General features: G+C 42.8%; 1 protein-coding gene across 2 annotated transcripts; it reads right to left on the bottom strand.

Annotated features, from left to right (window-relative positions):
• Window positions 1–37485: 37485 nt before the first annotated feature.
• Window positions 37486–132299, bottom strand: KIF26A (kinesin family member 26A). 2 transcript variants are annotated; one of them, XM_050975036.1, is made up of 15 exons: window positions 132031–132299; window positions 129513–129758; window positions 99711–100211; window positions 83311–83468; window positions 64630–64813; window positions 52549–52758; window positions 50492–50585; window positions 49754–50016; window positions 49319–49502; window positions 48867–49026; window positions 47057–47219; window positions 43112–46496; window positions 39474–39664; window positions 38435–38585; window positions 37486–37945 (listed from the first exon to the last, which is right to left on the bottom strand). In XM_050975036.1, exons 1-15 carry the CDS (start codon window positions 132163–132165, stop codon window positions 37770–37772), a joined length of 6201 nt encoding a protein of 2066 aa, XP_050830993.1. In that variant the 5' UTR covers window positions 132166–132299; the 3' UTR covers window positions 37486–37769. The 2 variants fall into 2 exon arrangements, with proteins under 2 accessions (XP_050830993.1, XP_050830994.1); XM_050975037.1 differs by lacking the exon at window positions 132031–132299 and adding an exon at window positions 129918–129986.
• Between the last annotated feature and the right edge of the window lie 11880 nt (window positions 132300–144179).

Raw genomic sequence — 144179 nt, 5'->3', positions numbered from 1 at the left:
CTGGGAACAAGCAGCTTCCCATTTTTCCATCCCAGATATAAAGCTCATGTGTGCTCCAGCCTTACTGCAAGAAGCAAGAAGTATTTTAAAAAAATTGCAAGAGACAAAAATAAACAACCAGAAACAAGAAGACATCAAAGTCCTCCACTGCTGAGGCTAGAGAAGCAATGGCCCATGGAACACACTGCATATCATGCCTACATGACGAGAGGAAAAATCCACATGCACACACTCAGAGTGCTTTCAAGTCAAGCTGTCCAGATGTTTCTGCACAGCTGCATGTTAGTAATGTTCTGTGGGCAGTGTGCAACAGACCAAACAAGCCTGTCTTGCTGTGCAGAACACCTGCAGGAAAATGAAAGCACAACCACAACTCAGAAAAGCTAAAATTAACTTCTGCTGTTCATGCTTTACAACTAAAGCTCAGACAATGTGCATGAAAGGAAAGGGAAGGGTAACCCAGATGAAGACAGCTTAAAAAAAGAGAAAAATATACCCTTGCATTGGTTTTCAATTTGCATTGTAATTATGATGGGGTTTTTTTCCATTTCTCTCAGCAACCCATTTTCACATTCTCTTTCCCTCCTCTTTTTGTTCTTCATGTTGCTGATTTATGCTCCTTCACAGAGGAACTCAATCATTTGGAAAACTTCAAATCACAAAAACTCTAAAAAATGAAGTACACAGGCTGGAGTACTAATGAATAGCCCTGCTCAAAGAAGCTCTGACCATGCAATTTCTCTTAGAAGATGTTGCATAGAATGTTACTGATTTTAATGACATTTTTGATCACAGAATTGGCAAGGTCCATGATGAAATTTACTCTCATTTTCAGAGTAGGGCTTTTTCTGGAAAACAGTGCTTCAATTCACACAAGAAAAGATACATTTTGCTCTGCTATAAAATAAAATAAACTTTAAAACATCAGAATGTGTTCTGTGACCAAGACCTGTCTCTATCTGACCAAGAATCAGCTTTTTGAAATGCAGACACTTGGGTACTTGAGCATGACAGGAATTCAGTGAAATGCAGAAGTAAAATTCAGAAACCCTTATTACTTTGACAAATTGCTCAGATATCACTAACATAAATGCCTACAACTTGAGCTAAAAGCATCAGAGATTACATCTTCTATTATTTGAAGCAGTTAAAGGAACAGAGTTGAACCCTTGTCTGATATTCTGAGAACTTGAACAAACGTGCTTTGCTGCATCTCTCATAAAGACCTATTGAGAAGATTTTCTGATCCTCATGTCTTCAGATCAACCTCAATTTTAGGCTTTTTCAACTAAAACCTCCCCAGATTGCTATAATCTTCAGAGCTCAAATAGTGATAGAGACAGGGAAAACCCAAACATATGCAACAGGAGCATTATCTCAGTCAGGTTTTCCAGGCATCCTTTCTGTAAAAAGAAGCTCCATGGCCAAAGGCACTGAAAGAAATTTACTGTGGGAGAAAAGCCTACAAACTTCTTCCAGCATATCAGAGGTGAAGGTCAGGGTTAGGGCTACACCTGTCCTTTGAATAAACAGAATCCTCACAGTTGTCAGTTACTATAAGGATTAAAATGAAATTCTTCTTTAACAATACAGGATTTGCCTTGTAAAAGGCTTAGAAACAAACTCTCCTCAGCAGGGAATTTCAAGTCTGGGAGACAAACCCAAGCCATAGGTGAGGACCTTTGCTTAATCTAGGACCATAAATGTGATCAGGAAAGAAAGGAGCAGCTTCACTTGAACTCAGTCTTTGCACCGGAGGCAACATAGGTGATTTAAGAAATTTAAGGATACTCAAACAAGCTGGACATCCCAATGAGGACATATGGTACAAGAAATGCAACAATAACATAGCAGCAACAGTAAGAATATTAACCACTGAAATACCATGAAAAGCAACTGATGACAGGTGTAACTGCATTGCCTTTCAATAAATAAATAATCAGTCTGGTTTAGATGGAAGCTCCGAAGCCTAAAGGCTTGAGACAAAAAGCCACAAAGCCTGTGTGAAAATTCACACTCTGATGACCTTTGGATCCAGTGTTCGGACTGACAGATCTTCAAACCAGGGATCTCTTCTGCTGAGCCTCTCCTCCTCCTGCCATCCCATCTCCTTTCTTACAGGATCTTGTTAGAATCTGTCCCACCTGCAGCTCACCTTCCACTAATTCTCTTATCACACACATCTCTCTTGGCTTCCTAATTTTCAGCCCACTACTTCCTCAGTAAACTCCCATCTCCCTCATGTCTATTTTCACCTCATTTTGCCTCTTCTTATGAATGTTTCTCCCTATAAGGATCTTCTTTCTCAAGTCACAAGTATTTTAAGATTAAAGCCATTACAAAATCCACCCATCAGTCCAGTTTACTCTCCAGCTACCAACTCTTTTCATGATATTGTTTTTAATCTCAAAACATGAACTGTGCTGTCTCGTCTGCCTGAAGTAGAACTGGATGTGAATCAGTTTTCCCATGCCATGAAAGATCCTGACTTTAATTGCCTTCTTTTTTGCTGTTCCACAATGAAATAAAACTGACATCTTTTGATATTTTTATTAAAATCAGAGACAGAGATATCTATCTCAGACTAGACAATAAGCCTTGCAAAGGTACTCATATGGGAAAATCTCAGTCTACCTAATTAGCATAAGAATTTTTCAAAGGATCACCCAGATTAATGATTTTCATATTCTGCTCAGGGCTAAAATAGGAACCCAGCACCACTTTACTTCCTTTCTCCCAAAAAGTAATATTAAGCTGGGGGAAAACCTTCCATAAATGCTTCATTCAGATGAAAATGGCCTCAAACAGGTAGAGTTTCAACAGAAAACTTGCCTAAAAACCATTTATCTGCTTGAACCTGAATTGTCCCCTACAGCTCCTGTCCACCCCAAAGGGTAACCATCAAGACTAACATTTTCCCCATTTATCTGGTCTTCACAAAGCATCTTTGACTGTGTCCAAATTATGCTTGCATTCTCCTTTCCAGTCATACCCCATATTAGCTTCTGGAATTTCTTCACTGTGTGGGAGCCATGGAACTGGTCTTTGGTGGGCTCTGTATGAGTGGCAGAGGAGGTGGCCCAAGACAGATGGATACCCTCTGATGAGTCCTCCTTTTAGCCATTAGAAGTGTCACCTTCAACTGTCCCAGTCTTCTGGGCATGAACAATAGAGGATGTCTGACACCAGCCCTTGGTCCAGACTTTACCTACATATAAATATAAAATCAAGATAACTCTGAAACAAACCAAGCCAAGTAAATTTATCTCATGGCTAGTACTGGATGTCACAGGAAACATATTAGAACTGAGTAAATCTATAGTCAAATTTCTCCAGTTTTATTGTTCTACTTCCTGAACCAGAGGTTTCTTATTTAAAAGTTCCTATGAGATATTTGCCCATTAATTTATATAAATGCTATTTTTCTGAAGCTCTTACATGTCATTTCTCACCTGGGTTCAACCTGCAATCAGCCCACAAGCCAATCTAACACTCCTGACTGAGCTCTCCCATATATCCTTCTGCTTTCCCTTAGAGGGCTCCTCATGGCAAATGTGCACATCCTTTCATTTTTGGGACCATGACTGTGTGTTGTGCTTGGCAGTAGCCTGCAGCTACATCTGGTCTGCCCAGAGCTACATGCTGTTGTTTGCCAGTCTGTTGATATCTTGTTCCTAACAGATACACATTAGGGTGAGGACACCCTGGATCTGTGTTTGACAAACAGGAGAATACTGTCCCATGGCTAGACAGTACAGCAACAAAAAAATTACAACTTGGGTGGCCAAGCTGTAGGGTTTTGGGAGTGGGAAACATATCTGCAAAGTGATTTGAACACATCCTGGCATGAGTATGCCTTTTAAACCAATTTGTCTCTGAGGAAAAAAACTCTGGTTCCTTCTTAGGAAAGGTCAGCCACATATATCTGCCAAAATTCAGTCTTTCAGTGTCACAAAATGGCAACTATCCACACAACAACAGGTAAATGTAGTCTGAAGGAGGAGGACTTCCACAAGTAATACTGACAGCTGGAGTAAATCTGACCTCAAGGCTGTCCTTCAGGCCATTCGAGAATGACAGGTGATTTAACAACCAAAAATCTGATCACATTAACACAGGGGAGGGAGGGGATATCAAAATAAATGTACTAATCCAAAAGGGGCATCATGGTGTCTACTAGATCTTTGCCTTTGACTAATGTAAAAATAATGTCAAACCTTGTTATTTTAGTATGTTTCATTATTTGGGTGATTATTTAAGTGATACCTCTTAGAGAAATGGTTTTGAGATCAGTACCTTAGCTTTTACATAGAAAAAGAATTTCAGCAAAAGCTGAAAGACTTGAAAAATCAAACCACATAAACCAGAAAATGAATGAATATACCTTTATTTACTTGGAGACATCAGGTACACTGATTTGGAAGGTTTCTCTAACTTCTGACTTAGCCTGATCAAACCTTATCCAGAAGTCTTTATTAAATCTAATATTACCATTGTCCTTTTCCTTTAAAAGCTTTCATTAAAACAGACCTGAAAATTAAAGCTTGAATAAAACAGAGTTTGTGTAGGGTTTGGGAATGAGGAGGATCTAGGAGTCATCCTGGGAAGGGCTGTAAGTAGATCAAATATGTAAGCAACACTGACTGTCAGAATTATCCTAAAGGATTCTAAACTCCCACAATTCCTGTCTCATCCATAGGCTGTGTTTCTTCTCCAAGAAATTTTGTAATTTCCCCCTGGCATAGTTATCCCTTTAACTAAACTAGTTTGTTAATATGCAGAGGACACAAATAAACTAGTCGTGGGCAATAAAGCCTTGCAAATCTTCTATTGTACTGCTCCAACTCCCTACCATCCCTTTTTAATTGAATGGTTGCCATTAAATGGTTCACTTTAATATGCAGCCAGTGAGGTTCCTTTAACATGCAAACTACTGTACTCCCAAAATAAGCATTACTTGCATGACATTTCTAATTCTAATTATTTTAGATTATTTTCTAACAGTCATTAAAAATAGAGGGATTTTCTATATTCAATTAAGAAATAGGCCAACAGCCTAAGAAAGACTTAGCAAATACACCTAAGGCATTCTCAAATATTTAAAAACTGCTGCCAGAGGAAATGAGCATGATTTCCAAAGCTGCTTTCTGAAACTGCTGCTAGAGATAGCAGGATAAGCTGTTGCAATCCTAGGTCTGGAGGCAGGGATACCACATCTTTCAAACTGCTGTAGGCAGCAACCAGGAGACCTTTCCCCCTCCCTCCCCACGCTTTAAACCTGTTTCCAGCCCACTGGAGTGGGAAATACGTGCAGTGATACCACAGCCAGTTTCTGCCACCAAACAGATGGTGACTGCTGGAAGCCAGCAACACAGATCCTAGTCACTGAAACTTTATTGGGAGAGCCCACCAGTGTGAATAAATGTCTTTAGATGGACTAATTAAAATGACTCTTTTCATTAGTCCAGACCATCTGTTAAGCCACAGACCTGGTGGAATTGCACACAGGTGGACATTCCTGGGTGGGAATGGGCAAAAGAGCTTCTCATGGCTCATAAAGCTATTGTGCCCTAAAAACAGGCTCCTGAGTTTTCACACAGAATGTTCCCTCAGTCTGTGTCCACAGAAGGACTTTCACCCATCTCTCCAGCTCTCCTGGATAGGTACTGACTGGTGTTGAGCACCAAGCTCAAAAGCCACTTGCTCTTTCTAGCTAAGTGTACCAAGCATGTCTTCATGTTAAAACTGTCTGTGCCATCCCATAATTACCCTGGTATTTGCATGAAGCAGCAAAAGCAGTGGGAAAAAATAAATTCTTTTTATCCCCCAAAAATTACAAAATACTAGCTTGCAAGAATTCAGGAAAAATCCACAAAAGTCAATGAGGAATCCACAATATTGAGCTTTGTGGCAGAAAGGATAGTGATACATAACACTTCCAAGCTTTTGCTTGAAACCAAATCCTTCACACATACAAGGTCATCCATATAAGACTCAGCAGTAAAGCCCTACACACTATTGTTCAACTTTCCAGTGAAATCCACATAGACATTACAGATCCAGTGCAATGGGCCTGACTTGCAGTTTTACATTCATTCTTCCTTTTCCCTCTCCCTGGAACAGCCAGTATTGTTCAGTGCTCACACAATCTCATAGCCAAAGCTATTGGTAGGAGAACTCTGCTGACTCCATATCTTCTGACTGCTCAGGGCTTTCTGAAAGCCAAGCCAGCTTACCCCTGTGAAGCAAAAAGCTCACAGGTAAACACCAAGTCATGGCTGTGCATCACTGCTGGAAATTGCTCACCTCTCCTGGCACAGCAGCCTCTGACAAGCTACACTATTCTTTCATATTTGCTCTCCTGTAATTCTCAGACAAACCAATCATTGCACAAAATTAGATAGGTTTAAATTCCCAGTCTAAACATGTTAACAGAAGACTGGTCACTGTAATTCATCTGTACTGCCCTATACACTACCAAGACTTCTGGGCATGAGAGCTGGATAGAGGAGGCATCATTGCCAAAGCAAAATAAAGGTCTGAAAGGAAACTATTTCAAGAATACAGTTGTTTCAACCTTAATTTACACAAAAAATCACCAACAGTTTATTCACCCCCCCAATATGTCACTGATTACCAATGTCACCTTTAGACAACCAAAGAGTTAACGTGAGGCAGACATCCAGGAAGCTGCCAGGCCAGCATGCAAAGTACTTTAAAAAGAGCAGAGAGGCCAATATGCTTCTATTTACAATATTTTGTGACCCTAACCTACTCATCATGTTTTATTATTTCCTCATTTTATAGCTCTGCTCTTTCACAAGAGCCAGGAGCCAACATTTCTTCTCCACTGGCCAAAGGAGCAGCCAAGTGCCTCCTTCACAGCCAATATCAGTTACTGAGCCAGAGGCAGCCAACACAAGGTTGTGAATGCACAAGGCAGCAGCTGATGCCCTTCTACTGGAAAATTAGACTTGGATTTTAAGCACCTAAGTATTTTTTTCCTATCAACTTAATTCATTCTGCAAGCCTATTTGAAACGATTTGATAAAATTTGGATTTAAATTAGGGCAACCAGTGGAACTATGCTGATTTATGCCAGCTGAGGAACTGACTCTATTTTATCACTACATTCTCTTTCTTTTGTGTGAGACTAAACAGAAAATAATTCTTGCCCAAAGAAAGCAAAATAGCATTATGTAGATTCAAGGCCAAATAAAAGGATGTATGCAGAAATCAGAAGCTCTAATTTAAAAAGCTTTGGCAAAACAGGGAAAATTTTCCCCAGTGTGGGAATTTGCAGATCTCAGTAGAGGGTGTTCAAAGCCCAGCAAGTAGAATCACTTAAGTGCAAAACTAATCAAAGGTTTTCACATGGTGCATTCACTTACAACCCTCTGTAAGCAGCAGTCACAGCTCTTGGGTTCCTTTACTTGGTGCCTCTACAAGCAATGAAACCTTTGGCAGGCAAAATGTACAGGATGGTTGTGGTTCATTCCCCTTATCTGAGAATGCTGCAGTGCTTCACCCTGTACAAGACTTCCATCCCAGCAATGACTGACTCCTCTCCTTGTAGAATTGTTCCTGAAAACAGCTGTCATGGAAAGGGGAAAACATCATCTAAGGCCTGTTAGAGTCCATCTCACCTGAAGACATGGTCAGATGTCCAGAGACCCATTTAAAGACCATCTCACCCCAAAGTTTTATGGACACACCTCTGAAAAGAATTACTGTACATTTAGGACATGAATTCCTCAAGGATCCATAGGTTTTGTTCTGAGAGGAGTTTTGGGAACTGGACCCTTAGGGGGTTATTGGTAACTTAATTCTAGTTTAGCCAATAAAATGTGCCTTCATGCAGATTTAAGTGTTTTTAACAGCTTCTGACTAGAAAAAAAGCTTGGGAAGCTCTTGGGCAGCAGCAGCCAGTGAAATTTCAGGCAGGGATCTGCATTTGCCCATCCCAGCCTAAAAACAATACCAAATGGCTCTTCAGTCAATCTGGTAAATATAAAAATGGGATGACTGGATGTCTAGAGTATCCACCTTTTCTACATATTCATAAAAATTAATTAATTCTGCTTTGAATACCAGCACAGGCAATTTATCCTTAAACTGTAAGGAGCACAAGTCTCTTGCATCTAAGAGTTCGGGTTAAAACCTACACTACAAGCTACTGACACCACATTTTACCTGTTGTGCTTTTAACTAGTCTCCTTTTTCTTTACTTTTCATTCTTGTTTTAGTCAAAAAGCAGACCTGTTAACAGTTTACTCACAACCAGCACTGAACATGTACAAGCAGTAGCAGACCAGTTTTACCCTTAAAGCCTGAACATACCACTTCTGTGACATTTAAACCCTCCACTGGCCCAAAACCAGAAACAATTTGATTTTTCAGCTTAGAAATCCTTGAATACAAAGAGCACAGAACTTTGAGTATTTCAAGGGGGCTATAGTTGATCATTTACAAAGATTATAAATGAAGAGGAGAGGCTGAAGGTGTACTGCAAAGACAGCACAAAAAACTGAGGAGAAACACCATTCTAGAATAGATATTAAATAGGAATGAAAATTATTTAGAGTAACTAATCCTGCATAAAGCACCACAACTTGTCACCCCAGCCCCACATGAAGTCTGGCAGTAGGGATGGGGGCCTGGGAACAGGCATGATTCACACACATTTTAACAGCATCCCAAAACTACTGGCAACAGCAGAAGCACAACAAAACAAGCAACACCACTCAGCTAAATATGCCATTACAATGCATGCACAGTTGTTTTATTATGCACAGGCCAGTAGATTAGTGCACATCACCTAATAATGTACAATTAGGTTCACTTCAGAAACAAAAACAGATGGGCAATGTGGATGTTCACAGAAACTGCACCATCAATGAAAACCTACGTGCGTGGGAAAACTGGACAAAGCTTGCCCTATGACAGATGAAGCACATGGATAAAGAGAGACTGGTATTTTCCCTCACCACATGTCAGGGGATAAAAGGTGTTGTAAAATCTTCCATTTCTTGATTACACACTACCATGAATGCCAGCTTGTTGTAATTAAAAGGAGGGAACATCAGCATTTAACAAGGTTTAGAAAAACTGCTTAGGAGAGAAGTTCCATTTACCCCTCTGTAATATGCCATTTACAACCCCATACCAACCACAAAGCTCATGTTTTTCAGCACTGCTGGTTGGGGGACCCAGCATTTCTATATAATTTCTGCACAAATTAAAATAGTGAGTGATATAACACAATGCCTACATCAGCTACCTGGCCATGGAGTGACTGCACTCCAACAGCTTCCATGGTGCTGTAGTCACTGTCCCCAGGTGGTTCTGTCTAAAATGGTTCCTCTAGAGAAGTTCAAAAGATTAATTCTCTAATTCTTCCAGGAGGATGTAATCAGCCACCAGCCTGGCCATAAATATTTGTTGTGCATTGTGTAGCATCATTTATCATCACTTCCTACAGTAATCATCTTCATCATGTTCAGGCCTTCAGTCCACCATTAGAGCTTCCCTTTGCTTCAGGTCTGATCAATTTTTTCCCAAAAATTTTTTTCCCAATCAACACTATCTTCCTCCTTCCCCAAATAATGGTTTCAGAGGTTTGACAGGGTTGGTAACTGTAAAGAGCTTAATTTAATGTATAATTTTGTGCTTACTCTATTCAAAAGGAACTTTGATAAATAATAGAAGCAGACCCAGACCACATACTTATTTTAAATACTAAAAAAAAAAAAAAAATAGCATTTAAGACAATCTTCACAGATCAACCAAAGGCTGAATGCCAGGTCTTCCATAGCTGGTACAGTTAATGTCATCCACCTTCAAAAAAACCCAGACCCTAATGAGCCATGTTTCCAACACTCAGGAGCTGTTAGAAATGCCATCAGTGTTCACACGCTTTTGGAGACATTATTAGAGTAACTGAACCACTTTTTCAAACTTCTTACCAAAAAGCTTAACCAAGGATCTCAAATAGTAGCTTGAAATAAGGCTGACAGGCCTTTAAAATAACACCAGGTATTAAGCTCCACGGAGAAAGCTGAAAAACTGAAAACACCAGCAGTTCCTTGCAAGAGCAAGAGGGCTGACTCCACTAGACATAACTCATGTTACCAGTTCTGCAGTCAAAATGTAGTGTTTGCAACCTGATGCTCTAAAGATGGGATTAGGAAGCAAATCCTCCACTATTAATTGTCTCTCTACCCTTCATTTCAAGCAGTTCACCCAGGTACTTATGGCAAGTACAAAGCAGGGTAAGCAAAGACCCCAGGTGGCAGCCAGGAAGCAGAGCACAATTAACTGAGCAAAGTCCTGCTTCTTCTCCAACCTCAGCCTGCACACAGCTGAGATTTAGCTGTGACAGTGTCATTGTTTCAGCAATATCTCAACCCCAGTCCTCATGGCATTGGGTTCTGCAAATTAATGAGTGAGGTAAATCAATTATCTACCAAAGTTAATCAAGCTTACATGTACATAAACATGTTCATGTATATACACAGAAATTCCTCATCAAAAGCAAAAAATTCCAAGCAGTCAGTGCAAGGAAAGGAGAGTGGGAACAATTCTGCTGCACATTAGGACAGCCCCAGGATTCCAGCAGCACACCAGCCTGTAAGAGCACCCTAAGACCATGACATCCTGGGTCAAATGCCTTGGTGCACAGCACACACCACCTTCTGGTCCATAAATAATCCCTTCAGACCCTGAGATTCACCTGCTCCCAGAGGGCAGCTGCAGTTCCACTCACTGCCTTAGCCACCTGCTGAGCTTATTTCTCCAGCACATTTTTTAGACAGAAAAACAAGAGCAAAGAAATTTAAAAGCATGCAAACATTTGAATACTGCTAAAGACAAACATTAAAGCAAGATCAGACAGACAATTATGAACTCAAACTGCTACATGGTTCTTTCTGCAACTCACAGCAGCAGCAGCACTCTTTCCTTCCTCTTCCAGAACTCCTCTCTACATAAGATGGATGATTATTTAAATTCATTTATTTAATTTACTGTTCCTTCCTCTTGCAAAGGAGGAAAAAATCAAGATGGTGATCAAAGACTTTAAAAGATCAGTCTGTTTTATCCTCCCTTCTCTCCCCCCATTCCAGAATAAATTGCAGAGGCTTACTGAGAACCAAAAGGAAGTGAGACTCTCTGGTTGCCTCTGACCCTTTAATTAGAGCAGCAGGATAGAAATAAATACAGCCTGCCTTCTACCTTCATGACCTTTGATTTCTGACACTGCAAGACACACTGAAGAAACATTTTAATAATAAAACTCCTCTGTTCAGAGAAGAAGAAAGAGTCTGATCTTCCCCTTCTGGTACAGTAGGTTTTTAGAGATGAGACTGTGGTACATTTCTATTCAGCAAATATCTCTACATTATATTGCACTCCTTAGTTAAAAGGGATGTTTCAGAGCCTGAAAGAAACTGCATCTGAAAGTTGCTGTGACAGATGTGCTAAATGTAGTGAGCAATTGGTTCTCACTTTCATAATGAAAAAAATCAAAGCAGACCCTCAATTAACTCAACACAAACTATCCCATAACATTAGAGGAAGTACAAGTTTTAAAAGTTCTTCTGGTTCAATTTCATTATGAGCCTTTCTACTTGAATTTGGTTGTAAACCTGTGAAGCTTCTCTTTGTTATTGTTGTTAATTTTTACACCAATAACAACAATTTTAGATAAGCTGGAAAAATCCCTAAATGTCAAAATTCTCAGCTAGATGAAATCACCAGCTATAATCCTTTTTTTTTTTACAGTTTTTGGTTAATTTGGTTGGCTTTTCACTAGATTTGATGTTTTTTAAAGCAAATCAGTTCACCTAATAAAAATTTACATTAAAATTTCCTTTAAACTGCAGCCAATTGTGCTGACCTCTCTTTTCAGGCAAAATCTCTATCAGAACAATAAAAATTGAAACAGATTCTCATGCTGGTATAATCTAAAGTAACTTCTCTGGCTGGTAGATTTGCATTAGACAGATTCTGGCACTTAATTTCAGCAGCAAACTTTTATGATTATTTCATAAAACATATTTTGTAGATGAGTATGCAATACTTGTTTTAAAAGAAACAGCTATGATCATCTGGTGTAGTTCTGGTAGTCCCCAGTTTAGCTTTGAGAGACATTTAGTCTGTTTCAAACACACCATATGCTCCCAAGGTGCCAGAAAACTTAACTTTGGTTGTTACTGAAATCACTAATTCTCAAATGTCCAATTGCTCATTCTCAAATACTAAAATGAAGAGGGATAAAAATAGAGGTAAATACTACTGGTTTTGGTTTTCCCTGGTTGAAACTGAGGTTTGTACTCCTGTTATAATTCTTTGGACACAGGTTAATTATTTGCATTTAAAATCATGGATGTGTTGATGTGGCTTTCACATGAAGCAGTACAATAAAACAAGTCACAGATCCTTTATTTTGCTGAAAAGATGAAATTGACATTCAGGTATAATCAGACAACATAGATTTAATATCTTCTCTCTATTTCCAATTTCACCAAACTTAACTGAGTTCCTGGCTGCTGCAAAGCAGCTGCATAATCTGAATAGCTACAAATGTCCAAAGGGCTGGAATGTCCATAGGCTCTGAAAATGTTCTCCTCCATGAAAGAAATGCTTTTGCTATCTGAATGACCAGTTTCTCTGCAAGTCCCACCCAAAAACATCCTGGATGTACTTTGCAGCTAACATCTGACTCACACTACATTTTCACCTTGGTAAAAATAGAAGATCAAAAGAGCAAAGCCAAGGGGTATAATTTGCTTCTCCTTTGTCACATCCCAAAATGTTAAGTACACGTTCTTTTCCAGCAATCCTCATACAAAAGGATAAAATGAAGAGCAGTGAACTTCAGTCTACTAAATGTCACCCCAAAATAGGTAATTACCACATGAACATTAAACTGATGCACTCCTCTCCTTACAAGGTTCCTTTTTTACAAGCTAAAGATATTACCAGAACTTAATTGATGTAGAAATGAAATCTCTTGGAGCTGCAATTTCAAAGACCTCCAAAACTTCCCCTACCAGCTTATTCTACACAGAGTTGATAAACCTGGGCCAAAATCAACCTTTTAAAATATTCACACTAAGCACATGGACATGGAGCATGTGCATGAGCCAGAATTTCATGCAGAACTTTGAATTTGTGCCTATGCATACAACCTACACAGGTCACTTCTCAGCCAGTAACTGCTGGTCTGTCCCTCTGTGGAAAGCTTTACTGCATCCATCTGTGTCCTTGCCCTTGAGCTTCATGGTGAGGCACAGAGAGAACTGATACCTGAGTATCAGTGCGGTACAGGCTAGAGGCAATTTAAATGTCAGCAACAGGCATCAGCTGAGTAGTTCAAATCAAAAGCTACAGGCAAATTTAGACTGCACATGAATTTAGCACTTGGTTCATTCACTGAGGGGAAAACAGCCATGCATTTCAGGATCTCTGCAAGATTTATCTCTATAAGTCAGAGTTATGTAGAGAATCTGATTTAGTGTCTCTCCCAATAAGTACTTATCAGAGAATCTCTTTTCTGTGATAGCTCCTTCATCAGCACTTTCCTAAAATGCTGGAAAGGGAGAGAAACCCCTGGGGAGCTGACAGGGATCACAAGAATGGTTTCATTCATGTTACACCAGGACAGCCACGAGAGAAGGCTTAAAACTAGGTATCAAAGGAGAAAGACTAGAAAGCACTCCAGTTCAGACAAGCTAAAGCATGAATCCATGGAATTATTTAGTTGAGGATGTCCTGGCCAGTTTTCATCCTATATGAACTGACACAAAACTAATTTTTCTGCTTATGCAGCACTTAAAGCAGAGTTCATAAAAAAATATACTAATGTTGAAAGGCTGAGCAAACCCTGGAATGTTTAAGATGATCTACATTCACTTTCAAATATTCATCTACACCCTTCCAAACTAAAGCTGCTAATGTGAACTATGAATGAAAAGTTCCTTTTTTTTTTTTCCTAGAGGAATTGAAGAGTCTTACAAGTTACTTCAAAAGGAAGAAAACATTTCAAAAGCTATAAAAACATTATGATTTTAAAGCAATGACATTGCTGATCAGTCCAGGTAATCTCCACATTAACATGGAGAGGTCAAATATGAAATATACTATTACCATCTTTCTCAAAGTTCTCTGATAAAGCCATATCCTTCCAAGGACTCAGAAGTGTCTTTGATGCTCAATACTCAAAAGCCATGTTCTAGAAAATATTTTCCCAAGCCCACAGCTTTTCACTTATCTACAAATTTTCCTTAACAAGTGACTGTGAACACCTCTGTGCTCACAGTGATAAATGTGTTTCCTTGTTTCCTCACTGCAGATTCCATGTAGGAAACATCACCAACACAGCACAAAGCTGTGAAGGAGGCATGTCACAAAGCTGCAGCTTCCAAAAGCTTTCAACACAGGAATGAGCTTTCATATTTCTATTCCAGTTTGATGGTTCTTTTCTCAGTTTGTGCCAAAAGACAAGCCTCCTCCAGCCTCTCAGCAGGCCAGCCCAAATGGCACTGCTAAGCTCACACAGGCTTCATGCACAAAACTACCAAGTCTGCCATGAGTTACTGTCCCTGTTCCACAGACTTCCCCTCTGCCAGAGCAGCCAGGGGAAAAATAACAGGGTTCCAATTTGCTTGGAAGGGTTTTATTTTTCATTCCTCAGTATTCATCACCCAAGCATTTATTTGATACAATCACAGTCATCATGCTAAGTTGACAGAAAACTGGGATTGCTGATTTATTCCCACAGCAGGAAGATTCAAAAGCAGGAAGCAGCACAACATACAATTCAAGAGCAGCATGTAACTTCTGCACCCAAAATTTTATGGAAAGAGTTGTCTCATGTTACCTCCCTCCCAGCTGCTACAGTCCTCCCCTCTCCAAGCTCTCTGTGTGCTCTGGGCCTCCATTCCCTTCCATCTGCTCAAGCCTGGAAGTTTACCCTGGACCAGCACAGCTCTCACAAGCACCAATTCCATACAGACCAAGTTTTACTGCTGCTTTTCAGCATCTGAGCCACAACTCATGGACTGGTTCATCTGAGAATACCCTGCCAGGTCCTCACTTGATTCTGCCTGAGGAGAACAGCAGCACCAAAAAGGGTCACTACTACCACTGTTCAGCATGCAGTTTTTATCTGCTGAAATAGTTTTTGCAAGAGTGAGTACAGATAGAAAACAAAAAGTCCTTGCTCCAGGATGATGGCAAGGAAAATTGTTCCCTCTGCTGACATGTTGGCAAGGAAAATTTTCCCCCTCCTTCTAACACCAACATTTTCATATTGGAAATTCTCCCTACAACAGGATGCTGGCCAGACTAACACAGGCCACAAGCATCCTAAAGCTGCCCTTTTTTTATTTGCCTGACAGTAACACTGAAATCTTTCAATATCTTCCTTGACTGCATTAAACATCAATAAAAATTACTTTCAATACATGAATTTTTACCTCTCTCACTATCACCTTTATAGAGACAGTTTCTTAGGAATATGAGCTGTTCTACCATGCGGTTAAGAGAGAGCTAGATTTGGTTTTGTGCTTGTTCAGAGAGATTAATTTTCTACAGGGTTTGTCACTGACATCCTGTCTGTTCAGATTAACTTTACTGCTTAATCCAGATCCCAAATTCAATTTTAAAGCAAGAACATTCTGAGTCTTGCTGCTAACACGCTACAAGCCACTAGATCAGAGAAAAACAACCTCCACTTTATTGTGTACTTGAAATAAAGGAGGATTTGCAAGAGCTTGCTCTCTCACTACTCAGACATCACCTGGCACAGCTTTTATTCTGTAGCCCATACTTCCTGTAGCATTAGACAAGCTGCAGTGGAAGAAGGAACAATGAGTCTCAATTTTTTCTCATCTTAAGTCACAGAAACTGAGGCTATTGGAGCCTGCCACATCTTCAAAATCTCCCCACTGCCATTATCACATCCCTTAGTGTGCTGTACACTCCACAGCAGGGCTTGGTGGGTTAGTTTCAGTAACAACTGAGGGACTTTTAGGCTGCAGACACAGGTCCAGAGCCTTCTGCCTGTGACAATGCTAACTGATATCTGCTCTACAGGTCTTGCACACTGCAACACCTACCAAGGCCTCTTCTGACTTCAGCCAAGAGTCAGGGTGATTTTAGCAGCAGCATTTCACAATCGAGGTCCTGCACAAACAGCTATTCCTGCAAGATGAAAGCAGCCTCCCTGGACAGGGAGTAACTGGCTCCCTGTAAAGTTATTGCTCTCTGCCCTTCAGATTAGGGAAACTGCACATTTGTTTTCATTATGGGAAACAAACTGATTAGCAGATGGCTATTCATTTTCCCCCCTCTGTCAACTCTAATAAAATATAAATGGAAAACATAAATAGAAATCTTACTTCAATTAACATTCAAAGAGCACTCAAAAAAATCAAAATTCCTCAACATTAAGTGTATGGTTTTTTTGCAAATGAAGTAAATTAATCTTTTAGAAAGGAAGTTTGTTTTTACACTTGACTGATAGCATGCAACATAATTAAAACACATTGATCTCCAAGCTTTGAAAAGATGACTGAAGATTCACTTAGATATTGGACCCACTTAGCTAGATTTTACCAACTGAGTGGATGTTCTTCAGGCTACACAAGTGCCCTTTCTTGACTTGTTTTCACCTTTATCAACCTGGCAAACCACAATAGGGTGTTAAAGGATAAAAATGTCAAGCAAGGAAGTCCCACTTTCAGCTTGCCACACTCTTCTGGGCCAACAAGTCAGAAGCTTTTGCCTAGACTTTGGTTTCACATTTCTGCAGCATACAGTGGAATGTGCTTTTAAAATAGTCAGGAAAGAGCTTGTGCAGGAGATACTCAGGTGTGTGCTGCAAGAAGAGTCAGGGATAATTTGCCTTTCTGAATTTGTTGTTCCGTGTCTTTCATCTCCCATCATTTCTCTTCCTGCTCTACTTTGATTATAAAACCTTATCTGGGGCTCCTCAGGACAGACCAGGGAGGTCTCAGCTCCCAAGGGCCTTCCCAAGGGCAGCATAATGTGAAAACAAAAGGCTCTGCAGGGGATTTACAGGACTAGAAAAATACACAGAAAGTATTTTGTCTGTAAGCTGTTGGTCAGAAATCACTGCAAAGGACAAAAATCACCATTACACTGGTGGCCTCTCCTCCAGGTTCAGCAGATGCTGCTTTAATGACAACATGACCCAGCCTTGCTATAAAATTGTATTAAAAAACCCCACAGCATCTCAGTGTATTTGTGTTCTCCCAAAATGTATGCCTTCTTGATCCCCAGCTATCACCTACCCAAACTGCCATCAGCAAATGTATTCCCCAGACTCAGAGAGATTAGGGAAAGTGGAGGCTACAATAATTTCCTTCTCTTCCTAAACCCAGCAGTCAGAGCAGCAGCCCATCAGGCTCCAACAGACCAGCAAAAAAAGTAGAAAAAATAACTGTGCAGCAGTAGCAAATAGAAATTCAGACCAAATAGGAGGCCTGTGGAGCAAGGCACATAGCCCATGAGTGCTTGCCTCTCACTGGGAATTTGCCTCTGGTCAAGAAAACACTTTAACATATGTGTAAGACACATTGCATTCACTGAGCCCTAAAATTATTAAATGCTTTCCTGAACAAGAGCTTAAAGAAGAAATAAAATATTCTCCTCTGTTTCCATAGTTTATTTCAGAAGAGGCTTCCCTGGTTAGAATAACATTGTTTGTGTTAGAACTGTTTGACTCATGGCTTGAGCTCCCTGCCATATGGAGTTTCCCCAAAGAACACCTGGAAATTATGAAATAGGAATTTGTCTTATTGGCCATTTCCAGTCTTGCAGCAAGGCAAGTTTCTCTCAAAAACACATGATAAATTGGTATCTAAACAATCCGGTCAGCTATTAAAAACACATTCTGTATATAAGAATATTCTGTATCTGGGCATTTCATTCCAACCCAAGGTCTGGAAAGGAGCTGGACATGAAGTCCACAGGGCCTGCCAGCTCCCTTCATTCCCAGTATGTTCCTGGCCTTGCTCCTCTGATTCCCTGCTTGGTAATGCTATCACAAAATCCCAGCTGGCAAGCCCACCCATCTGTTTTTCAAAGCCAGGCTTGCCTGCCATTCTCAAAGCTCTCAGCTCCTGCCTCAGCTGGAGCTCCAGAGCTCTCCAGGAATTACAGAACTAAGAGAGGTTTTCCACCTTATTCCCATGACCATCCCTTGAGTGGTGCCTAAAGCAGGCAGGTCAGAGGAATCTCAGAGCCTGGAGCCCTCAGGCACAGGAAGAAGTGCCTGGTTATGGGACCTGGCTCACAGTCCATAGTGCCAAGGTTTTTTCTCATCATATACTGCAAACCTCCAGGGCTGCTTTAGCACCACACAACACCCTGCAATTTGCATGGCTTCTAAACTTTTAGAAGTTCTTAGTTATTTCACCCCAAAATAAAGAGTTAAAGAATTTTAAAGCCAAGTGATTGGAGTTTTACTATGTGAAATTAATTCAACCAAACACTGCAACCCAGTGGAAGATCCAGACCTCTTTAAACGAGCCCCTACAGCAGATAATGCCTTTTTAATCACTTTGATGCTCTGATAAATTGAGTCTTATTTCCTAGTAGGGGTAAAAAAGGAGCAACTGACTTGATGCTTGCTTGAAACAAAGTATTTTGAGATAGAAGCTATTTGTGTTTGTAAATGCCTAATTTAGAAACACAGGCAATTCCTTTCTATTTCAGCTCCATAAATCTGTTTGTCTAATCCTGGGATATTTTGAGGGATTTTATGATAGCCCATGTGCATATCATTCCACTTGCCTGCACAGCAAAATTTGGTTGAGTACACAAAACATATAGCAACTTGTTAGGCTGAGTAATAGTAATAATCCATCTAATCACAGTCAATTCAGCTGCTGGTTGCTTATGGGCATCCTTTACACATTAATTTAAAGACTGAATAAGCAAGATCAGAGCAGCTATTTAACAAAAGCATGCTCATAAAGCTCCTCTAAGCACCCAACACTCATTTTCAGAGGCTTGTGATCTGGGAGCATGCTTTTAAAACAAGTTTACCAGCTTTAACCTTTCTGCCTGTCATCAGAAAACCTCACAAGTCAGGAGAATTTTATTTCATTTCTTACTAAATGATACACATTTCTGAACACTAATTTGGGCATTGAGAAAAAGGACACGTATACACAATGTAAAGGTTTTTTTTGGTTTGTGGTTTGACTTTTTTCTTAAATAAAGCACATATTGTGTCCACTCTCCAGTCTCAACCTGCCTTATTTTCAGTCAAAATTACCCCAGTGAGGTAGCACAGAAGGTCTAGGGGCACCATCAGTCTTTCATTAAGAAATATTTCTTGTTTAAATACAATTGAGCAGGAAAACCACACACATTAGGTGGCTGAAGTTTTGGCCCATAATGAGTGCCCACTTTGTCAGCTGCTTTCAGGTGCCACAGAGGTGATGGCAACAGAGGTCCCCATCACAGAACAATTCATGACCCACTCAAACAGGTCACCACTGCAAGTCCCCAGAGTTTAAACCTGCTGATTTGTGTGCCTTACATTGTCACAACAGGGGAAAAAAAGCAGTGCATGCTCTTGTGGTTTAAGGATGGATGTGCAAGAACTAAGGGTCCAATTCCCCAGAGTGGGTGGACATTCCCGTGTGAAACAAGCACTCCCTGTATGGTGTGTCAGGAGGAGCTATTGCAAAGCACAATTACTAAACATGACCCCAGATTTATGCCCAGCCTTTTGCCACAGGCAAAGCTACTGAGAGGATCAATTGCCTTGTCCCCTAAGACAACACAACAGCAGTCTGGCTCCAGGAGAAGGTGCACTCATTTCTTCAACTCTAAAGATATTAGAAATCAAGCATCAGAAGTCCCCTCTTCCTTTCCAAGAGGAACATCAATAATAAATCAGAAGTGGGTTCTGTGAACACTTGAGTGGATCTATGAGGGTCTAAGAAACACCATCCACTGAGAAAGAAATCCCAGGGTGTGAGAAGAAAGAACAATTCTTCCCAAGTTTTTCCAGGCTTTTTGCTTTAAAGGCTGAGACAGTGAGTGCAGACAAAAATTACAAGAATGAAACCAGATACAGTTCAAAAACTGAGTGGAAGTGTTGAGGACCACAGATGCCTCTGCATGACAGCAGCTCTGCAGAGTGCCTGTAACAATCCCAGCAAGATGCCATTCAAGAATCAGGCCTTTTTGTGAGAGAACTCTACTGATCAGTGAATTGTTTCCCTGCTGACCACAATACCATCACACCAGGTGGTTCAGGAAAGCAGAGATCAGTGGGAGCCATGGTGTTAAATCACCATGGAAGCAGGGAAGGGTGTTTACTGGAACATTTGTCATGAGAGGTAGGTATGCATCAAAGGTCACTTGCTTAGCTCCAGCATCACATGCAGAACCTACATTTCAAAATTTCGATTGGAAGTTGCAGTTGTATGCATGACCCTCCCCTTCTAACTGGAAAAGAGAAACTAGAAAAACTACAAGCTCTTCATAGAATGTTACCTCCTTTTGAAAACACTTCACACATGACTAGGGATGTGTTAAGTTCTTGACTATACTTCTAGTTAATATAAGTTTGGCTTGTCACTGTAGCATCCAAACTGTTGGTTTATAGAGCAGGGAAGTTCCTGGGCAATGAACTCTGCTGGAACTGGCTAAATTCAGAGTCTAATTATAATAAATTAAAATTTATCACCTTTTGATCAGTGGAGATACCATTATTACATCACTGCTATGCTATATTGCAACTGGGTTTCTCAAGGAGGCTGATTAATCACCACAAGCTTCATAATATTCCAGTTACTATTACTGTAACAGAAGTAAACAGAGATTGAGAAACCAAGTATCTTGCCCTCAGATCCTTTAAATAGTCTGTGGCAGATTCAAAGTCTTCTTTATAGCAAAGAGGAAGGCAGTTTAATAGCTAAGCACCAGATTGATACTTGGGAGATCTGAAGTCACCTCTTTCCCATACACCTTTTGTTTTGTGTCTGGCATGCTTCCAAATATCTCCAGGTTCATCCTTAGTACAAGTGGGTGAAACTAATTAAACAGGAGTAAGATAAATATAGAAAGAGTCAAAAAGACCCAGGCACACACAGCCAAGCCAGCACTGTTTGTGCAGTAATGTTGTTTTTCATATGTAAGAAGGGAAAAAAAATTCCTCTTTTAATTGCCAACTGCTTGGTCCTGGACAATAGGAACTCAAGCACAGGGTAATCCAAGGAGATTACACACCACCCCCAGTGCAGCTACACAAAGCAGCTTATTCCACCTAGCCTTTCAAAGCACAAAATGACTTCACATCAAGGCAGTGTGGGAGCCCCATGAATGTGGGCAAGTTTGTGCTAGTGCACTGCAACCTCACATCATGCCTGGCTGCTCGTGCCTCTCAGTGCCATGTGGACTGTCCTACACCCCTTGGTGAGTGTGCAGCTGCCTCCCAGCAGCAGAGCCATTGGCACACACAAGGAAATACACAGAAGGCTCTGCAGGAAGCCTTGTAAATGCTGTGGGACTCAGATAACCTCTGCCAGCAGGGAGAAGCTTTAGGATGAATGTTCATTCCCATGTGCTTCAGCAGCAGTGCCACCACCTCACCTCACACTAAGGTGGGAAAGAATCTACAGAAGCAGAAATATGGATCTTATTTAGTCTTATTGAATTAAAGATGTGAAAGCAGAGAGAAAACAGAGGGATCTTGGCTTTGACTCCACAATTCCATCAGTTCTGTGCTATCAATAGACTTATTCAAAAAACTTGCTAAATAGAGAACACACCTCATGCATGTGGGTTCCTAATGCACTGTTTTGGTTTCAGCCTGTCTTTGATACCTTCCCAGGGCTGCTGCAGCATATATAACACATTACCTTCAACCTTTTCATTCAATCAGCTGTCAAATACATACCAGACATTGAAATACCTTTCCTTCTCTACAAGAAAAAATTAAGATTAACAAAAAAGACCCCTGGATCAGGCTTAGGAAAAAGGTACAGGAGAGATTTGGCTTCTCAGGCTTTCCTGTATATGCTCTTCTGCAGCTCTCCCAGTATCACTAAGTCTGTTCATCCCAAGGGAATCACATTTGATAGCATATTTAGTTCACAGGACTAGCACAGTTACATTAAACAGAAGCTGCTGATGAAACATTACATCTCCCTCCCCCTGGCACTCCATTTTCTGGGATGTAAAAGGCAGACACCCCATGGAGAAATTAATCAGAAAGGGGAATGAATCTAAAGAGTCAAAATTAAAGACCCCATGACATCTGCATCCATCTACTACATCCAGATAAAACAGTGTCCCAAAACTCAAGGACGTATTAAGATCCTTCCAAGAGATGGAAGGAGTTACAGAATGCAGCATATTATCATCAATATAAATTATAGTTATTTAAATGGAAAGACCTCTCTTTGCTCAGCACTGAAGCTCCACAGAGAACACAAAGTTTTTTAAAAGAAAGAACACTTGTTTTGCTCTGCAAACTGATGAAAAAGACTTCAAGTTAAGAGACAGTTCATATAGAAGCAGTATCAATACAACTTCAGTAAAACCAAAACCACACTGCCTTACCTTCAGTCAGTTTACAGCCCAAGTATTTACATTTCTCCCATAATGGGAAATCTCAGAAAGCATCTGTGTTAAAAAAAAAAAACCACAAACCAACAAAACAACCATAACTGTGTGTCCTCATATCCCAGTTCTTCTCCATTTGGTCTCATGCTCTCAAAGTTTTTCAGTACCGAAACTATTCCAATATAAGGAACACCTAAAACAGTTTTAAGGAGATCTTGATTTTCCTTTATCCCTTAACCAGATACTCATCTGTCACAATCCCTACAAAGACATTTGCAGAATCAAATGGTGCTCTGTAAGGGAAGGATTCTAAAATGCCTCAGCTAACAAATTTGGCTGAAATGGATTAACCTGGATAGAATGTGAAAGGAGCAATCTTGGCTTTAAGCACACATGAACTACCCTAGCCTTTGGAGACTTGAACTACTAGAACAGAGAATGGATTTAGCCAGCAAGGAAAATTGCAAGATGTGGACAAAAGTGAATGGATTATGCAGCTTCTTTTAAACCACCATGCAGGTGTGCAGGTTTTGTTTGCAACACCCTAACTAAATGCCAGGGTTTGAGTTTGTGATTCATGAGCAAAATTATATGCAAGAAGAACCTCGTGAACTCTTGCAGACAGTACCATGTTTATGAGGCAATGCTCAGATTAGAGCTTCCTCAAAAAGCAATTCAGTAGAGCAGGGTTTGAAATGCTACTTTCAAATCTGTTAGGCTTTATTCAGGTAGACCTGCACTTGAAGTGTGGAGAAGGGAGAAAAAGACCCTTAAATTAATCACATCCCTCCACAACACAGCATACAGAGTAAATATATCATTTTTCCTGTAAAGTTATATCACTCCAGGTGTTTGCAGATGAATAAGACTGAATCAACCATGCAAGCCTACTTATTTTACAAAAATCAAAACTTAACTTCATTTTAAATTGAAGATCACTTATTCTAGAGACACATAGCAACCTTAAATCACTTTAAGGGAGACAGTAAAAATGCCTGGAGGAGAAGAATTATATGTATAAAACTGCTTCTATTCTCAAATCACCAGCATTACTCCAATCTTGGCAGTTCTGGGTCAGAGTTCAGAACTGGGCCTTGAAAGATTATTAAACAAGTATTAAAGTAGAAGAGGGCTGTATTGCACACTCTTGCTAAGAAGTCCCATAGCTTTTGTCTCTCAAATGCTGTTTCTCTGCAGGAAGTGGCTGAACACCAGAAGATAGGAAATTGTAAGTTTAGTCAGAGCTGACTTTCAAACCACATCATCATTTATTCAGAGTGAAAACACCTTCTCACCTCCTGCTGTTGCAGACTGCTGAGATGAGTAGAACACAATGATCTCCTGTTCAGAAAGGATGGTAACATCAGACTGAGGGTGGGAAGAGTCTCCTCACATATTATACAATCCAGTTCCCAGCCACACTCCAGTAAAAAAAAAAATAATATTGCACCATGGTAGAGACTGCAAGCAAACAGCAAGACAGACAGTGCTCCCAGTGCTATTCATTCAACCCCAGCACTTGACAGGAACAGTTTTGGTACAGTCCCGCCTAGTTCACCTTTCTCATTTTATTTCTCCAAATTCTCCTATTTCCTTCACTTTGACAACAGTTTCCTTATCTTTCTGCCACTGGATATGCAAAAGAAAGAAAAACTCACTGGCTGCCCAGGCCCTGTGTTTTTCAGAACCTCTCAGCTCATAAGGAGTCCCCTGGCTTAAACATCCCCTGGAATCATAGAAGATGCTGAGTGGGAAGGGACCCATCAGTACCATTGGTTCCAACTCCAGCCTAGTCAAAGCCAAGACCCCTCTGTTATGTCTCTGCTTTCACATCTTTAATTTAATAAGACTAAATAAGATCCATATTTCTGCTTCTGTAGATTCTTTCCCACCTTAGTAGACTGCCCAAGCAGTCTCTGGTAACAACACTGGAGACATTCCATTTAACAGATTTCTCTAGATCATAAAATCATTTAGATTGGAAAAGACCTTTAAGATCATTCAGTCCAGCCATTACCCAGCATTACCAAGCCATGTCCTTAAGCACAACATCCACACCGCTTCTAAATACCTCCAGGGGTGGTTACTTCACCATTTCCCTCAGTAGCTTCTTCCAATGCTTGACAATCCTTTCCATGCAGAAATTTTTCCTTATATCCAGTCTAAACCTTCCCTGGCTAGCTTGTGGCAGTTTCCTCTCATCCTCTTTCTTGTTGGCTGGGAGAAGAGGCCACCTTGCTACACCCTCCTTTCAGGCAGAGCCTCCTTTTCTCCAGGCTAAACAACCCCAGCTCCCTCAACTGCTCCCCTGACCCTTGTCCAGCTCCACTGCCCTTCACTGGACTTGTTTCAGCACCTCAGTGTTGAAATAAGGAGCCCAGAACTGGACACAGATTTTGGGATGTGGCCTCAGCAGTGCCGAGTACAGGGGGAAAATCACTGAGTTGGTCCTGTGCCCACACTCTTGCCTATACAGGCCAGGATGCCACTGGCCCTTTTGGCCACCTGCACACACTGCTGGCTCATGTCAACAGCACCCCAGATCCTTTGGCACTGTGCCATTTTCCAGCCACTCTGTCCCTGGCCTGTAGCACTGCAGGGATTGTTGTGACCCAAGACAAGACCTGGCACCTCACACATCCTGCCTGGGGCCCATCAACCCAGCCTGTCCAGAGCCCCCCTACCCCCCAGCAGGTCAGCACTCCCACCCAACTTGGTGTCATCAACTAACTGACTGAGGATGCCCTCAGTCCCCTCATCCAGAACATTGATAAGATGTTAAAGAGAACTGGATCTCTACTTACTAATAGATGAGACACTTGAGAGCAAAAATTCCTTTCAGTATTACAATGCAATAGACTTCCAACAACACCACTAGAATAGCAAACCACATGAAAGCACCATGACCAAGCACTATGACCAAGACTGTCTCAGGACCTAATTTTTCAAAGTGATTAAATACATCTCAGGCTGTGCAACAGCTGTGAGACCAAGATATTCCTTTATGCCACTGCAGGGACAGCAATGTGCTTCCTGGATACATCAGAGAAAAGAAAAAGTCAAAAACAGTGTTCAAGTAATACCATTCAGTACAAAAAAACTTTATGCTACAACCTTCTGGGAGTTACAGAAGTTACAGTTACAGTTTATCCAGATACATCCTACAAATGTTATTAGACTGTCTCTGTAAAAGCTAGGAGGGGGAATGATGAGAACATTTGTAACAAATGTTCATGACATATTGAGCCAAGATGATTATCTATGCTTAACTATTCTTTGGAGGACATTGGTTTATTTACCTTATGAAAGGCTTCCATGGACTAGATCTTAGTTCAGATCAGCATCACACATGAGAACACTCTGCAAAACATTAACTAAGCAAAATAAAGTGAGCTGGAAGCTTTCAAATGTTTCTGACTTTGTATAATGCCAGGTTTTTCTAACTCTCACTGGCTTACTCTTGCCATTTCCCTTGATTATTTTCCACTACAGCCTTACAAACCAATAGGAATTATTTTATTGCTATGTTCAATACTATGGTTTCCTCTCTTTTTATGTTACCATCACAAGGACAGTGGGAGGAGAGCTATTCTCTCTACATTTAAAAGAAGTTCTGGTGCCATGGGCACTTGCTGAATTGAAATGCTTTTTGCACTTGGCACATTAAGCCACTCCCTAATACAGCAGGCAAACAATAATTAAGATAAAGATTGATGTATATGGATAACTTTCACTATGCATTAGACTTCACTCAAGGGTTAATCATCTGCCCAGGGTTTAGGTCTGTGTGAAGTGTCAGGATTTATCTGAAGATATAAGGGGGGGAATCTGTCCTAGCTTTCAACACTAGCAAATAAAACACCTTATTTAACAAGATCACAAAGCAGAGCAATGCAATATTGTTGCTACCACAATTTTCTGCCTGAATGTGTGTCTATATGTATAATAAAATTAATCATTTTGTTCACATCAACTTTCTTCAGGAATGTGACAATATCCAATTGTAAAAATATCAGTGAATTCCTACCTGAGGCAAGTTGAGGAGAATTCAGATTTGTTAGTGTTACAGTGATAAGCACCCTTTTCTCAGAAGCACATTTTTGTCTTGTAAATAACATTTCTGTATTTGATTCAAAAACATCTGGGCAGGTCCAGGCAATATTAGTCTGGAAGCTGTGGGATGTGGTGCATCTTCCAACAGCCAGAGTGAGGAACAAGGAGCCCAGATATACATGCCTTGCTAACTCATGTGCCTTTTCCTCAGTTTACCCTCAATAGCACTCTTCTAATAATAGCTTGCTTTAATATTTGCAAAACATACTGAATGCATGTCAGAAGGCTTGACATACATGAGAAAAGGCTTGACTGGAAACTTCTCCTCAGACTAAATACTTCAGTTCAAATTAGCAATTTGCATTAGAAGACTTCACACACGCTTCAGGCTAAGTTGTGTTTCAAACTAACAAAACTTTTTGCACTATGATGAGAATAAGAGGACTCCAGTAGGAAGTACACACATCAGCACTTTCTTCTCCCTTTAAGTACAGTGCAGGCTTTGAAGTAGCAACAAATAAGAACAGGTGTATTTTGTAAACAAATTTCTATATCAACTTTCAAGACTACCCTGCAAAGTGATTAAAATATTCATCTTCATTATTGTAAAGAGTAACATAAATAAACAATTATTCTCTTTTTTTTTTTTTTTGGCAAAGATATTAGATATTATTATTGATCAATTAGGCCTATTGCAGAAAGACTTGAATTAGTCTGATTAGTCTCAGCTACTTAAATTCAGAAGCAGATGCCTCACTTTGCAAGAGTGGTGATTAAAGGCTGCATTCACAAAAAAAATTGGATTACGCACACTTAAGACAATACCTACCATTTTTCAGCTCTCCCCCTCACAGCAGATGGCCCATACAATTACTGACTTCAAAAAATTCTCACTAGAACTCCTCCAAAGCTCCCTTCCCTTTTTGAGACAAAGGTATGTGCAAGTCAAGACTTTTTTCAAATGTTCTCCTCATATTAAGACTTATCCTGCAGGTCAAGAAAACCATTCACACAGGGTTGTAAGTCAAAACACAGTGCCCACACATTCCCAGAAGAGTCACCCACATGGCTACCAGCAGCAAGGGAGAGGCAGAATAATAACATAAGAGCCTTGGCAGCAAATAAAATCCACATCTCACCCTCCTAGCACTCCAGCCAGCAGAAGCAAGTGAGAAAGCCAGGACTGAGAGATACAAAATGGCTCATTATCTACCCCAGAAGGCACAGCACTGCCAAGCTGCTCTTTATCAAGTCCTTAACAGGTGTAAAATTAGCACTTGTTATTAAAGACAATGGAGTTACATGTATTGCCAGCAGCTGAAGAAATGTGCTAGAACTGTTTTCACCTCCAGTTAATTCGGTACCATTCAATAATGTGCACGAAGCCCGTAAATTAGAGAAGTGCCTCCCGAAGCATGGCAGGGAGCTGAGACAGTGTGTGAGCATCCTTTCTAAAACACAGGTGATTTCCTGAATAAGGGAATGAGGACCAAACCTCTTTTCATCAATACTGATGTAATTTCAAACATTTACCCGAGTGTACTCTCAGGTAAACCTGTGCCAGCAAAATCTGTAACCAGAATCTGGAGCTGTCAGAAAACCTCGAAAGCCAATGCCAGGACAGTGCTCTTTTCAGCTTTTCTAACCCCACAGAGCACAGAATGACTGGCTGCACTGATATTCTCTCTTCTCAGCTACTTACAATTCATTCCTGGGAATAAAGCAGAGAAAGGTGTTATTTACTGAGAATAGCAAAACCCTATTCCAGATGTATCTCATTATAGGCAGATCTCATTATAGGCAGATGACCTCAGGTTTAGGACAAGATGTCACCGAATCACTCAGCACTGTGCAGCTTCATTGTGTATTTTTCTGTTCTAATACCATGCTCAGCTCTGAAAGCAAATTATTTAGATAAATACTGCACATAGGAATGCATCTAACTGCTGAACCCTATTATTCAATAGCACTGTACATCTCACCGCTCTCCCCCTTTCTGCAGTAACTGGGAGAAGGGCTGGCCAACATCAAACAAATCTGATCAAGGACAGAAATCTCAGTGATAATTACATTCCCACAGGGTTTCATGAAAACTGGCAGTGAGATAGAGGAGGAAATTAACTCCTCCACCAAGGGGAGGCAAGTCAGGCATCTCACCATCCCAATGGCAGCAATTGGCCAGGCAGCCAGCACACAATTTGCTCTGCACTAGCCAAGGCACACACTGCCTTCTGTCTGCGGGAACTGTCACTGGGAACATGTCAGGAGATCAACTTTAGTGGCAGTCCATGAGAAACCATGCTGCTCTGCTCCTCTTGCCAGACACCACGCACAGCCCAAAGTGCAAGCCATGGGACAAAGCTCTCTTGCTTTAATATTAATATTGAGACTATTACTGGTGTATATGGGAATGGTGCTGGTCTAGTGCAGAACAGTCAACTCAGAGAGAGTTACTAATAGGCACAGGTTCTCTTCTGCTCTAGTCTTCTGCAGTTTTTCTACTGCCATTTCATGATGCAGTCAGAACATGTCTGAAACACCCAATATAAAAAGCAAACTGTGTTTCTATTCAAAGGCTGCTGAACAAGTTCAGGTTTGGACAAAATGGTGCCTGTTTGCTAAGGTATGAAACATCTTACCACTGTCCTTGGTTCCATGCATCTTAGAGGAGGTAAAAATCAACATAAAGCAAATAAAAAGAGAAGGTTGTTTTTTTTTATATAGAGCAAATCTCCAGCTCTTGTTGGATTGATAGGTGTGGTGAGTCACCAGCACATTGCCAGGGCTGTCAAGTTGTCACTTTAGCTGGCTGCAGTACAAAGTTGAGTCCTTCCACATGGTCACCACTCCCTCTCTGCGTGCAAATAAAGACTACAGCCTTTTCACTCCTTTTTCCAAAAGCACAGAGAAATCTGTTATTTCTTCATCAGTCTTGCATCCCCCGGGCAATGGGAGTGCTCATCATCTGATGCATGTAAATGCTAACAAAACTCCCATCTTGACATTAAATGGTTTAAAACCTATAAAATGGCAAATGCAGCATAGTAATGACAAAAACTGGCAGGTTTCAGGTGGCCTACAGGGTTCTGCCATGCTGGCACTGACATCTGTGACATTGCTAAACTAGCCCTGGGACTTCCCAAAGACAGGGAACTAGCAGGAGAACTTGAGTTATGGTCTGGTTGCCACAGATATTTCTGCCAACCAGTGGAGCTGCTCAGTCATGCACTGACCCTCCCCAGCCCATGTGGGTGCACTTCAGAAAGGAAAAGGAGCAGCAGGTTCCTTGGAAGAGTTCGTGCCAGTGCGCGGCAGGCTGGCAAAACTCATCACTCATTCACTCTGATAAGATGATAGCACAGCAAAGGCAAGGCTGATGCAACACCTTTGTAAACACAGAGCCATGCTGGCTTTGTTGAAGCATTGCCACATTTCAAACCTGCATGCAAACAGCAGAACTACTGCAGTGTGTTGCTGGGGGAGGCTGCAGCTAAATCACCCCCTGCAAAGCACTGGGGGCTCTGTGTAAGCAGCAACACAAGTGGCAGCCACTTGAAATGCATGCAACAACTTGCACAGGTCCTCGAGTGCTGCCAGCAGCCTTGCACCTCAGTTACCATCAGCTGGAAAACCATTAACCAGCTGCATCCATGCAAAGAGCAGAGAGGGGCTTCTGCCAAGGAGAGAGAGGCAGGGCCCTCGTGTTTCCAAAGGGTCCCAGTTAGTTTGCACACAGTGCCCTCAGAGTGCTGTGCTCCTTTCCAGCCTGATTATTAACACTGCTAAGGAGGAGAGGCCTTGGAGGACAAGGACTGTAGAGCTGCATGCCTGGTGCACACAGAGCCAAGATTCCTGGCCATATTCCCAACATATACAGACCTACCCACTACATTAATAGATTTTATACATCAGCTATTCAAACAGCACATCCACACTGTGGAGGGGTTAATTAAAAAAAAAAAAAAAATCAATCCTATATTTACAATTTACACACCTGAAAAAGGATCATTAGTTGCTATGGTAAGCTAGTCAGTGTGTTGTCAGTATGTTGGAAAACCTTCATTACCTAGACCTGGATAGATTTCTTAGTTCTCATTTTGGAGGAAAAATAATTGAGACATGTCATTGAAGTTCAATGCTTTAATACTGTTTCAAATGTTCGTTGGGTTTGGGTCACCTGTCTTTCAAGGAAAACCCCATTAAGAAACTTCACTCCCATTGCACAACACCTAATAGTACACTGCATTTACAACAGGATTATTAGTAAAGAAGAGAAGGAAAAAAAGGGAGAGAGAGTTTAGATACTAAAGAGCAGATCAGAGACCAAGTGAGGCATCCAAAGAGGAAACAGCAAGAATTGACACTCGAACACTTGAAAACTGGGAAAAGGAGAAAACAGGGAAAGGTTGTGTTTGCAAAAGTGTTTTAGAAAATTTCTACATCAAGGCTATACATCAGGGGTTTGCAAATGATTTGGTTGGTATGAGGCTGAGCAGAAATGTGACCAAGGATATGAACAGGGGAGCAACACAGTCCACTCCCTCGTGCTTGCCTAGAATTAACAGCTTTGCAAAGAAGTGCATAACCCATGTACTGGAATTTTCTTCCATTATGGATGTATTTGTATACATCATTACATTTTCCTCCTTCTGTTTCTCTCCCCAAAAGCTGAATCAAAGCTCTCCCTCATTTCCTGTTGCATAAGTAAGTAACATTATCTTCATTCTGAAAACTGAGCAGTTTGAAAATGGCAGCCCATTGGAGTCTGTCTGTAGGGTTTCAGCTGCCACAGCTGAATGTTTTTCTCTGTATTCAGCAAAGGACATTGGAAGAGACATATTTTTAAGAACTTTTATGAGCTCAATTTGAAGGCAAACACAGCAGTCCACTTTGTCCTTCCCTCTCATTCCCTGTCTATTTAGGCTAAAAAATTGTGTTTGTACAGCACTTAGCCCCATGAGACTGAAGCCTTTAGGTACAAATGTAACTCATTTAAATGGTAATACACAACAAAATGAGTGGCACTCTTCAAAACAAGCAGCATTTGTAAGTGTATCTCTGCCAGGTGCTGACAAATGGAGGGTCATGGTTGCAGGCAAAGGGAAAGGTCTCAGTGAGACAATCTTTAAAAGTCAGTTTTTCCAGTCAAAGGCCAAACTCTAAAATGTCTGCTTATTTCTCTACTGCCTATGGCCTGAAGCACTGTGCCTGCCTCCCAGAGAGCAGCACAGGAGGACTCCAAAGGTATTTCCTATACAAGGTCAGATCAATTAAAATGTGCTTTAAATAGAGTCACGTGAGCCATGTGCAGGAACTCCACAGCCTGATGAGATCCCTGACACACTGAAGGGCAGAGTGGGAGACAATCTGCTGACCTCAAGTAGGAAAGCCAGATAACAAGGAGGCAGGACCTGCTTTTTCCCCTACCCTGGGAATGAAGGCTTTGCTCCTTCTGGTCATCTAATGTTGCTTTAACAGCAGAGATGCCAGAAGTTAACTAGTGACCTGGTTCTTTTCCTGCAGCAGAACTCCAAAACCTAGTCTTTCAAAAGTCAGGGCAAGCTCTTTTAGCTGTCCCAGCAAGCACAAGCAGGAAAGGAGCTGCTGCTGCTCCTGCTGTCCTTTTCCAGACCTGATAGGAAGCTCCCAGAGAAATGTTTACATTAAGGAAATAAATGAAACCTTGGCAGAGTGAAGCTGTACTGCTTCATGCCAGGGCCTGGGCTGTCCACTTGGAAGACAAAGCAAATAAGCAAAACCTGAGAGAGACCTCGTAACAACTAAGATTTGAAAGGTCCTTGTCTCAAGAGAGAATATTAATATAAAATTGTAGCAAGTGAATTTTGTTTCTGAATAAGTGTTGATGCAGTGTAGAGATGGCAGAAATGTTATTTGTCTGCTGTAAGAGCACCCCTTTACTCTACAGTCCACAGCGAGATGCAGTCCAGTGATACCTGCCCTTCTGTCTCATATGGGGGTCCAAGGAAAATACTAAAACCAGGAATGACCAAATGGATTCTGATCTAAATTCAGAATCCAAAGACATATAAACAAGGTTGAAGAAAGGCTGCTGAGGGAGTGCAGCACCTGGAGTCCCTGTGTGGGCTGCCCTGAAATATTCCCCTCCTCTTGCCTCCATGCTCCAGCTGTTCCACCCTCCTTGTTCTCTTTGTGGGGAGGCTCTTGGGAAAGGAAACAAGGAGTGAAGCCATTGGCTTCCCTGGAAGCTACTCTAAGGCCATGCCCAACACACCCCATCATCCAGCAGCTACATCATCCAGCAGCTACCCTCAGGTGTGATCATAAATCTCTGAGCATTTGCTCTGTCAAGGGTTATGTCTTATTCTGTGCATAAGAATATTTCTGCAAGTCAAATTCTGCATGAAGCAATGAGATGCTACATACAGGAGCAGCCTGGAAGGCAGTTTCTGCTTTCTAATTTGAACTCGTGATATCATTGCACATCAATATCCTTCCTTTCTCCTAAATACCACTGATAAATAAAATGTTTCTAGCAGTATTTTCATCTGGTCAAAGTCAAGGTAGCTCTGCTGAACCCCTGCTAAAGGAATTCACACCATCTGAAGCCCTGGAGCAAAAAAAAATATCCAAGTCAATGGGATATAAGCCAAAATTGGAGTGTTTTGCTGGATGCAGACCAGATTTTCTTGCTTGCTTAAACAGGTGTCTAAGTGCTGTAGTGAACTGGGTCCCAAATATGAAAGCATTTTTTATTTATGTCCACTTCTGCCAGCTTGGACATCTGATACAGAGGTCATCTTATAGCTAACATTTTTGTCTTAAACCCTGCCTATAGCCACACTATAGAACAGCTGCCTGTGGAGTTATGTTCCCACATAACTTTAAAAATAAAATGCAAGTGACTGGAAAACATGGGTTTATAACTAGAAAGAGAATAAAAGGGTACCTTGAAATAGAAATAAATGAAACATTTTCTGCGTGCTGAGAAAAGAACTCACAATCTTCTATTTCTACTGCATTCTCTTTTGAACTGATGTTTCAATCTTGCAGTTACAGTGTCCTAGAACTGCCTTAGCTGGAACTGGTTAGACCAGAAGCAGTGCATGGGAAAAGGGTTTACACATCCATTAAACAAGTTTTTCTTTACAGAGAATCTTAGTTCTCTGTAGGGAATCTGTTTGTACTAACTGCAATTCCAAACACTTAAAGCAATGCCCCCAGCTGAAATCCCATCTCCCAGGAGTAGTTTTATGTATTGAGCCATGATCATTGAATGGGAAAAGGCAAAAGTAAGCTTGGAGGCCATGTCCAGGACACAAGTTCCTTCTCACTTTCTCCAGTCCCTGGTCACCAATGAGAGTCCTGCCTTCTCACTTGATTTCTGTTCCATACTTCATCTCCTCCTGAAACAGGCCTGACCATGTGAGGACCTCTCCTCCCCTTGTCCCTCACACACAGGTAAGATCACCTCTGGCCTCCTTGTGAAACCTAGTGAGATGTGAAGTTTGAGGAAAAGGGAATTTGTATCCCCGAAATTTAATCTTTAAGCTTTGAATCACCATTGCACTGGTTCCAAAAAACCCAGCAGCTGTCAATACTGTATTTTCCCTGTTGTTGAGAAATAGGTGGGATGTGAGCAGCTTGATAAACTGGGCCATTAAGGGACCTAAAAGTGTTGCTCCAGCAAAGAGAAGGTGAGAGATTTCACCTTCTTCAGGGAAGAACTACAGGAAAAGGTGAAAGAATTCCAGTGTGAACTATCCGTGCCAAAAATTACCCAGGCAGCTCTCCAAAGCCAGTGGGTTTATAAAGTTTGTTACCATAACAAGCTCAACACAATCAGGTGTTTAAGTGTGGCTATTTTAAACCATCAGGTTTAAATAGACAAGGAATGAAATAACGCACCCAGTTTAATTTTGAAATTATTATCTGTAATCTGCTATAATTAAGTCTTCGTAAAATAGACTCAATGAACCAAGCATATATATGTATAAGTTTTAGCTGGACAGAACTGCACAGCTGAAACAGTAAGGTAAAAGATTATCTCAAGTCTTGAGATATGAAAGAAAATTTACTACCCCCAACTACCAATAAAGAATTGTATTTACATAGGGAAAACTCTGCATTTCATCCATCAGTGCCTCACCTTATTTTGCATCTCAGGCTTGCTTTGTGCCACCAAGCCAGAGGCTAAATGCATTTAATATGTATATTATTCCCATGTTGACATGGAACTCAGTAGTCCTGAAATGTCTCATTTGTTTCTTTGTGGCAAACGTAACCATAGTTAGAAATAAGGAGAAAATATCAAAGGATGCAAGTCTGATCAGCAAACACTATACAGGGGAATATTTAAACAAATTATCAGGTTTATGAAAATCTGGATGGATGATTACCAGCTTGATTTTTATTTCAGAGGATGGTAATATTGCCAGGATGGGGGAGAAACAATGAAGACCTCCAAGGAGAGGATGAGGTGGCTGGCAAATAAAACAAGGAACAAAACCCCTTGGGTCCATTCAAGATGGTGTTAGACGCTACCTTGAAGAAGAGTGTGTGCCCAGCCTTGCTGTGCCCAGGGCTCAGAGGTCCCACAGGTCACCTCATCCTGCCACAGCCCCACTGAGATGTGCATCTCCAGAGGACAGTGCAACGGCACCAGTGCAGAACCAAATGCCAAGTGCAGAGCTCCTCATAAATACATTCTCTTTTTGCCATCATGTTTGTGGAGGCTTTCCCTTTTACTAATAAATATTTGTTCCTCAGCATGTTGCTCTTTTTTTTATTTGGGTTGTTTTTATTTATCTAATCCTTGCTCTGAAAAGCCCACAATGTATTGAATCACTACATGGTTTTGATTCTATATTTGACGAACTGTGACTTTCTGCCCACAGAAATTAAATTTAGATGGAATTTTCAAGTTAGTAAATATAGCTGGTATTCAAGGGTATCAGCAAAAGGATCCTCCAGAAATTCTAGATGCCATATTCCCTTGCATACAACCAGACACAGTGCCAAATCTCAGTAAACAAACACAGTGCACTTTTTTCCAGGGAGAAATCATAGGGATGAAGAATGGCACTCTTTGCAACCCATGCAGTCAAAAGGCTATTTAAGCATCACACTCTTGCTCTGACTCTCCCACTTCTCCAGATGCAGAATGAGGAGGAAGGAATTTACCCCACCTCACAGGCCTCTTGTGAGGGTAAGAAAACAGTGCATGGATGCCATGCTGTTAGGGATACCAAAGGAGAGAAAAAGAGGGAGGGAAAACTTCCCACAGATCTGCCTTTTGGCCAAATGGCTGGAAAACAGAGATGGTGTCACCAGAAGCACAAGCTTTCCATCAACCCTGCCTGGAGGCTCCAGCCAGCACCAGGAGCTGAGGATCAGGCACAGCTGCTGTCCAGCCAGGGAGCAAACACAGAAGTACCACAGAGAAATGAATGTAGCAGGTTGCCTGATGGACCTGTGGGGCCCAGGGCTTGATTCCGATTCCTTGTCCTATTGTGGTTTCAGACCCATTTTTAATTGCTTTTTCTCATCAGGGAAAACAAGTATGTGAGCCGCAGGTCTTTGTTCTGTAAACTATTAAGTGCTAAGAGAATATAAGTATTATCACTGCTATTTATTTCACCCTTTGGTGTTTTGTCTCCCTTTCCTGATTGGTTTATGATGACGAATGTCAGAGCTCTGTTCCCAGTTACACACCTCTTGGGCAAAGAGACAATGCAGTGTGACATTTAACACAGAGTACCAGAGACCATCCTCCCTCTTCTCACTACTAAAATCACATGCACAGCAAAAAGCACTTGTAACAATAGATGTATCTTTTATTCACAGATAAAAACTGAAGCAAGCTGTTATAATACATATTTATACAAAGGATTTGAAAAAACCATAAAAAGGAAGATGATTAGAAAATATGAATTCATTATGAAATGTGGTATTACATACACTATTAAACCTTTTCAAAAGTATTTGTTTGGCAACAATTTATCAATAGTTTCCACACTTAAGTGGCCTCCTTCAAAAAAGCACAAATCTCATGCAGCATGTATAAACTTGATCCTGAGGGTTTGCCTTCCTTAGAAAAACTGTAAAAAGATATACTATTTGTCTTAAAAGTTCAAAATGCAAATGCTATATTTATAGTCAAAACTATATAAAAATATGGACCTAACTTAACATTTACAAAAACTTTTTTGCTCCTTTTTTTTTTTTTTTGCTTGTTTTATGGTTTTGGTAATAAACATAATTCTCAATTCCTGCAGTCAGAGAGGAAAAAAGAAAACCAAAACAAACCACAGTGCCCTTTGTAGACTTCCTCACATTAAGTTTACGACTCCAAAAAAGACCAGGTCTGTGAAAAGTGAGGTTAGTAACCAAGGAAGTAGGTAAGCAGTTAATATATATCTATATATGTATATATAAAATGGAAAACAAACATTTATTTTGATCTGGAAAAGTAATAATACAAAACCTGAAGGTAAAACAATCATTTCAAAATGCCATAATACTCCTTCTCAATAGATAAATGTTCATAAAAATATCTTGAACCCTAACCAAGAAAACAATTATAATACAATTTTAATTTTGCTACATAAAACAGCTTTTCTATGAAACAAGAAGGCAAGTTCAGGTATGAAAACATAATTTACTTATTGCTTTTGCTACAATGTTGTTTGTTTTTACATATAGTCATAAATACACTATACAGTATAAAATATTTCGTAGGAATACATTTTGTGGTCTGCTTAGGTTTGCTGGCTTTAATTCTAGCACCAAATACAAAAATGAAAATCAAATGAACTTTAAAGGCACTTCCATTTCATGTTTGTTTGTTTGTCTGTTAATTAAAATCGGGGTTTGTACTAAATTTCTTCACTTCCCTCTGGTAGAAGCAATACTTGTCCCTACTTTTACCTTTGTACAGCTCAGGTCACGTTGAGGCACCAAATGATTTATGAACATTCCCACTCCTCAGCTGTTTCTTTCTCTTACAACATTCATTGTTGCTTTTTAGTCTCCACCTTTCCTCCTTCACTTCCCAGCTACTTTATCCATTTACTTCTTCATGTCCCAGCCTCACTTCCTTCAGTCCCTTGAGAAACCTCTCCTCAAACCTCCACCTCCCGCACGGCATCCTGCGCATCGCTTATCCCGATATCGAAACACGTCACTATCATGATGTGTGACTTGCACAGATTAACACACTGCTCCAGCTCTTCTGTCACTTGTTCCAGGGCCTCCAGGTACTCCTGTGACTCCTTATCAAGATCAGGATCCACTTCAACTGTCAGACAAAAAAGTACTGAGTAAGAGAAACAGCTTATCATAAAACATTTTTCTATCACAAAGCAGCCAACATGGTAACACTTAGTTTCTCTTGAACTAAGACTTTTTCCCCCACTTTTTTCAGCCGAAACAAAGCTCTGTCTTGAGGCTTCCATTATGCACAACACTCAGTCTGGGAATAAATCTCATGCCTCAATTTCCCAGCTATAACATGGATATATGGAAAGATTTTTTTCCTTCTTTGGAAAGAGGCATAATAAAAATTACATTTAATATTAACAGAACCATTTAAATGTTCTCTTCTGGTTTGTTTGGATGTTTTTTTATTCAAGCAGCATATTACAGAAACACAGATTGAGTCACAGAGTATTTTAGGCCTCAATTCAGCAAAATATCTTAGCAAGTGATTAAGTTTTTCAGTGGGACTGCTGACATGCTGAAAATCTGTTAGAGGCTGATCATACTCCTGTTTTTGCAAAACACTTACAGTCTTCTTTCCACTTATTTGGATCCATCATCAACCTGCACTTTGTCTCTTCCAACTCTTCCTTCAACAATTCATGCTTTGCCTTTATTTCTCTGATTCGCTGCTGGCGCCTCTCCAGTATCTTCAGCTTGGTATGGAAATACATCAGACCCTTTTAAGACACAGAAAAACCATTCCATGAATTTTCCTGTTGTGAGCTGGCCTATAACAGTCTGACAAAAATTGCTCCCATCTTACTACTCGTAAGAGTGAGCAGGTGGGATGTTTTATTTGGTTGTGGGGTTGGTGGGGTTTTAATGGGTTTTTGGGAGGGCCTTTTTATTTGAAGTTTACATTAATGGATTATAATCCATTAATGGATTAGAGGAATCGCAAACTACATCACTTGAGCATTTGTTGCACTTCTCTGAATTAGCAAACATCTCTTAATACATTCAGAAATTACTACTGTTTGTAGATAATTCTTTTTTCCAGTAGTGATAATGATAAACACAGCCTAATGATAATGTCAGAGTTATAGTTAATACTAAAACATGAATTCTTATTTTCTAAAAAGCATTCCTACCTTCTCAACATCCTGGAAAGGCTATTACAAAAGAAAGGGGAAAAAGGCATCAGTAGAACATAGAATTCTGGTCTCTAAAGTAGAATCAGCTGAAGTGTTTTTCAATTTCAACTAAGTCAAACTCAGTATATCCCTGATTTAATAGAATCCTGTCATTTACATAAAGAGTTAATGACCCTATGGTTGAGGGAGGCTGTAAGGTTCAACCAGCCAGGCTAGGATTATGAAGTCTTCTCATAATGTATTCATTGGTAACTTCCATTTACACCATCAGTCATGTTAGACACAATTAATTTTAGACAGTAATCATTTTCATTTTCTGTGTTAAGGGTACCCCAACATATGAATTGTAAAATTAATAATTATAGTACTTTAATTGCACTCAATTTCCTGAACACCATTCTGGCATTCAAGCAAGGACTTTGTCTGTATATTGTAATTTATGTTGTCTACAGTTGTAAAATATGTGCTTACCTCAGTTTCCTCTTGTCTGTGTCGCTGTAATCGTTCCACATCATCAATCTCATAAACTTTAATTTCAAATGGCTCTTTCAAAGTGCCTGGCAAAGGTGGTAGATCAACCCACTGGCCAGTGGCACTGGGTTTTCTTCCTAAGGAGGCAGCATCTGGCAATGGTGCAGGAATCAGTCTGCGACGCTGGAGACCTAAAACACAAAAACAAACATTCCTCAGGCTCTAAGAGACTAACACGCTGCAGAACACACTGCAGTGAATTAAAGAAAGATCTAGGCTCTCAGTATACTTAGGAAGAAATGCTTTTCTTGATCTTTTCCTTTTAGTAGAATACCCTCAGGCTGCGAACTGAGTTACTGCCTTGACAAAGTAGGTTTCACTTGGTTTCCAGATGGGAGCAACAGCAGTTCCTCTCCCAAAGCAGATGTCTGAACATCAGTTCTTTATTCTCTCCTTGCAGAAATATTTTTCCTGGATTGATTTTTCTTTGGTGGACTACAATGGTGTTTATTACCTTGCAAAGGCAGTGAGATAGTGAATAATCTAAAACTAATACTGATAATGACTTACTTATCTGGAAATCTTCTGCTCCCCCAGTTAAAGCCAAGCAAGGCTATCTAAGATCCCTGTCACTGCACTACATCTTTGCAAAGCTCAAACAGTTCCCTCCAGAACTACTGCTGCTATTTTAGGATGCTAAATACCATCACTTTTCAGTGATTTTGTGGGATTGAGAGGCATTCAGAAGGCATCAACCAAGCTACAACTTGAGCACCTCTAATGTTGAGACATCTCACACTGGTTGAGACACCAGTCACCCAGAAGCTCAGTGCATAACAAAACTCACCAGTTCTGGGAGCCTTCACAGAATGCTCCCAGATTTTCCAAACAAATCCTACTGCTCCATTATCCTTCTGCAAGGGTTCAAGTTTAATGAAGCAGAGACTGACATATCCTTCAGAAATGCTGATGCTTTTGATTGCAAGAGTTGGCACTCTGGTGCCCAGCATTTTTTTTTTTTTTTTTTTGGTGATTATTCTCTTACCATTCTCTAAAAATCTGACCTTTACAATACATGGCTCAAGCATGAGTACATGAGTACATGCCTGCTGCTCAGGCAACATTAACAAGCCTGCAGCCCAATCCTTAAAAGGAGGGCTGAAGGCCACCAGAAACAAGCTGAAATGACACAAGGTAGCAGTAAGTGTAAGCTGCCTTTAGGTGACTGGAGACAATAAATTTAGTAGTTAATCGCCTCGTTTTATTAAAAACTAACTCAGAGGTGAAGATTCTTGTTTCTTCTGCTCTTACGAAAGGGAGCACATCAAACAGACAAAGCATCTCCGCTCAAAGGAAAATGCTGCCAAAATAACTTCTGGGCTAAGACCTCTACAGGAGATGTAAGCACAAGTCAAGGCTGTCAGATAAGCCCTGTCATGAACTCCAACATGAAATGAAAACAAAATCCCAGCAGGCACCCCCAAAGCAAAACACCTCCACTGATACCCCAAAAGTTACCTGCTTTACATATTCTTAAGAAAAACATCTCTCATTCTTAATTGCATCCCTGCTGATTTCTAAGTAACAAGAACAAAACGGGAATGTTTTCAAAAGGGGAAGACTTGATTCCACTTTGACAAAACCGTTCTCACAACCCCAATCCATTCAGCCTGAATCACCACTACTGTCCTGCTGGACAAAGCCACACACTGTAACCCTGACCCTGTAACTGCTGATAGGAGATCCCTCTGAGGAGGACAGCAAACAGATGGGGTCAAACACATGCAATATGCAAGCAAACTTCATCTCCTTCCACTGTACAAGCCAGGGTCAACATCATTTCTCCATTACAAGATAAGGAGACAGGTTTACAGTGACATACATAGGAGTAGGATGTGTCCTTAAATCCAGAGACTCCAACATAGTCTGGTGTTACCTAAGTCACTCCAAAAATATCTAACAATGTACAAAAATTATAATTATTTTGGAACAATAACAGGTCTGAAGCAAACATTTCTCGTAAGAAATATTTGATGCACTTCCTGGCAAACCACATTTCATGCCTAAAACACATTATTTTCTCAAAGTCTACAGCACTCCAAAAAAGTAATACATAATTTACTGATATAGAGCAATTACAACTGGAAAAAGAAATAGTTTGTCATTTTTAAAGACCTTATAAGTATTTCCTAGGGCAAAAACAAATACAAATCCATCAGTGGGAAATGCCTTCTCAATATGTGTGCAACTTATACAGCTGTTAATATTGATTTGTGGGAAAGGTTTAAGAGGCAGATATGCTATGGAAAGAGAAGAGCAGCAAATATTACACTAAGTTTCCCAAATGATTTATCACTTGCTGAAGCAACTCAGTTTCCTTGACCAGAAAGCCCCATGAGATCAACTTCATTCATTTGGTTTTACTGCCAGAATTGAGCATCGTGGGTATCTACAGGGATTGCAGTAATTGCCACTTTCCAACCAGAAGTTCACAGCCAGCACACTGCTGATATTAGTTCCTACTGTATTTCCAGCAGTCAGTATGCCCAGGGTGCTGAAGGAGGCTGCTGGTCATGATCTACATGGCACTGGTTGCCATTGGTTTTCATTAGAATACCACAGGATCTCCACCTAGATCTGAGAAATGAACGCTGTAACACCAAGCACATGAACCAGATTTTGAAGCTGACTACAAATACACTTGGACTGCAGCTCCACTTACATGAGCACCAGCAGTGAGAGCAATAAGAAAAGGCACCAGAGGGAAGGAAAGAGGACCTGGCCCCCATACGCCCACCTTTACTTGGTGTGGTCAGACACAGTGAGCCAGAGTTGCCTCTTCCAAACAACTCTCCCAGTCAGTTTCCTACTGTGTATAGTATCCACACACACAGCCTGAAATTTCTTAATATAAATACTATTAGAGTGTTGTACAATAGTGTTGTGATTAGCTAGTAGCATTAACCCAAAAGTCACACATCTTACATACACACCCTAGAGCCTTACCTTTGGGTAATCTAATGCACATTTAGCAATCCTCATTAACTCACAAACACTCTTCTCCCCTCCTGGCCTATTCCTTTGTTTCTAAATTACAGTCCTGGCCTATCTCTCTGGCATTCCCTCACAGACACCTAGCAGCAGAGCTCCTCCTCTCTTCACGGCCCTTCCCTCACCCGTTTTCCAGGATCACTCACTGAATCCTCACAAAAACTCATCAGCACTCAGACAGCACCTCACTTACCCCAACCCACCCACAGCACCCTCCAATTTGGGCCACCCTGGCCCTGGCCCTCCTGAGGGTGGAAGGAATGTCCCCCACCTGCCGGCAGCCACCTGCCGCCTCCTCCCTCGCAGAGAGGCTGCCGGCACCCCGGGGCACCCACACCTCTCCTGCCCTCTCCACCGCAGCACCTGTGTCACACCTGCAGCTTTGAAGTAAAATAAATGACAAGTAGCTGCTGTCACAGCAATACACATGCACACACAAGCGCATGCAGTTCAGTCCACCTCCCTGCTTTGAGCTCCCTCCAAGCCTCCTCTCCTCTCTGTCAGAGATGCCACAAAACACCTCCATGCTCAGGATGCAGTGCAGCACCAGCCAACACCTGGCACCAGCGAACACCTTCGTGTCTCACCTGTTGACCGTTTCTTGGGGGATTTAAGGCTCCTCATGCGGCCGGGGGAGGACATCCCGCTCTCGCTCATGGAGTCGTGTGCCGAGGAGGCACTGCCGGTGGCCTCGCTGTCCCGGATCATGCTCTCATAGCCGCTGCTGCCCCCGCTGTGGTAGAAGAGAGCCGTCCTGCCCATGGCTGGCGGCAGCTCCCCGCTCAGCACGCTGCTGTTGTCGCTGCCGTGCCCGCTGCTGTAGCGCTGCGGCCGCCGCGGCGCCGTTATCTTGCTGTAGGGGGACGGCAGCACCGGCATCTGCGACTTCTCGTCGCTGAGGTTGATGCCGCTGTCATTGCCACTGTCAGAGTCGGTGGAGCCTCGGAAGTGTCCCGCCTTGGCAGAGCCGCCCGACACCAGCTCGTTCACGCGGCTGTTGGCTGCCCTCATGGCCTGCTTGGTGCCCATGATGGTCCCGCGGCCCGGTTTGCCGCTGACGGGCTGCACAGAACGGGGGGCTGCCTTCCCTGCAGGGGCCAGGCCAGAGCCCTTCCCTGCAGGCTGTGCCAGGGACTTCACAGAGGAGCTGAGAGACTTTGACCCACTGGCAGAGAGGCCCCGGTTTTTATTCCCATTGGCCTGCACCTTCTGGTTAGCTGTGGGTTTTGCCTGGTTGTTTTTACCAGGTGCAGGGGTGGGGAAGGGCAGTGGTAAACCCATACTGGAAGCAACGGGAGGGACCCCCAGCCTGGGGACAGAGCGCCCTGCACGGCTGCTGCCAGTGCTCCCGCTGTCCCTCACCACGCTTGCTTTGGATCCGACTGATGTCAGGCTGTCACACCTCTCCAGAGACATGTGGCTCCCGTATCGGTGCACAGTTTCACTCTTTGATGCCTTCACCTTTAAGCTGGATGTCATCTTGGGCAAAGAGTGGTCGCCCTTCAAGTTCATTTTGCAGCCGGCACTCTCACTAAAGTAAGATCCAGCTTTCAAGCGCAAATCTGCTTCGTCTTCAGCCTTTGGCGTGGCAGCTCTGGCAAAGTCCAGGCCAGAAGCTTTCCCTCCACCATTACCCAGACCAACAGGCTTCTGCTCCAGGCTCGATTTACGCACAGGAGGTGTTGGAGGTGTTGGCCCACCTGGTCTGGGCAACATGGTTGATTTCTGTGGTGCGTTCTTCTTCCCCAGGGATGATTTCAAGCTGCCAGTGGCCAGGGGAGCATCTGAATTCCCTCGGGTCACACACTCTGGCAAAGTACTGTTAGCGTGTGACACCGGCATCACTCCCAGTGTGGTGGCTCCTCTCTTCAGCTGTGGCATCTTCATTGCAATTTCTGACTTCTTGGCGGTTCCACTGGAGGATTTGCAGGCCATTTCACAACCATCCACAACCCTCTGCGAACAGGCGAGCATAGTTTGTGACTTTGCTGGCCTGGATGCTGTGCCAAAACCCTGGGCAGCTTTTTCTGGCTGCTTCTCTGTACCAAACGTGTGAGGTTTTGGAGACAGCAGTGACTCTGCAGGTTTTGCTTCCAAGTGATAATCGGTGCGTAACAGCCAAGGATCTTCAAATATACCATGTGGATTCTGCAGCTCTTTATAGCTGAGGACAGTATTATTGTGGATTGGAGAAGAGGTAGTTTTTGTTTTCCTAGGAAGACTAGAATGTATTGTTTCTATCACAGGCGCATCACGAGAATTACTAAATTTGATTTTTACTGGCTGATCAGTGACACAAAAAGCACTTTTTATCTGAGATGCTTTGGTAGTTTCAGAGGTTTGAGGGCTTTTACTGATGCCTGAGGAAAGCTTGCTGGAACTCAAGCTCTCACTCTCCAGCTCAGAGAAGCAAAATCCACTGTCATTCAGAGCACTTTTCAGGGGGACACACAAATGGGATGAGTCCAAGTTGAAGGGTTCCTCGGATTTACTACAGTTGTAAGATGACTGTGCGACAAAACTGTCACTAGACTGGGCTCCATCACTTTCAATTGTACAAATGCTGACTTCACTAAGCCATGAACTGATGGAGGAACGTCTGCTGCTGGTAAAGGGATCCTTAGCAAAGGGCACAACAATATCAATATTTACACCAGTAGAAGTCTCCTGTGAGGTATAAGCATCAAACTCATCATTTATGCTGCTGATAATACTGACCGGCCTCGAACCCGATGCAAGGGCCTGAAGGGAGCAGTCACTGTTAAAGCTAATGATACTGGAAGGTCTCCCATTATCCATAATTCCACTAATAGAGAGCTCTTCCACCACTGTGAAAACAAGCTCATCCTCTCCATTCAGCTCAACAGGCTGCTGCAAAGTCACTGTGGTGGTCAGTATATCCCGATCAAAACATTTCCCTCTGAATGCTGACCTGAAGCTGTGTACCTCTATCGCACCTGACTGACTCTGGGTGTTGCTACCAACAAGGAATGTGCTTCCTAAAGGGTTCTGCTCAGGTTTGTTTCCCATCTGTTTGCTCATTCCCACAGGAGGAGTCCGAACTGCATTGCTATTGTCCAGCTCCAAATTCACAGCTTTGGAGCTTGGGGAGTGTTCTCTCTGCTGTGGAGGGGGAGGCGCTGGGCTTGGCAAGGGTCTCTTCACAAACAAGGACTTTTCCTTAGTGACACATTCAGCCGTGGCCTTATTCTGCTCTGGATTCCTCAAAGGGCTACACCTTGCAGTCTGCAGGGAATCAGTGATTGTCTCTCTCTCCCCCTCTAGGATAGAGTCTATTATTTTGTTGTCAGCTCTGCTCTGCAGCTTGGAAAGCTCTGCTTTCAAGTGAGGTGTGTTATTTTCTTGACAGTTGCCATTGCCACCCCTTGGCGCAACAGCCTGGAAAGGAAGGTTATATCCTTTTTTGGGAGATGCAGTTTCTTGTGGAATTGGTTTCTTAAATCCTCCAGAAGGAGAGGATACTTTTTCTTTTATCAACTTAGACTGTGCGTTTTCTGTACTTCCAGGAACAGGACTACAATTGGACCCAACAGAGATTTCTCCACAAGCAAATTTCATGGGTTCCTCACTTCCATCTATGCACTCTAACCTTTCCTGCAGTTCAGCAAAAGTGTTGCATTTGAAATGGTCCTTGTCAGAACTTCTACTAATAGCAGAATTGTCTTTATTTCTCTTCTTATTTAGGGATGGGATAATGGGAACAAACTCTGGTGGACCTTCATTATCTGTCAATTCCCTGTCAGACAAAGCTGCACCGTTGGGACCAACATAGATGACAGTATCACAAGACTGTTCACTGCTGGAGGAATAATCAGGATCACTGGATATATTCAGGACAGGAAGGTCAGGGTCAAGGGCAACAGTTCGTGGGTGGAATGGTCGCAAGTGGGGCGGTCTCCGGACATGTCCTTCTTCACATGAACTCTCTCCTCCAGATGAGCTGGATGCATACTGCAAGTGACAAGTAACAGTAAATTTATTAGTAGCAATTGCTAAATAAGCATATACATATGCAGAAATTGATTAAAAGGTCAGGTTGCAATATAATCTGTGCTTTATGTATACTATCATAACTACATCTAGTGGGCAAATATTAGAGGGAAGGGTAAATTAAAATAACATGCTACATAGATTTTAATGTATTAGTAATAATATAACAATCACACCTTTTCAGATATTTTCCATTAAATATTATGCATTATCTTTCTCCTCAATAGTTTTCTGTTCCTCTTCTATTTATTGCTTTTTAATTAATACTGATAGAAGCTTTCGAGATAGTTCCACATATAAGCAAAGAAAGAATACGTGTTTGAAACAAAAAGAAGAGAATTTCAGGATTAAGGATTGGGGGCAGGATGATGGCTCAGTGCCAAGTCATTTGTCAGTTCCTCCCCTGAGATTTTATGCATTTTGTATTACTTCCTACCATAGAGAAATCCCATGTTTCCCTACTGAGAGGTTAGGAAAACTCATTTTCAAATGAATTAATTTCTGCTTGTTTGTGAACCAACCTTGGATTTCTTCTTTCTCATGCGGTGGATTCGCGATGCGAGCTGAACAGTTGTGAGAGTCTCTGCATAATTGGCTGGGGAGTCAGAAATGTGTGCAATCATAGTAGTCCTGCAGTTGATATTCCCAAGTGATTCCCTCAACAACATTGTCAACTTGTTGTCCCTGTGCAAAAAAAAAAAATGGATTATTTAAAGAAACCAACACCTTTTTTTGCAGAATTTTACACCACAAGCTGTGCTTTCACTCTCATGCACTCATGGTACATGTAGATAAGAAATATGCTCCTGTTATTGACCACACTTAAAATGTGTCTAAATGTACACATACAAAGGTACCGATATTTTAATTTATCTGCCTGTGTATTTACAGTAGGGTAAGTCATTTTGTTGCTTAGAAAATTGTAAGCCAATTGACTGAGAACTAGTTTTCTCAGGTTTATGTCATACTACCTAAAGAGCTCATGAGTGCTGTATTTTTAGCTGAACAGACTTAGTACCTGGATAGCTACACTCTGTGAGCTTTATGCAAACACTTTTAACAATAAGAAATATAAGAAGTCAACAGAAATTGTAAGAAATCTCTAACTGGATATAACAGTGTTAGATATCAGAAATAAAAGTGTCACCCCAACTAATCTACTTTCCATTCTGCCACCTGTGGTCTGCACTGACATAGCAAAAGGGAAGCAGAACTTATCTCTGAAGGCTTTCCTGGTGATGTAAAGCCTCCACTGTGGACAGTAAAGCTGACAAGACAAGTGACATTTTGTCCTCCACTGGTCTCCAAGACATCTTTCCCCACAGCTCCTTGGAGTAGGAAACTCCCTAAGCAGGTCCAGCCTGAGGGGAACTCCTGTCATGTCTGGTCACTAAACCACAGTAGGTGACCAAGTTGAGGATCTCCCTTCCTTATTCTAACCCATCCATCCTCTACTCAATACACAAACCTACCAAGTAGCCTGAGGAAAATATCTCTCTGCCTGATACAGAAAGAAAAAAACCCCACCTGTATGAGATGCATCACTAGATAAATATGTGAAATGACATGATTGATAATGCATTATAACTTGGTGCTGTTGTTAAGACAAGCAGCAATTAAATTTAAGGACTGAAGGCCAAGTTCTGGTAAGGGTGCTTACAATGTGGCTGTTGTCTTTAAGCTGGGCTCCCCACAGGTGTGTATGACACAAAATTGTTGTCACAGACACTCCACAAAGGAACACACCAAAACATTCACTTCTGCTAAATTAATGTGCAACATGGTGGTCTTTTTTTTTTTTTTTAATTTAAAAGATGAATCATCCAAAAAGACACACAGAAATAACAACCTTTGGTGACCATACTTGATAAATACTCAATTATTTTCCAAAATTTCAGTACAATTTTTACAATTTCAAAAAGAAGATAAAATCCTGTGAAATTTGGTTTCAATTATTCACTAAGTTCAGCTGGCTGAGATCAGCCAGAAATTCCATATCCAGGAAACAAAGAGAAGGAAAGAAAACATCTTTTTTCGCTCACTTTTTCAACAATCAAACCCTCCGCAACACTTCACCCAAATTCAGTAGACCAATATACCATTTTTGACCATCTAACTAAGAATTTCACGTTACCTGAACATTTGAAAACCTGTATGTATGTTAATATGGACAAGTAGACAAAAGATATGTGCATTAAAAGAAGACAGACCCCTCTCTGACAGCATTTCCTTCAGCATCATATTAGGTGAACAGTAAATTGTTGATGCAATCCATTTCCCAGGTAACACCAGCCACAAATTTAAGATAATGCAGACTTAGAACCCACTTACTTATATGGCACATGCTTAGCACCATTAATTAAGGCCAAAATGACGTTGCCCAGGGCAGAGAGAGACAGACACAGAGAGCCTCCTCCATCTCGGCTCTTGCTCAGCACTTTTTCACAGCTCCCCAGATCAATGAGGTGCAAACGACTGCGTCCTCCAGACACTAAAACAAAAAGGGGAAAAACAGTTGTACATCACGTTCTTGCATGGAATCAAGCCAAACCTGGTATTCAAAATGCATTCAAATGAGGAGAATAATGAATACAGCATGGGATAATGGCTAAATTAATGTTTAATTATAAGGAAACCAGATATTAGTCACAGATACAAAAGTTAAAGGTGATTCAACTGGCTTGAGAGTTCTTTTTTTATTTTTAAGTTATTGCAAAATATTATTAAAACTAATGCAAGACCACATAATTTAAAAATAAACAACAAGGTAAGAACATTCATACTTCCTCCTTTGCCACTCTTCTCCATGCGATACTGGTATATGTGAAGAGTAAAGAGCATGTGTGAATTCCTCCTATCTTCCTCCTCACATTCAGGCTTGCTGGTGCTCCTGGCAGCAATTGCAGCATCAAGGAAAAAGGCAGCTTTCTCTGCTGTTGGGGCCCTTAGCTCACTTTGGTTTTGAAGCTTGAATATAAACAAGAAAATGACTAATTAGCACAGGGGCATTTTTTTTTATTATTTTTTGCTGAACATGCTAAATCTCCAGGGCACTAAGAGAAACAAAAATGTACACCATGGGAGATGAGCTTATAAATTAAAAGCAATAAATTTTCTTTACTGGCTTAAAAGTTGTCATAATTGTTGTCAGATAAAAGGAAATAAAAAGTAGAAGAAAGTCAGGCTCAGAAAAATCTATGTTGTGCTATTCATTATACCTGGGTTCCACATATTGGATCTTCTCTCAGATAAACCCCAGGAGACTGGCCATCCTGAAGGCTGCCAGTGGCTACTTCAGCTAACAAATCCTTAAGGTTTTCATCTTTGCCACTGATCTCTACAGCAGATACTCTAATAGAGAAACGAGTTCCAGTTTTTTCTTTACGTTCATTGATCAATTTGAAGAGCCAAGAAATTGCACAGGGGATGATACCAAGGCTTTGTGTGGAGTTATCTTTCCCAATCATGGTAAAAGATTTTCCTAGAATGAAAAGACAAATATAAACACAATTAACCTTTCTTGTACAAGGCAGTATGTCTTCATATTGCCTTCTGATATCATCATGGTACATTATGTGTAATGCCATGTGCTGCACAGATAATGGAAAGAACAGATGAAAAAATTCAAAGTATTTAATTAATAATCCATTACTATTTATTCAATTAGGTTTGCAAGTTTTGTAAGCCAGACCCACAGCAAATTAATGATCTTTTGATTTTTATCACAATGCAGCTACATAAACTTGCTCTCAAATAAACTAATCTGATGCTACATTTTACCTTTTCAAATTAAAACTTACAATCACAGTGTAGAAATAAACCGTGATAAGTTTGCAAAGCTAATTAAAAAGAAATTCTAATCTATTCATATACTCCAGGTTTATTGTTCCAGGAGCTGACAGCATGTAATTACCAGACTGACATAGTAATTAACTGTAACGAATTTGGGAGCTCACCAAGCTTGACATGACCAAAGCAAAATATGCAACCATCTGCACCATTCACAACAGACTGGATTACTTCTGCTACTGTTCCAGAGCATACCTCAGCCTGAAAGAAAAATTGGAGACAAATAAGTGAAAGGGGATACACTGCTGTGGATTTTACTGTTCTTCAGTAATGAAATGAATGACTCAATATTTTTGAGGCGCAATATTCTCCCCATTTTTATGGCATCAGTCCTATTATTTTAGTAACTATGCTATCTTAAAAAATAATAAAATATGCTACTACAGACTAAAATAGTTTTCAATTCTATTAAACCTATTCTCTTGGAATATTGATTCTATGACTAATGTAGCAAACTGAATGCTATCCAACCAGGCTTCCTGCTGGTATAATAGCTTAGCCAAGGCTATTCAGTAATAGTAGTGACTCCACTGAAATTAAGCTACTCAGGAGTGCTCAGAGGAATTAAAAAGACATCCATACTGGAGAAAATGCATTAAGATCCCTGAATAAGATTTCATAGTATCACATTTTCCTCTTCCAGTGGAAACATCATCATCAATAAAGAAAACTTGCTAAAATACTTGATTGTGCTAAAACCAGTTTATCCACGTCAGGGAAGGTTTCAAATACACAATAAGATGATCTAATAAGTACAGCAACTGGAGGCAGGGGAGGGGGCTGCAGTAAATATGTAACTACAGTGAAATGATAAGGCTCTGTTTGCAGGTGTATGGTAGCAAGCTTGCCTCCAGCAGTAACACCTCCACAGAAGGGGCTGCAGTGGCCAACATCACCCAAAAACATCACAGCAGGCCACCCAACGGGCCTGCCACAAGGAACTGAAAAGCCATCCCAAACCAGGGGTCAGCAGCCTGAAGGACTGGTGCCAAAACCAGCAGACATGCAGGCTGTGACCAGCCACCTTGCAGCAGGGCTGGCAGCACAAGTAAGAAAATCTCACATCCAGTTCTGGACTGGTGCTGAGATCACTGTTGCATACCTCTGCGTGAAGACCCTGCTTGAACTTATGTGGGATCCAAAAACAGCTTTCAGATGTGGCCACCTGTGCTTTGGGCCCTGATGCGTGGGGGAAGTTATTCCCCATCTTCAGTGCTTGTCTAGAATTTAGACTCAATAGATATTTTCTTATCGATAGTCTGGGACCCAAAAAATTAAACAAAACTCTAGGAGAAGATCTGAGGAGGGGATCAGAAACTAAACCTTGCCCTATTTTGTCAACATTAATAGACTGTTTTCTCCTTTCACTATATTTTTCACTCTAATTTTTTTTCCAGCAGCTCAGAGTTGGTGTAATTCTTCAAATGGTGTTGAATTAGTTCTTTTTAAAGCTGTTCTAGGATTTTACTTTCTGAACCAAAGAATTTTCACAGAAGGACTTATCAGATGTCCATGAGTGCAACCTCACTGAATATACAGCAGACCCCAATCCTTTCAAAGACCAGCCATCCTGTCTGTGTAGCAGATTTCAGGTCTGTGGCTACTACTGAATAAATGCTCCCTTTTGCAGGCCAAAACAAAGAACATGCACCATCATCAGCACAACCATCAACATAAAATAATCAGCCAAAACCACAGTATAAATAAACTGGAAAAGGTACAGATAATATTAAAGCTCCCTGTTCCAGTATACCAATCCCAAAGGGTTAGCTTTATCTTTCCTCCTAACAGCATTTAGTTTAACATTAATCACATGTTAATTTTGCATTGAAAGCTGTGGGGAAGGACTTTATTTCAGTCCCATCAAATGGGTTAAAACCTAGCTGGATGGAAACTGGATTTCAAGCTGGCTCTCTAACAAGAGAACACAGAAGGTAATTTCATCAGCAAATCCATATCCCCTGCTATTATTCCTTAATTTTACATCTCAACTAAAGAGAAGATGAAAGAATTTACCCACTTGTCCATTAATTACCATGTTTTTTCCTGAGCATTAAGGCAACTCATTCAAATAAAATTCCCCAGAAACAGAAGGAGCACCTCAGGCAACCAAATGCAGTGGCCAAGAGAAGACTCAAGAGGTCTGCATAAGTGACTCCAGTACCTGTGAAGCATCCTGAGGGAAAACTGCATCAAAGGCAAACATCTTTGGGACAGCAACAACACCTCTTCTGTGACCTGCGTTGGAAGGCCCAGTTGCTGCTGGATCATAAAATGTGATTTGCTTTTTTCGTGGGTCTACCTTTAGGAAGGACATGGATTCAGACGTTTCGTTTGTCCCTTGAGAGGAACAAATCCTTACCATCACTTTCACCTGCAAGGATTCAGAAGAAAGCAACAACTTGAGTTCTCAGCTACAGATAAACATATGCAAAGCATTCCTCCCAACCCACTCCCCTTCCCATGATATGTTTGTTTGTCACGTTTAGGTGTGTCAGAACAACCGTGGGACAAAAACAGAGCCAGATTTTCCAGCCTGGGGTCTTCACTGAACTAATTAGGTTTCAAAGGTGCACTTTGTCTCTTCAGTTGACACTGTTCCAGTTTTACCAATTCAATTTATAAATGTCTGATCTGCAAGTATGATCCACTGTAGGTGTAACACAATGCCAAAGAAAAGAAAATTCTATTCTCCTGCCTTTCAAGTACTCAATGTGACCGAAGGGACACTTTGAAAACCAGTCTGAATAAAACAAGGCTCAGACAGCTACTGCATTTGAAATAAGCCTAGAAACTTTCAATTTTTCATTCATATTATTCTAATAAAAAGGTGTCTCTCTGACAACTGTCCCAGGCAGTTTCCTTTATGCTGACATTGCTAGGTTCTCCAGTGCTTAGCTGCAGATTTAATGGGGGGAAAAAAAGGAGGGAAAAGAAATCAAACCACAAACCACAAAAAGGTCAAAAAGCTTGAAAAGAAACCTCTCACAAAGGTACACTTTTATTGCAGCACTACAAATTACGATATCCTACACAGAGGTTTTTAAGACAGGATCTTTAGAAAGCTCCAACATGTTGGCTGTGATTTCCAAAGCACCTTAAGAGAGCCAAGTGACTGGGTCTCAGGAAAATTCAGCAACAGTTGCACAACTGCTTCTTTTAAGCATCCTGGAAATCATACTCTTACTTTAAAAACCTGTGAAATACTGCCTCACACCCACTTACAACCATCTAGCCTTATGAAATGCTCCCATGTCAGAACCAGCATGTTTTATACACCTTGCACTTAAGTAAATTACTATTACAGGTGCAACTTCAACTCTGAACTGCCCCACAGATTAGACTTCAGAGAAAAGCAATGTTCAGTGAGAATTGCTTTTTCCATGGTGTATGAAACGTTTCAGTAACAAGCTGAACAACAGTACAGTCTCCTTATTCAACTACCAGCTACTCTCACAGCACCAGAGTTAATCAGGTGGAGGTTGCAATATGCCACAGCTGGAAAAATTTTCATATGCACTGTCCACAGCACCCATGAGCACCTTCATTTTCTGCAACACAGCTACTGAGCCACAGAACACCCATTCCTGTTAGAGCACATGAGTTAGTGGTGGGCCTGGCAGTGCTGGGCTAACAGCTAGACTTGATCTTGAAGATCCTTTCCAACCTAGACAATTCTGTGGTTCTATGAGTCAGGCTCACTTTTACCCTTCAGCTGTATATTACATGTAGAAGCTGGGTTTAAAAGCATTTGTCTCTGATAAAGAATGATTCTCCATTTCAGTAAGATTTTTGCTAAATGTAACCTTAAATGTGCCAGAATAATTTGACTCCTACTTACTTCGTTTTAAGAGCATTATGCCATTAAAATGGTGTGCACTTACTCCATGGACACATTCTTTGTGTCTTTACCAAAAAAATGGACTTTGCAGTCAGCATTTCCCCTTCCTTTCTGTGTCCATACAGAAACAGGCAGAAGAAGAACCAAGCTGAAAATCTACTTCAGCAAAGCACAGCATGTGAAATGCAGGCAACAAGCGGAGACCAGAGCAGGGTGAGCCACCCTCTGCGACAGAGGGACACTCGTACCAGACAGGATGAAAAGGTGACAGCAGACACATCTGCACCCAGTGTGTGCAGTGAAATGCAGTGGCCAAGCCAGGATGATCCACAGCAGATGTGGGAGAAGCAGGAAGCACCATGCTGAACTGTCCCTGCCTTTAACAGCTGGGGAGGGCAGATAATTCAAATATGAAAGTTCTCAACTGTCCCATTCTTCCATCTCCTTCTCTCTGTGGGGGCTAAGCTGCACACAGGCATCCCTACACAATTCCTCAAGCACCCTCAAAGGAAATATTTTCCACAAAGCAGCTCTAAAAGCTTTTCCCCAACATTTCTTCCAAACATAGAGGTTAAGAAACAACCAACCCTTCCCATAAACACTGCAGGAAGCTCCATCGAACATAGCAGCAAATTCTTCTACCTATTGACTAAGCTGTCCTCTGATTCAACACTTTCTTTTCTTTTGCCTTTCAAAGTAATACAAATATGAAAATACAGTCCCAGAAAACAAGCAAACCTTAGAATAAATGAAACAGCTGCCTCAAAAGCAAAGTGCATCAGAGGTGACACACTCAAGGCTGTTTCCCCATAAAAGCTGCATGAAGCCAGCTTTGTGTATTAGCCTGCTAGCTCAACCTTGACATGCTACCAAGGTGCTCATAAAAAAATAACCTCCCTCAGGGGGGGAAAAAAAAAAAAAGAAAACCAATCCTAAATATATAAATATACGTAAGTATAAATGCCCACTTCAGGGTTACTTGATTAAAATGAATTTTAAAATATATGCTGTTTTCAAAGCACTTATCTAAACAGTCCTTCCTGTTCTCTCTTCCATCTATTATTAGATTATAGCAGCCAGAGCTTGGATAAGAGGAAAATTGGCTTGCTCCTGACCTGAACAGCAAGTTACCTCCATCAGAGTACTGCTCCCCCTAAACACAGTGATAGCTTCACCCACAGAAAATCCTTGTGTGACAAATTAGCTTTTTAAGACCAACTCTCTGAATCAGAAAGATACTAAAATAGCTTCCCATAATGGATCAGATCCCAAACTTAACAGGACTCAAGGGTCATCTTCATGTTTACAATGGAAGTGAGCTTTCAAGACAAATGTGAGGGGAGAGAGAAAAGCAGCTTGAGGAACTTCCCCTTTTAGTGTTTTGTGTATAAAAGCTGGTTTGCAGAGTAGAAAAACAGTTTTCACATTTCGTTTCCCTGCCCACTAAATATATCTGTAGGTGATATTTATCAGTACTTGCAGAGTTATAATGTGCCACACTCATTCATGATGCTGAGCCAGGCTCATTTCACTCAGAAATAAAGCAGAAATGCTCATGGAAGTGCCATCAAGCACAAAGATTACTCAAACATATCCCTTCACAAGAGCAAAAACAGAGCAGGCAGATCCTGGGTGCATGCACATGCTTCTGTGTGTATAAAGGAAAGGTTTGATGGAATACTGTTCATTCTTCTCACACTTCCTGCATGCCTGTGGTTGAGGACCAATCTTAAGGGACAGGTTTATATTCTCAGCTCCGAGGTTCATCCCAGTATTCTTCTGGAGTTAATACTGCAGGAAAACAGTACAGTGTGAGTACTACAGAGCCGGCATGGCTCTTGCCTTGAGGAGCAATTCAACTGCAGCTTCTCCTGGGTCTCTTTATCTACTTCTCATACAAAAGGCATGCTCACCTGGAGAGACAGCAATATGTGGTGCAGGAAATCATCCAGAAACAAGGGCTTGCAGGGAGGGGAGGATTCAGGATAACACAGGGCCTATAAACTTGAAAGTAACTTTGGCCCATAACTAGGGAGCAAATCAACAATGACTGCACTCTAGTGCTTTTATTAGCTTATGAAAATGAATTACTAGAATTGAATGCAATTAATTTCAGGCCCTCTCAAAATCACACTTTTTGTGGGCAATTATTTGACAATATGTCCATGTTTCTGGGGTCAACTCCAACTGCAGTGGTACCAGCTACTGCTTACATTTGTACAAAGCAAGGAAACACAAGAAAAGGAATTTAGAGGAGAATGAATCAAGAAATGGAAGTACAAGACAAGTTTAAAGGAAAAAGAACAGGTCAGGGGGGTGGGAATCAAAGAGAGCTAAAAGGATTGGGGATGAGGGGAGAGAGAGAACACAATAAAGTAAAAGACAATACAAATTTGGTTATTTCAGAAAAGTCATATCAGGCACAGGGCACCCCACAACTTCTATATTTCTTAAGGAGAGCTAACACAGACATCCATCCTGTGATGGGAATGACCCTCTTTGCTAAAAGTGAGTATTATTACTACCTTTTTTCCCCCCTTTTGTCTGTTCGTCTTCAATGCAGAGAATGACACAAAGTAAAAACAAATTACAAGTGAAAGTTTATAAATATGAAGTGTGTAAGACCTTGTACATAGACATTCATGCAGGCATTGAATACTGGATAGAAACTTTAATGAGGATGTTGATGGAAAAAGAGGCTCGGTTTGTATTTGAGTTTAATTTATGTAAATAAAAATAAAAGAAACATAAATATCACAATATTTGCACATTATTAACATTTTTCTCAGTGCCTGAAGACAGCCTAAGTCATGGAAACAACTGAAGTATCTCATTAATTAACTGACTCTAATCTGGTGGGGTTTGTACACTGAGGGTTCACACTCCATTACTGAACTTTTCCAAATTTCTGTATATGCAGAAACCAGGAGGTCAGCAGAATTGCTGAAGGAAATCCTATTAAAATCAAAAGTACTTGGGAAAAGAAGATAGTAAATATATCTTGAATATGTCATTAAGAGATAAAGAATTCAAATAAAGAAATAAACTAGTATCTAATTTGGAAAAGCTCTAGAAATTGGTGGAATAAGGTCAGAGGCTCCTCACCCAGCCCAAGAATTGGCTTTATTTTAACCTTCACTGGCAAGGGTGAGAGAGAGTTTCCAAGTTATCAAAGAATTGTATTTTTTTTAAGTTTATCTGTCAGCCTACAGTGGAAGTCAGGGCAAAGAAAGGTGACAAAAGAAAACAGCTACTGGAATTCATCTGCTCCAGCTATTCAAGGGCAAACCTAAGGGATGGATGCTGAAGCATGAAAACAAAAATCACCAGTTTTATGCAAATGTATGGGAATTTAAGGAGACAAATCAGCAAAGGGGTGGATTTCAAAAGAGAAAAAAAAAAAAGAAGGGAAGAAAGAAAAGTCTTCTGTGTGGAAGGCAAGGTTATGTGGAGGACTCTGGGGCAAAAATCCCATAAAGTTTTAGATGATGAGAACACTAGAGAATCACAGACCCACTCAAACATCAGTAACCTGTTGGAGACAAAACTCTAGACCTTGAGATCTTTAACCTTTATGAAAGTCAAATCTAGATGGATATTTAACAGTTTTCACCTGAACATCAAAATATTTCAGAAACTGAGGGATGAACATCCAGGCTGGCACCAGCCCTTCCTCCCCTTGCAGCACTCCTCCTCCTTTGATACTGGCTGCTCCATTTGACACCAAAGGGTCACAAGGAGAGACTTTCTGCCCCACTGTCATGTGGAGTCACTGTTCCCATGCTGTGACCTTCTCCAGCATTGTCACCTGACCCACTGGTGTGGGCTCATAATTTCCAGATGTCCCCAACACACTGAACTAGCTGGAGTGGAGGAGTAGAGGACAGAGGAGTCACACCAAGCAGAAAATGGGCTGGCTTCAGGACTCATCAAGACAGTGCAGAGCATCAAGAGTATGTCAGTGCCAGAAAGCAGGTCTGGAGAAAGGAAGAGACAGACCAAAAACCTGTGAAACCCAAAATTTGAAGCAAGTTACAGCTGAAGGTGAGATGGATGGTCAGAGGTAAGCTAGGAATTTTATCTAGTAAGGCCCTAAATTTTGGATCTGAACTGAATGGAGGTATTGCAAAGCCACACATCAAAGAATACAAAACTCCAAGACCAGCGAGGCATGTGTTGTCCCAGAAGAAATCATGTCCAAGCCTGAATTTGCAGAGAAAAGAGCCACTGATCAACAGAGAGAATGACACAATCCTACATCATTCTAGATAGAAACAGACAGGAGATTGACAATCAGGTTCTCACAGATTATTACCCCATAAGCAAGAGAGACAGAAAGGCTTTAAACTCTGATATCAGAGAAAGGGGAAGGACCATCTCACACTTAGAGAACCAAATGATTTTAAGATTTGAGGTTTTTTTCCTAAGACTATCATGGACTTCTACTACATGTTTTAGACAGCAAATAAAAAAAATTATATATGTATATATACATATATATCTCTTAGAAAATTGGTCATTCATCTTTCAGTGGAGGGTGCCAAACACTCTACACAGTTTAATTAGGGGAAGACAAGTAGGCAGAGAAGACTCCACTAATTCACTAGGTAATGCCTAGATTCCATGGCATTTTGAATGTTGAGGAAATTAGGGTCCTGACCCAGCCAAGTATGTTAGCACAGGCATAACTGTAACATATGGTACCTCCTTTGAAATCAAGGGATGTGCAGTGTTTATGTTTTTGTAGTGATGCTTTGTTAGCATCTGATGCTTATAGAGTTGTCAAGTTTCATATTAGACATAATGAGAAGGAAAAAATGAAAAGGAATGGATTAAAAAGCATGTAAAATTTTAAAATACATGTGCTCAAGCCTTTTTTACTAAAATGAAGTCTGTCTTTTGGGAAGGTGCTGGCACTATACTGGAATCCATTTTAAAAATGCTGGTCATATTCTGCATTACAGCAGTATTATAATCCCTAAATGAACAAGCAATTTGGTCTTTAGCAATAAATGTCATTATAACAAATTTGAATGGACACTAAATATTCCCTAGAAACATGTATCCTTGACAGGCATTGTGGAGCCAGGAAGTTAATTTTGTCCAATGTTCACAAAATGGCATGTAACAGCAGGTTAATTAAATAACTACATTAAGACACCCCCCACTCTAAATTAAGATTTCTCACCAAGAAATTACAAAGAATTCAGATTCTGTTGAATAAAGACCATTTTCCAATGAAATCACTTATTTTTCAACTACAGTGTAAATCAAATTACAAAAGTCCTAGTTCAGAGCCAGTATTTTTCATGGACTTAATTGTAACTGACAGATATATAACCCTTGCTAAATTGTTTTACCGTGGGTGGTTCTTACAAGCCTTTCATATCCTGCCACTACCAATGGATGGCAAATTGATATTCAAAATTGCCACACTAGCATAGACCATCTAGCTCCCCTGGGAGAACATAAACCAAAAATTTTTTAAAAATCACTTCTAGGTAGTACTCTGCTAAAAAAGAATTGATTCTGTACTCTCAGAAAACATGAAGGAAAACTATTTCATTTTTTCAAGGTGAAAACAAAGTACAAGAACTTATGTATTTCTATCTCAATCTCACTTTTCCACATTTTTTGTTTAAGCAGTTCAAGGTGTTTTGGCAGGGATGCAAACACCTTGGATGATGCAGTGGTACCTACATGGACAAGTGAGTGCTTACTGTGATACATGACTTACAGCAGAAATAATGCTTCAGTCATTAGGGAACAAGGAGCAGTAAAGATGACAAAATTAAGTACCTATTTGTTATCCATCATCAAACCACTGTAAGAACCAGTGAATGGGACACACAGCACACTTAAGACAACTCTGCATGATCAGTAAATCATGTTAGCAGTACCTTAGCTATGGCTTAGTAAAGCATAAATGGAAGTAAATGTCTAAAACTCATAAATGGAGAGCAGCATGCATATACCTGTCCAAGAAACATGTCTGACAATTCAGGCTCTCTTTAAATGCTCCACTTCAATTGTCTCACACAGGAGCATTCTGTCATCCTAACATTAAAAAAATTGACAGAATCCTTGGGAGAGACAAGCACTTAAAGTTGCTGTTGTAAGTGATGCAGGATTATAAAGAATGAGCTGAATAGAACCCCAGAAAATAACATTTTGCATGAAAAAGACTTCCCACCATGCTAAAGAAAAATAGCCCATTAGAATGCTATACAGCAGCCACTGTAAAAAGGATGTCTTCCTTAATACCACAATATGATAAATTATCTTAAGTAGCACATTAATGTCAGAAATTGAGTATAATCTAACTTCTTTCCAGTGACAATATTAAATGGCTTTCAGACGTCTTTCCTACTATTCTGACATTAAATTTAATAACACCCAGAGAGACCACAAAAATGATTCAGTTACAAGAATCATAGTGCACTGGATCATTGCCTTTTAAGTAGGATTCAACTAAATGGTTTGGACTCTGATGCTTTTGGCACATTCAAGAGAAAGGTATGAATTTTGCTACGTAACATTTATCAGCTAGTGTGCAAAATTCCTTTCAGTATCCAGTTTGAATTGATAGTGGGATCTTCCTTTGTGCAGAAGTTTGATTATTGTTGATTATATGAAATACAGGTCCAAGGCAGACCTGCTGTTCTAAATTGTTGCTTTTTTTTCAACTTTTCCCTGCTTGGTATTCCTGTGTGTTGACGACCCCAGCAAGCACCTGTGAGAGTGTATAACATTTTGCAATCTTACTAAAGAAAATTAAGCAAAAGGCTTAATTAAAGATTTGTATCATAGGACAAGTCCACACACTGCTGCTGAAATTATTATAAACAGAAAAAATTGGTATTTCTGAAATGCAAAAGAAATTAATAAGACATTTATTTTCCACCTTCCAGAAGACTACTTGAAACAGTGAGGAATTATAAATACAAATTGCAAAAGATATTTAAGGGCTCTCTGCTGCAGTAAGTCTCTAATAACAAATGTATTCAACCATAAAAGCTGTAAAGCAATTTCATCACAGAAGAACTGGATGATAAGTATGGAGATGATGATGTGAAATTAAGAATAAATTTAGATCCTAGGCTAATCAATAACTGAGTGCAAGTGCAAGAACTGGCCATCACAATCTCTCCACATTCCTGCCTCGCCCAGCAGTGCTCACAATGCACAGTAACTGCACTTGCTGCAGCCATGAGGCTTATGAAAAGCAAGAACTCAAACCTCTTCCTTTGCCCAAATGTGTGCTCAAATGTTCAAGACAAGGTCCCACAAACATTGGCAGGATCTGTTCAGTTCTTGACACCACAGCAGAACACAAGTCCAGATGCTGCCTTCAATCATTCCTTAGATTCAACTGTCCCATCACCCAGTTCAGAATAACTTATTTCTCTGTTGGCCCCATCCCAAAAATTATATCACATTTCCCACGTTGTTTCTGTATCTCTTAAAATGTATTGAACCATTCTGAGTATCACTGGATGGAAAAAAATGTTAAGAAATACCATTGCAGAGACAATACAGAAAGCCAGTCACATTTGCCATGGTAAATGCTTCAGCATGAATTTTACTCTAAGCTTCCAGTGTATTTATGAGAAATGGGACTGCACAGAATGTGTCAGTACAAACAATAATTAGTCACTGTAGTATTCAGGCACTACTCATGTAGAATAAATAGTATTTTGGCACAGTTGGCATATCATTCATCTCCTCATTTTTTCATAAAGGGAGGCACATTCCTCTCATTGAAGCATCCTGGATACAGCAAGGGTTTCCAGTTTGTTACTTGTATTTTTCATTCTCACACAACAACTTCTCCTCAGAGGTGAGGGAGGAAAAGGCTGCCCCACCAGCTGTTTAACCCACTGTAAACAAACAGTGATAGTGCTGACATGGAATGAGTACCACAACTGAGTACCAATCACAGCCACAGATGCTGTGGTAGGAAAAAGTGACTCCAGAATTCATCACTGATTCTGCTCCACATGGGTATCTTATGTTCATTATTGGACAGGCTGCAAGAAGAAGGTGAGGAAAATGATAACCAAGAGGAATGTAAAATAAAAAGTTGTTAGAAGAGAGACGTTAACAGAGGACCACAGCACAACTGCCAGCGTTTACTGACTGTTCTCTCCATTGCTGTGAGACTTAAAGCAGTGAGAAAGAAAAGTAATTGTTTAATTCCTGTCACCCTCATCGTGAGACAGCAGTTGAGTAAATCTTGATCAGCAGAAGCCAATGAGTAGAAAATAATGGAGAGTGCAAATGCATAGTGAGCTGAATGCCACCAAAAGCTGTTTGGCATTGCTCAGAAAAGGTGAAACTATGAATTTCTAGTACTACAGAACACCTACAGAGGAGTGACACTTCTCCTTGGATCACAAGTTCTAAGAATTCAGACACATGAAATTTCATCTGTGCTGACTCATAATTTTTAGGAAAAGTTGTATAGCTGGAGGTTTTTTTTTTTTTAAGGCAAACACTGATATTTAGCAAGTTGCAAAAGATGAATGGGTTAAGAGATATTTAGTAGGAACTGCACTACACTGTGGTTCAGAGATGGCTACTTTGGGTTTTAAAGCATTAAAACTGGTAACTAGCCTACCCCATCACCATTTGGATGCTCTAAATCTCAACTCAAGAGCAAAAGGGCTGATTCAATTAACAGAGAGCTCCTATTCTCTCCAGCAAAGCACAGGACTCTTCTTAATTGTGGTCAGCAAGCACTTGGTGAGAAGGACACAGCTGGAACCCTCACAGATTCACAGAATATGCTGATGTGGAAGGGACCCACAAGGATCATTGAGTCCAACTCCTGGCCCTGCAGGGGACATCCCCAAGAATCACAACCAACAGAATCTTCAACTCTCTGTGATCCTTGTGGGTCCCTTCCACATCAGCATATTCTGTGATTCTATGCTTTTAATGTTTCCAGCTGAGAGCTATATGACAGACATTTTGAGGGTCAACAGACAAAGATATCCTGTGCTGGAGGAGAAGCTCCCACAGCTGAGCTGATCAGGTTCCTGCCATATCCTGGGAATTCTGGTGCAGCTTTTCCCTTGGAAAGTTCTCCACTCTACTCACTAATGAAAACAGTAGGCAGAGCACAGGTCCCAAGGCATATCATCTCCTGCCCTCTGGAATCATGCACTTGATCACAGACTTTGTTAATCTGTCTGAAGACACCAGATAAACCAGTGCTTTCCATGAGGTACAAGTCATGCTGGGAAGTTCCCCCAGGTGCCCTCAAAGCACAGGAAAAAGGCTGTGGTCTCTTGGCTACACAGCTGCAGGCACAGAAGTACAGAGACAGTTTTACTGAGCTGGAGGCACAGGGATACACAATCCTACTTTAAAGGTGTTCCTAAGGCAAAGTGCCCCAGAAATGCCAGTGCTCCCTGTTATTCCTGGTGCCACAGCCAAGCACTGAGTCACACAGGAAAAAAAAAAAAACAGGCACAAGAAATGGGTTTTGTTAAAACTCATACACAGACAGGACATTCCTTAGCAAACCCTCCTCTACCTGGGCATGTCTAAATTACTGTGTCAGGCTTACTGTATTCCATCATTACATTCTCTTTTCTAAGACACTGGAAAGGCAGGGAAAAAAAACCCAATCCATTTTACTCTGTAACTTTTCACCTTCTTAAAATAGCCCAAATTTCTCCTTTATTTTCCATTAAGCACAAATTCAGTGAGAAATATGGAGTATTCTCTGTGAGCAAGTGTCAGCTCCAGGTATTTAAGCTGACAAACTCTTTATGTTAATGCTGATTTGTATAGTTACTCTAGGTGCATATTTTAGCTCTCCTGTGCACACTACAAACTTCAATTCTATCTTCAAACACTTATCTCTTGTACCCTATGTAAATAAGTATTCAGACTCTGTTGTGTGGGTGATTAAACAGCTATAAATATGAATAAAGCTCCAAGTAATTGGGTCGTATTTTAATTAATTTTAGATAAACTTAGCCCAAATTTTTCATTTCAAAGGTGCTGCATTTCCTAAGTTGGTGAGACTGCTACTCCATTTCCATACTCTTAAAATGCCATGTGAAGCAGAGGGAAACAAAGCCCTCTTAGCATATCTCCTCAGCCTCAGCAGAGAGACAGCACCAGTGTCTCAGACCTGTTGGCAACACAGAGACTACTTCTTCCACAGCTGAAGCCTATGTGGGCACTGGGTTTGGATGTCAAAGGAAATTTTTTCTCTTTGTAAAGTCCACAGGAGGTAACAGTACTCAGGAACATTCAAGTGGATGAGGCTCTCTCTCTATCCCCAGACCCTTTTCTTGAGTCAATCCAGCTCTGCTCTAGACTGGGAGCTTCCAGCCCGGTTAAAATTTGTCTAGGAAAATATTTTAAAATATTGAAATCCAAAGTTACCTTTCCAATGCCAGGGTTGTCCTTGATTTTGGACACAGCTCTCAGAAGGCATGGTGGTGCTGGGGGAGGACAGAGCTGCAGGATGCCACTAAAGTTAGTAGCATAAATAGAGAAGTCGTGTGTGTGTGGCAGGGGCGGATGGTATTTCTTTCTCTTCGAAGACAGGTTAAGCTTCTGTGCTGCTCTGTATAAAAGTAATAGCAAGAAAGGACAATGTTACTTAGGTGTTAACAGGAAACTGAAGCAGACAAACAGATGCTCATTGTCATCACTGCCTGCCTAACAAATCAAGTCATTGCATTCTAATCTGATTTCAGAAGGACAAGCCATCGGGACACTAATAAAGGAAATATGGGCAGAAAAATTACTGGCAAAATATTCAGTTAATTTCTTCACCAACAAAATTTCAATTATAATGTGACTTGTCTTTCTTTCCCCCAACAGCCTGACATCTGAATCCCAAAAAACTAGCTAGTTTTTCAAGGGGAAAAAAATCCCCTTGTCACTGGCAGAACCAGATGGACTTTGCTGGTGATAACATTATGGAGGTGGTTCTTTGTACTCTACAAGTTACTCAAGGCAGGGGACAGCACTCTGAGTCAGCTGAGCTCAAGATCCTCTGCTGTTGGCTGCACAGAAAATCCTTGGATAACAGGAAATTTCCTTCAAGACAGATTGGTTTGGCCTCCCCAATTCCATTCTTTTGCATTAAAATGGAAAGCTATTAAAAAGACACACTTTAATGTGCTGAATGATAATGATCCTTCTTTTGAAACGTAGAATTTCAAAACATAAAAGATGAAAAAGGAGCAAAAATTAGAACATACAATTAAAATTGTAACATTCTTCCTTGTGAGTAAAAATAGGAACATAATCTGTTTTTCTGCTATTCCCCATTAGCAGCACCAAACAATACAGCAAGAAACCAAAACAGAAACTCTTCTCTACATCAAAACCCACATGAGAAAATAAAATTCACCCTGCAGAGTGATTATTTCAAGCAGAATAAAATATATCTGTTGGCAAGCACATGCTGGGCAGCTGGGCATGGCAATGAGGGTGAAATCTCAGTTCTCTCAAAGTCAAGGAGAGGCTTTACCACTTGAAAAAGACACTTATGATCCTGTGACTGTCCCTCCACAGGTAAATATAATAAAAGCAACCAAATTGTTACCTTATACCATTACTTTGATGACTGTTAGGGCAGCAAAAGCACAGGGTGTCCCACTGCCAACATCTGGGGACATGCTGAGACCACACAGCTGATGCTAGCAGGTCTTTTGGGGACAAACCACTATTCTGCTCCATACTTGCAATATAAGGGCTTGTCACTTTGAACAAATTAGTAAGTATCTTTATAAAATGACTGCTTTATATTTTCATCAGGTCTTTCAGCCCAAGATCTCCAAGTACTTTTCAGTGAGATCAAACTGGCATTAGCATCTGTGAAGTATTCTAAGCAACAGACCCATGGAGAAACCAAGGCAATGTTTTGCTGTCATAACAAATTAAATCTAGAACCCCAAACTTGCCATGCATTGTGTCATCATTGTCAGGCAGCCTCAGGCTCAGTCAGCTTAGTAAGCTGATCAGAGAAGGAAACTGCTCCTTTGTTTATATTCATTGTAGGTGAGAAATTGCCACCAAGATTAAATGAAAAAATTAATACCAAGAGCAGAAGGGCTGCACATTTTCTTCTAGATGCACTATTGGCTTCAAGTGAGCAACAGTACAAAAAACTGGCTGTGTCTGAGGAGCAAAACTGGACACTTGAGTACTTGAGTTACAATTAGACAGCTAGTTAGTACAACAGCAGGACCCTCAATACAGATCTCCAAAATTCCCAGTCCTTTTCTCTCTATTCCAAAACTTGCATGTGTGTTAAACTCCTGAACCTTTTTATTTTAACTTCTACAGATGCAGACCCCCTACATGCTTCCTTCTCCCTCTATAAACACTACAGTATTTAGAGGAAGACAAAGATTCGTGTGATGAAAGAATGAGGCTCTAGTTCCAAACTCAGAGGGAGCCCAAAGACACTGTCTTTGGAGGAACAAGTTGGACTTTTGCCTCTGAGGAAAGAAGCAGCTTTTGACTCCTACTTCATCCTGAAACCAGCAGGAACTGCATCCCACAGTGAAGCAAAATTCCACAAGCATGGGTTTATACAGAACCTCAGGAGTTTGGTGGCAATGAGAACTGATTTAACTGCCTAAATCTCAAATCCCCTTGCTAATACTTCATTCAGTAGGAAAACATATGCTGAAATAGGACACCAGGAACACAGTTGCACAGCTTCACTGTGGTTGCAGCTGCACATTAAAGCTCTAATGCCTCCTAAATTATATGCAGCTTTACTGTGCAGAAAAGAGTCTCTACCTGTTGGTACTGTCATTGTGGAACTCAAGACAGTCATTAGCATCTATCTCCAAGTACCAATTAACAATCCTGCTTATTATTTAATTGTCTTGTTGATTAATATGAAAGATAATGTTTATTTTCTTGTTTACATGCTATGATCCCTTGCTGAAATTACAAAAACTCCTCAAGAGAATGTCTTCAAAGTGCAATCAAGATATACATTAAATCCTGATGAAATAATTACTCCTGCAACAGATCTGGCTGAAGGAGCTCCTCTGGGAAGCATACATGAAAGAGAATGAGATACAAAGGACAAATTTACTCAGGAATTGTGTGTTCAAGCAGCTAACTGCTGTTCAGCACTACACTCTATGAGTAACTGCACCCAAAAAGGCCAAGCTAAGCAAGGCATATAAAAACTGAACAGAAAATGCCACTTTGTAGTATAGCATTTCTCAAAATACCTCAGTAGCACATTTGTGGGACGTTTTGATAAGCAGATCCAAGATACTGAATCTTTTACTAATTGCCTTAACTTCTGCACCAAGACAGAGCCACTTTCAAAGCAGCTCACTCTGACAGTGTGTGTAACCCACCTGCACTGTTCAAAGGACAGTGGCATGTGCTACCTAAAGCAATTAACTGCTGTAGTGCTGATAAATCCTCTTCCTGTGAGTCTGGAGGGTGATGATTTTACTAAAAAATTTGGCAAAGGGACTGTTGATGTCCATGTGAGATAACAGGAAACTGAAAGCAGAGGACCTGGAGTAGCTGTTGTAGAAAATAATCAGTGCTTTGATGGGCAACCAGCCAGCTGCACTAATAATGATGTGTGTGGTTCACACTTAAAAAGCATCTCTTGTCAGGTAACAGTGCACAAAGCTTAATTACAACCTCTCTGTGCTTGAATGCAAGAATGGCTTTGCCTGACATTAAAACAAGGTTATTTCTGGAGTTGGGACACCACAGACAACTTGCAAATGCAATATCAAACAGCTTGCTGGGTTTGATTTTGTTTGTTGTTTTGGGGTTTTTTTTCTAAAAGGGAAAGGGTAAGGATCTAATTGAAAGCATAGGGCAATTTAGGCAAAACAAAACATCACTATCAAACTGTAGACTATGAATATGAACTCAAGTAATAGTCATCCTCAGCTCCTATAAAAAGCACAGTCAGTTCTTTAACAGAAAGCCAGCTGGGCAGCCCCTTTCACATGCTCTGCTTGGGCTCCTGGACAGGCCCAGGCAAAGAGCACAACAGAAACACTCATCAATCCCTACGTGCTTCTTGCAGAACAAACAATACACTTGGCAGCATCCCAGCCACCTACTCATCAGGCCAAAATATAGGCCAAGCTGGTCTGGACATGGGCCCAAATAAATCAAGTAGAATTTAACTTCAGAAACCTCTTTACTTCAGTAAAATTCATGAGAGGATGCATTTACATGGAGCCAGTCCTGAGACACTCCAGAATGCCAGACTTTCTAGTCCTTATCCAACAACACATTTCTGAATTTACACTTAAGTTTTCAGTTGTGTCTTTTCTCCAGAATTCCTTTTCTCAGAGGGAATTTGTTCCATGGAGAGGTTGTAAAAGCTCTCCTAAACTGGGCCCTTTTTGTCTAGCACCAGAAAGACAGAACTCAAGCTCTTACCAGATCCCTTTCTGCAGGGAGCCTAATTTGGTGCCATGTCCATTGCCTGACCTTCTTCTTTTTCTCAAATTTAATCTTGCAGAGGAGGCCCTCACACACACTTTCAGCACCACAATGGGCTGCCTGACCTTGTTCAGTATCAACTTCTGTTTCCTCAGGGAAAATTATGACCTTTAGGAAATTCCTTTAGGGAATTCTACACAACATGTAAGCATTGCAGTCATTTGTTTCTCTGGGCACATGCCAAACATTTGTCATAGCTCTGTTAGAGTTTTACACTTTCCACCTATCTTCTCCTTCCCCATTCAGCCTTCACAACCACTCTTCTACAAAACACTCTTACAAGGGAAACTAAACCCCACACTCTCACTCTTTTGTTCCAATTAAAGCATGAGAGACATCCATGGATATTGCTTTTACCTCCAGCTGTGAGATCTACTGTCTGCATTTTGCTTAACTCTTTCCCTCTTTAATAGAAGATGTCTTTTAAGACACTCTGGAGAGTTCTTTCCTCATAGCAAGGCGTCATGGTAGAAAATAAAACTAATATATGGCACATGCAGGGGCACTCAAATATCAAATGACAAGGGACAGTCTCTAACCTGCTCTTTCCCCCACACGATTTACAGATTACTAGGTTTCCTGCCATGCATGGATGAGACCAGAGAGGAAAACCACAGCCAGATCAATTACATAATGCTCAGCACCTAGGGAACAAGGCTGTGCAACAACAGTAGCTACAAAGCCTGCTCATTGAAAGAGCCATGCCATTTTTAATTTTAAATTCTGCCTATGTTGTTAGCATGACATTTTGGATATTCTGATGTACAGCAAGCTGCTTCTAGCTTACACTCCCTGCACACATTCTGCACATTATAGCTGTGAAAGTAAACAGCACAATTTAAATCCCTAAAGCACTCCTTCTGAGCATAATTTCTCAAAAAAAAAAAAAAGAAAATTAGATTTGAAACTTTCATAACTATGCACAGTTATAAATTTTTTTTCTTAAAACTTTGTGAATTTTATTAACCTTCAGAAGGAAGAAAGCTATGAAACATACTCTGGGACACATACTATAAACGAGCCAACTGAGAAAAAGTCAGAGGACTTAATGGACACAGTACATTTATGGACAAACTGCCACCAGTCAGAAATAGAACTGGGAGTTTTGCTTCCCATTATTAAGCTCCACTGACAAGAATAATAAAAGAAAACTTCTGCACGTTCATTTCAACATGACTCATTAAATATTAACAGTTTTAGTGTTCTTGGCCAGTCTTATCTTTCAGAGATCACTATCATTATTCACATTGTGAAAATGCTGAAGGGCTTCACTGAAAGGGTCAAGGCCAAACCAGTGTACAGTCCAAGCCTTAAATATCCTGAACTTTGGACTTTACACAAGAGTATGCTTACTCAAGACTTTTGGTTTGACCTTGACAGACATCATGGAAGTGATTTTTATCCTGATTCTGAGCCATCTCCTAAGTTTGGAAAATTATGGATGCAGGCTTACACTGAGAACCAGCTGACTTTAAAGCAAAGCTTTCCCCAACTTTCCCAGTTCTCAGCTCAACAAGGCATAAATCCCCCCACAAAACCAATATCCCAATCTTTTCCTGCTGCCAACCAGCTCCAAAGGAAACAGTGGGAAAGTCACAGCCTGTCATCCTATCTGCAGTTCCAGTTATTGTTTCCTTAATCACTCATCAAAACAGGCAACAAATAGAAGGATGTCCTACAATACATCCTCCAGCACCCTGTCCCAAGCCTTCCACAACTCACAGGACAAACTTGGTTGGCATTATTATTTTTATTATTGCTATTGCTGTTTGATTTGCAGTTCAAAGATTAGAAAGGTAGCACAAAAAAAAAAAAATGCAGTTGCTACCCAAAACCACAAGCAAAATTAAAAACCAACAAGGTATCTGTTTCCATTAACAGCATTCACCTTGGAAAACACAATAAGATCTAAAATACACATTTCTAAAGAGAAAACCATGAATGTCTAAATATATCATGAAGGTTTGGAAAGGACAGGCACCATCTGTATTTCTAGAGTAAATTTTGTCCAAGGAGCCACTTATAAAGTATATTATAAACTTTGAGGGTAGGTTCTCTTCCTCTCCCAAGCTTACTAGGTTCCAGTGATGGATGTCCAGTTTCTGGAGGACATAACACTTTCCCCACTTTCCATCATTACACAAGTTCTGCACCAAACCTTTGTTTGCTTTGCTATCCCAGCAATGCTGCTGAGAAGCACTGCCAGGAAGAACAAACAATTAATGTTCCTTATTTCTGTGTTTTGACTTCCTCAATAAATAATTAGTTCATCTGGATCACAATGCACAGCCTCAAACAATGGCATTTTTATAATGGGCAAGGGTAATAAAGTTTCAATAGAAACCCATTATTCTGAAACATGCCAAACTGTCAAACCATATTTAATATTTCGAGGATGTTACCTCACCAACACTGTGAGAGCAAGTATCTCCAATTCAAGACAAAGTTCATGCCTTGCCTCATGCACACAGCACAATCTTGCAATTCAGACTTGAATTCCAGCCTCTCACTTTGACCTTGTAATTTTCTCTTACTATCTCTTATTAAAATCAGCCAGGCAGAAATAGAAATCATCAGTGTTGACATATGAGGAACATCACCGTCTCACAGTTTTTTACTAGACAGTTTTTAACTACTCTTACTCTTAGAAAATTCACATCTCATGTCTCCCATTCCTTATTTTTCCCCCCACCTCACCAGCAGACCTGCAGAGGAGCTTATTTCCATCTCCTGCAGCAGCTGCTACCTGGATGAAAACCATTCCCACACCATAGTCAGTGTTCCAATCCTTCCAACCTCTCCTCACAGGTCAGGCTTCCTTGATTTCTGACCATCCTCATTGCCTGTACCCAACTCTATTCACAACTTCATGAAGTATGGAATAAAGGCTTTGTGCAGCAGTGAGCAATAATCAAGGCTCACCTGAATTCAGGCACAGTGCAGACCAAGCAAAGCCACTTTGGGATAAACTCAAAACAATCTCCAGAAGATGAAAAGCTAAAACAAACCTGCAAGGTATTCCTGACATCAGAAGAGCTCCCTCATGCTGTAGAGACCCAAGAGGTGGTTCCTCCACTCAGCTGTTTATTAACTTAACAGAGGCAGCCCATCTAGCCCATCTAGAAGCATTCAAGCAATTTGCATGCAGGTATGCAAGAAGAAATTTTCACCACACTTCTCTGTAATTTTTCCCCAAGTTTAAGAAACACCAAAGGGCAGATCCTCACAAGCACTGACAATTGCACTCCAACCATTTTTCCTGCTCTCCCAAACCAGTGGCTTCTGAGGTTGCTTCTACAAAATTGTCACTTCATGTTCTCTTCAGCTTTTAGATTTAAGACATTTTTCTGGCCAAAGAACATTGCTTCAGCAGCCAGAATCAGTGTTCAGGAACTGTATTTTTATATATATATATATATATATATATATCAGAATAACAGCTAGTCACAGCAGCCTGCCACATACACTTTTCCAGCTCTGCTCACTAAGGATGTTAAACAAAGCAAGAGCAGATGAACATATTGCTGCACTTCCACACTTGCTGTTTACAACTGTACCATATGACAAACTGCTGAAAACCTGTGTAGGTTAATCTTTAAGTAAGCAAGACTGTCAACACTAAATGCAGAAATATGTCAGTTCCTGGGCTGCACACTGCATGGATAGCTGTGCACTGAAAATACAACTACCTGAATGTCAGCAATATTTCCCCACTCTGTTTCATGAGCTAACTGAGCTAAAGCAGGCAGAGCCACATCAATCTACGCTCACTCCTTAGGCAAAGAAAAGTTGGACTTATTTGCCAGCAAGACACAGATGCACGAAATAGTTTGAGCAAAATAGAATTCTAGTCTCATTTGTATTCTGTCAAGAAGAAGTAAGAAAGACATTTTTAAAACTACAAAGCAATGCACCTGAAACAATGGTGCTAACTAGCCCTTCACTACTGAAGTAACACTGAAATTGATTACTTAAAATTTTAGCAGTTTGCAGTATCAGCTCCTGGTGTACAAAAACCATTCTGCTCATTCAGGCTGCTCCAGAGAAGAGGTAGATGTATTTGCAAGTGGAAAAGATGAGAGATAAAATACATGACATGGCTTGTCCTGAAACTCCAGATTCATACAGCAGTATTCATTCATCTGACAGGAAAGAGAAGGACCCAAAGAGGGAAAATTCACTATCTCCATGTTCCTGATTGCATACAGCAGTCTGAATACAAGTTACCATCTCTGAATACAATGCCTTCTTTACAATAAAAGCTCTGAGGTGGGTTACATTTTCCTGTTACCTTCCTTTGACCCAACACACCATCCCCACAGATATACCTTTCTCATCAATTCCAGATCCTTCAGTTCCATATTTTATTGCACATCTAAAAAATCCACAGAGGATCCATTCCCACTTCAGCTGGGTTTTATTTCAGATACTTAGTCAAAGGCTTGACACCTATACTGCCAAGCAAATAACTTCTCAGGGGGGCATTTACTTATTCCTACTGTTAGTGAGTTAAATGGTCACTGACAGCACTAAATGATGCAGTGGAAATCATCCAAGTACAGAAAGTGGTGTGCCTACACAATGAGTATTTTTAAACAGAGGAGGGACACATGGGCTTCTAAACCCAGGGTTACTATGATTTATTTAACTGACATCAGTTCTGAAGTGATACTGCTCAGAGGTATAACAGGCTGATATTGCAGTGCCCTTTAAAATAGCACTTAGCAGGAAAATTTGAGATGCATATTTTTCCATCACTGCAGATGGAGAGATCTGACTATTTCTGACCCAAAGATGGTAACTTTCAATTTTCAGTAAAAATGAGCAACTCCTGAAGACCTGCTTGAGATACATCATCAAATGATATTCTGAAGCTTGCCCTGAAGTCCAGAAAGCTTCACTAATAACATTTAGATTAGATTTATTATATGCTGATTAACATCCATAGAGTCCTTTCCTCCAGAGGGCAAGTGCTTCTTAGTAAGTGAGCTCCAACACTGAGGACACAAAAAGCCAAACAAAGCAGAAAGCAAACCCAACAGCAGCACTAACTAATGATGAGGAGATACTGGCTAAGCTTTTTGAAATGTCCTGCCAAAAGAAACAGCTTCCATACTCCAGCAGGAAGGATTCAGGGAGTTTTAGAAAGCCAAAATTCAGTATTTCATAGAGAATTAAAAGGTAGCATCAGAGTAATCCTGCAGGTGATCAAGCACTGCAGCTATAGTGCTGGTGCATTGTTTTGGCTTGACATTTTATTTTTGCAATAAATGATAATGTGGGATGTCTTGTTTTGCGACAAGCACAAGCAAGCGAAACAGTTCAGCTCTGAAAAGAGACAGTGACACTTCAAAGTCCATCTGCCCTGCAAACCACATCCTGCACACCATAAACTGAATGTTAGAGTGACTCCAGGTTAGCCACAAAAACCAAATACCAATAACTATCAGTCTGATTTAAAACTATTTCACCTGCTAAGTCTGTCTTAACAATGGTTTTAAAATAGTTAAATATGTTATTGGAAGAGTCTGAACGTCACTAATAAAGTTGTAAAAACAGGTGCAAACTGTCAAATTACATCCCCACAGGAAAGTCACCATTATCATTTTACCTATGGAATGCTCCGTTCCCACTGCAGAAAAACCACCAGTGCAGCTGCCACTGCTGCCAAGCTGAGGAGCCCCAAATAACGGAGTCAGAGCAAGCGCTGGTGTTCAGGAGTCCAGGAACCAAAAAAGCAGGCAGACTGGGAGGGCTGGGCTGAGGGGGAGGCAGGAGAAGTGCTCCTCTTGACAAGCTAGGAAGGGCAGAAAGAAAGGAAAAAATCCAAGGGGAAAGAGAGACGCTGGTAGCTAGGCAGCAGTGAGATTCCATACACTCAGGGAAACAGAATAATCAAGTGCATTCAGCTAGGGAGGAAGGAGAAAATAAAGGGTCATATAGATAAAGAAGAAGGAAAAAAAAATCCAACTAAAATTAAGGGAGAAAATATTAAGTCCAGGTGAACAGAAGATCCAAGCGAGGACAAAGTAAGAAGAAATATCTGCACGACTCCAGTCAAGTACTTCAGATCTTTTCCTATTTTAAAATCCACTGACCACCATTTATGCCCATAAATAAATGCAAACCTTGGTAGCTCTAAAGGCATATATTCTCCCCTACTTGTAGGCACATCTGTTTTAAATTATTCTTCTTTTTTCTTCCTCATGGGCATCAAGAACGCCTCAGTATATAGAGCTAATCCAAGACCCAACTACTGCCTCCACTGTCTGCACTGAACCACCTACAGCAGCTCAAAGTCACCCCGTCTCTTGGGAGGGTTGTCTCTGCTGCTCCAGAACCTCTTGTATTATCATTCATCAAGGCACACAGGGCTGTCAAAATCAGGCTTCCTCAGGTGTGGCCTCAAATTATAAAGATATTTAAGGTATTTGGTCAACAGAAAACACTGAAAATGCTTTTTGTGCCCCAGCTCTGCTTCTGCTCTCAAGCTAGAGTTAAGACCTAGAACATCCTCTCCAAAATCCTGACCTCGTTACATGGTCCCCATATTACTCGATCCATTTTCCCCTCTGTTTTCTTTCCCCCCTCTTTTCTGCCTCTTCCTTTTCATATTTCTTGCCAATCTGGTTGGCACCACATTCTCTCCTTGCTTTATTCTGCCACCTCCTGCACAGTCCATCCTGCTCCCACACAAGTCCTAGAGCCTGTGCTATCCAACAGAGGGCTGCCCTTCCAAACATCTCCCTGACACTGCTGTCTTGCATGATCTCTCCCATGATCCCTAACACTCCATACAGGAGCTTGATCTTCCAAGGCAGTGACTCACAGATGCCCAGTCCTGCTTCACCACCCAGTTCCCTCTGAGACTCTGTCAAACCCTCACCACGGGCTCTCCACCTCGGCTGATCATTCAGTGCCTCCCCGCTCTAAACCAACAGGCAAACCCTGACCCCAGATCTGCTGGCCTTTGGGACCCTTTCATGCTCTGCACAGCGTTCTAACTCAGCATTATTCATGTCCAAACTCCTCTCAGCTGCTCCAGGTTCCTCACCTCTCCCTTTGCTGAAGCACAGCTCAGTGTCTCATCTCTGCCCTGTCAGCTCACAGCAGCACAGATGAGCTGTTCCTAGCAGGGAGCCTGGCTCAGCACACACCAATAATGCAGTGTGTAAATGCATGATGCTGTATTAGCAGTGATACCAGTAATGATGTTCTGCTGTTAAACACGCTGTCCTGAGAGTCATTTGTGCTTCCAAGAACAAAGCCTAATAAATTCAGGCTTATCTCCTAATTTATCCTCCTCACAGGCTAACGTGAAATGGGATATACCTAAAGCACACACTCTTTGTTTGTCCTTAATTATAGGCAGTATTATGCTGCCACAGCAACTAGGAAAGCTTAAGCTGCCCTAAGTGACACAGGATACTGCACAAAGCCTCACCCCCTGCCCCTTCCCCTGTCCCCACACCACTCTGGGAGCCGGGTGGGTCACGTTTGCTCTCTGGGGACAGGCAGCAGCCACATTCCAGCAGCGTGGCATGGCACAGGCGAGACAAGGCCAGCCCCGTGTGACACCTGCTCCCTCTCCATTTGCACATCTTGCTCTCCCTGCCTCCATGCAGAGAGGAAAAGGGGGACAGGAGGGCACCCCCTCTCCAGCCCCACACATCCTCCTGCAGGGATCAGGCTGCTCCAGTCCTCTACTCTAAATCCAGAGTGAGGACTCATTAAGGAGGAAACATTAATTATGTATCTGGCTGCCCCTGAAACAGCTGGATGCTCCCCTTCACCTGCACATCCACAGCTCTCCCTCAAGCTGCAAATTTTTCAGCTACCATTCCTGAGCAGTGACCAAATGGTAGCAAGAGAAAGTGGGGCTTTTGGGGCATTTAACAAAGAAGGGATGGTGCACTGAGGTGCTGCTGGGCTGCATTAATGCCATCACATCCCTGAGGAGCCCTGCAGCTCCTATCATACTGCTATGGCACTGTGAAACAGGGACAAACCATGCACAGGGTTTGAGTGTGTCTGCCAGCAAAGCAGCCCGAAACAGGAAGGGCTTGTACCCCACTTTCTGAGGTCACTGGTTCAAATTAAATTTTCCCACATCACATCAACACAGGATTTCTTGGGCGGGGGTTATGCTTACTGAAGAAGCTTTAACAAGTGACTCCGCTTCTTCTCTTGACCCATGATTCATCAAGAATTTACTGTGGTTACTGCAACTACAGCAGGGATTTCTGTTTCAGCCTCACAGACTAGCTTAACTACCACAGGTCAGCACAAAAATCTCTAACTCAGGATCCAATGAATCACAGATTTTCTTCACCTTTTGATGAACTACTACTTACTCATAACCCAGTTATTCATGTTATCTGTCAAAGAGGTTTAATTTGTGCCAGCTCTACTCAAAGCCAGGATACCTGTGCACCCCAGCAGGGAACTGAGCAGAAGTTTACAGCTATTAAATCCAGGGAACTGTGAACTACATTACGAGCTTAGAAGAAACATAATTCTTGCTTTTAACAGCACAGAGAATGACAGGCTGAAGTGATTTACCTAGAAACATCTTAAACATGGCAACTTATTAAAAAAAATATGTTCGTCTTTTTTCTTGCTTTTTTCCCGTGCATTAAATTCTGAAAGTACTGATAGTCATGGAATAATCAGGTTTAACAGGTTAGCAGTAATATATGCCTCAAGTATTCCTGATACATCATAATCTTCTTTCACAGAATTTGCATCACTGTCAAACTGAACTACTGATTTTCAGTTGATGCTTTTAACATGTTTCTATGGTTACTTTCCAAGGTCGCATCAGAGAAGCCTGAACAGCAGTTCAGAAAGACAAAAGGCATTTTTGCATCTTTCACCATATTAAATAATTTATGAAAGTTAAGGCATCCACAAGGAAAAAAAAAATCATAAAAGATAGGTTCTGAGGTTATTTTCTTTGCAACAGTTTGAAGCACAGCAAAATCAATACCTCTACAAAAGCTTTCAAGATGGGACTATTTGATTAATGTTCCATATGGTACAAAATGCTAAAGAACACATTGTAAATTTAGATCTATATGCACAAGCCTATATGAACTGCATGAATGGACTTTAAAGCAAAATGTAGACATCTAATTTGCTGCCAGGAGCTTCATCTTTTAAATCAGGCACCGAGGCATTGTCTCAGTATACTACATTTAAAAGATGCAAAAATAAAACTGAAAAAAATGAAGTAAAACCAGTAATGACAAGCTTTATTATTTCCACCATTTCTTATTCAAAGCCACACAGATTTCATCTGTCCCCTAAATGTTACAAATTTTGACTAGCATAATGAAAGCTTGTACATAAAATATCTGAATTCTCTGCCTACCCCTACACTAGATCAGAGTTTATTGGAACTAATTGAAGTGTCTAAGGCTTGGAACAAAAACACATTAGTCATTTAGTGGTTGTGCTAATATTGCTATGCCTTTCCTGCAGTTTCATTAGATACAAACTGCTTCAATACCCTAATCATATGCTCAGTCACAGCACAATCAGGACACAGAGTACTGACAAGCTGTCCCACCATGCCTAAAGCTGATAAGGTGTCTGCTCTATGAGTAACCTCAATTATTGACTGTATTTTATGGTCAATCTAATGACCAAATGCTTATCAGTGAACCATCAGGTGCCTGTAATAGGATAGTGACCCTTAGTTTATATGTACCATTACTGCTCATTAGTGAATAATTAGATTCTTTAATCCAAATTCACAGGCATTAAAATATGATGGAATATCCTGACTCCAGTAAAAGACAACTACGCTTATTTTAACTCTTCAGATGTTCAATTACATTACTCAGAGATTGTATATTTTGTTAAGAAAATCTGCTTTCAAAAAGCATAGCATGTGCAATGTTTTATATCATGCCTAAATTGACACAGCTTTCCCAAACATGCAGGAGGATGATGAGAGAAGAAAGATAACGGGTGTGATTCACCACTGTGATTCTCTGGATTTATTATCTCAAATGGTTTTAATTCTGCAAAGCCCAGCAACATCACAAATCATTTAGAAACCTGAAAACTAGTGAGTGCTATGTTTGGAAGATTAATTTTTCAAACAAAAGCAGGTGGATACAAGGGAAAGGAGTAGCAACTACGCAGTTATTTCCCCACTTCAAAGGCACCAGTCCCACAGCAGCAAATGCAACCCTGTCAGCAAACCATTTTGAAAAGAGCAGCATCAAACAAGGTGAGAATTTTAGAAGAGGGACTTAAGTTTGTCTCCTGCTCAGGGCTGCTCAGGGTCGCTAGATTAGATATATATTTTCTTCTAAACAGTTTTGATTCCTCTTTGCTGCCCTGTCACTGCTCAAATCTTCCTTGTGCACTGAGGGCAGGTGCCCCTGCTCCAAACAGCACACCCCAGCCAGCTGCACAGCCACTGCTGCCACCACTGTCACCAGCCACCAGCAGGTGGAAATGGCACGTTAATGGTGACAGCTTCGATTTATTGGGGGTCTGGATTCTTCTCCCAAGGGAGTGGTATTTTCTTTTTTGTCAGAGAGACCATTAACCTGTTCCCAAGGGCATGCCCATTCTCCTCCTTGCTGCTCTTCTCCTGCCTGATCTCAGAACCATTTCCTGCCTTCCCCCGCTGTTCGCGTGACAAGAAAACCCAACTCTGCTATAAACCTTATTACAGCTCTATTACAAAATATGCCAGTATTTACTTAGCTGCAAGCACAGCCCACAGAAGGGTCCTACAACTATCTCACATATTTTCCCTTAGTAATATAAAGTTTGTTCAGGTTCCTTATACAAAAAACCCACCTGGAAACAGGTGCAAAGTGTGGAGCACGAGGCAAGGCACAGTTCATGCCCCACCAAGGGACAAAGCCGGCTGCATTCTTCTTAAATCTGAAGAATGCAAGAATAAACTTCTCTTGAAATGTAAGGGTGAACTGGGAGTCTCTTCACAGCCATCCATGAACCTAAGCTGTGCTTTTTGCCCTGGCTTTCTCGTTCTGCCAGTGACCTACTGAGAAGCTCCATTTTCTGCTAAATCCTCTGGTAACACAACCACTGAGTACTGTCTGGCAATTTGCTTGCGTGACACAGTCAGATGTTAATCAAAGCTTTCCTCCTTCTGTGACAGATCACAGTGAGGAAAAAAGCTTAAAACTGATTTAATTTCTTAAAACGCTTCTGTCTGCTGTCTTTAATATTTGGCTTTGATTTCAAATACTTAGTGCTTCTCTGCATTTCTTGGTAATGAATAAAATACTTTTTTTTAAGCAGAACATAATTAAGCTTGAAGAAATTAAATATGACATTCAAATGAGAAAGAGCTTTGGATGAATATGTAGATTTGTGCTGCACATATGCTTAAAAAAAAATTAGTGCATTCCCTGCAAAGAATATCTTAAAGATACTCATTTTAACCATAGGGACCTCTTATACCCAGGTATCCTTTTTGTTGCATCTCTTAGCTAATCTTTTCCAGGTGAGGACATGAACTCTCTGTCCTGTCTTCAAACTTTGTGACCTTACAAACACAAAACTGATTCTCATCAAGGAACAAACTGGAGTAAAAAAAAACCAACTAACCAAAAAAATCCAGCATGGATCTCCCTTTGCAGGCACAAAACAGTCCACAAGCAAGAGTGTAAGGGTGTTATTTCAGCAAACAGAAACTCCAGTTTTAATGTGAAAAAGGCATTTTTTTGTGGCCAGGAAACCATGTCACAACCTAAAAGCTAGTTGAGCTAGGACCTGTACAAACACAGTGAATGCTTTTTCATGAAAAATAAGATTGGAATACTTTATTCATGTGGGAAAAAACACATATATAGTGTTGCTGTGGCTCAGGAAATCGCAAATGTAGTTTCCACAAGCACCCTATGAAGTCTTTGTCTTCCAAAGTAACTAATCCTGCACCCAAATACACTGGACATTAACAGATAGGCATATTTCTGCCTAGAGACTTTATTTCTAAGGCAAAGCAGCCCTTTTAACAAGCCAAAGTTTCAACCACAGCTCCTTTTACAAAAGGAGGATGTAAACAGTTGAAGGTCCTCAGAAGACTTGGTCAAAGAGAGGCCAATGATTTGCAAAAAAATAAATATGTGTCTGTGTGGTTGTCAATGTATTAACTGCATTTATTCCAGTAGAGAACAAGAACAAAATCTGCCAGGCTCTGCATAACGTGAGTAACACTGGCCTTGCTATGAAGTTCAGATTTCAAGGGGCTGAGGAGTCTCAGTATGGAAAAAAAACCATCAAATACAATGAATGGGGACTACAGCATGACACTACAGCCATGACTCTTCTTTCATCTCCAGGTGCTTCTTGAGAGAGGATTCGCTGAACAGAGAGATGAAGGAGAGACAAGTGAATGCTACTGCAAAAGAGTCAAGGCAGGGATGACCTTCTTCCTCAACAAGTTTGAGGCTGGATGGTGGAAAGGGAAGGAGACAGGAGTGGAAAGGTTGAAGCAAAGAAGCCTGAGAGATCATTTACTGAACAAAACCCCCCAAACTGGTGATATCCTAATATCTGTGGTTCCTGGATAAGCCATTTCTGCCAGTATCTGTGTCGTCTCTCACTCATCCTTCAGGATTTCCTCCTCTACCTTTCCCCTCCTCCTGAGAGGACTGCATGGCTTGAGGGTGGAGGACTCAGCATGGAGACTTTGATCCATTAAGGTCCCAATGGCAGAAGAGTCAAAAGAGAAGGAACACTGGGAACCTCTCCTGAGGTTATTGCTAAAGTTGGGTGAGCAGCCTGGCCATGCCCCTGTATCCATCTGAGAATCTGCTCAACCTATCTACAATTCCAGGGATCAATGATGGATCTCTCCCCCCCACAAAATCATTGTGAGATATTCTGTTGTTGTTGAAACACGAGAAAAAGAGTAAGAAACAGAAGTGCTTTGTGCACAATAATTTCCATCAGCTCTGTCCATCAGTTAAAAAATTCAAGAGAATCAATTTTGAATATAGAAAACATGGGTAGGGAATAGGCAGTGTACTAATGGGGTTTTAAAATGCTCTAGCCAGCACAGAGCTGCTAAAGCTATAAAATTCTGATTCACTCAAGGCAAAGACAGATTCATGAGAAGCAATTAGGGCCTGATCCAACATACAATGATGTCATTTGCAGTCTTGCTGCTGACTTCAAGAATCTTTGAATTAAGTCAATGACACACACTTCACAATAAAAATCTAACTGAGTTTTGCTGACCAGTGACAAAAGCATCACTGAGAGAAAATATTTTGGCTCTTATTTTATACTATTAGGCACTGATTTCTTTCTCTCAGCATCAAAGAAGGTATTTTATTTTCTGACTTCCCCAGTGAAAGGGAAAATTTTTTGCATTTTCTTATGACATACAAATTAACATTGAAATAAATCCAAAGTAGATTAAGCTAAAATCATACCTACAATATGAAATACAGTAACAAAAGCTGTTCTGCAGTCCTAAATATTTTGGAAATGATGCATCTGTCCTTGCTTAGGTAATTAAACAAGAAAAAAGATGTCTGAGCTTCTCCCTTTACCTTTCTTTTCCATTCACACTGATTATTTCAGATACCTCTCTTTGAATGAAACAAATCATCTTCTGCAGGCCACCATTCCTCTGTGTTGACTTTAAAACCTCAGCACAGAGACAATCCCCTAACTTACACAGAGTGCTCTTGGGGCAGTCATTTCCCAACCTCCTGTGTTCAGACAGACTGACACAAAGGCATTTGACATTTCAAATCACTGTACCACATTCTTTTAAAAAAACACAACTTGGAAAGTCAAGCTCTTTCTGAGGTCAGGTGGTAACTTACAGTGAACATCATTTATTTAATGGTACAAAACATCTTAAAGACCAATGAAAAGGAAACAATACAATTACCATTGTGATTACATTCTATGAGGGATTCTCAGTGCATAACTTTTACTTTAGTGCCATTCACAGACATAAGCTTTTCAATATTGTCTCAAAATGTGTTCAGTTCAGAATTAAAAAAGGAGCTGGAATGCAAGTACAAAGCCCTCAGTTTTGTTAAGTACCATCTGCTTGACAGTGTATTACATTTAATCAACACTGCTAATTACAACAAACATCCAAACAAAACTAACAAATTTTTGTTACAAGACACCAGAATGGGAAAAAAAAAAATTGTTGTGGGCTATTGCTAAAAGAAGAATGTCAAACTGTTTTAACTGTTTCTACCAACCATGGAAAAACTTTTATTTGGACACAGAGGTCATGCTACTGAATTAAAAAATACCTTTTTTTTTAATCTAGATCTGTGTGAAAAAACTTGTTAATTCAGCTTTTGCTCCAAGGAACCTACAGAATAGCAGACTTGTGGTGAAGATGACCATTAAGGACTAGACAAAGCCCAACACAGGTTTCCTTGGGTTTTTGGTCAATACAGGTTCCAGGTCCCCAGAGAGAGAATCGGAGTGTCCCCACCCCATCCCTGCTCTCCACAGCCATGACCAGGGCATCAACTCCACCCCTCAGCAACCAGCACCTTGGCAAAGACTGGATAACATTTCCCAGCTGTCTGAAGACCCACGAGCAGTTATGGAAAGCAGAGAAAGAGGAACTACCTTATGAAGAAGGAGGCTGCAGCCGAGGTCCCTGCCGAGACCGCGGCCGGAGCCACCGCGCTCTGGGGCGCTGCCGTGCCCGCGGGGTCGGAGCTGGGCTGCCCTGAGCTCAGCTGAGCACTGGGAACATCTCGGCCACTTTCTGGTGCTGCTTCTCCCTGGTAAAAATAAAAACATACATACAGGTTAGTACACTTCAATACATGGCCAGGACAGGGAAAAACTTCCCACAGCACTTCCAAAGCGACTCTTTGCAAAGGTGAAGGCAAAGATCAGCGGCAGGTGAGGAGTGATACAGGTGGACAAGTGAACCACAGGAGGTTCAAAACCATGACTGCAGGGGAGGAGCAGAAAAACACAGAGAACCTTTGTGAGGAGTAATGCACAGTGAAATAGTTTGACAGGCATGAAGAAATGGAAAACGATAAGCAGAACCCTTTTGTTTTACAGCGCTATTTGGGAGCTAGCAGAACTGTTTATCTGGCTCAGTTGTGACTGTCAAGAATTATTTCTCAGTGGCACATCACCTACAAGACCTATCTGTTTAGGAGGAACTAACCCAACAGTCACACTTGTAATATGTTTCCACATGAATAACCTCAAGAACTAAATAAAAGAAAATTGATTTTTTTTTAGAAAAATATATACAGCCCTGTTTTTCAGTATTATTTTTCTTAGCAGCACAAGTGTACAACACTTTTCTCCTGCAAACCATTTCAGTGGAAGAACGGGAGAGACTGGAGATGCATCTTCTCCAGCATAAAGCATTTGCAGCGTCTGAGACACAGTTTGGAAGGGGGTAATTGCTTTGAGATTTTGCCAAAATTTTAGACATCTGTATTGTGAAATTGTGTCAGGTTTATATCTTTATGTTTAGGCCATCAACTCTTTCAAGTACTGAGTTCAATTAAGCCCCATCAGTCAAAAGCTCATTGACAGTGCTGGGAAGCCTCCTTTTCAGAAGAACCTGCTCTCTGTCTGGGAGTCCTGAAGATTTAATTAAAGATGACACCACAATAAATATTTGTCAAAAGAGTTAATTGCTTCATGTATGATAATATATGATGTTTCTGTCATCTGAAATACTACTTTGACATTTCCAACTAATTAGCTAAAATAGATTCCAGGAAAGGAGACAGCCTTGTAATGAAGCGCAAGCACAATTAGGTACTTCCTAGGATGCCACCAAATTTTAAATTTTGAGCTTCCATAGATCATGCTTTACAACTGTAGATATGCAGACATGGCAATAGGGCACTCCCAGTTACATACACACCCTCAATTTTCTCATACACTGACAATACAAACAGAGATTTTCTCATGAGAACTGAGGCAACTCGGTTATTAGGTACCAAGGAAAAAAACTTTGCCAACCAAGGAATGCTCAACTGGTGCATGAAAGCCTGTCTGGAGTTTCATCTGGACTCATTCCTATAGGTTGAGTGCTGTATTCCCAGTTCTCAACAAAGTCAATAAGAAAAAAGTGCACCCAGCTCTTCTGAAGGTCTGCTCTTTCAAGATTAGTACTATTATCAGTATTATGGAGTGGCTGAGTAATGCTTTAGCATAGAGTGCTACACAAAAAAAGCACTTTCATAGAGCTGACCAAAGGGATCTGAGGCTGAGACACAAAATTCATTCATGCAGACTAACTTAATCCTAGTGAATCTACTCATGCTAGAAGCCAACCTGGAAACTTTGAACAGCCCTCTGTAAAAACTTTCACTTTGTAATACAGGAATCTCATGAGATCAGATTTCTCTGTGAAGAAAACAGAAAGACCAAGCACTGCTAGAGATCAAGACAGGCACAAAGAAAATGGTGTGAATGAAAAAACGACTTTAAAAAGGGAGTTTGTCTGTCCATCCTATCCGTGATCTACTGGCAATGACAGCCAGGAACAGAGAAGCTTGGAAAAGGATCAGATCCACTCACGTGGTTAATTGCTTATAACTAAGTGATGGAGTAATGAACCTTGAGGGGGTCGATAAAGCAGGTATTTGATCATTAATGCACTGAAGCAACAAATGTGTGGTCTTGACCTGCACCAGTCACAGAAAGAATATGGCACATGGAACAACACACAGGTGGGCAAAATCCAGTGTGACATCTGAAATCCAGAGTTACATGAACTGACACAAAGTGCTGACAGCAAGTGAAGCTTGTATGGATTCAGCAATTTACAAACTAAAAAATCTACACCACAACCTCTGGAGGCAGCACATGGAGGCTACAGTGGCACACCAGGGACACTGCCGTGCTCAGCAGCGGTGGCATGGGGCCAGCGAGAGGAGGACCCAACCTGCAGCCCCTGGCAGGATAACATCTGTGTCTGAAGAGTCCCCCATGTTCTGCCAGGGAGACAACCATAACCCTCTGCCACAGAAGCTGCTGTCTCAGATTCAAAGTTACAGGCTCAAGTAGAATTCCCAAGACAAATTTTTTCACTCACTTTCAACAAGGGCTACACTAGACAAGAGACCTTGACATAAAGAAAGTTGTGTTCAAGCAACATTTTGAAAAAAAGACAGGAAGAGCAACATGTTTCTAACTAATCACACTAATTAATTTATAATCTAAATGAAGGCATGATCTAAAGCTAAATATGAAATCTTTAGAGTTAGCACAAAACTTCATTGCATTTTACAGGAAAGTGTAACAGACTTGTAAGAACTGACTGGGATCTGTTAATAGATCAATTCCTGTAAAAGCTATTCACACTTAAAAATATAAGCCATGTGTAACACACATTCCTTTTACACCACTTTTTTATTCCTATGAGAAGTTAAAAGCCTACATTTCTAAGAGACTGATGATTGTGGACATACCAGGCATGTAACTTGAAATACCCAAATCAAACCTGATATTTCAGATGGCAGATGGTTAATATGCTTTCCAAATCAATGTATCTAAGTTGGATAAATTGCTGTTCCCACATTAAACACATTTGAAAACTCAAAGTGTAATTTCTTTTTCTGTAAGTTTTATTCTCAGTTTTGTGTGAACATAAAAAGAGGATGAGGGGAAGCCAGTAGGAAGGCATTGACTCTTGTAAAGGAACAAGAAGTGAAGGTATACTAGATAAAACCATCAGAAGACTACTGCAGAAGACAACCCATTTAATATTTATGGTATTCAACTACCCAGTCAATATTAAACACAGAGGTAAGATCAGTTTTGCTGCAGGATGAGAAGCTGAAAAACATCAAAAGTTCTTCCAAATTTAGGATTCATTTCAAGGACTGTTTGCACCATCCAAAGGTGACAGGATTGTCCACATGCAGCTCTCCCTGAGAAGTTGCATCTCTCAGGTGATGAGGAAGGCTCAGGTATGAGGAAATTTGGCAGGTCCAGGTCATTTACCCTGAGACAAGAGAACTGAAGGCAAGTAACGGGACCCTCCTGGGCCTGGACACTCCAGTTTGCCACACCACAAAAAAAGAAAGGGGAAAATTTTTTTAACTAAATGCACCTCCTTCATATCAACAAATACTTTTCTGAGGACTGTGTGTGGAAAACAGAATTTTTTAGAGGAATTTGAGCAACTTTTGACTTTTCCAAGCATTCAAGTCAGAGAGAAGGATCCAGACTGCAGCTGAGAGGGAACTGCTCTTCTCCATTTAATGAATTTTCATAAATCGTTAATGATCAAATGCAGAAAGCACAACCTTGTCACTATAAAATGTTACTGACTGCACTGAATATTTAAAATGTCATAGGGCTCCACATCCAGAGAGTAATGTTTGTTTCAATTTTCTATGAAAATATTTGCTGGACAAAAGCCATTGGAAAAAACCAAAAACCCTTCGGAAGGATGCTAAACCTCAAAGGAAAACTCTCCAAAACTGCTCTATAGGACCCCTTCCATCTACTCTCTCCAAAGCCACATGAAAACTGGCACAGGAAGGATGACATTTGAAAATGTCACACCAAGCATTTTGCACATGCAGGAATGAGCAATGTCTTGGTGCTTCACATCAGTGCCTGTGCCTTGGACAGGAGGGCTTTGGGAGCAGGTCCCAGCACCCATCCTGAGAACGTCACAGTCAATTGAACTGTAAAAACTGCTTGATATAACGATTTTGCAAAATATTAAACCTACTATTTATATATAATAAAACAATAATTTTCCACCTGAATGATTCATGCAAAAAAAGGCTCTTATGACCTACTACCAGGTCCCAGCACCCATCCTGAGGACATGGGGCATGCAGCCCCACTGCATTCCCAGCTGGCAGCATCCACAGACACAGGTGAAGCTGGCAGGACCACAACAAGCAATTACAGCATGAGCTGCTCCCAGCTGAGAGGGCCAAAGGTTGGGGGGAAAGGGGAAGGATGAGATGGAGGTGACCTGACATCCTCAGGCCATGGAGGTGGAAGTGTCCTGGGCAGAAGAGGGGCACCCCCTGTCCCATCCCTGATTCCCAGCACACGAGCTCACTGTTGTGACTAGATGGCAGGAAACATCAGCCCAGGCTATAAGCAAGTCAGACCAGTCCAAAATTACACTACAAAGAAGTTGGCCCTAGATGAAAATTTCCAGATCCATAGGACTTTGTCTGGCCATCACCATCCAAAGGGCAATTACTATTCTAACAAGCTCTTTACACATTTGAAGTGCAGAGCCAAAAGCTAAGCCATAATATTTCCAGTTTTCTGAATATTTCCATTCTCTGGACATTGACCTTTGTCCAGAGAATGTCCAGGAATCAAAAAAAGCCAAATGGGTTCATGCCACTTGGTCACTGAAATGCACACAAAATATGTGTATGGCAACAGGAAAGAAAAACACAGGACTATAAAAACCTATAAAAATAGATCAGTCCCAGGATAATACTGTCATGGCAGAAGAAAACCAGAAGGTTGGATAGAGCTGCAGAAGAGTATTGAGAATCACTAACAAGGGAATGAAGAAAATTACAAGAGCCTCTACGAATCTGACACACATTTGTTTATCAGAATTACAACTGAATGTAATTTATTTTACCTCAAAAAATTGGTCCCATAATGAAAGCACTTAACAGGCCAGTGCAAGTGAAACACTAAGTGCTCTGGGACAGCCTGAGTCTGTACTGGTGATTTTTTCTAACTTTTTTTACCCTTTTCTGACTAGCAGACAGAGGATTTTGAGAATTTGCTCTAACTTACTATTTTCCCCTTTCTGACTAGAATGTCACAGTCAATTAAACTGTAAAAACTGCTTGATGTAACGATTTTGCAAAATATTAAACCTACTGTTTATATATGATAAAACAATAATTTTAAACCTAAATGATTCATGCAAAAAAAGGCTCTTATGACCTACTACCACTGACTGGAACAAATGTGACGTAAATCTGGAGCTGGGTAATGCTCACACTATAAACCCTTCTTTCCCATAAGCGTGGGCATGTCCTGCCTGCATCTCCTGTGAGAAACATCTCCTGACTGACGAGCGCTACATAAAGTTAACAGGGCAGCATATGCCAGCCTGAACTGAAACATGTTCTGGATAAACTTTTTACTGCCACTTGGCATTGCTTCTGCCAGGGCTCATTATAACATAAGCAGGGCATTTTATAACTACAATACCCTACTGTAGTCATTTATAATCTGCAGCTGTGATGTGGTAACAGGAAGACCTAAACCTGCAGTTTCAGACTTTTATATGCATCTCGTGTTCAAAGTAAATCGAATGCAGAGCATAATGTCCCTTCTCTCAAAAAAGGTTTTTCTGCTACAAGAGTTGCTAATGCCTGGCTTATGATCAATCTCTGAAGATGAGGCAGAAGGAGAAAAATTACAGAGAAGTAGAATTTAATAGAAATAGGAGGCCCATCTGCTGTCACAGACTGGAAACTAATATAGGCCATCCAAAGGCAACCTCAGAGAACTTGCTTTTTGAAATAATTAAAGCAGGTTTAAGGTTTGGATCTTTACCACCAAAAACCATTAGCAGCCTGTGCTCCATGCAGAAAGGACCTCAACCTTTTGGGCAGGGCACACGCCCAGCTACATCCAGCACGGGCGTCCTTGGCAGTACCAGGATGGAGAATCAGCAGCTTCTCCCTCTGACTAAGGGCTTTTGATTTCAATCTGACACAGATCTCTCCTAAACCATGCTACTTGGTCCTTGAAAAACATATTAGGCTCTGGGCAGGCCTTGATCTAGAAAATGAAATGCCATTCTTTCCTTCCTTCAGACTGAGAACGTGGGCAATCCCTGCAGGCAGGGCTCTGGCAGTGCAAAGATGTCAGCAGGCAGTGACAGACCAACTCCTTCACATTTCAGGACACCCATAACAAAGACACAGCAAGAAATGCTCTTTTTTCTTTCCCTTTTCACAGCAACCTGACCACATGAACTCCTATCTGCACATGTAAACCCACCACCTGCAAAGTCAGGAGGCCATGGAATGAGCTACCAACAAGGACACAGATCCTGCTGCACATTAACACTCTCAAATCAGGGCTTTTCATGTGCAGTGCATTTAAAACAGCCAGGCTAGAGGGAACTGTTTCTTCTAATGCCTCCTGGCAAGCATCAGAAAGTGCTGCCCAGAGCCCTCCCTGTTGACTTCTATTACAATAGGCACAGCCTCCAAAGCCAAAAAATCTAGCTGTGTACTTCCCTGGGTATTGCTTCAAATGGACAAATATCCAGTAAAAATCCCTGCTTTTTGTCAAAGGCTGATAAGAGCAAGCAAAGGAATTCATTAACAGGTTCACAATAATGCAAATTTCTGTCATTTTAGGATTGGGTTTCCTACAGCAAGACAAATGTTTTTCCATTAGGACTGACTTCCATGGGCCAGATGTGTTTCTACCAGCCACTAAACACGGGAGACAGGCAGAGCTTTGAAATGGGAGAACTTGTTTCACCTTCCTGACTCCACAACAGCATTTCTCAATGATTTGGGCAACTCAACAAAAATCTTACCATATCTTGATTACTCTCTATTCAGCAAAAGAAATTACCATGTTCCCCATTTCATTAAAATCACTGTATTGTTATAATGATTGACAGACAATGTCATCAAATAAAGCAAAGGTGGACGGAGATTGTCATACCTAATTTCTATCTCAATCACACTTGAACTGCTTGTATATCAGATGTAGCTGCTTTAAAAAGAACATCCCTTGGGATCAATTTGCCTGACAGCTACCACATGGAAGGCACCCACTGACTAGCAGTTCTCTTGAAGAGGTACAAGCCCTCGTTATCTGAAGGGAAAAATGTCTCTTTATTGCACCCATATTTAGAGACCAAGGCTCAGTTACAGGCAAGCTCATGAAGCAGCACTAAGTTTGCAAAGACAAGGACAGCTGTGATCATTGGGATCATTGCTGAAGGACACCAAGGTCCCAAATTAGGGACAGAGCTGTGCAGATGACACTCTCTTCTTGTGGGTGCTCCAGCTGACCCCACTGTTTGCTCCCAGTGTTGGGGCCATGTAACCCAGACATGATTCACCACAACTAGAGTGAAATCTGCAAGCCTGCAGATGTCCCAAAGCTCTTTCAAGTAACAAAATGCCAATAATAAGGAATTCCAGAAGAAATTCCCAAGTCTGACTGTGCAAAGCAGCTGCCCAAGGAGGAGAGATAAAAGAGGCTGGGAGCCTTCTCTTGCTTGGAGAAGGGAAGATTGAGGACAGCCTGACTGAGGTTTACAAAGTCATGGAGGTACTGAATAAATTAAATGAAAGTGAATACTTCTTTGCACTGGGGTAGTGAACTCATGGAACCTGCTGGCATACAGAAGGCTGTGAGTTAGGGAGTGTTTCAGGGTCAGAGAGGGTTGGATAAATTCCTGAACAGAAGGTCCCTAAACAGATCCCAAAGGGATCAGACAGGTATGCGTCCCTGTGAATTCTCCAACTGGGCATGGTGGGGAGTATGAGCAGACTGCAGAAAGCATCCAGGCTCCACAGCTCTCCCTAAATACCATTTCCAGCTTCACTGCTGGAGACAGCCCTGGGCTAGACAGGCTGCAGCTGAGACCCAGCAGGATATTACTAATGTTCTTATCATTCCCATTCGATCTTTTCAAGACAATCTTGGCATAACTAGCAACAGGAGCTGCTATTCCCATATCCCCCCATCAGTACTCCAGAGTCATAGGGAGAGGCTGCCAGGACTCAAGGGGATGTCCACACAGCTACCTTGCAATAACAAACTAAACCTAGATCTTTCCCAAGCCAGGCATCACAAGGGTCGCCCTCCCCTTCTTTACCCTTCCACTGCCACGTGACCCCTAAAACAGCCTTGTACAACTTCATCACCTTGCACAACTTCATCACACAACAGAGATAGTTCTGAATGGCAGATCTATTATCTTTGTCCAACAACACAGCAACAGGCTCGTGCCTATAGCACCTTTCAAATTCCTCCTTCACGTAAGATATCACAAAAGAACAAACTCATCCAGATTCGAAATAGTAGCAGCCATGCAGATTCAGAGGAGTTTACTCAGTTGTCTCTTTTCCAAGCTAACAGGCCCAGCTCCCTCAGCCTTTTCTCTTAAGAGAGGTGCTCCAGTCCCCTCACTATCTCACAGCCTCTCCACGGACCCTCTCCAGGAGCTCTGTGTCTTTCTTAAACAGAGGAGCCCAGAACTGGACACAGCACTCCAGATGTGGTCTCAGCCAGGGCTGAGCAGATGTCACCCCCCTTGATCTGCTGGGAATGCTCTTCTGATGCAGTCCTCAATATCACTGGCCTTCTTGCTCTCAAGGGCAGTGCTGGCTCGTGGTTAACTTGCTGTTTTCTGCAGGTCAGCCCCCAGTCTGTACTGGTACATGGGGTTAAACCTCCCCAGCTGCAGAACCCCACACTTGCTTTAGTTGAATTGCGTTCCTCTCTATCCACATCTCCAGCCTGTGCAGGTCTTGCTGGATGGCACAGCACTTTGTGGTACCAGCCATTCCTCCTCAGCAAGCTTCCCAAGGCTGAGCACTGTCCCTCCATCCAGGGCACTGATGAATACGATGAACTAAACTGGAACCAGCACACACCCCCAGGGAACACCACTGGCTCCTGGTAGACTCTGCATTACTGATCACAACCAAGGTCCAGCATAGCACCTCTCCTCACAGGCTCTTCTGTCATTTGGAGGTGAAAATTATCATTAACACATTCCAGGAACTCCTACTTGCATATGCCCTGCAGTTTTGTCCTTCATGAGGACCAGGACTTCTAAACAGGAGGTTGTTCCTATCTGTCTTTGGAGGACCTCATACACTCAGTCTTCCTGGTTGGGCAGCCCACTCTCTATAATGTCACTGTGAAATTATCTCATCATAGTTTTAAAGTTCTATTTATAAGTCTAGTAATCCCATCATTGATTACAGTGACTGTCTTCAAATTATAAATCCATTAGCTGCTCAACAATGAAATAAAATCAATAATGCACGTAAATGGGAAAAAAGGAATTTAAATGCATACATTAATGTCACTTGAAGTAGTGCTATTTTATGCACCATCTCTAACAAAACTGTGTCACATCATTAGCAATAATGTGAAAAATCTTTTTCAATTAACAGAGCTGATTTGATGCTATGTTCACTAAAGTGGCAATCCATTCCATTAAACACACACATATGAAATGCTTGAAATATCTATGAACTCTATCCATACATCATAAATTCTCTCCTAAGTGCTGAAACACAAAAATAGATACATCATTTTCTATTTATGCTTTTTAAACATCCTGTCAGAAGCTGCCAGGCAGGGCACTTCAGTGACTCTAGCAAGTAACAAATAGCAACAATTTTTGCCCCATGCTCAGCCACAAAACAGGAGATGCTTTCACCAATGCTCATACTGTGCACATCTCTCAACCTCTGAAGGCCCATACCCTGAACATGCCATCATTCCAGTAAGCAGCCTGGTAAGAAAATGTCAAACTCCAAGCACTTTCCAAAAAAAAAAAAAAAAATAAATAAATAGATGATGTTCAAATACTATTTTACACAAGCAGGACAACTGGGCAATCCTACCTGCACACAGCTGTGCAAATCAGCTCCTTTCATATACTATACAGACACCACTGCAAGACTTTCCCCTTCACCCCCCTGCACATGACTAAGATCTGAGCTCAGCCTGAATTTATTTGGTTTCTCTGCTGCATTAACTTCTGAAGCCAAAGGGCATTATTCATCTGCAGCCCACCCTTATCCCATGTAGCCCATGCAACAGTAGCCTTGTAAAAGCTGCTCTTTCTCCAATCCTGGATGAAACCACTTCTGAGCTTCAGCCAAAAACATGAACCTTCCCTGTATGGCAACTTCTAGTGATGGGATGGGATGGCATGGGAGGCCCTGATTATCAGTTCACCTGAGGATTTATAGAGGAGCAAATTCAGAGTATAAATGGACCAGCAGAAAGCAAGAGAAGCTGAAGGGAGCAAAGTGAACAGAAAAGGCCAAAGAAACAAGGCAAGAGTAGAAAATTTAAGTATTTGGGGTATTTAGAGTAGCCTATGATACATTTGCCAGATGAGATAATGCACTGTGGGCCAATGGTAAATCCAGTGGATTATCATTTCCATATAATCTCTAAAGTCTGCTTGTCTTAAATCTATCTCTGATGAGTTACAGGTGAAGTCTGGGCAAACATTCCTTATTATTGCCTGTTGACTTCAATTGTCAACAGAGGCAAGTAGGGACTTGTTTCCTCAGGAGAGCTGTAATAACAACTGCTTAGCCTGGAGGGGTGAAAGATCAAAAGAACTGGTTTCAGGTGGTAATTTGAGCCACAAGAGGGTCTGAGTCCTCAGATAGTTACACTGTCCCACAACTGTAAAACCAACACTATGGTGGAAGTGTCAAACACAAAAAAAAAAAAAAAAAAAAAAAAAAGGAAAATAAAAAGAAATGCAATCCACACCCTCACCCAAGAAAAGGCTCATTTCCATCTTGTAGCCAATAACCTGTTAACTCCTAATATTTTTCCTGTATTACTCTGATACCTGGAAATACATTAAAAAGTAACCTGATTTTCACCTTCAGCACCCTACACTGGGGACAGTCTAGAAAAAGAGAGCACAAAGGTCCCATCAGCTACACAAAGCAGAGAGCTATGCTTCCAGCTGCACGTTTAAGGCTGAATTCCCAATCCACTCTGCTCCCTGGCTGCTGGGGCAGGGTCTCACTGAGAGTGGCAGTGCTGTCCCCCATGTCACACCCTCCTCTGCATGGCCAAGGCAGCAAAGCCCAAATCAAGGCGTGACTGCCCAGCTGACATGCAGCAGTCACAGCACAGGTCTCTTCCATGGGAACATAAATTAGGTTAGTATGAGAAAGTATTTAACAACCTGGACCAGAAGGTTTCCTTCTGCTGCTGAGACTTGTTATGGAGGGTGACCAATGCTAACTCTGAAAGTTTGTATTTTTTGCCACCCCCTTTTCCTTTATTTATTTACTTCCTCTTCAAAAGCAGTGACACCAACACTACTGGAGCCAAAGACAAAACAGCAGAGCCTCTGTGCACTCCCTCCCTCACCATCTAACATGGACTTCTTAAGGATCAAGATGTTATACATGGAGTCTGAGAAATGTCCCAAAGCTCAAAGACATCCATATGTCTCACGGACAAGATTTATGGTCAATGCACCGTATTTTAATTGTTTCATTACAAAATATATTTCCCACATTGTATTAATAAAAGGTCACTGAGAAAGCTATCAAGTAGGGTTTTAAAAATTAATTTAAAAATCCATTTGGCATGACATTTATCAAAGTAAAAAAAGTAAATGCTGTGAAGTAAATCTTGTCATTGTTCTGTTTTCCACAGTCAGCTTTTTATTGTGTCTTTTTAACAAAGCATAAGTCACCCTTGCTATAAACAAATAAAGAGGCTTTAAGGAAAGTCAACAGAGGCTGAACTGCTCTCAGAGAAAACCATCTGGTTTAGATTAGGGTAAGCAGAAGTCTTACTCAAACTACAGGAAAGCCTGAATTGTGACTAAAATAACTCATAGGTTTTTCACCTAAGACAAATAAACATAACTTCTTTAACTTCAGAGTCTTTGCACCCATTTACATGTGCTGTGCTGTGGGTGAATCCTCCCTCCCTGAACTTCACAGACCCAAGCAATAAGCTCATACCTAAATTTAAATTTTTGAATACTCTCAGGAACAAACATTTGATAATTTTACAATTTTGCATATATAGGCTTTTAAAGTTTTACTTAAGGCACTTCAAATTTTTTAGTTCTCCAACTTTTTCAATTTCTTAATGGTGCCTTTTTAATATATTTTTAAATCCACTTACAAACTGGTAAGTGTTCAAGGAGCCACAATGCTTTGCCTTATAACCAGTGCCAACTGTATATATTCAAGTAAGAAATACAGTGTGACGAGGATCTCGTTTTGTGTAAGATGAAAGGAAAAGCAATTTGCAAATAAGCTCTATTTCACTGAGATGTCTTTATAGCACATGGCATGGCTACTTTAGCACTTTTATGCAGCACATAACACTGCATAATAACAACACAGTCAATTTAAAATATACAGTAAGACCTCTTTCTTTCTACAACACACAATAAATGCAGATATTTCTAATAGGCATACAAGGTACTTTCAGTGGTTTTAATGTTCTACTTCTCAGCCAGATTCCAACACATCTGGGAAGCCCAAACTCCCCTCAGTCCTCTCCTTTTGCATTAAACTGGGTGGCAGTGCTTAGCACTGCTAATGGGTTTTTTTTTTTCATTTGAGTAGTAACCTTTTAGTCACTAGTCAGGTCAAGAACTGAAAACATCAATATAAAACTATTTATTAATTACAGTTGTCAGGTGTCCAGCACAAATCAGCTGCTTTACCCAGAGTTATACCAGCTCCCTCCTCTCCACTGTGTTCACTGTCTGCTCAGACAACTTATCACTGCTACTGGTGATTATTTTTTGTAATTTTTCACAACAGGCCACTTGGGTAAAGCAACTGATTACATCTTCACCTTTTGCACCTTGGTTGCAATCCTCGTTTTCCCCTCCCTGAACCTTCCTCCAGATCCTTAATTACTGCTCCTCTTTACAGCTCCCAGAGCCCATGGTTATTATTTTCATGTGAGCAGCACCCACACTATGCTTCAAACACACGTTCCTGTTCAAAAAATTTATAATCTATATAATGGATAGATTTTTCACACTTGAACTCCAAACACGTATTAAAAATTTACGATGTCCTGCACTTCTGACCCACAACGTTCAGCCCAGAAGTGTTTTCACAACTGTAAGTGACATAACAAGGTAATACATGTGAGTTTGGGGAGGGAGATGAGAGGAGCAGAAATCAATTTTTTTTTCCTCTCCACAGACAATTTCCCTACTGTCACTATTAGAACTAAGCATGAATAAAAAATACGGCTCCTGGAGAAATGTGTGCGGCTGCAAGGTGCCCTGAGGTTTGGCAGATGTACACTGGGGTGTATCTTCACTCCCAGGAGGCACTGGGGACACAGTAGGCTGCATCCAAAAGAGGATTCACTCCACATGACCTGCCTGGGCTCCACCAGCACCTGCTGGAAGCCACAGGCACCCTTGGTGGACAGGGCAGGCCAAGACAGACATCCAGGATGAGAAGGACAAAGCATCTCTTTGAAGTGCCTGTTGGTCTTCCCCAGCCCCAGAGGAAGCCTAAGTAATTATGTTATAATAAATACCTGGGGTTTTGATAATTAAAAATACTTGAGATGAATCCCAGCCTTTACTTTTGTCTTCCCAGATTTGTAAAATTCACCATGCCAACTTCATATGCAGCAGTGAGTTAAATCACTGGGAGGGAGGGTAGGCATTGGGTAGAAGCCTCCTACCAGGGAGTTCAGCACCTGCTTCAGGTACCCTTTGGTAAGGAAAAGAGGGGTAAGTAGAGATCCCCAGAGAAACAGGAATATTTACAGGGTGGTCAAAAATAACTGGTGTCACAGCCAAGACTGGAAACACCCTGAGAAAGACCCATCTTTAACTTCTGCTTTTGTGCAGTATGTTGCCTAAATGAGGGCTGAAGTCTTCAAAATCCAGTCACACTTGATAAAGAGTACATTCAGTGCTGTTCTTTCTACTGCAGTAGTCTTGTTCCAGAATTCCTCTAGCCAGACCAGCTTTGCCCCACAAGACATGAAGTATTACTAAAGACAGACATCACTAAAAGTATGTACATGAACAGTTCTCTTCTGGGTTAATCTGAAACTAAACCCTGTCTCTAACTTAGAAAAGACAAAAATATCTCTCTAACCAGTAAATAAATAAATAAATAAATAAACTTTTCTAATAGGGAAGGAAGTTCCAATGTGAGAATCAATAGAACTGGGAAAATCCCAGTCTTTGAAAAATTGTGAAATTATGTAAGATAAGCATTGGACAAGAACGTCCTGCTGTGGATACTATCCTAGACAAGGGCCAGACTAGCTGTTTCCTGAAATCTCTCCAATCCTGTTTCCTTCAACACCTGTGATTCCTCAGGGGAAGAGCGTAGGGGAAGCACTTTCTGCCTCACCCACCCAAACAACTTCATCAGACACAAGGCTCTTAACAATACAAAAGGCAGTGGAAGAATTCTGACAGACACAAGAAGCACCATCTGGAAAGAGATGCACTTACAGTCTTCAGTAACTACATTTGGGCTTAAATGAATAAAATAAATAAAGAAAGAGAAGAGATAAAACAACTGAAGACTAGTTTCTCTCCAAAAACTGCTTATAAATCTAAATGATCCTTGCAGATGCCTGGATCACATCCAAGCTGCCTCCAACACTCACAGTGCTTGTCCTTTCGTTAAAGGTCACTGTTTTCCAGGCTACTGAGTTTCTTTGCACATTTCTAAATCACACTTAAGCTCTGCTGCATTATACACATTTTTCCTTCACAGGGGTTAAATGAGGCAACAGTTTTATCTTAGAATAGCACAGTGGTTAGGGAAGACCACATCTATCAGTCAGCATGGTTAAGCAGGAAGAAATCTGCAGCTGGCTGTTACTGAATTATTTAGGACAAGAATAAGGGCAAGGCAAAGAATGAGCAGACAAATGGAAATACTTCTGCTTTCAGAGTGCAGGCTTCTTAGCCCAGCAGCTTTCCCATTTTTCCTTCTCTATTTCTGTGATATACAAAGAACTTAGAAGGCAATTTAAAGGTAACATCCTATACCATACATGACCAAATTGATCCCTAATGCATGGAGCAATATTTTAGGAAAAAAGCTCTCATAGCAGAAGTTCCTTATAACCTGTGAAGAGCTGAATGGGCCATTTTCCCTTCTCTTAGTGAGTGACCTGATGTCAGTAGAGATTCACTGGACTTCAATCCTCAGAAGTGGAATGTATGTGAATTCACAAATTTCCTTAATAGAGAAAAGTATGGGTGGGAGGAATCAAGTCTCCAAGCCTTTTCTGGAAGGAAACACAAGTCAGTCTGAAAAAGTAATGTTACACAGCAGCACTCAAATATTTATCTCTGATGATCTTGGAGCTCAACCAGCTGAAGCTACCAAGCAATATTAGGCAGTGTTTACATACAACAGCACATAAGGCATTATGTTAAATTTAAAGCTGCTTGGCACCAAAATACCTGATTCCACAAGATCTGTTATGTCATCTTTACGTAAAAACCTTTACTAAAAATTGAACACATTTCATTATTACAAACACTCCCCCATTCATTACCTGAAAACTGGTCAGGAATAAATCTCAGTCAAAACCAGCCACATACTGTATCCTTTTTCTTAGCACAGTCCCATAGATAGCCACATAATGAATTTGCTTCTAAAGTAATGTGCACCTCTACAAAGCTTTTCCATTTCCCCCCACAAGAGCTCTTACAATTCACAGAGAATACAGGGAAACAACATCAAGGCTGAAAATCCAAGTGCAGTGACATTTACAGGCATGTGGGTCTGAAGCAACCTCCTGAGCCCCTTCTCCAGCAGCAAACTGTTCTGCAACACATCTAAGCTGCAGATTAATGCTGTGCATCACAGTCCATCAACAGCAACTGCTGAACTGCACACAGTGTTGGAAGCTCTGCACTAGACTTGAGGGTCAAGTTCACCTTTGATATAATCACATGAAGCTCCCAGAGCTTCATGTGTCACAAACTTGGCCTTTTGTGTTTTTCTAAAGGAGTTACCAGACAAATAACATCACCTGCATACATGAAGCTAAAATAGGTGCAAAAACATCTGAGGAAAGGATCTCACCAGAAGATAAGAGATAAGAAATAAGAAAGCAAATTCCTTGTGACATCTGATAGAACATCTTCCAAAGCTCTTTAACTCTTCAGCTCTTGAAACACGGCTTAGAATACCATTAGCTGATCCCCACAAAGATAAATATGTATAGATCTCAAATTTTATCTGTATCTCTCTGTATGTCCACACACGTGCAAACAAAACCCAAGCAGCTGAATTACCACTACTTACTAGACAAGCCTGAGGCAGGAAGCTGTTCACTCTGGAGATACTCCACATGCCCTCGAGGTACTGCTGAGCCTGGATGGTGACAGAGCTCAGGGCACCACTGAGACCGCTGGGGGCCACCGTCACTTGAACGCTGGAGTTGGGAAAGCTGCCCACGCCTTGAGACCATCCCAGTCCTTTCTTCCTCTCTGCTGCAGAGAAGAGATTGGGTGACTTCCCAGGCTGCCTGCCCACCTGCCCAGCAAGGAGTGGCAGGTCCCTCTGGGAAGAGACAGTGACCATCCTGGGTACCACGCTGGTCACCGCGCCGGCGCCGGGCGGGAGGTCGGGCATCTCTGGGTAGCTGGTTTGGCTGAGGGTGTGCATCATCTGAATGGCTTCCTGCTTCAGCTGATTCAAGTGAGTGGCACAAGTTTCACATCTGCTCTCTCCTTCATTTCTGTTTTTCTGTAAATAGTCAGGCACTTGAAGCTTGTCAAAAATTAAAGCTGATAATCGTGGGTCCTAAAGAAGTGAAGAAAGGGGGAGAAGACATAGTCAGGTAAAGTGATGCAGAAAGATAAAAAGTAGAGGAAAAAAGAAAGTTCTCTGATTTGCTCTCCACTCACGGAAGTACTTTAAATCTGTTCTGTAACTCTCAGCATTTTTCCTGCTGAATACCCTAACAGGCCCACAGTGGATTAATAAACCACGAGGAATTCATTTATATTAGACCCAGCATGAAAATTATCATCAGAATTAAACAGTGGAGCTGTGGTGTTCTTGATAACTGCTCATTCTTCTAATTAACTCTCCTTTGGAGACATCTACAGCACCCGTGTTTCCCATGCTCAGGAACAATGTTAGTTTAGATGCTGAACCTACAAATATTATAACTTGATTCAAAAGGCATACCACCATCAGAAACCAAGGAAAATTAAGCTTGAAAGTATTTTGAAAAATTACTGCATGACCTGGCACACATCCTGCTGCCCTTACCCTCAGAAATGATGAATCAAGTGGCATAAAGCCAGTTTACATGGTGCTGCCCACAGGACTGTTATTTCTGATCTTTGCAACCCACATGGTTGCAATATTCCCTTCTGCTACAGTTGCTTTAATGAGAAATAGATTTGAGCCTACAGCCATGTGTGAAGGTGTGACAATGTGCACACAAAGACACTGATTTAAAAGCAACACCTATTTTGTTTCCCCACCAGTCCTTGGCTAGTTCATTTTAAGGCTGCTAAGACATTTTAAAATCCAGCACTGTGTTTCCACTTCAGAGATAGAGTTACCTATCTCCTGCAACAAACAAATGCCCTCCCATCCCAGGCCTGCTACTGTAAAGATTAGTCAAGAGATTAAATCCAGCCCAGTCGTAAATCTGCTATCGAGACTAACACCAGGCAGTAAAACTGACCCAACTTCACACACCCTCACAGAGCTCTCTAAACAATTAAGGTTTTAATGAAATCACAGCACAGCCAAAGGTTTATTTGTATAATTATTTTAAATGAAAATATTTAATTTTCTTGTTAATAAGTAGGACACACATGGCTGGTAAATCAGCCATCCAACATATGCTGGGGATATCCCCAGATTGGCACTTGTTTTTAAAAATGTATTACTTTATGCCAAGCTGCAATTGCTCTCTAGGAAATGAATGTCCTATTAGAAAACTCATTCTGGTTTTAATTACAATGCACATCAATAAGACTCTGGTACTGGTACTTTGGCTTTGCTCTGAATTCAGAAAGTACTAAAATACTGCTTAACTTCTGCAGCAGCAGCACAGAATTTATCTTGTGTTCAGCTGCTGGACTACTCCTGCAATAGTTTTAATCTCTCACGAGACACAGTACAGTGTTGACAGAAACCACATTATTCCACAGCCAAAAGCCATTAATCAAAGTTGCTCTTTCTGCAATAATCTAAATTATTGTTTATTGACTTAAAATAAAAAATACTTCTCAGGCTAAGAAAAGCTTCTCCTGCCACTGGCTGAACAATAAATTGATTCACAACAGTGAATCAGCATAAAAAGTGAAGTGAAAGACACTGGTTCATTTTTGTCTCTTCTCTTTATTGAGGTTTAGACCCTGCTAAAAATGCCTTTGAAGTTGCACCATTTGCTTACCCTCATGAGGAAGAAAATTCTTTCCCACCAAACCTCCCAGAAGATGGTAATACTAAATTAAGACATATTAGTCAGAAAAATAAAGGTAATTAATATTTTAGAAACTTTTTTCTATCCCTTCAGCAGAAAGTTCTATTGGTTAGACTTAAAAAAAAAAAAGAAAACCACACAGAGACTCAGAGCTGCAAGCTCTATTTAGCCTCGGGTAAAACAAAGGCCATGTCTCCCAAGAAAAACAAACAGCACCATGCTCAGAGCTCCTCAGAAACTGCTCCAAGGGAGAGCCCTCTGAGCAAATACTTGCTGAGGCTGACACACAGCATCTATTCAAAGAGCCCCAAAACACAGCACCTTCCAGCCCTGGGTGCCCCATCTCACCAGGCACATCCCTGGGCTCACTCCTTTGATCCAAGCTGGGCACACAAGGAAGCACCTGCACATCCCAACTGCAGGAGCCTCATCTGGCAATGTTTAAATTGCTATCAAATGTCATAAGTTTCAAATAAGCAATTAAAGCGAATTACTAGGTGAAACAGGCTTCTCATTTGAAAGAAATTACTTCTTTTGATGTAAAGAAAATTAATGACCCCAATTCTAGCTCCATAAACACAGTTTACAGCATAAGGCAGAGCAGAGTCAGGCCTGTCTCTCAGTTACAAAGAAATCAGGTCGATGCCATATTAAAGGGGGAACAAAAATAAAATTTAAAAAATATATATTTAGAAAATTACACAGAGCAAAGCTTATAGGCACATAGCATGCCAAATTTAAACCTCATATGTTATTTATAGCAAAAGAAAAAGGCATCTCATTTCCAATGCTCGTGCTCTGCCAAGCTTTACAAGGAGCCTCTTAACCCACACATCCAGCCTCTGTGACCCCCAGCTGGCATTGTGGCCAACCTTCTCCAGTTGTGGAGAACCTTCTCCACCTCAGTAAGGGCCCAGCTGGATAGTTAGATTACTTTTATTTTTCCACTCCGAGAGACAAAAACACCTGGCTAATGGTTGGGCGTGAAGGCCAGAGGAAACACAAGTCACTGTTAAAAACATTAACCATAACTTAAAAGTTTAGCCAGCCCCATTAAAGAGGTTTTCCTGCCCAGTGACAATGCCTGGTCCTGGGGAGCCCCTGCTTCAGCAGCTCACACCCTAACAAGGCTGGGGTGGGAGTTACACTCTCGCGTTTAACAGAGGGAAGAAATGAAACGTGAGTGACCAAATGTGTGACACACACGTGGGAGGGGTGAAGCAGCCAAAGCCATCCTTGCTACAGCTCCACCAGCAGACAGGCCAGCCAAACAAAGGGGGGGTGTAAATCACTGAGGGCAATGGCACAAAAATTAAACATACAAAACACAAGCCTCTGTTCCAATCACTGCTCCAAAACCTCTTTAGTCTGCTGAGTTACAAAGAACATGACCCTTTTGTTCCACAGCATAAATAAACTATGCAGGCTTTGTCACACCTACTTTCCAAATGCTCTTCTTTCCTTCTGAACAAGCAGGATAAGCAGAATACTGTGATGCTGTAACATTCACAGCTTCCCCTCCCACTGCAGAAACCAAAACCCTAATTTCAGACTCAGCTTGTTAACTTTTGCAAACAAATTTTAGATATTCAAACATCACAGACTGTTGGAATTGTAAAATAAATGGCCCTACTAGGAACTGAGGAGCCAAGCAGCCCCCAGCAAGGTCAGGGCATGAGATAATTGCATGTTCTTATATGAGGACAAATTTCTTGAATGCTTGAATTTACCACTGCTTTTCAGCAAGCAGTTCTTACAGACACAAGCCAGCTTGCCAACTGCTGCTGGGAGCTTAGACACACACAGGCAAAGTGCCCACAGGAGAGGAGCTCACAGAAGTGGTCTGCAAGTTCAGCTGGGCAGGATGGCAAACTTGGAAAACCAGGATTGTGCTCCTGCTAGAACAGTGGCAAAACAGCCATTTCCTTCAGCACAGGAGCATTCAGCCCAAAGCCTGCCTTCAGGCTTTTCCTCTGAAACCAGGAGTAGGGAAAAGGAGCACAGACTTGAAAGCACATCAAAAGCTGCTGCTTGCAACAGCGAGAAGGAAACAGTCTCTGGAGTTGAGGTTTCCCTCTCTGATGCAAGAGCTCAGCTCTGCTGCCTCCCCATGAATGCAAGCGAGGACCCAGCAGGGTCTCAGCTCTGGGGGAACACCACGTGCTGCACGTGGGGCACACAAACAAAACCCACATTTCAGAAATGTAAAACACCACATCCCCACAGCACTGCCCTTGAAACTACAGACATGACTCAAAGCAAATCAAAGCAACTGGGACATGGCCAAAGGCCAATACCACCAAAAATCCCTGCTACAGCTTAGACACCAAAGTCACAGCCAGGTTTTCAAAGCATGAAACACCAAGTCACCTTCCTGAACCTGAACCATTCTGAGACCTTGAAGCAGTTTGTCAGTGATAACTGCACTTAAATTAAATCATTTTGAAATTATAGCTCAATCTGTAATTTCCCATAGAGTTAGAGTTAGCAGTTAGATTTTCTGTTCAACTAAGAAAGAATAGAGAGGTTTTTTTCCACTGAAAAAGAGAAACAAAGATACAAGCTTTGAATCTTACCTGCAGCTACTGACTTCTAACTCCCAAACTGAGCAAGAGAAGAGGAGGCAGCACAGCATCTGGATTCTCACTTAAGAAGTCCCTGAAGTAATACCCACCCATCTGTAACCTAATCCTTTCAGAGAGGAACTGTGCACAGAGTGAGAACAAACGATGACGAACAAACGATGAAAAGTCAAATTGCCAACAACCATCCTCAGTAATTACCCACAATTTTGCCTGGCACTGGTTTCTGCAGTGAGAGTGCATCCAGAGCAGTATTCTGAATTGAATTAAATTAAAGTCTTGATATAAATATAATTTAAGAGAAAGAAGAATCACTGAATGTCACATTGAAATATATAATTAAATACAGATTGAGGTGAACAACATTTTAAAAAGATGCTTTTGGAGAAAGGAATGTACTATCCCAGTGCACAAGAATCAATGTTAATGATTTTTTGTCTTAATTGTCCTTCCAGATCTCTGCTGTGCTGCTTACAAATTAGTTTTTATCTTACAAGACATTGTGAAATATTCCCTAGTATCTTCTATATTGACAAATACCTTGAAGGCTGATGCCTGCTTTCAACTATATAGCAGTCATTGTGAAAACAAACAAACAAAAAAAAGCAAACACTATATTCAGCAAACCCAGAGAATGTTCAATGCAATCAAGGGAAAAAAAAACAATGCTAATGATTTTTTTTTTTAAGAGAAGTTTCCAACTATCTGACTAATCGCAAGGGAGTGAAAATATGAGCCTTAGGTCTTCAAGTAATCCATGTTGTTAATTCATTCAATCACTGACCTCATCTTATCAGAATATAAACAATCAAGGAAAAACAAACACGTGAAGCTTTCACAAAAACAGAATTCACCTGAAGTCCCATCTCCTGGGAGTTAAGGGCATCTGGAAACTGCAGTGCAGCTTCACTGTCCTTGAAAACATTCCTCTGAACAAGCAGGAAAGCAATCCACATTTCCAGAGTGAGCAATATGTGCAGGCATTAGGAAAAGAAGTAGATACATTTTTAAGGCCTAATTCCATTCAGCCTCTTTACAGTAATGTCTCACTACCTTTAGGTGGAAGGTTAATTCAAGCCAACGGACTGTGGCCCTCCTCCCATTCTATCTCCTAGCAGGATTTCTTCAAATCTCAATCCCTTTATTCTGTTTCCAGCCACAGCCTGAGGTAGTGCACACAGACATATCCCCTTGACTCTACCCAGCTGAGACTCAACCCAATTTCTTTTCATCTCAGGCATCCCAAAGAATTTGGAAAAAAAAAATATCCATTTCTTACTTATATAAAAAACTACAGTGTCTCTTTCTAACAAAAGCCAGGCAATGGGACAAATCCACTCAAATCTGCATGACCCTGCACTAAAAGTGACTGCACCCTGTTCAGTTACTGGGCAGCTCCACTGAACTCTATTTATTTCCATTTCCTGCCCACTTTAATGTACTGTGGTGGCCTGCAGTAAAGTTAAAGCAATAGGTGTCTGTCATAAAGATGAATGGTGCTATTGGAATGCATAATACAGTGGAAAGAGGAAATGAGAGCAATCTGGTTTATTTACATCTCAGGCTCCCATCAGCACCTCAGCCCAGCTCCCAATGGCCTCAGCTGCCTTTCCTGTTATCTTGCTGTATAGTCCCCTGCAATGAGTTGGCTTTTAACCTCTCAGAACCAGAGGGGATGAGCTGATCTCCCAGATTTGCTTTCATGAGCTGGCAGAGTACTGGAGCAAACAGCCATGCAGTGTGTTCAGTGCAAAGAAAACAAAATAGAGGTAGTGGTTGCCATTTAAATTAATTAAAAGACACAGACAAAACAAAAGACCCCAAAGAGATCTGCTATCACCGGTAAATTTAGATCAACACACAGGAACCTGACTACTTCTGAAAAACAGTAATTACTGTTTCACAAAATATTACTTTTAATCTTCTTTCTTTACAATCTAATTAAACAGATATTTTACTTGCCTTTGCAAAATGTTTTTCTTAATTTCATCCAATTTTAACATTTGGTGTGTTCTATAAACTACGCATCCAAACTAGCATGCAATTTTATGCTTATTTTTAATAGTGTATGACTTCATTTAAAATTTATGACTTTTAATTTGCATGTTTATTGTTGGTTTTAAGTAATCTTTTAATTTTCCCTCTTGGCTCTGAGGCTTACTGTAACTTCACAATGTAAATTCAGTACTGATTTTGTTCATGTGAAACCACCATCTTCCAACACACGTTGTGTCTTTTTTAATTTCCCTCTTATTTCTTTTATAAACCTTCAGAAAAGTATTATCACTTGGAACAGCAGCAAGTATGTGTAGAAACAGTTGCATATCTATCACCACACAATACTTAGTGTCTAAAAGCCTTTGTTTGATTCTACTTTCAGAAACAGCCACTTGGATGAAGCTTTCAGAAATTCAGACAAAATCCTCTTACAGAAATTAGACACTTTTGTTTAAAAGATAGAGGTTTCCATCCCTAATTATTCTTTCTTTGAAACCAGGGAATAAATTTTGGTTAGCCTATGAGCACAATAAATCAGATTATAAAAACTGCTTATTAGAGTCACAACTGCATAAAAAGTCACAACCTCTCTTTCCTCTTCAAAGCAACCAAGGGCTCACGGGTTAGAACAGCTACTTGGGAAAATGATGATTTCTGGTGTCATCACACTGAATGCCACCAACCCCACACACAGTTTGAGTTCAGTGAGGCTGCCCAGATAATGGACTAGCTCTGAATTTCAGCATAGGGATGAAAATCAGAGCCCAGCACCACTTCACAGGAACATGCTGCCTTGTCAAAATGCCTCAGAAACACCAACTCTTTTTATGGGAAACAAAAGGCTCTCCCTACTATTAGAATTCAGTCAACAGCCTGTGTTTCCAGAATTACAAATTGTACTGTGAGCCTGATGAAAAGGACTCCCTCACTGATGAACTCTGACCAGCAACCCAGCCCAGCCAGCCCAATGCACTGGGAGAGGAGCCACGCCCCAGATGAGATCTGCAGCACGTTTAAGTGATCATAACTTCATTTGTCCCAGTAGAACCGTGCCCATTTGTATCAGACAGACCTCTGAGGAAGGAGGTCAAGAACAGCTGGACACCAGCCACAGTGAAAGCAACTCTAACTTAGAAAGACTGCATAGGAAAAAAAAAATTGCTTGGAACACTCCTCTGTGTAGGAACCCTACTACTGCTGCAGTCCAACCATCTGAATCCAATTAACAGAACACTGAGCAGCAGAAGTTAGGGAGTGGACACATTTTCCAAATGAACATCATTAGCATAATGTAGGTTTAAAATCAACTATGGAAACCAGCACTTGGCATTGGATCACACTCTCTTAGTGTCTCATTCACTTGCTCATTTTATCAATTATTTGGTAAATGAATACTTGAAGACCATACAGAAACAATTCAGCCTTCACAACCAAAAGGCTGCACATTGTGCACTCCTTGCAAGCTACAAATTACTGCATACAGTGCACAGTTAGCACACCCATGCAGTTTTTATTATTACAAAAGTGGATTGCACTTATTCTTCATCTTAATTTAAGTTCCACTGCCTCAGTTTGACCGCTTCACAAAAAAAAAAAAAATTAAAAAAAAAAAAATCTCGCTGAAAAATTTTGGGTTTACATCTGAATTTAGGAAGTAATGAGTGGAGTTGAGTTTCACCTTTTTCTCCTTGACTGGATCTAAGCAAGACTGAAAAAAGGAAAAAAAACCTAACAGGGATGAATAAACAAGGAATGATGAAGAGCATCTGTAACTCCTCGACCACAAGCTGGCCACACTATGCCTGAAGAGTCTGCTTCAGTTCCTTTGCTTACTAGGTGGCATGTATGAGACACCACCTCCCTCTCCAAGCTCTTCATCCAGCTTGCTAAAAAATTGCCTTCTAGATCCACTTGGGTAAGGAAAAGAGGAAATCATTCTACTTTTAAGCAAAGGTAACTCAAGAAAAAGTATCAAAGGTGAGTGAGCACTGGCAATAGCTACATAATGGTCTTGAGAAATCTTCTTCTTTTGAGAATTTCGGAAGAGCAGGGGAAAAGCATCTGTGGAGGTGATCAAGAGACAGATGAGCCCATTCCAGTAGAGAAAGCTGGATTACTTTTTAAAGATCTGAAGATCATTCCCCAACCCTCTGGTAGTAGTTTTGGAAAGATGGGTAACATATCTCTGCACAGACTTGCTGCTTTGGTCCAAGTGCCACAGACTTCAGACTGCTGCTCTATTTAGATGATTGCTAGTCACTCTTAGTACTTGCTCACAGCAAGTTTTCCAACTTGCATCATTCCTACATTAGTTTCATACCTCTTGTCCTAGTTGTGACCCTCTATACACTTTGAAAAAATTCTTCTGTCAAATAACGCCCATCATCACCACACCCCAAACTATCTTTTATCATTAATTATGTTATATTTTATATTATGCTATTTGATATTATGCATTTATAATTATGGTACATTTTATGCTATATTTTATATACATTTTATATAATTATGATACATTTAATATTTTATATCCCATTTTCGATTTTTCTTTACAGATACAAAGTACAGAAGTGCCACATTTTGTTCCCTACAACTTCAGGGACCAACGGTAGGAATCCAAATGAGATGCCTTAATTAGAAGGTGCAAGTCCAGCTACCCCCATCAGTCCATCTCAGTGGACACCAGGTACCAGTGGTGTCCCTCAGGGTCCATTTTGGGACCAGTGTTATTTAACATCTTCATTCAGGCTGGTCGAGGGCAGCCTCAGCAGACTTGCAGATGACACCAAGCTGAGTGGTGCAGCTGACACACCTGAAGGATGGGATGCCATCCAGAGACAGCTGCACAAGCTCAATTCGATGGGAATCTCACAAGATTTAACAAGACCAAGTGCTGGTGCTGCACCTGGGTCAGGACAAGCCCCAGGACCAATCCAGGCTGGGGATGAACAGACTGAGAGCAGCTCTCAGAAGGGCCTGGGTAAGAACTGCCTCTGTCAGCCCAACAAATCACACTCCCCTGAGTGGAATGACAACAGTCTGGTGATCAATACCCACCTGTAGCCCTCTTGTTAGGAAGCCCTGCAGTGGTCCTGTGAAAACTGTGAGATGTGCAACCTCTCACCATCCAGAGGACTGGTGTAATCAAAGAGGAGCAGCTCCCTTTGCCCAAGGTCTGTGCTCTACAAACATAAATCCATGGGGCTATGCCCACAGGCAGACAAAACCCCACTCTGCCCATGCTCAAAGCATCTCAAAAGCATCTCAAAAGCCTTGTTATGAGGGTTTATAAACTCTGCTAAGGCAAGGGATATAAACATATTAAACCCATGGGCAAAGTCAGCTTATGTCTGCCTATAACACATGCACACGTGGACATGCCCACAGATGATTGGCAAAAATACCTCTGCAAACTCTCTCTCACACACACAAAACAAGCCTTGTCTCCTGAGACACAAAAGCAATCAAATACCTGGCAACGACTTTCAAAACCCTTCAAGCCAGATCCTATTAAAACCAGCAGCTAAGAGATGAAAGGCTCCAGCTCTCCTACCAGTCACACTTAACAAGGCTCTTAAACATTTACTGTATCTTACATTACCTCTATAGAAATTCCACAACTGTAGACAATGCCTAACATCATGGGATACATTTATGTTTCCGTTCAATTGAAGGTACAACATGAAAGGATGTTTTTATTTTAATTTGTGTTCTGGGACCTTGGAAAAGAAGCTGCCTCATCACCTGCTGGAAAAGGCCAAGTACAGAGGAAGAAAGGGTTCTTTTAAGAATAGAAATTACAGTCCCAGAGTGAGACCTGGGCCCTAAAGAAATCCATGGCAACATTCATACAGAATGCAAAGCCATTAAATCTCCCTCTAAATTGAAACATCACTGTTCCTAATTTCAAATTAGCAGTGAACTCTTTCACCAGCCTGCCTCTCCATTTCATTAAATGCTCGTGAAATGCATGTTTATAGTTGATGGGTGATGACTTAAGTCTTGGTGTGAAGACTTCCTTTTTAAAACAAGGTTTAAAAGCCTTTAAACCTTTTTAAAACAAGGTTTTCTGGCATTATGTGGCAAATTTGCAATGAATCATTAAAAAACCCCTGCCACCCAAGTTGCCTTAGTATTATCATTACACATGTAAATACACATTTAAAACCAGTTGTGTAATCCTTGCTAACATCCTTATAAAATCTTACAGTTTGTCAAATAGCCCCCACTGTGGACAGTACTGAAGCAGTTCTAGAGATCATCAGAGTTAAAGGGCAGGGAAGAAAAGTACCTTGTTCCACCTCCTGCACATCACAGCTCTGCTAATTTCCATCATGAGAAGTAGTGAACCTGACAGGCTTCTTTAATGAAAATAGATGCTTTAATATTTTAAGAAACACTCACTTTTATTTAAGCCCACGTGTCTTCCAGACCCACAGTACTTCTGAAAAAAATAATGTTTTTAAAGTACACGGTATGTGAATAAAAAACACAATCAAGCAGGTAGGAACAGCAATTGAGTATATAAATCCAGAACTGACACACACTACTCTTTGCTCCTGTGACAGTTTCTATCAGCAAGGCCAGAAACCCTGCTCCCAATGGTCAACTTGAAAAATCCAAGTGGCTGATTCCAGGACTCTCAGCACCATTCCAGGCACTGACTGTTAATATTTGATGTATGCTTGTGGCTCCAGCCTCAGAGAAAGCCATTATGCAGGATATGCTCAAAGATGTGTGTTTTACTCCACAGGCCTGATGCTGATTCACAGGGAAAACCTGCACAGGAGGCACAGGCTGGGATGTTCCTGCTCCAAGCTCCATCAGCAAACAGTCACTGAAATAAATTAACATCAGCATCTTGTAGAAGTTCCTGCATGAGAGTGTTAGGCAAGACTTATTCAAGACTACAGTCTCTGGAGCAAATCAGAATTAAAGGTAAGCCAAAAACTAAATAAATGAAAATAGGACCAGCTAGAATAACAAAGCAGCACAGCCAAGGCAGCAGCCACATGACAGCCAGAGGCATCTCCAGAGTGGTCAAAACAACTGTCCACAGAGCTTGCCAATGAGCCAGATGCTGCTGCTGGAAGAAGGGTAGTGTTGATATAAACTCAGAGATGTTTAACACCAAGAGCAATCAATCTTGATGATTCCCACACAGCTGCCAAGCTTCACTATTATGCCACAAAGAGATGAAAACAAACTTCATAAAGCACATGTAGATCCTACATGAGAAACTCCCTCCACCCTCCCCTTACTACTCAGAAACAAACCCACAAGCTGGGTGTAGCTGTAAATGACCTGATGCTTTTCCTGAGTTAACAACAGAATCAGGAAAGAATATCGTTGGCTAAACAGAGCACTGCACACACCCTGCCAGAGAACCAATGAACTTATCATACTGTATAGGAAATTCCTATCTTCCACATCAATTAGTGACCCAAGAGTGATTGATTTCATAATCCCAAACTTGACTTACAAAGTGACTTCCTCTGGGGCCAATTTTCCATTACCCAGCATGTGGAAAATTGCATATGGTCAGTGCACTATGAAAACCAAGGAAAAATAAGTGCTGTTTAAACCCCAATTCCACCATGCCTCCACATTCTTGCTTTCCTGAGGGAGATGCACTTTTGACAGCTACTTCCTTTCCCTGCCCCAACATCCTATCTGCACCACACACCAGCTGGGCACTCAATCAAAACAGAAACAACAACAGGAACTAGCAGCTATTCATTACAATAGGATCAAAACATTTCTAGGCACCAGTGCTTTGCCAAGTTACCAGCCTTGAAGACCTGCCACAATCCTCCTCTTCCTCCCTCCCATCATAGACACCATTGCTGAAAGTGGCCCCACTTCAACCTGAAGCACCACATTTTGAAGATCACAGCTTTTCAGTCAGAAGCCACATCTCAGAACTGCAGGAGGAACTGGGCAGCAGCAAGGTGAGAAAATGACCTGGCCAACAACAAAGGCCTCTGTTTGTCCTTTATTCCAATCAAGTTAGCATTAGCTCCAGTCTATAAAACAGGATTGCACTGCACACTAACTACCAGGGTGATCACAGAAACAGCACCACAATATGATTACTGGGTGCTAATTATATCTTATAAAGAGTTAAAGACAATCAAGTACATGTAATAAAGATTTATATGCAGGTTTTCACTGACCTGAAACAGCTTCATACATTAGTAGGTTAACATTACTGCAGGAACAAAGCAAACAGTTACATCCACATGATAAAATACATGAAACCCAAGAGCCAGACATTGGGTCCTTTCATCCAGGAAGCAATTATTTAATTCCTGGGAAAAGATGATCTCTCTCATTGTTTCATCAATACATAATATATCTCAGAACCAATCCTGGCACTCTGGCCTGGTCTGGGTACAAATCTGCAGGACTGCACAGGGTCATGAATCAAGGTTCTCCTTTTCCTGCACTGCCATTGCCTCTGGGCAGTGAACACAGAGCAGCTGGACAGATCCTCATTCCATATCTCCATCTCCCCATTCATGCACAACAGCACAGACCCCAAGGAGGATGTAAAGAAAGACTCTGGGTCCCCTCACACCCCTCCAGCAAGGCCAGTTCTCCATGGGTAAGCACAAAGGGAATGCCAAGGAGCTGCCCACCCCATCCACCACAGCTGCTGACCTCCAGCTCTGAGACACAAAGGGTCCCTCAGCCACCAACTAAGGGCTCCCTGCTCCAGGCACCATCAAGAACTGCTGACCTTTGGTGAGTCATTTTGGCCACACCATCCTCATCCCCACTGTCCATCCTCCCAGGTAACAACAGTCACCACCTCTGGAGAGGTGCACAGTCAACAGCCACCACTAGCACCCACCCAGAGATCACAGAGCACTTGATTACACAGGACCCTACACCATGAGCAATTCAGCACTTTTGCAACTACACTACAAACAGCATAACTGAAAAAGCACATCCCTCTGCAAGGTTACTCCAAGGCTGTCACTGGATAAACCAGCCTGAGCACACCACATGTAAGGTACACTCCTGATCGAGGCACAACAGATAGGAGCACTTAATAAACACAGCCATTAACTAGGAAACATCCCTGCAGCAATTAAAAGTTTGCAAAGTATTACAAAATACACCTGGTTATTGCTCTGACATCTGCTTAGCTTTTCTGTGTGTTTGTAAGTGGGAGCAAACAGGAAGATAATTGAGTTTATAGGCATTTCATGACAAAAATGACAACAAGGTACTGCTAATTGTTCATGAAAAATGGCATAAAAACTCAAATGAAGCACATGTAGTGTTTGAAATGCTCAAAAGTTACCACATTTTATAATGAACCATATCTGACCAAATGGTGTTTCTCCTACTAAAGAATAAAATTATTCTAAACTAAGGATTTCATCATAAAATGAGACAAAATTCACAGTCTGAACAATTGCAGTCGTGCTGAGCACACTTTAAGACATATGGCAGCTTTATAATGCTCATCAGGGATGAAGAGCTAGAATTCTGTTGCAGATTTTGAATTTAAGACATTTCACATAAAATTGCATATCTCAGGAAACAAATTAATTGTTAAGTGTGCATGCTCATAATGTTGCAGACAATATTTGGCATATGTAAATATGACTGCCTCAAAATATGAATGCTATTTTCAGTACAATTACCCAATTGTTTCAGAAAGGCTCCAAATAAGTTTTAAAAAATTGGGTGAAGGCATCATTCAAAGTAAAAAAATATAACACGTGCTACCTTAACTTTATACAGAATTACTGCAATATTATTCAGCTACAATATGTTATCCAGTGCTCACAAGTAAATGCCCCAATTACTATTGTAAGTCTGTCATTTAAATAGTTCCTTCCTGTTTAAAATGTGGAGAGCCAAATGCATTTTCCCACCACTAGGTATTGTGTAAGACTCCTTTCTCTTCCAGCAAGCTGGCTGAAGATGGATGAGCTTCCAAACTGATATCATTTTTAATTACGTGTTTTTCTCTCATTACCAATTTCCTAAACACGTCTCTAATCTCTCCGAGAAATCTCTGAGCGCAGTAGGTGTATCCACATACATCATGCTCTTGAAAATTAAAATGAGATAATGATCAGGACTGCCATCACAACATAACCTGAAACAAGCAAGATACATGAGAGGTGATACACGCTCCTAAGACTCTGATCTCAAGTGTTTCTGGAAAGCAGCAGCAGTTGGATGGTTTCTATCCTTCCTGCAGCCCCTCTCGGAGGCAGGACACAGCCAGTGGGGTCTAGGAGAGGGAGATGCCTCAACCACCTCCCACCCTTGCATGTTCCAGCAGGCATTTACAAGCTCATGATGCCAAATGCAATTCCACCCCTTCCCTAAACACTGCACCAAGGAGCACTGTGTGCATAAGGGAGCCAGACCAGCTGCTCCTCTACAGAAGATGGGCTCAGGTACCCCAGTTCCCTCCTGCCATTGGGGCTCCAACAGCTCCTTCCACCTAGGCCAGGGTCTCCTGAAGGAGCTGCCTTCTCCAGGAGCACAGGAGAGCAGAATGCTGGAGGCAGGCACACCCACCAGGCAGGTAGGGAGGCTCCTGCCCACGCAGGTCCCACACACCAGGAGGGGTCACACCCCCAGCAGCTGCTGCTGCTGCATCAGATGCTCTCTTGGCAGGAACTGGGACTATGAATAGACCAGATTAGGTCAACCAAGTGCCAGCCAGGCATTCCCATGGGATCCCTCTCATTCCTCAGATACCTCTCACCTGAAAGGCATTGCACAGCTGAGTTGCAGCATTCTTTAACCATTAAACCAGCAGGGCAAAACCGAAGCTTTTGGGGGGGTTGGGGGGGTGGGGGGGAAGCAAAGAAAACAAAAACAAAAGGGTAATTGTCACAGGGCTTTCTTCCCAGCTAAACACTTCACACACCAAATTCCTAAGGGAGTGATGCTTTCAGCACATCAGCTGCCTTCTCATCAACTGACACTTCCCAAATAAAGGGGGAAAATCCTAGAACTGTTCAGAGTGGCTGACATTTAAGGAACCAAATAAAGCAAAACCAGATAAATCACAAGCACTTAAATAAGTTTATATCCTCTAAGCAGTCTTAAAATATGTCACAAGTATGATTCTGCCTACTCACTCAAAGAAAAGGGATCTCTGTGGTTTTGCAGCAAAAAAGATGAAGATAGAGAGGGACTCAATAGGCTTGCAGAGCACACACCAGATTAAGGCTCATAAAACCAGTGCACGTCTAAGGAACACCAACACCAGGGCTCTGGTACACATGCATGCAAGCCACCACTCTGTAATCTCAGGCTGATCAAAATGCATGTGCTAAATGGGGTAAGCTTATCTAAAAATGTAATGCTAGCTGAATTGCCCTGGGCCCCTAGGGAGGCCTGCAGCACAGGGTGAGTGGGCTGGAGCTCAGACATTTTGCTGTATTCACACATGCTGCTGTGGAAGCTGGATGATGGAAAAACGACACAATTTCACATTTTCTTCTCAAAAATAATAACAGTCCACAAAATTTCATCCTGTTTTTTAAACTTGCCATCCATCCACTGACCAGCATCAAAAGCTCTAAATCCAGCCTTAACTTCCTCAAGAAGTTGTTAAGATGAAGATGAAGAAATTTCTACAAGAACCCTGGCTCTTCTTGAAAACAAACACTTCTAAAATTCACTCAGCAAAGGGAAGGAAAAGCTGAGGGATGCTCCCATTTTCTCCTTCCCACAGCATCTTGGGAAGACCATGAAGAGGACACCTACAGACCCAAGCTCCACCAGCCCTCTGCTCTGCACCACCCACCCCCTGACTGGAAGCAGTGCCCACCTGGGAGTCGGGGTAAGGCTGAATGCACAACACAACCCCGACCTCAGGTGGGAGCTCACTGAGCACCGAGGGCAGGGCGAGCCTTTCCTGTGACTCTGCTGGGTTATGACTGGGCTCCTGCTCCTCCTTATTCCTCCTGAACATTTGCTGACACCTCCTTTACAACCAGAGGGACAGGTTCTTTATGAGAAGCTGTTTCACCTTCCCCAGTTAATGTCTTAATCCACAGACTAAGGCAGGTCACATTATCTGCACTTATCAAAGACAACATTATGCCTCACAAGCTATTTTTCTGCTTCAGTAAGGAATGAGCACGTTTTATTTCTTACTATGTTTACCCATGACCTCACTGAGCTGCATTATTGTTAGTCTTTCTGGGGCTCTCCTAGAATAGGAACGCATAAAACAGGATTTCCTCCAGCTCTGCACACCTACTTACTCCAGAGTCATTAATGACATAGGACTGGAATGAACAAAGACTTAACATCAAATGAGCATTCAAAACAGCTGGGAACAAAAATATATCTGCCTGGAACACTGCATCTGTGTTTTGTCTTTTGAAAAATGCCAATGAGGCGAAAATTCACTTTCAAGACCACTTTTACAGGGACGTTTTCCTGAGAAAAAAAGAACTTGCAAAAAACTTGCATGTGGGACGTGTATCCCAGTGGCCTCCAAATTAAGTTTATAGCACTTTTTATACATAAATCTGCAAATCAGGTTGTCCTCTTTCTGGAGTTCAGCTGTAACTTAACTGCTGTCAAAAGGAATTCTGCAGAAAAGACCCAAGAGCTGCACATGAATCCTCCAAAAAACCTAAATCCAAATTATCTTCCATGTGATAACAAGCAACAGCTGAAATTCCCAAAGGTAGGTAACTATCCTCAGAACTCAACTCTGAGGTTTTTAAAGTACCTATAATCATTATTTAAAGAAAACTTAGAGATGTATATATGTGAGAAAAATACAAGTGATACTGTTCCAGGATTCATAGAAAATAAGGATACTGCTTGGGTTCAGTGTTTAGCATCCAGAATAACCTTGGCAATCTCCTAAAGACCTCTGTATGGGTGGAGTACACAGAAGCAGTGGCAGCCAGCAGGTTGGGAGGCAATGCAGGGATGCATGAGGAGAAAACACCACTGGCTCTCTGCAATGCTGTCAGCTCCCACCTGGCCCAGGACATTTCCTGCCTCTGCCTACAAACACAGAGATTCCCCAACCACTCAGTAAACAGCCTTTGAAGATAACAAAGCTTATTCTAACCCCTCACTGATGTCACTCCTGCTCTGTACTCAGCTGAGCTACACAACCCCTGGGTTAACTCACTGGACAGAGCACTCCAAGAGTCACTCCTGGGTTAACTCACTCTGTAAGATCAGGATTACCTTAACTCTTTGTTGTTGCACAGACTTCAGAAATCCTGTTCAGGTACAGAAAGAAGGATGTTTTGCACTCAGTGAATCTATGTTTTTTCTTGTTGAATAACCAGACATTTTTCAGCTCACTTCCTTAGCAGCAGGTGGACCATTTCTTACCATTATGCTTAGTGACACAGCTTTCCCAAAGAAAGCAAAGCACGTGGCATTCTGTCCCTCTTGGAAGGACAGAATGCCATGGTTGCTCCAGTCACAAAAAGGTAAAATCAGATTGAGCCTGGACCAGCGTGGTATGATTCTTGGAGTGATCCTGTCCAGAGCCAGGAGTTGGACTTGTGGGTCCCCTTCCAACCCAAGATATTCCCTGATCCTAGTAAGAGAAATTAAAATAATAAAGTAGGGACTTCCAATCAATCACCTCAAAGGACGATGTCTTTGTGTTCTTACTTGTGTTCACTTCCCAGGGTTAAGCATTCTGCATTTCAGTTCTTTAACCATCTACTCCACACTTCTCACTGCACCCAATCCTCCAAGAGCCAAACCCTCCCACAGGAATAAAACACTCAGCAAAGAACTCAGGGTGAGTCAGGAAAGCCAGGAAAGCCAGCCCTGCATATAACACATCTTTCATGTCATCAAAAGACTTGGCAATAAGAAGCTTAAACCCAACTAAATTCTTACAGCACAAACACAGCTATTTTGCTTTTGAGCTGCATGTGCTTATGAGCAGCCATGACCAGAATAATAAAAGAACACACAGCACAAATCTGAGAACAGGAGCTCAAGTTGTGCCTGAACATTCACACTCCCTGTCAGTCCCAAAAGCAAGTTTCTTTTGGAAAGCCTGAATATTGTCTGCCAGGGTTTTTTACCTTTCAGTAAGCTATAGGATAGTTACAACAAATAGATCCTGGCACTATTTCCACACACATACACATAAACAGGTAATTCTGTTCCCACTGAACAGAAAAATGAAGAGGACGTGCTGGAGAAAAGCAGAGGGAGGTAATGGTACCAACAGAGAGAGATGGGTTTGAAACACAAACATTGACCAGTTCTGCAGTCTGGCTTCCTCTGCAATTCACCCATGTAAATCAACTGAAACTGCACAGAGCAAACAGGCTTCATTTTCCACCTGTTAACACAGGGTATTGATTCCACTGTCAATAAAAGAAGCACGATGCAAACTGCTATGAAATGAAAATCCAGTGTCGCGCGCAAGCGGAGACAGAGGCAGAGATGTAGATTCAGGATGATGTATTGCTGAAAACACTCTTCCCTAGGACCAGCTATGGCTCCCCAAAGGGCTGTTACCAAAGACATGACTACTTCCCTCTGCCAAACTGCCCTCAGGGAGCCAGTAAGACTCAGCCAGGGTGTCTCTCCTCATGAACAACTGAGCAAATGCTGAGCACAAACTCCACCTTCCACACAAAAATCAGAGAAACCCATTCACAGCCTGTGCTTCACAACACGTCAGCATGAGAAATGCTCTCAAGCACACAAATATTCTTCTAATCACTTAGCTCTTTGTGGATGTCTCAGATTTTAAACCTGAATAACAAGCAACTTCAGCAGAGGTCAGTCAGGCAGCAGTAAGGCTGCACAAGGTGGAAGGCTAAAGCATCTCATGTGTACAAGAGTACAAGTATGAAATTCAGAAAGGGCCCCCAGGGATCCCAATGCAAGACATGAAGATGTAATTAAAAACCATAAATCCATCAAACGAAAAATATGTAAACTTAATGTATTAACTCATATATTTTTCTTCCCTGAACACATTTGTCTTACTCTACACTCATTTGGAACCTACAAATAAAAAATTAAAAGTATCAGAAGAAATATTTCTTAATATGTAAAAAGTGAGTATCAATAATAAATGCTTTTTACTTTATTCTTGCAGGTAATTGCTGAAAGAAGCTCTCTCAGCAGTCTGCTGAGATTCTGTGCATATTATGAATTATTTCAACTGTATCTCCTCTTTACAAAATGCACAAAAGGAAACACAAAAGTGTTTCCATGCCACTTAATCATCCACACAAAATTACCCTTGTGAGAGCTTGTTGGAGGAATGTCAAATGTATTTGCCTGCCTTTGCAACAAAATCTTCAGAGAAAGACAAATAGTTCACAGCTCACAGTTACACAAGTTACACTAAGACCTGAACATTTTAACTGCAGATTCTGGGTTCAACTTTAAATTTCAAGCTACAGGCAAAATAGTTTTAGGCCAAATCCTGCCCCATGTTGGGCCCACAGCAGAGTTTTCAAGATTATCTTAGAAAAGCTCTGCAGTACCTGTAGATCATACTAAGTCTAAGGAACATCTTCTAGAAAGGGTATGTGAGACAAACCAGCCCTTCCACCTTCTGCTCACTGAACAGAGAAACAGCACCAAGTATTGCCCAGAAATGACAGTGGCAAAGACATTTGTCCCTCACCTCCATCCTTCAAAGGTCAAATTTTGTAAAGCAAATTTGTCTACCATTGAGTGCTTCCTTGGAGCCAGGTTTCCCAGGGCAGCACTACAGGAACACCACAGGTGACCCAAAAGGAGTAGAGGGATTGAAACAAGGATGGCCACATTTCCTGATCATACAAGCCACTTGTTAGTCCTCTAGTTTCTGACAACTGTAAAGGCTGTCACATCACACAGAGTCTCTGAGACAGCTCCTGCTGCCCTGCTTTGGGGTGGGAGTTGGGCATGTGCCACCAGGCTGGCATAGTGCCATTGATCTCAGCCACTTCAGCAATCTCACCTCCTCCAAAACACCCAGCAGCACTCTGCTGAAGGCCATCTGATGTACCCTGGGCATAGACACCCTTCCTGAACTCCTCAGGAGCCACATAAAAGCCATGCAAAAGCACCGGGCAACTCCTAAAAAGAAATTTATATTTGACAAAGCCATATGCAAGCTGTAGGAAACTGCTCTAGTCAGATCTAGGAGAAAAGCAGCAGTGCCAAAAGGAATAAATACATGCTACAATACAGTGAGAACAACATAAGGTAATAAAATCAGAGTACAATACAAACTGAGTAGATTTAACATCCCAAATGAGTTCAAACACAAAGCCAAATAATCAGCACTGATAAATTTATACACACAGACAGCAACACAAACCATATTGTAACAGATTATATGTTGCAATAAAACAGGAAACACATTTAAACATAACCTTTTGAATGCTGTGAGAACCAGGACTAATGCTTCTCTTTCACCTTTCATGCTGAAAGCCAACTCAATGCCCAGCCTAGCCAGAAGAGCCACATTTCAGTTTTGTACAGAAGGCCTCCCATCCCATTCACCCAGCAGTGTAAAATCCCTCAGCAACATCAGGGGAAGATTTGCTAAGAGCAAAATGAAAATTTATCATCTTCCCACAGCTGTCCAGTGTTCCAGTCAGTCCTGCCCAGGTATTGATGTGTGGTAACAGCAGCCCAGCCCCAGCCAAAACTCTGAGCAGCTTGCAAATTCCAGGAAAGCTGATCAAGGACAAATTTTAAGACTTGACTCAAAGAAGGAGGTTCTACTCACCTAAGCCTCTCTTTGTGAGCAAGAGCTGAGATTTCTCTGATTCAGTGTACATTAGGGCAATGTACACAGACTCAGTGTGTACAGTCAGACTCTCAGAGATAAAACAAGCACACAACAGTGGCATTGTGCTGCCTAAAATAGGTGGATATATTTATACTAAACATTTTTTGTCCAACATGAGAATGAACATCTGCCAGCTATGTCTTAAAGGCTCAAGCAGCTTGAAAGCAAAGTCAGTCCAAAGAACTATATTACATTCCCTTCAGCATATCCTAGAGAATACATTACTCCTGTTGACATATTCCCACCATATTCCAAATGATAGCAATAATAATTTGAAGTTTTGCTCTTAAGTTCCTCTATAACATTTAGCTTTTTTTTTCCATTTAAAAGTAAAACATTTTTAAGGAAAAATTAATAATTAATACACCTTGGCATAAACTTCAACAGCAGTAGGAGGGACTTGACACCAGTTTACAAGGCCACATCCCATTTCCACAAGGCAGCCTTTCAGTTCCATCACAGGGAGGTATTGTGCAGCATGCAGATAAAACCTTTTTAGGTACTATCAGCACAGCTCTAACCCCTGCTCCCTGAGCTGATCTGACAGCTGCTGCTTACTGAAGCTCCACTTCAACTGAACACACACCACAGACCTTCAGCCTCCTTCCACAGCCTCACCACTCCTCTCCTGGTGAACCAGCAGATTTTCAGGACCACCTGTTACTTCCTTACAGTTTACCTGAAGTCCCCAGATTTTTTAGCTCTTTCTGCTGTTGCAGTGACTCCAGTTCCAGAAACCCCTCCCTGACACCTGACCTCAAAGTTCAGTTGGAAGTCAGAGAGTCCACTCTTTTCTGTGTCCCTGTGCTATATATTCTTATTATGCACATGACAGGAGCAGTCAGCTCTACTAACAGCAGCTGATGATACTTAATGCCATACAAGCAAGAGAGACTTCCACCACAGAAAAAGTTTTTACTGCAAATGAACAAAAGATGGAAGCATTTTCTCTTTGCTGAGCAAAGGAGAAATTAAGCCCCTTAAACTGCTTGCCCAAATTCATAAACTCAGTGACAGATCCAGGAATTAATTCAGACTTTGCATCCCTGCAGTGGGACAATTCCTGCTACCAGAGGCAGCAGTAGGTATGATTGTCCTTGAAGTAAGGCCCAAGTTTTCTCCCATAAGTCACTATACAAAATTAGTAGACACTTGTAAAAGAAGCCAGGCAGGTCCCAATCACAAGCACAGCCAGCAACAGACAAGTTTCCCTCCTTCCCAGTGATGCCTTCCACTTGGGGATGGACTGGACACAAAATAAAAAATAACTATTCCAGTGCTGCAGGTTTGCAGTCAGAGGACAAGGAAACAAATCCAGACAAGTTAAATTCCACTGCTTTACAGTAATAATAAAGAGCAGATACAGTACTTCCAACTGGACAGCTGCCTGTACTGAGTGTGACCAATACCCAAACAGATCTAGTTCCTGAAGGTAATCCAACATTGAGAAAGGAAACAGCATTGGCATGGAAAAATATTCTGTAGGACATGCAGACACTTTCAGAGAGGTTCTCCCTGTCTAAGCAGACCAAAATCTCTGCTCACTTTTCATGACAAAATGTTCATCTGCCAGCTGAAAACCCAGGGACTAACTGGCTCTTCCCTACATCAGCATCTTCACTGTGGCAAGGACAACTCAGGCCCAAAGAGTGCAGCTATTCTGGGGTACCTGAGCAGCAGGAGACACATGCAGCAATTGGGAACATAGTGGGTAATCCTGATCATGGAAGGGAAAAAAAAAAAGAAAAAAAACCCTGGTGGTTTCAGTCATCCCCACTCACATACCCTGCAGTCCAGGTCCACAGCAGCAGCCACCACCAGCTGCTGTGAGCCAGGGACGAGGAGGAGGATGACTACTGCCTCCAACAACCTCATTGTTAACAAGTCAGAGGTTGGGATCACTGTAGGTGGAAACTCTTGGCAAAAACAATAAAGCAGCTACTACATATTTCAACAGGTTCAAAGTAACCTCAGATGTTAGCAGCAGATGCTCTTTTCCACCCCCTGGGATTCTGAAATGGTTTATGTGTTTCCTCCCTTTCCCCTAATAGGGCAGGGTGCTGAAGGAATTAGCCAGAGAAACACTAATTACCCTCAGCTACCCGGGAGACCGCAGCACCTTCAGCTAATTGTGCAATCCCCACTCCCCCACTTCAGATCCCCCAGAGAGAAGGTCTCTTGCCTCCAGCATCCAAACTGCAAGATAATCCCTCTCACCTGTATTTCAAAAGGGCATGCTTGAAAATCCTAAGTGTCTAGAGCAAACTGATTACAGTTAAGTTTCCTCAGCCTGTCCTGTCACACCAGGAGCCACTGCACCGAGCCAGAGAAGGGAACTGCTCATGTCAACACATTTGACACAGGGCTGTCACTAACCCTGTTATTAGACTGCACACCTACCTGAAATCCACATCTGAGCTCATTGCCTGGAGCACTCCATGGCCAAGTCTCTGCAAGAGTCTCTCTCACAAAATTAAATATTAAATGTGCATCTTAAAAAAATGCCCCATAGTTTCATATTTATTAACTAAGACATTACTCTTCCATTTACACATTTTTGAAATGTTAAATATAGAACATTTTAAGGTGCATTTAGTGCTTGTGAAGAGCCATGAAAATTGGATTCCCCTAGAGAGCAACTTTAAAAGACAGCTCTCCCACTCAATTCCCCTTATCCATATCAACCCAGCTGCAGAAAGACCTCCCACGAAAATAAAAGAGCCCCTAAGTAACAGAGGACCCCAAACTTAGCCAAGACTCAGCTGTGTCACCAGTGTGACTCCTAAATTCCAGGCAGTAAGGGCTACCCCAGTAGTAGGGGTTGACACAGTGACAGAAAACAATGGGCACAGGCAGGGAAATTCAGCAGGGACTACTCCTAAAAGCTTAGACCAATTCCATATGCACCTCCAGTGCTGCAAGAAGCCCCCATATGCTCCGAATCCTTGTTCTTTCAGGGAAGCAGTGCCCTGCAGGGAAACACTGAGGACACAGAGCCCTCTCCCAGGGTCCTCCACATGCAGCACAGGCTCCTGGAGCACCCAACCCTGCCCAGTGAGGAGACAGGTACTGGCAGCCAGGGATCACATGAGCTCTCCTTGCCTCAATTCCTGCTGATAGCAGGCCATCAGAGTGGCCATGGGGGAATTACAAAGCATCCCTGACTCTCACACATCAAGACTACAGCCCTAAATCCCATGCCTGTCCTCTCAGCCTGGTTTTCCAAAGCACTAAGAACTACTGCACATTCCTCTTATTTACAGCCTTTCTTAACAGCTTTTGAACCTGTCAAATGATCAAAAAATTGAGGCAGAAAGCTCAGAACAAGCTCCTACAACTTCCACAAACTATGAGAGAAATTGGGCAGTATCCACATGTCATTAGTTGCTTGGCAGAAGCCAGATGTCCAAGCATCAGCTTACTGTCAAGCAGTGTGTGCAGCTACAGAGAACATGCTGCCTCTCCTGGAGTCATCTGGGACACTGAGGGAACAGCTGGGATTAATGCAGGAGGGGGAGAACAAATGCAGTGGACATCCATCCTACCAGACTCTCCTTCCCTAGTTCTGCTGCTGCTGGGAACAGGGGGGAGTTATTGAGCACACAGGAGAAACCCATAGGAAAGAACCTGCCCATCCCAAAACTCTGTTCTTCATCTCCCCTTCAGGTGATGCAATAGCAGCACACCCAGGTGTGCCACCAAGAGATCACCACTTTGACAGAAGGAGTGATGGGAGTTCAGTCCAGCACTGCCTGGCATGTGCACAGGTAAGACACATCCATGCAAACAGCACATCTAAAGCCACTGTCATCTTCCCTTTTTCCTGAGAGTACTAGCTCTTGGAAAAGCTCTTCCTCCAGTTCTGGCTGGTGTAACACTGACCCTGACACGGATACAGCAGGCTAGGACTTGCTTAGCTCCTCCAATGATTCATGGTTGAGCAGCAGCAAAGGCATAACCTGTCCTGGTCACTGAGGCTCCCTGCAGACCAGAGCTGGCAGTGTGATCCTCTGTATCCAACTGCATTTACCTGGGCAGCTGGGAATACAGGACTTTTGAGGTATAAAGGAATAAAAAATTTTTATATTTATTATTTTTTTTTTATTAAGGAATAAAAAATTGCCAACCCCACCAGCAACAGAGCCACACTCTCTCTTCTTTGTCCTTCAGGCCCTTGGAAGCCATTCAGTGTTGTGCCTCATGTAACACACAGTGCAGATAATGCAATGGGGGTGAAAATTGGGACAAAACAACAGAACAGGGAAGAAAAGAAGCTCTTAAAAACTAAAACAGCAAGAACTCCCAGGACTCAAGCTACAACACAAAATTAATGTTTCTGCCCTGTTAATGTTGCCTCTAGCACCTGCCTGCACTGGCAATAGGTACAGCATAAACTGCTCAGACTGGGGGTGTCTGGGGTGAGGGTGGATGGGGACAAGTGAAATGTGGTGTCTGAATCCCTGGGCTGGGAGAAACGTGATCATCAAAGCTAACCCCTTTCAAAGTGAACTTCTGCTGGTCTTGGCCTCCTTTCAGCACCAATAGAAAATTCTTCCAATGCAGTATACCTGGGCACAAGCATTACTTTTCTACAACCAAAATATTTACACCAGTATAAATCCCTTCTGTGGATGCAGTTGCATCCATGTGTGTATTCCTAACACCAGGAGAGCTTTTTTCCTCTGCTCATAAGGGATTAGCTAAAACCATTTTACAGTAGCTGTATATCCTTAAGGCTACTGTCTGTGCCAGAGGCAGCACAGAGTTTACCTCCAGAAATGCAGCACACCTCTCATATTGAACAGTCCCTGCCTCTCCACTTCCTTGTGGAGACACAGACCTCACTCTGACACACACCTCTGCAGAAATGACAGCATGTTTGGGTTTTACCTAACAGGGGCAATCACACAAGTTGATTCATTAGCATTTGTGGAATACAATGAAGAATTTAGGTGCTAAGAAATATTATTACTAATTTAATTTACATCCCATTCAGGCCTCAGTGTCTCCCTGAAACTGCCAACAATGATGCCAATTAGTGGTAATTGTGGTTTGTGACAAGGCTATTTGCCAACTGGGAGTGAGACACAGACCACCAACTCATTTCCCATGGATTGTCCCACAGCTGCCAACAGCAACAACTTCCAGGCACAGCAACCTGCTCTACACTGAACTCTGGCTGTATCCCATTACCAACTCTCCAAGGACACAGCCTGCAAAACTTTCAATTAGGGATAAACCAAGACACCTTGTTTTTCCCTCCTACATTAGTTCAGTACATGACCCAGTAACTGATGCCAACACTGCAATACCAAAATGTTAATCTGGGATAATTTCAGATTAAACTTTACTTGGCCCCATCCACACTTAATGAAAATCACATTTTGATTCACACACAGGCCTCACTGTGGTAGAAAACTGTAAAAGCAGCAGCAGTAAACTGAAGGGAATTGAGAGTGTAGGATGCAGTAAATCTTTTGCTTGGGAGACTGTTTAAAGAGTTTTAACATAAGCAAAGAGGTGTATCTTTTTATCAGCTGTCCACAGAGATCTGGAGGACTTTGAAGAGACACAAACAACTAACAGAATTCTGTAATCAATGCACATCATCTGAGCACTGAAACTTTAAATTATTTATATATTTTAAATATGTCTAATTGAAAGGATAGCAACACAAACTGTATGAATCATAGCCCTCTCAAGTAATTAGATTTGTTATCCCTGCAGACTGCAAACAGTACGTTGGTTTTCTATTCTAATGTGAATTCAATCCCCTGTCAGCTGCCCCACGCATGAGAATACACCTCCACTCTTTCATCAGGAAAGATATCAACAGCAGGAAACTAGCCCTTCTTTCATCTCTGAGGCACCCACCCACCTTTCCAAAGGGTTTTCAACCAGGTGTGGAAGCCTTTCTGAATCTGTGCTGAAAGATCTCTTAATTATTATGGCAAAGGAGGTAAATCCTTTGAGAGCAGCATGCTCCAAGCAGTAGCCTTCTGCTGTTTTCTCATCCAGTAGCTGCTTAGTTTGACAGTGCATTAGAAGAGCTTGTAGGAAACTCTGCACTTGCATTGTATGGGCATGAAACTCTGACAGAGAGGAGCTGCTTTTTCAGATGTCTTGTTATATAATTAAACAAGGAAGGGGGGGGGGAGCAAGCTGCCTTTTTGGCACAAACATTACACAGTGCTCACCCTGCCAGCATATTGCATCAGATTCCCACTGCAAGGCCAATTCACAGCAGCTGAGCAGCTGAACCCCTGCCTATTATCTCCTCCTAAGCTACTTCACACTCACAAGGCAGTAAGGACAACTGTTTATTGCATCTTCCTTCCTGAGGAGCTGCTCACCACCAGGATTAGAGGGAATCTGAGCTTGCAATTAGACTCCAGGTCTCACAACTGTCAGAAAGTGCAGTTTTCAAAACATTTCAACCATCAAGCCTTACTGCATGCTGCACAGTGAGACAACTCCAGGTATCTGTTACTCTGTGCTCAGGTCTGCTGAGGGTCTGACACTGTGATGACTCCTATTTTATTACGTTCCTGGGCATGCTTTGAAACCCTGCAGAAAAGGGGGATTCATTTACCCATCATCGAGTGCTTATCAAGGAAGTCCCCCGAGACCTGCAGGAAGGAGACCACACAAACAGGCCTTTGCTCACAGGTCTCCTCACCTGAACACCTGGCTGAGGCCCCTGACTCTCCTGCACTGGGAATTTTTTTTCCCATGGCAGAGATCTGCTCTCAGATAGGACCCAATTCTTTATGGCAGAGGCCCACCCCAACACAGGAACAGGGGTTTCTGCCTATCTCAGGCACTTCACAAGGGAAATTAAACTTCTCTCCACCATCTGCAGCAATCCAGAAAACAAAAGGTCCAACAGTCCTGAATCCAGTGAGATAAGATATGTGACCTTTTACACCACAGAAATAACAGCCTACTCCTAGAGCCCAGCAAGGCAAAAGAGAGACTCCTGTCAATTTCAAAAGGCTTTGGATCTGGCCTGAAAATGCAAACCTCACTGTGCATTCGGACACTGCTCAACAATGCACATCCAAACAAAACTATATTTAGATTCAATGGGAATTCTGTAGATCATACAGGAACTCTTTGAATGAAAACGAAGGTCAGTAGGGTTTGGCTTCCTCTTCAGACCCTCCCCCCCATTCTTGCAAACATCCAGATAAGCATTGTTTAGAAAACAATACATTACTTCCAAATGTTATCAAAACCCCAACACAGGTTTTGTGTGTCCTGAAACAGAATCTCAGGGCCTTCTGTTGCATTTTGCCCTATCAGCTAATTCTCAGGATCTCTTCAGATATCTAGGGAAGACTCTGCATCAAGACTGTCTCTTTTCACCTTTCAAAATCACTGGTCTGCCTGCTCTGACAAAGGAAAAGCAACAAGGAAAATAAAGGCTTTTGACAGAAAAAAAAAAAGCAAACACGGAAAGGAAAAACTGTGCAATTACAATACACGCTAATAAAGCTGCACCTGTGTAAGAGGGAAACTCTTGGCATCCTCATGCACTTTCTCCATTCCCTACCAGGAATTAAGTGCCACCGTGCAATCACAAACTGGAGGAAAATGACACAGCCAGTGCTTGCCCGAGGGACACTAAGGACAGGAGTAAGCCCATCAGCCAGGCAGGCACGTTCAAGCACCCAGAGGGCAAAAGCACAGCCCACTCAAAAATCATCCATCCCACTCAAAGTTTCCTCCAGCGCCACAGACACAACTGTTTGATTCACAGCTGCACTTTGTGGGCTTCACGGAAGGAGGAGCTGAGCGCCTGCCACCGGCAGCTTCTCTTAGTAAGGATGAAGCCAAATCCAGTCGTAACACCGAGGCGGCATCCCCGGGGCGGTGTCAGCAGGGCTGGGCGGCCCCGGGTCCCGCGGACCGACACGGGGAGCTCCCCCGGCACCAGGGCTCTGGGTGCGTCCCGGACGGCACCTGCACAGCCGCCCCTCGGCTCTTTCGCTCCTGTTTCCAAACTCCCTATTCCATTTTTAACTGTTCCTGGCAGCCGGCGGCTGTAGCAGCGGGTGACCGTCCGGCCGCACAGTTTCGCTTTTTGATAAAAATCCGGGACGGAAAATCCTTGAACTTTTGAAGAACCCTCCCGGGTTGGAAATCTCCGGCTTTGCCGTCACGCTCCCCTCCCAAATCCTTTGGGGATGTACCTGTGACCCAGCGCGGGCCGGGACCAGGCTCCAGCCCCCCACCCTCCCCCGCGCCCCCCCGGCGGCGCTGGGCGCTGCACCGGCACTTACCGGCGGGGCGTTGGGCGGGCAGCCGCCGGCAGCCAGCCGGGCCGCCTGCCTCCTCAGCTCGGCCAGCTGCGCCTGGCAGCTCCGGCACCAGCCCCCGGCCGCCGCCCGCTCCAGCGGCCGCGGCTCGGCCCCCGTGGCGGCTCCCGCTCCCTCGGGCGGCGGGCGGCTGGCGCAGCGCTCCTCCTCGGCGGCGGCCGGCGGCCTCTTCCGCGGGGACAGCTCCCGCACCCCGCTCCCCTCCGCCACCTGCGGAGACAGCACAGCTCAGCAACGCGGGACGCGGAGGCAACGCTGCTCCCACCCTCCTCGCGAGGAAAAGAAAAAAAAAAAAAGTGAAGGAAAAAAAAGGAAAAAACTAAGGAAAAGCTCAACCGCGGGGAGAAGATGAGTGATGCAGAAACTTACCCCCGGCGCCCGGGGATCAGGTCCCAGAGCCTTCCTGCCGGCGGCCGCGATCATGATAGCGGGGGATGCTCGCCTGCCCCGCTCCGTTAGTGCGGACGGCGCGGTGCCCGGCGGCGCGGCCGGCCCGGGGCGCCCATCGCGGGGCGGGGGTCAGCGGTGCCAACAGTGATCGCGCCGGGTCCCCGCCGCCCGGGCTGCCGCTCTAGGTGATGTTGCCTCCCATATTGAGACGGGAACGAAGTTTGGGACGGGAGAGGGAGGAGTGAGCTCCCCACGGCGGCACGGGGAAGGACCCAGAGCACGGGAGCACGCCGGCAAAAAAGCTGGAAAAGTGCTCCGAGGGCAGGGGAGGAGGGACTGGGCTGGGCCGGGCTGGGCTGGGCGGGGGCGGGTGCGGGTGCGGTGGGGTAAGTGGGGCGGGGGAGCTTCGGCCGGGGCGGGCTGGGGTTCGGGTTTAGGTTTGGGATAGCGGCAGAGGGAGAAAGATGCCATTTCATAGTGACCCAACGGGACAGTGTCAAAATCATTGTGACTTAAGTCGTTGCTTCCTTCACACTCTAACACCCAAGTTTCTCAGGAGTCGGAAAAAAGGGGCCGGGCGCGGGGTGCGGTCCCGCCGCAGGGCGCGGAGTCAGAAAAGCGGCGCTGGGGCTGCGGACCAGCTGCCAGCGGGGCTCAAGGGTCCGCCTGGCGCCCGCTCCCCTCGCTCCGCCCCGCGGCTGCCGCTCTCCTGCGTGGGCCGGGGTACGGTGCCCCCGCTCCGCGGGCAGATGCGCTGGGCACGGGCCCCACGGGGCCGACTCTCCCGCCGCTCGGCGGGCGCGACGGGATGCTCCAACACGCGAAAATTGACCTGACAGATGGAGAAATTAACGTTCGCAGCTAATTGTCTACTTGGCTGCCGCTCCGGCTCGTATATTTAGCACTTTTCTCCTTTTTTTGGTTTTTCCCCCCAGAGAGCGGAGTGCGCGCCGCTGTCTGTCGCGGGGCCGGGCCGTGCCCGGGCTCGGCGCCGCCGCCGTCCCTGTGACCAGAGCGCCCCCTGCCGGCGCCCGCGGTCCCGCCGGGACGGAGCAGCTCGAGCCGGAGCCCGAGCCCCGCGGGACCGCGCCGGGTGACGACCGCCCCTTCCCCGGAGATGCCAACGCGGCTCCTGAGCCCCTTCCCCGCCACCGTGCGAGTGGGTGCTGGTGGCGTGTGCGGTACGGTCTGTGGTGAAGTGGGCATCGTGAAGCACAAAGAGTGGGGAAACACTTATATACTTATAACACTTATATAAAAAATAATCCCGCCCCATGAGGCACCTTTCCGTCCCCCTTAAACTTTTCCGGCTCTCCCGGCACGCGTGTGAAGCGCCCCACCGGCCCCACCCCTAAAGGTGCATGCCCTGGGGCCGTGGACGACAAGCACAGCCCCGCATCGTGGGCAGAGAGAGCCCCCCTGCACTGTGATCGCTACCCCCGCCTTCCCGGACTGCCTGCCAGCAGCCCGGGAAAAGTTGGGGTGCGGGAGTAAAGCGGAGACACGGGGGACACGGGCTGGTACCCGGGGACTGCCGTGTGCCCCTCTTGGGGCTGGCGGGCAACCGGGACTGGCACAGACACACGCACCAGGGCGCCGCGCCCTAGCTCCCTTCTCCCGCCTGCTCGGGGTAATGCTGCTCTCCGCGAAGTTGCTCCGAAATTTCCTGTGCCCAAACAACGTCTGCAAAACCCTCCCGCGGCTCTAAGGCTCGGGTTGGACGGGGCGGGGGGTAAAGGGGTGGGCTCCCCGGCCGAGGCTGGGCTGAGCTGAGCAATTTCCTTTTCTTAGTAGGTACAAAACCCTCCTAGAAATAGCGGGACGCGGTGCCACCACTCGCCATCTGAAACCGGGGTCACATAAGGTGCGGCGGTCCCCACGGGGACCTCCCAGGAGGGGTCGGGCAGCGCGGTTCCCCCGCGCCCCTCCGCGCCGCTCCGCGGAGGCGCCAGGACTGTTCGTGGTGCTGAAACCTGCCCGACGCCGCCGCCCGCAACTTCGCACCGCCAAGTTTGACACCCCCCTCCCGTGAGCCGGCCCTCAACCCCCTCCCGGGCCCCAGCTGCCCCGGACCGCGGCAAGATCCCCTTACCCTAGCTTTTCTCCGCAGGAGGTGGCTGGTGAAGCCGAAGATGATCTCCGAGTCCAAGCACAAGGCTCCTATCTCCAAGAGGCTGGGATTTTTCCTCGTGGCGTTGGAGGCATCGGGCGATTTTTGAAAAGCCATAGTTTGGGGTTTGAAATATTCCTGCTCCTGAGCGGAGGCGATGTATTTGTATACACACACGCACGCAGAGGGAAAGAAAAAAAGAAAAGGAAAAAAAAGGATAAAATAGCAAACACGTCCCACCCCTTTAAAAAAAAAAAAAGAAAAAAAAAAGAAAAAAAAAAAAAAAGCCAGGCGCGGGTGAGTTACTCCGTCATCTGCCAGGATGCGCCGCCGGGGTGAGGTAGCCGCTAGCCAGCAGCCGGGCAGACCCGCCACTCTCCCTGCCGCTCTGCTGCTCTCCGCCGCTCTCCCTCCTCCCGTTTTATCCCCCTCTCAGCGCACCTTGCCTGACGAGCGAGCGCGGGCGCGGAGCCCTCAGCGCCCCGCAGGCGCCGGGGCCGCGGCCGGGGCCGCCGCTGCGCTGGGTGCGCGGGGCCGGCAGCGCCCTGCTCCCCCGCCGCCGGCCATCAGCTCGCCGAGCGAGGGGGCTCCCACCGCCCGCTGGCCAGGAACCCGCACTACGAGCCTCCTGCCTCCCCCCATCCACTGCTGGGTGGGTTTAGTGGCTGGGTTGGTGGGTTGTTTTTCCCTCCTCCTTCTCCTCCTCCTCCTCCGGGGTGAGCTCAAGGAGGGAAAAGCTGCCAGTGAAAGTCAGTTTAGGAGGGAAGAAAGACACGCACAAAAATAAAGAGAAAAAAAAATAGGTGAAGGTAAAAAAAAGGAAAGCCTGAGGGAGCAGAGTAAAGCACTTTCGGGAAGGGACGCGGTCTTTCACTCCTCCAAAAAGCTTCCCCCTCTTTTCTCTCCACTGCTTAATTGTATTTGCAGTGGGCGCGGACGGCAGGAGGGAGTGAGCTCCTCCTCATCGGGGGGCCGAGACAGAGGTGCCCGATGGCTGCTCTCGGATCGGGCAGCCCTCCCTGCAGGCCGCCTCTCCAGCCTCCGCCGCGTGTCTCAGCCTGGGGGCCGGGCAAGGCTCGGGGGTCCCCGCCGAGGCGCGGCCCATCCCGTCGGGCGGGATGAATGGATGGAAGCGGGGAGGGGGCTCCGGGCAAAACGCTAATCCCTTCTCGCATACTTTCCCGCTAAACAAATAATCCCCCCCTGACAAAGGCATTATCCCGCTTCATATAGCCTGCAGTGAAAGGGAGGTGAATAATCTATTTATCCCGGCTCCGCGCCGCCCGCCCCGCCCGGACACCGGCTGCTGCTGCGCGGGGGGCGGGGGGCAGCCGGGCCCGGCTCCCACCCGCAGCTGGGGCCGGGGCAGAGCCGAGCTCCTGCCCGCAACCTGGCCCCGCAACCTGGCCCCGGCCGGAGCCCGGCACGTCGGGAGGGAGCTACGGGACGGTGGTGGTTTCTGAGGAGCGGGGAGGGAAGGAGGAAAGGAGGGATATAAATGAAGAAAGGGAAGGAGAATTGAGGGAAGGGAGGAGGGGGGAAGGGAGGGAGAATGAGAAAATAGAGGAAGAGACAAAAGAGAGAAGTCTCTATGGCCATAAAAGGACATTGTAGTTTATTCTGAATTTGCTCAGTTGTCTGTCCTGGGCTTCCCAGCTCATGATAATTCTGTGTGTTAGATGAAGAAAGTGGGTTAATGCGTGTCTCTGTAGGATGGAGGTGTACAGGTATACAGGCACTAAAGCAGTGCTGGGAGGGAGAAGAGGGGGTGGGAGTGGTGAGATGCTTACAGCAAAGGTGTTTGGCTCCTCACTGCATTCCTTCCTGATATCCAGCTATCAGACCAGAGACATGCCAGTGTGTTAGCTGGTCCCTGAATCCATCTGGGAATGGTGTCTGCAGGGACTCAGTCCCTGGACCATCTTGCCCAGTCTCACCCTCTCACCCCCCACCAACCCTGTCTCAGCCTCCTGTCTTGCTGTGCACCACTAAGCATTCAGTCTTCCACCACCCTCCCCTGCACAAGTGGGATGTTCCCCAGCCACAGAACATCCCTGTACATGGAAGGTCTCATATTATCAAGGGAGTAGGAATAAGTGGGTAAAGAGGAATGCAGAAGGAAAAGCTATTCAAGCAAAGTGGTGGTATGGACATCAACAGTCCAGGATAAAAGTTTCCCCACCCAGACACTGAGTTCAGATGTTCAGCATGTGGTAGAACAGTGCCCATCACCAGAACCAGAAGCATGAAATGTCATTTCCCAGTCACTGGAGTCTTTCCCACCTTGGCTTGGAAACATTCAACAGCAGAGAAAAACTCAGCCAGGTCAGGAAGGCTTGTTGCCTGCTCTGGAGAAGACCTGAGGCATCTATGTCCATCCCCCACATTTTCAGACCAACCAAATTTAAGCACTCACACCATGCTCAAAGACAGCCCAGGCCTTCCCTGTCCTCATGCCACCTACAACCCACCATGACTTCCTCCCCCAACACAGTTTATCCCTCTTCCCTGACTCTTGGCAAAATTCCTAGGAAGGTCTGGGTCTAAAATATGCCCTGAATGTCAGGCGCTGAGGGTCCCTGTGCAACCCCAACCTCTCCCCTAATCCTGGAGAGTCTCCCTTTAATCACTCCTATTGAAGCAAGTATCTCCCCACCTCACTGCCCTCAGGTGTCTTGCCGATAAACAAGCTGAAGGGAAAGTTATTACCTTTTATTCATGGTGTCTAAACTAAAGTAAAACATCAACAGGGTGACTGTACATAATAATACACTAGATAAAGTCCATTTTTCTTGGGCCCTCTGAAAGCGATCCCTGAGCATTAAAACGGGTCTCTTAATAAATATCTTATCTCCCCGCCACAGAGCCCTGGCTGCAGATAACCAGACAGCCATTACTGTACCTCTGAAATAACCCCATTTCCATCAGGGCCACTTCTAACAGGCTTCTCTTTAAAGACCCCCTCCTCTTCCCCCAGGGGAGGTGGGAAAAGGCTTGAACCTCCCTGGGTGGGGGATTTCATCCAAGTCCCCAAGCACTGTGTGGGGTTACAGCATTGCAATGCATTCCCTTCCACAAATAACCATGGAGCAAGGCATTCTGCCTGCTAGCCACAAACCTAAATCCATCCACCTTGTGCCTTGCTTTGGGGTGAGCAGTGCTGGACTCCCACAGCTCTGCTCCCCTGGGCCTGCTCAGCAAGCAGAGAGAAAGCTGGGCAGGAGAGGAGGCATGTGGCAGGCAGCTCCCACCTCAAGGGAAACTGCCTTCCCAGTGTGTGCATTCCAGGCTGCAAGGTGATGCTGTACAGGTTGCACTGGAGCCCTTTATTAATACACCATACAGGTGATAGTGGATTTATTAAGTATATTGCTGTGATTTCACATTTAATTTACTAAGAATACAATGGTTTGGGCTAGAGGACCCAAGGGAAATCTAGGCAAGAGTGAGCAAAAATCCATGAAATTCAATGTAGCACACTAATCATGGAGGCATTATAGTATTAATTGCTATAATGATATACTTCTAATCCTATCTTACACTGCACCACATAATTTCATTGGGTAAGAGAGGAAAGGAATTAAATTTAGTTCAATACAGGCAAGCGTGTAACTTAATAGAGCAGTTTGACTCCAGCACACTCTGGGGTTTAGGGCTGATGTCACATAACATGGTCAGCAGCAGGGAAGAAGGATGGCACAAGACTTTTGACACCCTCACTGAAATCTGTAAGCAATATGGAAAAATGTTAGATATCTGCTTTTTGAGAGGCAACCTGGCCATAGAAAGGATAATTAGAATTCCTTGCAAAGATGATTTATCATGTCTATCATTGTGCTTGAAAAGGCTAGGTCACCCATGAATGCTGATGAAATTTCAAAGATCTACTCCCCAAGGACTTTCTGCATCTGCTGCCCTCTGAGATGGGGAAATAGCCCAGGGCAAGCTTCTCATTAATACAGCAGAAAAATATAAGCATTTTGTCCAACATAACATTTTTCTTCAGTATTATACCTGACACGATCAGACCTTTAAATAACGTGGTAATAGGGCTCACTTTAAAGTTCATGTACTTGATGTTGTGCCCCCCTTTTCCCGTTCTCCCCTCCCTCCCCCCGGTTTCAGCTGGGTAGTACCTCTCTCTAACAAGCCAGCGTTTTGACCCGAAACACACTTTCTCCAGTAACAAATATTGTATGAGGTGGGCGGAGGTGGTAAAAGTAGCTTTTGATCTTGTTTGTATAATATGCAAGAGGACATCAAAGTGAGGGAAGAGGAGGAGGGAGAGAAAGGAAAGCAGAGCAGGAATAACCCTAGTCAGTGTAACACCAAATAGCTCATGAATAGCTAAATGAAACATAATTAGGAAAACACGATAAATGAGTGGTTCTTAAAAGAGAGCGATGGCGAAGCGGCTGGGACGGTGGCCAGGGGAGGCGGGCACAGCCCGATTCAAAGCCGACCTCGAGGCAAACCAGGCGGGAATTTGGTGGGGGCAGCAGGACCCCTCTGGGACCCCCATCCCCTCCGCCCCGGAGGCGGCTTCCCCCGGCCCCGTCCCTCTCGGGGATCCCGGGGCTTTCGGGGCAGCCGGGGGGCTCCGGGGGTGTCCGGACCCGCTCCCTGCGGCTCGAGGGGAGCTGATTCCCCGCGGGGCGCTGCAGGTTTCGGGGCGTTCCCGGGCGCTCTCCACCGCGGGCGGCCCGGGGGGCGCGGGGGGGCCCTGGGAGCCGCGGGGGCGCCCGTTTGTTTTGGGTTGGTTTGTTTGTTTGCTGTGTGGCCTCCCCTTCATGTTGATCAGGCCGGCTCTGGGTTTAATTGATCTGCGGGGCGGGCAGCCGAGACCATCAAGGGAAACTTCAGCCCTTGCAGACTGCAGAGAAAATAATGATGGTATCGGTGAAACCGGCGTGAGAGGCAGACACAGCCCCCCGCCTTCCCCCGCGAGTGTTCACACGCAGGTGGGGACGCGGCTACCCCGGAGGAGCTGGGGATGCTCGGCTGAACCTGCAGGGCTGGACCGACTGCCTGGGACACCCCTTGGGTCCCGGGGAGGGTGTTTGGAGAAGCCCCTGTCCCTCTCCCGGTCACCAGCTAGGAGATACCAGTACCAGCTGCGGGGTGACTCTGCAATGGCTCAGCAGTGACTCCGCAGGCGGGATATGCCTGCTCCAGAAGGGGCGGGGGGAACACACGGAGAGGAGTGGCTGAATTCACCCCCAGAGGCAAATTCCCTCTCTGTCCCCGAGGTGAGTCGGGCTAGCCAACTCTGTCCTGCCTCTTGGTAGCTCTCTCCAGCTCTGCGCTTGGATGCCTCTTCCTGGAGCTCTGCCCATCTGCTCATCACTGTTCAACAGTGCTTCTCACCACACCTGTTGTCCTGCAGAGCCCAGCCCAGCCTACAGAGCCCCTTTTCAGTTCCCACCACAGTAAGGGGCTCCCTGCCATGCCAGGACCATGTTCCACCTGCACTTAGGGCAATGCAGACCTCAACGTGGATCTCACAAGTCTGGAGTACAGCAGGGGCTTTAGTAAGCCCCAGGTCGTGACCTGCATCCTGGGGAGAGTTCGGCAAATAGCTTGGTGCAAGAGCTCTCCTGTCCCTGCCTGGGCTTGGCAGCTCAGAGCTCATCTCGGGTCTGCTCTGGCTTGCTCTCTTGCCTCTTCATGACCCTGCTCTCCAACGGGAGATGGAAAACCCCCTTGTAAACAACTGGTGAAGGTCAGGGAAAGGAAAGCCTGACACCACTTAATGAAAGACAGTTACAGACAATCTTTTGCTCAGTTGTCCGTGTCTGGGAGGCGTGGGGATCTCTATGTTCAAGCTTTTTAATTTCCATTCTAATTTGCAAGTCATAAAGAGAGACAGTACGCCGTCCATGGTCTCGCGTTTAATTTCTTGTCACCCTAATCATGCCAGTTTAACCCTCACTTGCTTGCCTACGTGTTTGTTATGCTCAGCCCTAGCTGCCATCTCCTCTGGGAAACAGCCTCCCCAGGCACATTAGTAGTGTCCTGCTTGCACTGTAGATTTGGGGTTCTAATAGTGTTCCAATGACTTCTGCCCAGATGCATTTGAGCAGCCACAGCCCGTAGGAAGAGTGGAAAACAAAGAAATAAACAAAAAACAAACAAAACGAAAAATCCCAAAGCCCACAACTGCCTCCTTTTCAATGTTTGGTTGGTGGTTTTTAAAGGGGAGGGTCGAAGTGAGAATTACTTTTTCCGTGCTCTGCCTGCCACTTTAGAACCGCCTTTTCCGCCGGTGCGGGACATGCTTCCGAGGAGTCCCCGGCACGGCTGTGCAGTACAGGGGGTCCGCACAAAGGCTGGTCCCCTTTCCTTGCTGCCGGCAGGGACGGGAAGCCCGCGGCGCCTCCCGGGGCTGGAGCGGGGTTCAGCACCCTGGAGAGCGGCCCCACTCCGGCCCTGCGCAGCGGCCGCTCCCCCTGCGGGGAAACCGAGGAGATGCGCGCCCGACTCCGCCTCGGCGAGGGACGGATGTCAAAAAGAGGTTTTGACAGCAGCTGGGCGCTGTGGCTCAGTGTCCTTGTGGCTTTGGCGGAGGAATCGCTCGGGTGCGAGGGATTGGTGGTGATGGAGGCTCCCGGAGAAGTGGATGGAGCTCAGAGGATTGTTCTGCTCTGCCCCGTGACAGGTTTGCGTTACCGAGCCCGCACCAACAGCGAGAGAAGCAAGGAAAATCACCTGTTCCTTAAACAAGGAAGCAGCCCCGCGCTGCCCAGCTCCAGGGTGCCATGGGCTAACTCGGCTTTGCCGCAGGGGTGTGAACTAGCAGAGTGACTCTGGATGGCTGGGAAACTCTCCCGCGGGGCTGTGAGAATCCTGGGCATCAAACAGGAACTAGGCAAGACTTCATGCAGGGGGGAGAGCAAAGAAAAAGCGAACAAACCAGCACTGACTTCTGGCCTTAGTCAAAGAGTTCCCCATCTCCCCAGCAGGGCGCACATAGAGGCATTCCCAGGGACAGTCTGCTTTGTGCCAAAAGATTCTCTTTAAAAGCGAGTGTCTACACAAGCAAATTTCCGTCAAAGGTAAAATAGTATCACAACAAACATGAGAATATCCAAGGAGCTGCAGCAGAAAGATTCAACTTTGCTCGCCATGCATAGTCTGGAAGTGAAGCTCCCTCCTCCCCCTTATCCTCTCCTACACAATGAAGATTATATCCCAAGAAACAAAGTCAAAAAATGTGCTACAGAGAGCTCGGTGTGGCCTCACCTTGTATCTCTTCTCAGATCACATTGGTGGAGCTTACTTACTGGAGAAATTGCTGATTTTATTTCCTACACCACATCAAGTCTTGAGTGTATTTTTCTAACAGCCCCAACCAAAGCCAAGGACCTTATTAATCCTTTAATCAAGCAGAGAGAATCCACTTTCCCAAATAGAATTTTAAAATATATTTATTTGAAAACAGAAAATTGTGTTTCTCAACTGAAAAGAGGCTGGTTTGACAGTGAGAGGTGCAGGACAGGGCAGGTGATTATATTCCATCAACCAAGTGGCTCCTCAGAGCAGATCCCACTCGCTGCAAGCAGGAACTTTTTGATTGAAAGACAGTGGTAATTCTGAGAACTACACCGGAGGCACTGGATTCCCAAACGCACGGAAAGACACATTCCAGAGAGTATCCATCCATCCATCCGTCCGTCCGACCGTCCATCCCCCGCGGCCGCTGCGGGGCGCTCCCGGCAGGTGGCGCTGCCCCGCCAGGAACCGGCCGGGAGGCGCCAGCGGGGCGCGGGCGCTCGGGGGCTCCGGGACACGGCACGAGGGACACTGGGAATGCCGGCATGGCATGGCACAGCCCTGAGCTCTGCACGTTAGAAAAGGTCCTCACAAAACACACATTTCGTAGAATCACAGAACGGTTTGAGTTGGAAGCGGCCACCGGAGGCCATCTGGTCCAACCTCCCTGATCAGGCAGGGTTCCTTGGAGCAAGTTACTCCGCATTGTGTACAGACATCTTTTGAGTATTTCCAGCGAGGGCGATTCCACAACATTTCTCAGAAGCCTGTTTCAGTGCTCAGTCACTCACACAGTAAGGACTTTTTTCTTACTTCTTACTCGCACATCTATTCCTCAAGTTCAGGTGGCAGTTCTGGCATTCCAGTTTCTGCCCACTGCACCTCATCCTTGGTACTCAGCAGTACCAAGAACAGCCTGGCTACATCCTCTTGGTACCCCCCCTTCAGATATTTACATACAGTGGTGAGGTCCCTTCTCAGTCATTCCTTCTTGAAGCTAAACAAGCCCAGCTCCCTCAGCCTTTCTTCGTAAGAGAGATGTTCCAGTCCTTTAAACATTGTCATTGCCCTCCATTGGATTCAGTCCAGGAGCTCCGTGGCTCCCTCGTACTGAGGAACCCAGAAATGGACACAGCAGCACATTCTGTGCCACTGATCATAATCCTCTGAGACCTGCCATTCAGCCAGTTCTCAATCCAGAATGGCACAATAAATAAATAAATAGCAGATCATCAATTGTTCTTTCTCTCCCCACCTCACCCCACCCCATCCTGTGTTAAGGTGCTTTACAGAGGAAGTTTTAAAATCAAGTGGCTAGATTAATTAATTAATCAATTATTTGACTGAGCTTCTTCAGAAAAAGCTTATTTTTCTAGCTTTTCATCTTTGGCAGTGAATTTTTGGTCTTTTCTCTGTCCTAGGATAGAAAGGGTGAAGACCTGAATCACTGTCAGGGTGGTGACAGCCTGAGAAAGAAACAGAGAATCAATGCAGTTTTCTGTGAAACAAGGCAGAAAGGGGGTGTGAGAGAATCAGTCTTGCACATGGAAAACATTGCTGGAGAGCCTATGACACAAAAAGTGATGACAGGTTCTTGCAAAATATGACAGTTCAAACTACAAATGGTTCCCTAAACTGGAAAAGCACTCCCTCTGTACCCATTCTGACCCAGACTTTTTCAGGCTAGAAATACTCTATGGGCACATGAGGCTCCTATGGCCTTACCAATGTGTCTCTGGGCTATCTGAGCCAGGAATAAGCACACATGGGGGAAACAAAGAGCAGGACCAGCTACAGGCACTGGCAAAGCAAACAGTTGTCTGGAGAAGCAGCAACCAGACATGGCCAAATGACCATGAGCTCCAGTGCCTCTATTCCCTTTGCCAATGCTCCAGAAAGCCAGGCCAGAAGGTAAAGACCCTGCTGGGGAAAAAGGGAAGATCTTTTTGGCCTTCATACAGGCACATTTCCACCACAACTGTAGGGACACCAAGCCAGAATCTCCCCCCTAGTATTTTTCTTTCCTATTGCAGAAGACACCTGGCCAATACCCTTATTTATAGGACAATCTGTCAAATTTTGTTTTTTTCCTGCATAGCTGAGAAACTTTCAGCCAGCTCTGCTAAACACATCGAGACAAAACAGTCCATCACATAACAGATGCAAATTGATCATTCAAACAAAGGAAAAGTTTGTTTCCAGTGGGGAAGGACAGAATTCAGACACATCTCCAAAAGACTAAAACAATAACTGGGAGAGGCAATCTCCCTGGTTCACTGATTCTGCTAACTAAACCATAACTGGGTCTAACCTGGAAAATCTAGCAAGAGATTTGAGCAACAAAGGTTACCTTCTCCTCTGGTGATCCTTCTGGCAGGTGGGAGTGGAGGAAGAGGTTAGAGTGGAATAGGATTTGGGGAATGCAGTCACAGGAAGAAGAGGCATGAAGATGAAAGGAGACAAGAGGGAAAAGAGAAAGAGACAGCAAGGAAGCAAAGACAAAGGGCAAAAAGTTAGCATTCCCACAGAGAGGAAGACGCTTCACTGGGGGAGAGAGATAAATCTTTCTTGGAGAAGACCCCAAAATAAATGAATACCTAAGACGCTTTCTTTTCTTCCCCTTTGCTAACAGACTCATCCTAAATCCTATACCATGGCATCCATCCCCTTCTTGCCTTCCTTTCACCTCTCTTATCAAGCACAAGCTGAGTGTAGCACAATAAACACATTGCCTGACTGCTTTCCTAGGCCAGCACCTCCCCACACCAATCCTGCAGTGAAATACCCCTCCACCCACTGCCAGGCCACCATTTATCTGCTCCACAAACAGCAAGAGCTTTCAGCTGCTCTGGCAACACAGCAGCTCTCCTGGCCCCACAATAACCTATTATTTTCAGCTCCTTAATAGATCTTGCTCAATTTCCAGTACACAGTCAGGAACAACCCCAGTTTAAACAAGGTTGCACATACTCTCCCAGACTCCCAGCCATTCAGGAGTCATTCACACCTATCAGGATGGTCACAACAGTGAAATCTTTGGTTATACTGCTTATTTACCTTGGCAAAGATGGTGATAGTTTCCATTTTATCAACATCAGAGACCCAAAAGTCATGATTGAAAGCACTCAAATGAAAGATCTCAGGCATCCAGATTAGAAGCTACAGCACTGGGACTTCAATGGTTCCATCTTCTCCCCAGCTGGAACAAATAGGATGACAGAGTACATGCTACCATCAAATGGCCCTTTGCTCCTTCCTTTTTTAACTAACAACCCACATATGAGGAGGAGAGGCACAGGAGGGGATGGTTTGCCATTACAATTAGGTCAGCTCATAGTCTGGGTTTTTTTTTTCCTTAACTGCTCAGTTATATGGCTGCTGGTACAGCTGAATGTGGCAAAGCAGCTTCAGGGACACAGGGACCAAGGTGTCTCCTCTTGTCTCTGAGTGAACTTCTGTCCCAGTACAAAGCAGCTGCTACCAGCAGCAAAGGGTATCTCTTGCACAATGCTCAGCCACACTGAAAAGTCAGCTCTTAAAGGAAGATGGGCAGCAACTTATTATTATTATCATTACATTTAGAAAGTTTCTCAAGAGACATTCTATAAAAAGCTGACTATAAACTTTTTGCTCTTTCTGGAATTTGTGGTGCATGGAAGACTATTGATGCTCTCAGTAGAAAGCCACCAGGTTAGTTCTCTCTTTCTGTCAAAAAAATGCACTTTTATGCAAACACATTCTGGATTTGTTTCTATTGATCAATAAATAACAAATAATAATGATAAATAACTTCATGAAGCCATGTCTAGAGGCTGTGTGATAGAAACACTGTTCAGTGTTCACTATAGCATCACTAAATAGCATCTAAAGTCACAGTTGTATGGTTCAGACTGACTCCAGCCCAGATGTGATGAGTATTGGACGGCCCATGAATACTGGAAATGCCTGTGTTCTGGGATGCTGACATCAGCTCCTGGAGGCTGAAAGATGCAGTATCTTCCATGTTGACTCTCTAGACCACTTAAAAATTAAGTCTAAATATTAATTTTGGAGCTTAGTTTAGTCTTTGGGTCTGGAAAGGCATGACTTTGCAGGAGGCTGGCCTCTCCTGGAATATTAGGTCCTTACTACACAGTCTGCACAAACATTAAAATCCAGTGCTTGTCTTCAAAGTAGTGTGGTCACTCTGTTTTTTTCTTTAAACCCTCATTACCAAGTGGAATGCATAAGAAGAGCCAGGAAAAATATGTTTGTATTTACTAGGGAAAGAAAAATAGAGAGGGAAGATGTGAACAACATTATTGTATGTGATGAATCTCCTGTTTATTTTAGAGAGTCTGGAAATTGCCTCATTTTTTCAATTGGACCACATGTCCTTGTTAAAGATGTGTTCCACCCTAAACCATAAATATTCCAAGGGCATCCCATTAGCAGTGTTATGAAAGAGAAGGAACTAGATTATCCCAATGGAAAGCATTCACACTGCCTCCTGACATGCATTAGATGTAAGTAGGTCTTCTACACTCCCTCCATAGCAAAGGAGATTCTGTCCAGGGCCCTTCCTACAAGCTGTGTGTCCTCCCTTTGGAGATGGCTGGGAAGATAAGCCTCTCACACATGCCATGTAAAACTGGTGTCATGTGACTATCCTCTTCTGGCCTTACAAACTTTGTGTCTATGAAAACAATAACCCACTATTCTTTAATTTGACATGAGCACAAAATAGCCTTTTACCATTGTGCATCTGAATCTGGTTAGAGGTAGCCTGGGATGCTTTGACTTTTAGTACTTGGCACTGTGCTGCTCAGGTACAAAGCCAAAAGTGGTCCCAAAGAAACCTGCACAGCTCTGCTGAGTCC

The sequence above is a fragment of the Serinus canaria genome, chromosome 5, assembly GCF_022539315.1.
Source record: "Serinus canaria isolate serCan28SL12 chromosome 5, serCan2020, whole genome shotgun sequence".
In the NCBI taxonomy this organism is placed as follows: domain Eukaryota; kingdom Metazoa; phylum Chordata; class Aves; order Passeriformes; family Fringillidae; genus Serinus; species Serinus canaria.
This window is presented reverse-complemented; position numbering and strand designations above follow the sequence as displayed.

Bases quoted from the DNA above. Each gene is read 5' to 3' on its own strand.
- KIF26A (XM_050975036.1), bottom strand. From the start codon at position 132,165: ATGGCTTTTCAAAAATCGCCCGATGCCTCCAACGCCACGAGGAAAAAT. The intron at 50,017-50,491 runs GTGAGCTCCCAA...TTTTCATTCTAG, and splicing joins CTTTGGTCATGTCAAGCTTG to GAAAATCTTTTACCATGATT. The intron at 49,027-49,318 runs GTATGAATGTTC...TTTTTGTTTTAG, and splicing joins GAAGAGTGGCAAAGGAGGAA to TGTCTGGAGGACGCAGTCGT.